General features: G+C 35.6%; 3 protein-coding genes and 1 pseudogene across 3 annotated transcripts; 3 read left to right on the plus strand and 1 right to left on the minus strand.

Moving 5' to 3' along the window:
* Nucleotides 1-39,608: 39,608 nt before the first annotated feature.
* Nucleotides 39,609-79,318, plus strand: r-l (rudimentary-like). Its single transcript, XM_089102876.1, has 8 exons — nucleotides 39,609-39,792; nucleotides 45,230-45,484; nucleotides 48,510-48,632; nucleotides 54,223-54,325; nucleotides 60,479-60,764; nucleotides 64,273-64,493; nucleotides 68,350-68,687; nucleotides 79,153-79,318. Exons 1-7 carry the CDS (start codon nucleotides 39,664-39,666, stop codon nucleotides 68,655-68,657), a joined length of 1,425 nt encoding a protein of 474 aa, XP_088959002.1. The 5' UTR covers nucleotides 39,609-39,663; the 3' UTR covers nucleotides 68,658-68,687; nucleotides 79,153-79,318.
* Nucleotides 79,319-91,478: 12,160 nt separating this feature from the next.
* On the minus strand, nucleotides 91,479-91,940 carry LOC148942435 (uncharacterized). Its single transcript, XM_089103324.1, has one exon. It carries the CDS (start codon nucleotides 91,938-91,940, stop codon nucleotides 91,479-91,481), a length of 462 nt encoding a protein of 153 aa, XP_088959450.1.
* A 37,121-nt stretch (nucleotides 91,941-129,061) lies between these two features.
* Nucleotides 129,062-140,270, plus strand: LOC148942436 (uncharacterized). Its single transcript, XM_089103122.1, has 4 exons — nucleotides 129,062-129,178; nucleotides 135,542-135,703; nucleotides 137,337-137,495; nucleotides 138,760-140,270. The coding sequence occupies exons 1-4, from the start codon at nucleotides 129,073-129,075 to the stop codon at nucleotides 139,794-139,796; spliced, it is 1,464 nt and encodes a 487-aa protein (XP_088959248.1). The 5' UTR covers nucleotides 129,062-129,072; the 3' UTR covers nucleotides 139,797-140,270.
* Nucleotides 129,508-131,379, plus strand: LOC148942437 (uncharacterized; annotated as a pseudogene).
* Nucleotides 140,271-144,179: the final 3,909 nt, after the last annotated feature.

Genomic DNA, 144,179 nt, shown 5'->3' on the forward strand with positions numbered 1-144,179 from the left:
ATATTTGCAATTGGAATAAAAAGCAAATTTCTGTGGTGGTGTACTAGCTACCACAGAACCAAATGGGCTGAATTCACATTTTAGAGTCAAAAAGTGCACACAAAAAAAAGCAATTCCTTCGCAAGAGGACATTTTTCAACTAAAAGTAAAGAGCTACTAGACTAAATCAAAGATGTGTAGAAATAATAACGAATAATTGTTCAAACTTAAATTTTCTATAAAGTTATGTCTAGTGATAAACTTATTAGAGTGATAAAAACTTTTTTCCACAAGAGGACATTTTTCAACTAAAAGTAAAGAGCTACTAGACTAAATCAAAGATGTGCTGAAATAATAACGAATAATTGTTCAAACTTAAATTTTCTGTAAAGTTATGTCTAGTGATAAACTTGTTAGAGTGACAAAAACTTTTTTTTTCCACAAGAGGACATTTTTCAACTAAAAGTAAAGAGCTACTAGACTAAATCAAAGATGTGCTGAAACAATACCGAATAATTGTTCAAACTTAAATTTTCTGTAAAGTTATGTATAGCGATAAACTTGTTAGAGTGAACGAAACTTTTTTTTTCCACAAGAGTACATTTTTCAACTAAAAGTAAAGAGCTACAAGACTAAATCAAAGATGTGAAGAAATAATAACGAATAATTGTTCAAACTTAAATTTTATGTAAACTTATGTCTAGTGATAAACTTGTTAGAGTGACAAAAACTTTTTTTTCCACAAGAGACCATTTTTCAACTAAAAGTAAAGAGCTACTAGACTAAATCAAAGATGTGCTGAAATAATAACGAATAATTGTTCAAACTTAAATTTTTTGTGGGGCTGATCGCCCTCCATTCACTTTTGACTCGTAAAAATTGATGGAGATTTGATGGAGGTTGCACTCCATCGGTTACATAAAAACCTTATAAGCCCGGTGCATAACTTACAACCCTCGTTCCTGGAATCTGGAACGAGGTGTGTCCACAGTGAAGGTATTGTTTTATGCTCTTTGGACTATTGTTGACAAATCGGCTATATCACAATTTTGGTCAGATGTGTTTGGGGAAAAGAGGGTGTCAGGGACAGGGCGAGCTAGTTGCCCTCCATCACTTTTGACTCTTTAAAGACAACTAGAACTTTAAATTTACAATCAAATAAGCCTCCTTTGAAGTTTTTACAATCATCCCATTCATAAATAGTTTATATGCCCCCCCCCGGAGCTTAAATTACAACCCTTGCTCTCAGGGATTTGGGGAGAGGGGGGGGGTCATCTTCAAAGACATAATTACTGAACCTTTCAACTATGCTGAACAAAATCGCTATCTCAAAATTTTGATTGGATGTATTTGGGGAAAGGATGGGCGTGGGGGGGAGGCTGGTTGCCCTCCAATCTAATGAGCCCCTTTCGAAGGTTCTACGGCAACTCCTTCTATGCGAAGTACCCTGGTCTTAAAAAAAAGAATAAATTGTGCCCACACCGCTCTTTACTTAGGCAGTGCTTATGATTCTTGGCTATTCTATAGCCTTAGCAATGCCATGACAGCTCAACTTCGATTATGTTTACAAAATAATCATGAATTATCTTTTTAAAGTCACAAAGAGAGAATTTCGTTGGTTCGGTGTCATTTCTTAGAAGTTGCGCAAAGTAGGTGAATCTAAGCCGTATAGCAACATCACAAAATGTTTAATTTTTACACGTAAAAAAAAAATACAAAAGTACATAAAGTACTTTTAAACAAACGTGCGAAAATTGAATATTATTTCTGTTATTCAGTAAAGCGCTAGACTGGCATAATTCTATAAACACAAGGAAATATAATTGTCAGTTATGGTAGACTAATATTATAGTATATGTCTATAGGCTAAGAAGAGATAATCTCTGTTCGTTTTAGGTTTCAGTCTTGCTCTATACTATGATTTAGGAAATAAGAGATACGCAGTTTAGAACGATGAATTAAACTATGTACAAAAGTCATTTTAGCCAAATAGATGTACAATCTATTGATCCCACTTTCTAGGGATATAATGAAAGAACTATTTAGATTGCTAGGACACGTTTTTCGGAGAAAGGATGACAGATTGCCAACAATCATCTTTTGCGGCCATCCATTTAGGGCCAAATGAAAAGGAGGTTTGCCCTGAATGGGGTGAGAAGCGGTTGTAAGAAAGGATTTAAAAGAAACAGGACGAAACATATGTTTTGATTTGAAATGGCCGGAAGATTAATTTTCTTGTAGTATTTGCCTTTTAGCATGTAACTAACTAAAATATTGGAATTAGATCAGACAAGAAACTATTTCCGAGTTGAGCTGCTTACCTTGTTTACTATTAGAGCAATATTGGAAAGAAATTTCAGCCAATCAAGAATAAGTGTAGTCAGGGGCTAATAGTATTAAAAAAATATTCTGATAAAGAATGCTGGAGAAAACAAAAATTAAAGGTCCCATTCTTTAACAGTGATAGGGCATTCACGTTAAGTTTTGTTTTCAAATTAAGATAAGTTTTGTTTCCCCCATGGCTTGATACGAATGAGTTTTCTCAAGGTTTAATCATATATATAATAAAACACCAAGAAGTGTATGCAAAGAAGAAGTTAAAGGAATTGCACTATTCTTTTTGCTTTCGCAAAAGTGATCACCAGGTCCCATGCAAGCAACGTAGCCTATTAAACGGACTATATAATTTTGCTCATAAACACCTTGAAGTAAATGCACTTGAGGGCCAATTGCATAAACGGCCACGTCATCCCCGCCATGTGTTTCTGAGTTGGTAGGGGCTGTAGCTATGGGCTTATACTCTATTGCTTGAAAGTCGTCATCAGTTATGTTGTATTGGCTTCCGTCTGGGTTTCCTTTCCTATATCACGGTCCGTTGCCATAAATATTCGTTTGAATAGACCCTCTCTTATCAGTTTAATTCGTTTTGAGTACTGGTTTGATTCAAACAGCAAACATTTCTTTCTAGTCTTTAGACTTTTCAAGCATAGTAAACTTGATTATGGTATGTAATTTGTAGGGTCGGTAGTGTTTTCCTTCAAAAAACTTTCTCGTACAGCTAACAGTTGATGTGAAACTATAAAACTAATCCATTTTAAATATTTACAATTGGAATAAAAAGCAAATTCTTTGGGGGTGTAATAGCTACCACAGACCCAAATGGGCTGAATTCACATTTTAGAGTCAAAAAGTGCACACAAAAAAAAGCAAATATAATAGTCATTTAAAATCTCCCTTCCCCCCAAACTCAAAATTCCCGGAGGGACATATTTTCATTGTATTTTGAATATTTTCATTGGAAAACACACTGAAAAGCCATATTAAGAGCTAAATTTGTGAGTTTTTCACTGACAATTTCTTTTTTAGCCAAGCCTTAACCTCCCTAATTGAAGGAAATGAATTACAATCAAGGGAACATAGTTCATCGTATTATACATATTTTTGGTTGGAAAACACATTGAAAGGTCATATTATTTGAACTTACATCAAACGTTGGAGAGCATACATTTGAAGAACTATCCATTATTTTTATATATTGTTCTATATTTCAGCTTATACTGATTTCTAAAACTTCAAAACCCTGAAATATACTCACCTAACGGTTATTTATTTGCGAAAATCGTGCTAGGTGACGTTTTTAGAACAATAATTACCTTTCTATTTATCACTTAACACTCGCGGGAATTATCACATAACACTCATGGGGAAAGGACTCAAAACAAAACTTCTTACATCATATAGTGTAATTGCGTCAAACGATGCATGTTCAATGCAGATTAAAACCAGAAAAGAACAAAAACGTATAAAAATAAGAAAAAGGAATTGCAACTAATAATATGCAGAGCGCTAGTGCTGCGTAAGTAAAGAACGATGTGGGCACATTATGTTTGTTTTGGTTTTTTTCTTCATAGCCGGGGCACTTCGTATAGAAAGAATTGTCACAGAAACTTTGAAAAGGACTCATTTGATTGGAAATTAAAGTGGATAGTGACCAATTCACAGGAGGGAGAATGAAAACTATGGTTTTTAACTTTGATATGCAAGACTAGAAAGAAAAGTCTTTAGGAGTGGGGCTGCCCACCGCCTCAACCCTAGCTCTTGAAATCCAACACCCCCCCCCCCCCAAACTCAAATTTTCCAGAGGATTTTAAAATCTCCCCTTCCCCGCAAACTCAAAAATTTCTAGGAGCGTATTTTCATCGTATTAAAATATTTTCGTAGGAAAACCTGCTTGCTGAAACTGTAAAAAAACGGAACTTTAGTAGCTAGTACATATTTACATCGTATTTTAAATATCTTCGTTGGAAAACACACTGAAAAGCCATATTAAGAGCTATATTTGTCTAGGAATAACAGGTTAGGTTAGGTTAGGTTACCCCCGCTCTTGAAATCCCCCCCCCCCAAACTAAAATTTTCCAGAGGATTTTAAAATCCTCCACTGAAAAGCCATATTAAGAGCTATATTTGTGAGGTTAGGTTAGGTTAGGCTAGGTCTAGGAATCAGGAATCTAGGAATCTGATTCCTAGACCTTTACCTGATTCCTAGTGGATTTCAAGAGCTAGGGTTGAGCCGGTGGGCAGCCCCACTCCTAAAGACTTTTTTTTCTAGTCTTGCATATCAAAGTTAAAAACCATAGTTTTCATGCTCCCTCCTGTGAATTGGTCACTATCCACTTTAATTTCCAATCAAATGAGTCCTTTTCAAAGTTTCTGTGACAATTCCTTCTATACGAAAAGCCCCAGCTATGAAGAAAAAAACCAAAAAAAACATAATGTGCCCACATCGTTCTTTACTTAGGCAGCACTAGCGCTCTGCATATTATTAGTTGCAATTCCTTTTTTTCTTATTTTTATGCGTTTCTGTTCTTTTCTGATTTTAATCTGCATTGAACATGTATCGTTTGACGCAATTACACTATATGATGCAAGAAGTTTTGTTTTGAGTCCTTTCCCCATGAGTGTTATGTGATAATTCCGGCGAGTGTTAAGTGATAAATAGAAAGGTAATTATTATTCTAAAAACGTCACCTAGCACGATTTTCGCAAATAGATAACCGTTAGGTCAGAATTTTTCAGGGTTTCGAAGTTTTATATGTCAGTTCAAGCTGAAATATAGAACAATATCTATAAATAATGGATAGTTCTTCAAATGTATGCTCTCTAACGTTTGATGTAAGTTCAAATAATATGATCTTTCGTTGTGTTTTCCAACCAAAAATATGTAAAATACGATGAACTATGTTCCCTTGATTATAATTCATTTCCTTCAATTAGGGAGGTTAAGGCTTGGCTAAAAAAGGAGTTGTCAGTGAAAAACTCACAAATTTAGCTCTTAATATGGCTTTTCAGTGTGTTTTCCAATGAAAATATTCAAAATACAATGAAAATATGTCCCTCCGGGAATTTTGAGTTTGGGGGGAAGGGAGATTTTAAATGACTATTATATTTGCTTTTTTTGTGTGCACTTTTTGACTCTAAAATGTGAATTCAGCCCATTTGGGTCTGTGGTAGCTAGTACCCCCCTACAGAATTTGCTTTTTATTTCAATTGCAAATATTTAAAATGGATTAGTTTTATAGTTTCACATCAACGGTTAGCTGTACGAGAAAGTTTTTTGACGGAAAATCCTACCGGCCCTACAAATTACATGCCATAATCAAGTTTACTATGCTTTAAAAGTCTAAAGACTAGAAAGAAATGTTTGCTGTTCGAATCGAACCAGTACTCAAATCGAATTAAACTGATAAGAGAGGGTCTATTCAAACGGATATTTATGGCAACGGACCTTGATATAGGAAAGGAAACCCAGACGGAAGCCAATACAACATAACTGATGACGACTTTCAAGCAATAGAGTATAAGCCCATAGCTACAGCCCCTACCAACTCAGAAACACATGGCGGGGATGACGTGGCCGTTTATGCAATTGGCCCTCAAGTGCATTTACTTCAAGGTGTTTATGAGCAAAATTATATAGCCCGTTTAATAGGCTACGTTGCTTGCATGGGACCTGGTGATCACTTTTGCGAAAGCAAAAAGAATAGTGCAATTCCTTTAACTTCTTCTTTGCATACACTTCTTGCTGTTTTTATTATATATATGATTAAACCTTGAAAAAACTCATTCGTATCAAGCCATGGGGGAAACAAAACTTATCTTAATTTGAAAACAAAACTTAACGTGAATGCCCTATCACTGTTAAAGAGTGGGACCTTTAATTTTTGTTTTCTCCAGCATTCTTTATTAGAATTTTTTTAATACTATTAGCCCCTGACTACACTTATTCTTGATTGGCTGAAATTTCTCTCCGATATCTCTCTAATAGTAAACAAGGTAAGCAGCTCAACTCGAAAGTAGTTTCTTGTCTGATCTAATTCCAATATTTTAGTTAGTTACATGCTAAAAGGCAAATACTACAAGAAAATTAATCTTCCGGCCATTTCAAATCAAAAAATTTGTTTCGTCCTGTTTCTTTTAAATCCTTTCTTACAACCGCTTCTCACCCCATTCAGGGCAAGCTTCCTTTTCATTTGGTCCTAAATGGATGGCCGCAAAAGATGATTTTTGGCAATCTGTCATCCTTTCTCCGAAAAACGTGTCCTAGCAATCTAAATAGTTCTTTCATTATATCCCTCGAAAGTGGGATCAATAGATTGTACATCTATTTGGCTAAAATGACTTTTGTACATAGTTTAATTCGACGTTCTAAACTGTGTATCTCTTATTTCCTAAATCATAGTATAGAGCAAGACTGAAACCTAAAACGAACAGAGATTATCGCTTCTTAGCCTACAGACATATACTATAATATTAGTCTACCATAAATGACAATTATATTTCCTTGTGTTTATAGAATTATGCCAGTCTAGCGCTTTACTAAATAACAGAAATAATATTCAATTTTTGCACGTTTGTTTAAAAGTACTTTATGTACTTTTGTATTTTTTTTTACGTGTAAAAATTAAACATTTTGTGATGTTACTATACGGCTTAGATTCACCTACTTTGCGCAACTTCTAAGAAATGACACCGAACCAACGAAATTCTCTCTTTGTGACTTTGAAAAGATAATTCATGATTATTTTGTAAACATAATCGAAGATTAGCTGTCATGGCATTGCTAAGGCTATAGAATAGCCAAGAATCATAAGCAGTGCCTAAGTAAAGAGCTGTGTGGGCACAATTTATTCTTTTTTTTTAAGACCAGGGTACTTCGCATAGAAGGAGTTGCCGTAGAACCTTCGAAAGGGGCTAATTCGATTGGAGGGCAACCAGGCCCCCCCCACGCCCATCCTTTCCCCAAATACATCCAATCCAAATTTTTAGATAGCGATTTTGTTCAGCATAGTTGAAAGGTTCAGTAATTATATCTTTGAAGATGACCCCCCCCCTCTCCCCAAAGCCCTGAGGGCAAGGGTTGTAATTTAAGCTCCGGGGGGGGCATATAAACTATTTATGGAAGGGATGGTTGTAAAAACTTCAAAGGAGGCTTATTTGATTGTAAATTTGAAGTTCTAGTTGTCTTTAAAGAGTCAAAAGTGATGGAGGGCAACTAGCTCGCCCCGTCCCTGACACCCTCTTTTCCCCAAACACATCTGACCAAAATTGTGATATAGCCGATTTGTCAACAATAGTCCAAAGAGCATATAACAATACCTTCACTGTGGACACACCTCGTTCCAGATTCCAGGAACGATGGTTGTAAGTTATGCACCGGGCTTATAAGGTTTTTATGTAACCGATGGAGTGCAACCTCCATCAAATCTCCATCAATTTTTACGAGTCAAAAGTGAATGGAGGCCAATCAGCCCCAGAGAAAATTTAAGTTTGAACAATTATTCGTTATTATTTCAGCACATCTTTGATTTAGTCTAGTAGCTCTTTACTTTTAGTTGAAAAATGTACTCTTGTGGAAAAAAAGTTTTTGTCACTCTAACAAGTTTATCACTAGAAATAACTTTACAGAAAAATTAAGTTTGAACAATTATTCGTTATTATTTCAGCACATCTTTGATTTAGTCTAGTAGCTCTTTACTTTTAGTTGAAAAATGTACTCTTGTGGAAAAAAAAAGTTTTGTCACTCTAACAAGTTTATCACTAGACATAACTTTACAGAAAATTTAAGTTTGAACAATTATTCGTTATTATTTCAGCACATCTTTGATTTAGCCTAGTAGCTCTTAACTTTTAGTTGAAAAATGTCCTCTTGCGGAAAAAAGTTTTTATCACTTTAATAAGTTTATCACTAGACATAACTTTACAGAAAATTTAAGTTTGAACAATTATTCGTTATTATTTCTACACATCTTTGATTTAGTCTAGTAGCTCTTTACTTTTAGTTGAAAAATGTCCTCTTGCGAAAGAATTGCTTTTTTTTGTGTGCACTTTTTGACTCTAAAATGTGAGTTCAGCCCATTTGGTTCTGTGGTAGCTAGTACACCATCACAGAAATTTGCTTTTTATTCCAATTGCAAATATTTAAAATGGATTAGTTTTATAGTTTCACATCAACGGCTAGCTGTATGAGAAAGTTTTTTGAATGAAAACACCACCGGCCCTACAAATTACATATCGTAATCAAGTTTACTATGCTTGAAAAGTCTAAAGACTAGAAAGAGAAATTTTTGAGTTTGGGGGGAAGGGAGATTTTAAATGACTATTATATTTGCTTTTTTTGTGTACACTTTTTGACTCTAAAATGTGAATTCAGCCCATTTGGTTCTGTGATAGCTAGTACACCACCACAGAAATTTGCTTTTTATTCCAATTGCAAATATTTAAAATGAATTAGTTTTATAGTTTCACATCAACGGCTAGCTGTATGAGAACGTTTTTTGAATGAAAACACCACCGGCCCTACAAATTATATATCGTAATCAAGTTTACTATGCTTGAAAAGTCTAAAGACTAGAAAGAGAAATTTTTGAGTTTGGGGGGAAGGGAAATTTTAAATGACTATTATATTTGCTTTTTTTGTGTGCACTTTTTGACTCTAAAATGTGAATTCAGCCCATTTGGGTCTATGGTAGCTAGTACACCCCCACAGAATTGGTCACTTGACTTGTGACTGTCAACCCCCGTCCAATTCACATGTATGCTTAGCTAGACATTGAATTCTATGCATAACCACTATCTGTTCATCATAATTTGCTTCTTCTTTTATAGCACACCTGATTAGTCTGAACTAATGGGCTTGATGTCTTAGACTTGTCTAACTAGATTTAGACTTTATAGAAAAAATAGCCTAATACTTTTCATGATTAGGGTCAATATTTTACTAAGGAACATGGTAACCCGGATTTCGATGAATAAAGGAACACATTGTACGCATCATGAATATCAGTCATTGAAGGAATAAACATTAATAAAGTTAATGGAAATAATGGTTTAATCTTTATTTGAGGAAGAAAACAGTCCTGCATTTTGGTTAGAATTTGGTGAACCTGCATATACATAGAGGAATTTGTCTTTCCCCCTTCGCTACATGGAATTTTACACGTATATAAGAGATAATATAAAGAGTTTTTGTGTGAATACGGATATACGTCACAAATATATATTCAAATGATCAGGCTCTCTCCAATCCAAATTAGATATATATCCGTTAAGTGGGGTCTTATTTTCATGAGGACATTATAGTTATGAATCTCAGTGTGCCATATCTAACAGTACCCCTCCCCCCCCTTAACTATGAAAAATATTTTCTATATGGAAAGATATCAAAATAAAAAAATTGATTAATATAAGTTCAAAAAAAAATTGTTTATGTCTTATTAAGATTTTCAATTTGTTTACGCTATCATATCCTATTACTGTATTTAGTTGCCCTAAGAGAGATAAATTCATTCAAATCTTAATAGTGTCGTTATTTTTGGTTCATCTAGTACTACTACTACAACTCACCACTGTACCAGAACTCTAGTTTTTGTAAGAAAATTATGGTAAATACACTTCTTTGGTTCGAAAATAAACTATTCCCGTAAAATCTGAACTAATATAGGTTTTCCGCAGGAAACTCTAGTTTTTGATCATAGTATTATCAATCTTTTAGGACGTATGGCTTGGTTGGGATCTCTCACTTGATGAGGAGGTCCTTCTTTGTACTACTACAACCGTCGAAGGTACTGATGATGTGCTAGAAGTACATTATACGGAAGATGGTCTGTTGTATACGTCGGAAGATCTGGTACGGCGGGGGCCTTCAGGCCGTCTTTGCATAGAGAATGACGAGCGGTTGGCTCCTAGTTTGCCTACAATAGGAGTACGCGGCGATTTATTTGAATACAGGCCCACCCCTTTGATTGATATATCAATAAATGATGAACCGGAGGTTGAAATTGAATGTATACCACCCCCTCTGGTAGATATAGTGGTAGTGGAGGATGTTGACATAGATATTCAGATAATTGAACCAGATATAGTTTATTTAAAAAGCATTGTGAATATTGATATTTCAAGAGAATAAAGATCAGAATGAATGAATTATTTTTTGTTATCATTGATAGAAAACTTGGTTGTGGACTGATAATACTCTATGGAGTGATCTAATCAAACTGAACTATTCATGTACAGAAGTCTCTGATGGTATCCTCACTCTATATATATCTAGTATATGAAAATTAAAATAATACAAACAAATTTATTGTATGATTACAATATAAAACTCATTATACATATTAATAATTAGATTTAACGTTAAATCATATATGAGAACTCTTCCACCACGGTTTCCGTTGTTTAAAATCCTTTTCGTAGAATGACCTCTTATGTTGTCTCTTAAAGGGCCACTTTTTCTCTTCTCTTAGAACATAATCATCATAATATTCCGAATTATATCTTGCTTTATATACATTTTTCATTGGGTTTTCACTGCTATCTTTTACACTATAGAGAAAGCCCTCTTTTACCAGTCTCTTCTTTTGATCTTCCTTTTCTTTCATATCAACCCTTCTTTTATGTGAACATACTTGCAACCAGTATAAATTTCTCTCCATGTCACTTATAATTTTTCTTCTCATTTCCTCAAGATTCTTCTCATCTGTCTCTGCCTCTATGCTGTCTAATCATGCAGTAGGTTCATGAGAATATTCAAAATCATGAAAATGTCCTTTACAAATAGAACAGTTGCAATAAAAGGATATTTCTAACTCAACTTGTTCACTCATGTTATTACACTGCTAACTAAAAACTTAGTGAATTCTATTCACAGACTAATAAAACTATAGCAAAAATCCTTTCCTCATATTCCCTCTGCCACTAATATGTAAGCAAGCCCTCTGATTGGTTAAGAAGGGGGATGTAACCGACTCGCTGATTGGTTTAGAATTCCTTCTAAACCAATCAGCGAGTCGGTTTCACACGTGATCTAACTGTTTCCTATTTCTGGAAACTCATAACATTCGCCTCGAGCATACACTTACAACAACAAATGCTGTTTCCTATTTCTGGACACCTTGACATTCGCTGAGAGCGTGCCCAGAACAACAACAACAGCAAATACTGTTTCCTATTTCTGGACACCATGACATTCGCTGAGAGCGTGCACTTGCCCAAAACAACAACAACAACAAATACTGTTTCCTATTTCTGGATCATAACATTTGCCTTGAGCGTGCACTTACAACAACAAATACTCTTTCCTATTTCTGGATCATAACTTTCTCCCCTAGCGGGCACTTGGCCAAAAACAACAAATACTCTTTCCTGGATCATAACATTCTCCCCTAGCGGGCACTTGGCCAAAAACAGACCTGGAGAAAGAGGTCATTGAGTCTGTCCCCATTAGACATAAACTATGTAAAAAAAAAGTTGTAGGTGGCAGCAGGGGTGGGCGATGGGACCTCCTGAGGCCTTTCTACTGGTAACAACCCTCCCTGTCAATATAATAATGAAGGTACCTTGTAGCTCTATTCCTACCCTGCCTGGGTTACGGAAAATAGTACACAGTTTGTAGAAAATACCTTACTTGTATTCTTCCAAAAGGGTCACAAATACCACAAAAATATATATATCCCCGACTGGGGTCCAAACGCAGACTCTTTTCCCAAACGGGGTCAAATCATAGACTAAAAAATAATAATATTTTACACACCACTGTTCATATGGGTGGACCTCTGCTTGGCCCAGACAATCAGCTACATCCCCGTTCAAACCCAATTCTAACTCTTATATTTATTTTCCAATGACTCCCAAACCAGGAAGTAAAAAATAAAACTTGCTTCACAGCTTACCTATTGCAAAACCACTATCGCTTATTAACGGGAATTTAAACTGTCTTTTGAAATTATACTATAAGCAAATGTAATTAAAGAAACGAAAATAGGTCATTTATCTGAAAGGAAAAGAAAGAGGGGTGGAACCCTAACACCTCCCCCCGTAAGATAAATGACCGCCCACATGCTACCGTGGTCCACCCTTACAAACATAAACACTTAACTTCAACTTTAAAAAATCCATTTGCCATCTCTCTTCCACCAGTGTCTGTGCTGCTACTTCCACCGCTTGGCACTGGAACGGTCGTCCTCGCCACGTCTCTAATGTAGGACCACCATGGTCTAAATCGCACAACATCCGCCTTAGATTTTGCAAGTTGAATTCTTCAAGATTCATAGATAATAATTGTGCGCAGCACAATTCAAAACAACAAATTTTCTCGCTCTCACGAGTTTACATTTGAGAGGAGCAAAGAATCTGTTTCTGGCACATGTGATGATGCCAGCCATCATGAAAAATTGGCTGCACTAGCCTCTTGATTTCCATCTGTAGAAACAACCCCACATCTCAATCAAAAAGTAATTTGCCCCTTGGCATAATTTCAAATAATCTAAGGCCGAAAATACAAGGGCCTGTGAAAACGATAAGGGTACTGGAAATGAAGTAAAATTTTTCGCGAACCATGAATTGCCTTTTTTCTGGGTTCCCTCCCCTGGGATAATTAACTGAAGAAAATACGTTGATGCTAATTGAAGATGAAACTTAGATACTCTCCCACTGAACACAACTTGCCGGAAATAATTGTCGATTCCCATGAATAATAACAGCTATAAATAGGGCTACTGGACAAAGGTTTGGGGGAAGTATGAAGTGACTGAGAGAGAGTGTACCCCAAGAACTCCAGATCAGAAAGGCAAGATCTCGATAAAACGATTACAACTTGTCCATCAGTTTTGCATTGAGGAAAAGGACTATCTTTCGCGACTTCCCGCAGGGGATCTTCCCCAAGGGATTCCTCCCCCTCATAAAGGATTGACATATCTTATGAATTGATAATACTAATTTCAGATTCATTTTCAAACTTTTCCAATCCGACTCGAAATTCAATATCTCCCAACTCTCCTCCAACTCGTTGTAGGTCATTCATCTCTCTTTTGTAATTATCTTCTTTTATTCCCCATGGGTCTTTGACCTCTTTTCCCCCCTTATTGTCTATGTTTTCAAGGCACAGCCCATCGGACATTTTCTTTTTCCCCCTATTGTTTATGTTTTCAAGGCCCAGCCCATCCAACATTTTTGTATTCTTCGTCACTGCAGGCTGAATCTCCAAATTTTGTCTCTTATTTGCATTCCTCTTTTCGTCTCTACTTTTCTCAATTCTGTCAGTCGTGCAAAATACTAAATCATCGTTAAATCTGATTTGGACTCCAGTGTCCACCATCTTTGTCTGTATTGCTTCATTGTAGCTCCGTTTAATATCTCTTTTCTCTCTTCTAGTCTTCTTTATTTTTACCGCAGAAACAAGTATTTCGTTATCAAATGGGAATTGAACTCCGACATTTGGTTTTTCATATTCTACCAACATTTCTCGAACTTTCCGAGGAAAAGCGCGTACAATAAATTTCGTCTCCTTATTCTCTGGTACAATCAGTGTTTCATTTTGGCAAATTTTTTTCGGCGTCTCGCACTCGTTAAAATTGTTCTTAATTTTTCCATTTTCTGCAAAGATATCTCCAAAGTCTCCTCCTAGTAAAACATCCACTGCTAGCATAGGTACTAACCCTACTTGTTATCGTTTTTCTCTGGACCGTACCGTCGTTTCTTTTAATATCCATTCTTACCCAAGCAGACGGGCATTGGTGCTTATCTACATAATAACGTAATGTTGTTATATTATTTTTATTGTATATTTACGTCTTTTTAATTAGGTCCATTCGCACAAAAGTTTGCTCACTCCCTGAGTCAATTACCATTTCGGTCAATTTTCCTTTAATTTTCCTTCTATTTTATGTGATTTAAAAAACTCATCAATATTTCCTTGATTATGTGCTATAGCCCAATTCGATCTTTAATAGGTTACTGTCTTTTCTTTATTATGGCACTTTTCAGAGAAAGGCTCCAAAAAATCAATTTTTGCCAGATTATCATCATTTTAACTATCAAGGTTTTTTCTTTCCGGTAGGACGGCACAGCCTTCCAATTTGTTTTATGGGCCGGTTTGCCTCCCCCCGCAGTCAACAACGTATCATGTTTTCCTGTAAAAGTGTTTAATGTCTGGTAATTTTCATTTTCTCGCAATTGATCCTTAGACAAATTATTATGGCTATCCTACCGCCTATAAGTAACTTGTGATAAAACTTCACTTTGCGAATTTCCCCCATGAGTTTTCATTAGTCTGTCAATTGTTTTTGCAACATCCTGGTAATATTTTTTATTGGTTTCCCTACGAGACTGTCTGTCTTCATCTTTTTCTCTGTTCTCTTGCTCTCTTTGTTTCCTATCTTCCTCATCTTTTTGCTCTCTGGCTTTTCTTTCAGCCTCTTCCTTTCGTTCCCTGGCTATTCTATCAGCCTCTTCTTTTCGTTCTCTATCTATCCTCTCTTTCTCTTTTTCTTGTCTATCTTTCTCTCTTTCTCGTCTATCTTTTTCAATTTTGTCCATAAAATTTTTTCAAATTTTCAATTTGTGATGAAGTTTTTAATATGCTTTATTATCTTTTTCAATTTGATCTCTCTCATCCTGTAGTTGTTTCATATATTCTCGGTGCTCTCTCTCAAAGGCCTCCTCTATTTTCCTACTTTTTCTATGGGCTTCACTCGCCCTTTTTGGTCTAGAGTTAATCTCATCTCTGTCCGACATAATATCAAAATTCCATCAAAATTGCAATTTATCCTTTCGTGAAAAATTATTTCCTTTTAATTTGTCGATTCTATGTGAGTCCTACGTGGGGGCGCCGCCTCCCTTGTCTCACAAGTTAATTATTCGCGTGATTTATTGATTATTAAATTTTATTACTTATTATTATCCGTCTAAGCACAGCTCAGATAAAATTTTTTCTTTGCAATTTTTTATATATAGCCTCTGTAACCACAATAGGCTACCTTTGTAGGCTAAGTTATTTGCCTCTTCGACAGCGCAAATTTTTTCTATTATCAACTCTGTTAATAATTCCTGTTCTTGCTGCCACCAATGTTCGTAGTGCTAGCTACCGCTGGCACCACTTATTGGGGTGTATATGCGGGGTCACCACTTTTAAAGGCACAAATGGCGCAAAAAAGGTTGCTATGCCACATACTCGAAGGGGAGAACCCCTTGTCGGCCCAAATGTTAGTGAGATTCCCGCTCTTACCCCAAAGGTTCTGCAAATATCGGGTTTGGTACTACCCTATTTACAGTATACCCTGTTCCAGGGTATGATAACGCGATCGAGTGGTCAAATGGCCACTTTCTAAAGCCAAATGTACCCGCCTTGGGTTACGGCTAGAAAATCTCTAACTCTCTCGTTGGAGGTAGCAAACCTCCCTGTCAATATAATAATGACGGTACCTTGTAGCTCTATTCCTACCCTGCCTGGGTTACGGAAAATAGTACACAGTTTGTAGAAAATACCTTACTTGTATTCTTCCAAAAGGGTCACAAATACCACAAAAATATATATATCTCCGACTGGGGTCAAAACGCAGACTCTCTCCCCAACCGGGGTCAAAATATAGACTAAAAAATAATAATATTTTACACACCACTGTTCATATGGGTGGACCTCCGCTTGGCCCAGCCAATCAGCTACATCCCCATTCAAACCCAATTCTAACTCTTAGATTTATCTTTCAATGACTCCCAAACCAAGAAGTAAAAAATAAACTTGCTTCACAGCTTACCTATTGCAAAACCACTATCGCTTAGTAACGGGAATTTAACCTGTCTTTTGAAATTATACTATAAGCAAATGCAATTAAAGAAACGAAAATAGGTCATTTACCTGCAAGGAAAAGAAACAGGGGTGGAACCCCAACAGCATCTCAGTAGAGGCAAAATACGGAAGAGGTTCAGGACAACTGTATGAAAAAGTCATACTAAATACCTTTTTGCAAGGGCTACCCCCGAAACTATATAGAATGGTAATATCCAAAAATATTCAGGCGTTGGATTTTGCAGCTCAGGAGGTAGAGCAATTGATTGAGGTTGATACAATGGTCAGAAATCACACTAAAACAAAAATAAAGAGCCTAACTAACTCAAACGTGAGCCTAATCTTCAAGGATGAACAGGTGTCTCCCAATTTCTTTTCAAGGGATACCGCCCCAGTGCCACAATGAAATAAAACACTAGAACCCGCTAGGCAGAAAACTTTACGTTTTGAGCCTGTCAAACAATCTAATTATGAAAATAACCCTACAATAATAAGATGCTATAATTGCAATCGACCTGGGTATATCGCGAGGGAGTGCCGTTACGTCCCCAATCGCATACCAAGAATTGCTGTCGGCAGTATGCAAAATTATGGCAACCATTTGTTCGGAAGAACAAATTTTAGCACCAGTGGTGCACTAGGCTATAGCCAGGGAAGATTGCGCCAATCAGTACCTTACAACGCGTACCAACCAAATTTGTATAACCCTCTCCCCAATAGACAAATTAATTACCGATTTGAAAACCCAAATAATCGCCAAAGCCAATATAATGCGAGAATGCTATGTAGAAATCACGAAAATTTGCCGACGGAATTGCAAGCCAACGGCATTGGCAGTCAGCGCCAGCAAGTAGAACCGACACCACACATTCAAGATACAATAAAAATACATTGCAAGGACAGACAGATGAAAATCAGTTAAACAGGCTAACCGAGCCGCATTTTTGAATATATACTGTAGTCACTGATGCATATAAAAAATCCTCAGGGAAACGTTTCAGGCACGTCAGAAACATAAATTTTACCCAAAGGGTGCCAAGAACATTAAATCGGTCCAAACCAAAGATAGTGCCGTCTTATAGTGATAATAATAATAGGTTGCCAATATTTAATGATTTTTGTGTAGAAAACATTTACTTTAAGGCCTTAGTTGACAGTGGAGCTACGGTCAATATCATAAGCTCATGCATATTTAATATGTTGCTTCTGCATATTAGGAAACAAAGGTATTTCAATAATCGCAATTTAAGTAGTGTGACATGACATAAATTGGAAGCAAGAGGTTCAATGTGCCTACAAGTAAAAAGGGACAAAAGGATCTTTCCGACAAATTTTATAATATGAGATAACTCTCCGTATGAAGCAATTATAGGTGCAAATTTTTTAAGGTCTAATAGAGCACTATTAGACGTAGAGAACGAGAGGCTTGTTTACTCGGCTAAGGTAGGGGAAAAAATTTCTACCTTAAGAAATTGTAACAGAGGTTACGAAGACAACGTAACAGTAAACAAAATTTCTGACGGTATAATGTCGCAATCTTTTGAACCTTATGTCTCGCAAGGAGGAAAAGGAAAAATCAGAAATTTCTGCAATTAATCTGAGAGACATTGCAGAGATGAAGTAAATTTAAAAAATAAGAGCATTGAATCTGCGAAAATAAAAATAGGAGATGTGCGACAGTACAGGTCAAACGAAATTAAGAAAATAGCGGAATTATGGAAAACATAGTAAAACCCAAAGCGACGCCGCAACATGCCGCAATGGCGCAGCATAGCGCCAGTATGAATCTAATAAACAATGAAAATAAAGAGAAATATTACGGATTCACGATAAGGAAAACAAAAGTCCCTCCCAAAACGATGCAAAAAATTCAAATATCACAGATGATTGAACCAGTGGTTAGCAAATCCGAAATATGGTTTGCGACCCCATCACATGAAATTCCTGAAAATCCGCTATGCGAGGAACAGATTATATATTAAGACAAAGGAGAAGTTTTTATATGGGTTACTAATAACCACGAAAATGATACAATTACAATAAAAAAGGGGGCGTGTTCAGTTCAAATCCAAGTTTTATCAGAGAATGATTTAAATAGATGGGAAAATTTTAGAACCAACCTAGGTAACTTACATAAAACTTTAAATCACACAGGCCCCCTATACCACGCGCCGCTTTTGAATAAGTTGGATGTGAACCATGTTAAAGTCTAAGCACTTAAGAAAAAACTGATCGACCAGTTATAGTATTTTAAAGTTATATACGCTACAAACGGATAGGATATCAAATCGATTCCATATGCTGAGCATAAGTATTACACGACTGGGAACTATGTTGCGAAACAGTCATATTGCGTGCCGTATAAGCCTAAGGAATGGTTAAAAATAAAATTCATAAATTAGATAAAAATAAAATTATACGCCCAAGTATAAGTCCGTATAGTGCACCAGTGATCTTAGTACCAAAGAAGAATGGTGACCTTAGACTTGTAGTAGATTATAGAGCCCTCAACAAACAACTAGTTAGCGATAAATTTCCTTTACCAAGAATACATGAAATTCTTTACTCTATTTCAAGTAAAAACAAAATTTTTACTTCTTTGGACCTTACCCAAGGCTACCAATAAGTGAAAATAGCCGAAAAAGATGTCCATAAAACTGGATTTTCAACATCTAAATGTGGATCATATGAATACTTAAGGCTACCTTTTGGACTTAAAACAGGTTCAAGCGCGCTCTGTAGACCCCTATTACACCTGTTAAGAGGATTAAAGAATATAATTCATTTTGTTGATGATGTCATATGCGTGGGAGAAAACACTGAACAACACTTAACAACATTAGCTAAGGTCTTCGAGAAGTTCAGACAGGGCAATTTAAAATGTTGGCCTGAGAAAGTAAAATTATTTTAACCTAAAATTATTCTTTTAGGAGTAGTAGTGACACAAGGAGAGATATACCCAGACCCTGATAAAGTAAAATGTGTTGAAAACCTCAAACCCCCTAGAACCATGAAAGAATTAAGGGAAATTTTAGGTCTTACTGGCTACTTTAGAAAATTCGTGCGCAATTACGCCCAAATTGCGAAACCCCTCACGGAATTAACAAAAGGGAACTCCCAAAATGTTACCTGGTCCCAGGAAGCTCAAACTTCCCTAGACCGTCTCAAAAAGGCGCTCACTTCTGAACCAATATTATCACTTCCTGATTTCGAAAACGGAAAATCTGTGGTCACAACCGATGCTAGTTCGAAAGGCATTGGAGCTATTCTTTCGCAAATAATTCCTATAGAAAACCCTGATCCTTTACAAGGACCTTCAAATAAAAAAAAATAGAAAAAGTTATATGCTATTCGAGCAGAGCTTTATCAAAAGGCGAAAATAATTATTCCGCTACAAACCTAGAATTATTATCTATAATCCACCACTTGGATAAATTTAGACACTATTTAATTGGTAGAAAATTTATACTACGATCAGACCATAAAAGTTTGCAGTACCTGCGCACATTTAAAAACCCCACGGGAATTCTAGCTAGATGGATTATGAAAATCCAAGACCTAGATTACGAATTTGAACATTTAAAAGGTAGACAAAACGCAACCTGTGACTTTTTGAGTAGATACCCCGAAAATATTCCGTCGGAAGCTGAGGAAAATAAAGTTAACGCTATCAATGCTAAGAGCAAACATAAATGTAAGAAAAATAAAGTCAAAGACACAGAAAAGGAAAATAAGGTTAACTATTGTCCCTTGTCCTTAGAAAATATAAAAAGAAAGCAAAAAAAGGACGAAATATGTTCAGCACTTATTAATTATTTTGTTAATGTCGATGCGTTACCGGATAAATTCAAAAATCTTAGAAAAGAGATAGATAATTTTTACTATGATCTTGATGAACAAATTCTATGTAGAATCGTGACTGCTGAGACAAATAGAAACCAAACCTCAATAATACCTTTGCTACCAAAAAACTTAATAATACCTGCGTTCGAATATTTTTATTCAGATACAGGTGGACACTTAGGAGTAACGAAAACTTTCCATACAATATTTTAAAACAATATTTTTACGTGCCATCAGCAATAACAAAACTTAAAGAATTTGTAAGTACATGCGAAACATGTAACTTAAGAAATACCCCCCAGCTTATCCTAATCCTCCGATGGGAAGAGTCCCGGTAGAAAAGTATCCCTTCGACATTATTTCATTTAACTTATACGGGACCAGTGGAGGCTTGCCTGTTTCCAACAGAGGCCATACTTGTATTTTTTCAGTTTTAGATTACTTTTCTGGATTTAATTTTGCAAAAGCATTAAAAAATCAAGGTGCTTATGCCACCAGTAAGGCGTTAGCGAAATTATTTTTACAATTTGGCGTTCCAAATAAAGTTTTAAGTGACAACAGAAGCAATTTTGTTTCAAAGGTAACAAAAGATTTACTGAGTTTTCTTAACATAGAGAAAATGGTGACATCTGCGTATCACCCACAAGCTAATGGTAAAATAGAAAATAGGCATAAAATATTTTCGAATATATTAAGCATTTATACAAAAGACAATAGGAACGATTGGGATCAATTCTTACCTTATTTAACTAACGTAATCAACACGGCTTATTCAGAAACAACCAAAGACAATCCATTTTATTTACTTTTTGGTCGTGATTTTAGAGTCCCGTATGATCAGATTATTGAATCTCGGCAGTATTATAATAACTCAGAGGATTACAAACAAGAATTCATAAATAGGATGAGGAAAACTTATAAAATAGTGAGGCAAGAGTTGGAAAAATGTAAAATAAACCAAGAGCTGAGAAACCAAACCAAAGTCAAGGGGAGTATAGATTTCAAAGAAGGTGACTGCGTCTACCTAAGGAACGAAGCAAAAACGGAAGGAAAAAAACTTTCCAACAAAAATTCTGGACCGTACAGAATACTCAAAAGTACGATAACGATTATACTTTTCAAATGGAGAACCCTGATAGTGGAAGAACTTACAAGGCACATGTTAGCAGAATAAAAAGAGCCAAATTTCTGGAAAGATGTGTATCACATCCCTCCTCTACTGATTCGTCAGATGCAGAAAATGAACCCCCTAAATCAAGATTGGCAGAGCTAAAACCCTTTAATTTTAAACAAGATTATTTTGAAGATGACAGTGATGAGGAAAACTGTAAAGAGTTTTTAGCAAAGAAACATCTAGTAATCCTCAGGAAAAAATCCAAGAGAACAAGATTATTTAATTAAATGAAAGCGCCAAAATATTCAAAAATTTATTCATTCGCAAGTACAAGAGACCTAAAGTACACAATACCCCCAAAAACCCAATTTTTCACCGCGAGACTTTCGACCTCATGTCCCCCCACAAGATTTGAAGACGATATGGTTTCCCTGCAACACCAATAGAAAGGCCCCTGTCATTGCAGGAAGAATTAAACAGAGCTGTAGAAACCCCTGGTATTACTGTAAAGAAAACCCCCCCCAAAGATTCAACTAAAACAAATCTGCGAGAAGCTATGGATTTAATAAATTTCCCCATAAAAACGAGTCAAAGTACATTGCACGAGAATAAAACTTCCAAGGATGACCAGCAAGGACAATATCATGATATAACTGTGTCCAAGGTCAAACCCAAACAGTGGACTACAATGAGGAAACCCTAGTGCAAAAAATGCCCATCCCCCTGAAGACATGGCATTCAAACAGTGGAAGAACCCAGCAAAAAATCTTGATTCCTCCCAAAGCTCTCAAGAATCTTTCAACTCTCCTGAGTTGAAAACTCAAGGTGAGGACTTAGGGAATAAGCCTTCTACTTCCAGAGGAGTAGAAATTTACGAAGGAAGGGGAGGTGATGCCTCAAAAATGCAAGGTGCAACTTCTAAAACTTATGATACAGAATCATCGGAAACTAGTTCCGAAGAGCCTGACAGCGAATCAGACCATATAGTAGTTAAAGAAATAGGGCAATCAAGACCGACTTCAGCTGCTGCGCACGCGAAAGAGACAAAATTAAAAGGGCAAGAATTTTTGAAAAAACAAAACAAAAAGTTTGACCTTATTTCGCTAGAAAAACCGAAAAAGAAAAAACCGCAAGAAGTTGAGGAGAAAGTAACGACACAATCGGGTAGAACGGTTACAAAACCCGATAGATGGAATTACACTTAATCAGTATAGGATTAAGAGATTTTAATGGATAGGCGTCATAAGGGAACAATAAATAAAAAAATTTTGATTTACGATTAAAAATTATACAATTATAAAAATTCTATAGAAAAATTTTGTTCAACATATATCATGGCTTCGCACGAATCAAAACCGTCTGATACCGACTGTTCAACATATATCAGTTCCCGAAAACAAATTCTAATTAAAAAATAACACTGCATATGATTAATTCGAATATTTTCCTTTAATACAAAAAGTTATACGTACTATTCCAGTACGATGTATCCAGTCCAATTGAAAGAAGTCGTGATAGGAAGTACTAAGCGAGAAATATTCATACACCTTAGAAATGATCTTTGATTATTTTCTGTTTCAAGAGAAACTGTTGGAACTATGTCTTGTTATAATAATACAGAAAGAATAGGCCCAAGTTACAAAACAGAATTAATGTTACAAAATGTGGGTACTGTAACCGTAAAACACGGGTGTCGACTCGTAACAAATGAGTCAACGGTCTGAGCGCCGCTAATTATTAGCAGCACAAAGATAATAAGTCCCAAAATAACCAACTTCAAGGCAATTAACCTGTCGTACACCATTCCCAATATAGAAAAAGAGGAAACGAAAACCTCGTTATGGTCCAAAATAGAAAATAATAAAGGGACACTAAAACTTACAAACTAAGAGAAGCATTAGACTCCCAGATCCCCCTGTTTACGAATGAAGACCAGAGATTAACGTATGTGGATAATAGATACGGGTTGTTCTCGACCAATTTTTGGTGGAACATAATATTGACCGTATGTTTCGTATTCGTGATTTCCCTGACCATGAGAATCTTACTGACTTTTAATTATGGAAAAATCCCGAGACTAAGAAGGCGAAAACCAAGAGAAGAACACGGGGAAGCAGCTGAAATGCAGAGGTTAACCCCGGAACCCCCTGAGAACGTCTAAGCCAAGAAAAAGGGAAGACATTAGAAAACGAGTGGGTATAGAGGTCTCCACTCGTCCTTGCTATGTCTTGTTCCCTCATTGTAAGGTTGTTTACGTAAAACCATGTGGTCATGGCGCTGCAAAATGCGTTTCTTAAACAGCACGGACGTGCGTGAACAATGCAGGCATGAAATATGTTGTAAAATTAGACCTCAGACTTAAAAATGTAGAGTAAATTATGTTTATTTAATAGGTATTGAAGAATTAAATAAGCCCTTTATCGTTGTTTCCTTTCTCAAAACAAATTTGAAGACATCTCTGTTTTAGATTTCCCAATGGGAGGTATGTCGTTTTACTATAACCAATGTTATATAGTAATATCAGTGTATCTTTTTATATTATCTTGTAGGGTAATCGTCACCCTAAAACGCACCCAATCGTATTGTTTACTATGTATTAAGACTACTTGATTTTAAAGAACGTGTGATTCTGCCTCGTTATTTTTATTACAGGAAGTGGATTGATATATTGGATATCGAGCATTACAATGAGTTGTCCAGTGCAGATACAACCTAGTAGCATCTATTTTCATCATACCTCAACCAACGAAGAGTACTCACCATACACTCCAGGCAGTTTTCATCCCAGCTTCGTCTATGAAAACAACAGTTATCTTTGATCGTTGTTTCCTCGACCATGAGCCATATTACGTATCAGGTAACATTATATTTGAATCTCAGAATCCAGTGCATTATCGAACTATATAATCACATAAATTATGAGAACCCCATCGACCAGTACAAGATATAAGTACATAAATATCGCCTTTGATAATCATTATGGACCCATATACCATATTGCCGTATAGTTATGATTTTTGATGACCCCAAAAAATATTATGTGTCACAGACTTACGCGTCGAATCCCTTTTGACCATCTCTCGAAATCCATCCTATTCCCTCTGTGTGGAAAGTTCATATCTCTGTTATCCCATAAATGTTACGAGATAATTTCTTAAAAAATGGACCTGGAATCCAAAGTTAACCCCAGTGACCAACCCATCAGTGACAATATGCACCTCCCACAAGTTAAAGGCAATATTTTGAAGGAGTCACTATAGTTTTATGTCGACCTGTTCCAAATCCAAACTTCAATTCCCCCGTGATTAACCTAGGAATCACCGCACAGGTTAATAGACGCAAGCCATGAACTAAAAATTTTTATGAGACACAAATGAACGATTTTAGACGAGGATAAATTCTCTTTTTGCATCAAAATAACCCGGAAATGATATGCTGAGAAGAAAATAAACGCACTCCCAGTGTTCTACTCCTTAATGATAAGGCACCCTATGAACTATCAAAAAGCAGGTGAGAATGAACTCTGATAGCATATTCGCACACCTGTAGTTGGAAGAATCATTTCCCAGTTGACAATTAGAGAAAGCTTGTCGTGTGAAAATCGTGCTTGAACTTTCCCATGAAGAAACCATAACGTAAGTGCTTCAAAAATTTTGCCAAGACGAAAAGAGTGAAGGACAATAATTTACAACTGAAGGATTGATTACGCTAAAGAGACTCGAATGGCGATGAAATAGATGTGAATTTACATATGTTACTTCTTAATAACTTTATGTTAACTATATGTTACTTCCAATATCCTATCATTAACGTTGCGTAGCAAGCATCCCCAGTGAAAGTGTTTTAATGTTACCAGTGAACATGGTAAACCCAATCTTGTGTATTTTAAATTATTCTTGTATATAGTGTTAGATGTCCAGATAGAGTTATGTGTAGCGTTGTCGAGCTATTCATTGATTGTAGTGTAGATAGAAAGTAATGTGCCATATAGACAGCAAAAAAAAGGGACCTTGTAAAAAGTGAATTAAAAAAAAATATTATGTAAAGGTAGAATAGCCCCAACCTTATTGAAAATGTAAAAGTAATCAGTGTTAGATGTAGAAAAAAAAATCTTTAGTATAGTAGCTAGCCTAGAACCATGAATAATCTTAGTCCGGTAGATGAATTTCAGATAGGGATGTAGATAAAAAAAAAGAAGGAAAGTAATAAAGAAAATTTTTAGCACTCCTGAGTAAGCCAAAATATAAACATGAAATAATACAATGTCAATTAAAATTATGTAGAATAAATAGTTAATAAATTTCGAACATTTCAAAAGCCCAAAGGCAAGCAAATCCTAATGACGGGACGTCATTAATTAATAGGACGGGTAATATGTACAGTGAGTAAAATGTGATATATTTAAAATACCAAAATAAAGCTCCTTCTTTCTAAAGATAATTCCGACTTCCTCTAATTAAGTTTAAATCTAGTTTCAAAAAGAAAGAAAAGTCCTTAATCAGCAAAGAGAAAAAGTGCAGTCAGCCCCAGACAAAGAACGGCGCTGTCCAAGCTTTAAATTTTGCGAAGAAGAGTGGTAATAAAAAAACTATAAAATCCAATGTTTTCGAAGGAAGTCTTAAGTGATAAGAGTGTGTGAACGTCTAAATCATCAGAAATAATTAAGACAGATTATTGGACGAAGGGTTCGCATCCTTGGGCCACTTGAGCCAATTGTGAGCCAGTTCTTACAGCGCAGGACAAAAAACTACGTTTGATAGTGGGGTAAAAGTGCTTTTTGAAGGTATTCGTAAATCAGATTCAGGATCATTTAGAGCAGAATTATATTGGCTTCCAGGCATTGCGATTCAAGTTATTGTGCAGTCATTGTAGAGACTTGGTTATTATTGCCGTCATTTGAAGTGACCTATTGCTGTACACCTAAACATGTAAGTCTCAATAAAGCCATTGCTTTTCTATTTTGTGTTTGTTTTATTTTATATGTCTGTATCCAGCCTTACGACAAGTAGCTAGTTCGCATATCCCCAAGGTACGTTCCCAGGGATTTGATCTCCAGATTTGTATTGTGCGACTATTTCCGTACTTGAGGAAATAGTTGGTAGCATACGGTGCGATACAGAAGTTGTTTCAAAAGCGAATGCGTTGGTTTCAGCAGCAACCTAATTTAGTTTTATGTTCACGATGGCTATAATAGAGTTTGCAAGTGCCATAATGCTCTCTGTCTCTTAGGTGGTGTAAGCCGAAGATTTAGATTTAGTTGAGTGCTGTCGGCATGTTAAGCTATGTTCTGATACTTTACTGCAGTCAAAACAAAAATAATTTTGAAACAATTTTTCAGAAGGCCTGCGAGCTTGCATAAGAGTTAAATGTGACTCTGGGTGTACCAAAGTATATTTACCGAAGGTCCATCAAGGGTAATGAGTGCACCGAGGTTTTTTATCTCGAGTTATTGTTAGAACCTTACATTGCTTAAATTATTATAGAACTTGATCAAAGTTTTTTGCGCCACCAAGAGGCATCTTTCAAAATCGGAAGGCTTTTGCCAGCTAACAGCGAGTCATTAAAAATTAAGGAATTTGTGAACGATGTTGCTGTTTACAAGGGATTTCACGGGGTAGACGTGCGCTCGAATGTGAGTTAGTCCTTTGGAAACAGAAGTGACTCGGAATGTTTGAGAAAGCATCAACTGTTGCTTTGACTCTTGCGTCATGCGATGCAAGATTTTTCCGATGCATTCAAAGACTTTTGATGATTTTTCAGACAATACCAGTGATTACCGCTTCTGCTGAGAGGAGCTTTAGCTGTCTTAAGCGATTAAAAACCTATCTGCGGAGCTCAACGGGCGAGGAGCGTCTGAACAGACTAGCTCACATGACCCTGAACCACGATATCCAGGTCGATGCTGACCAAGTTTTTGATCGCTTTGCAGCCAAAAAAGACCGGCGGCTTTTACTGTGACAGGTTACGTCGTCTTTCGTTGCTCGTTTCTCTAAGTGCAGTTGATTCTGTTTTTTAAACTTTAATTGTACTTCATCCTCTGTAAACAATGTTAATATCAATACATTTCTTGCTTTCATGGCTGCTATATTAGGTAGACTGAGGCCCCCACCCCTCCGAAACCAAAGCCTGTGCAATTTACTTTGATATAATATTATTTTTAATTTATTTGGTCCTCTAAAACAAGGGTCCCATAGGCAAATATAAGGAATAATGCACTTCTTTTTTTATATTTTCTAAATTATGCCGCTTCGTGGCAGTGCCAAAGCATCTACTTGCCCAAAATAGAAACTCTCACTGCTTCTAACTTTTTTTTTAATTCTGACTTTGCTGGTAAAATTTTGTCATCCATTCTCAAACAAAAAAAGTCTACAACTAGAAATACTCATGACAAGTGTGTACTTTTCATTTCTTTACCTAGCTACCCCCCCCCCATACCCCCCGCCTAAAATCTTGAACTATGATGGATAATTTTCTTGCTCACATGACTGCTATAAAAAGGTAGACTGATGGACCCCCCCCCCCCGAAAAAAAATCCTGGATACGCCACTGACTATTACCTGTTGTGTTTTGTTACATTGGTAACTATATGTTGTTATTTTACTATTTTATTATTGTATTTTTTTACTAAGAAATGTGAATTTGGCCCACTAAGGATTTGATAGTTTTTTCTCCAATATCTATCCATCTATCTATCTACCCCTAAACCTTAAAAGGTTATAGCGTCATTTTCGCTTAACAGAAAATAATTCAAATTTCAAAACTGTGTTTTCCACTCAGAGTAATATCAGCAACACCTTAGGAAGATATCTCAAGATTAAACAAAATTCATAAGTAAGAGTGATGCTACCCCCCCCCCCCCCTTTTCTCTATACCTCGTGTCAACCTAGTGAGAAAAATTGCCATTTTGAAATGATTGAACAATGGCAAATATTATCTTGATTTGTCTTAATAGTAAAATATTATTTTGAAAACCAATTTATGGGAATTTTGAAAATTAATAGAAAGAGCAAATGAAAAATAATGGCGTTAATTTTTGAAAGACAAAACAATTTCTTATTTTTTCATAATGTAGTTATAGTAGACAAAATTAAAAAATATATTTCGTTTATAACAAAGACCATACAGCAGCTAGCTTTCAGGAAAGATAGGAAAAGTATGCATATTTTTTTGTCGTGATCCTATTAGCTTTAAGTTTTATAGCCTAGTGCACTACACAGCATGTGTAATGGATTTTGACTTGACTATTCATTTTAATTTATTTTAGTTTTAATATTAATTTTTTCATCTATAAAAATTTCCGTTATTGATAAGTTTGATTTATTTAGCATATAGTAGCCTATATAGTATTTAGAAGTAGCAGTAGTAGTAGAAGTGATAGTAACAATAGTAGTTATAGAAGCAGTAGTAGTAACGTTTCGGCTCTGTGAGATGGATTGGGGTCTTTGTTCGATTAGACGCCCCTTCCTCCACCTGTATCTTCTAAGCCTAAATCCTGTTTACTTTGCCTCATTCGACATCAGGTTGGACTTCTCACGAGTTTACCTAACCAGAACCATGACTGCAAAAGGTGAAGTAGGTGACCTTGAGGAATAGTCCCCCTTGAAAAAATTATAGCCTAGTGCACTACACAGCATGTGTAATGGATTTTGATTGATACATAATTCTTCTGGGTTGAGTGAGTTTTGGTGGGATTTTTCGGCTGAAAACCTCTTACTGGCTAAATTATTAATAAAGAGCTGTTTTCCCACAGTAGTATAATATTTGTAGGTATCGAAAAATAATGAGTTAGAGGTAAAAAGCTTGAGTTTACTAGTGTAGTTTTTCGATTCTTGTTGATAGAAGAGTATCGCCAAGTGTGAAAACCGTGTTATGACCAAGATGGGATCAGGATTGCATAAAGGCCCTATTCATACTAAAGATCTCAGGGACTTCTTCCTGCCCAAATTTAAGTGGTATGTGTTGACCTAAGAAGATGTATTAGTCCCTGTCCTGAAATATTTTGGGACCCATTGCTTTTCCTTGGGCCATAATAATTAAAATGGTCTCTTTAATGTAAAATGATCTAAATGTTGGCTGTCACGACTTTTTCTAACCAAAATTTCACTGCTAACTGAGCTTCAGGGCGACCTTCAGGAAAAGCGTCCCTCAAGAAAACAATAGTCAAGTAAACGACACAGTATTTGCATTGGATTCAAATTTGTGAGTGATTTTTCTGAGTTTGGTTTGTTTTGGTATTTTACTTTATGGGGAGAGGGGGCTGAAAAACCTCTTCTTTGTTGACTTATCTTTTATGGGTTATCTTTTATAGCAGCAGTGAAGATGCCTGCAAGTATTTTAAATCGCAGATAAGCAAAGCAGTACAATTGGTGCTTGGAAAGAGAGACTGTCCAAAGAAATATTGGCTGACAAATGAAACACTGGAGGTTATAGAGCAAAGACGGAGGGCAAGATTCCTTAGGGACATGGTCAGTTATCGGACGCTTAATGGAGTGCAAAACAGTCTCATTCACCGGGACTGAACTCAGTTTGTTACAAGAAAAGCTGATGAAATTGAATAAGCAGCAAAAGGAAAGACATGGGAAGCATGTTCAATCTACTCCGAGATCTTATGGAAAATAAACTCCCATATTGAGACGTGTCCTATCCCTGGATGAGACACTTGTCTCTGATGAGGGCACTTGTCTTGAGAGGTGAAATGACCACTTCTGCGCGCTCTTAAATAATACTAGCCCGTCCATCTCTCCAAATAATAGTCCCAACCAATTTACTATTCAAAGGCCTAAAGCAGATGTTCCTCCATACGAGCCTTTCAGCCCCTCAGAAATTGAAAACACAGTTAAAAGGCTCAAGAATAACAAAGCTGCTCGTATCTGTGGCTTAAGTTGTGAACTGCTAAAATTTACTGGTCTTACAATGCTCCTGTTTCTCCACACTCTGTTCTCCACAATTTGGAAAACTGAGATAATTCCTGAGAATGACGGAAAGGTGTTATGATCCCCTTATGGAAAAGGAAGGGCTCTAGAAAGGATTGTTGAAACTACTGTGGAATAACTCTGCTGTCAATTCCAGAAAAACTTTTCTCGGCGGTCCTCCTGGATCGTTGTCAGTATATAGTTCGTGGGATTTGGCGACCAGACCAAGCTGCTTTTATGTCGGACCGTTCCATCATCGAGCATATTTTCACGATTAAACATATGATAGAAAAAGCTACAAAGTTCCACCAAAAGGCTTTTTAGCTTTGGTTGACTTCTTTGCTACTTTTGACTCAGTGGACCGAGAAGCACTTTAGAAGATTTTAGCATCGATTGGCCTCCCCGAGAAATACTGCAGACTCTCCAAGGCTGTACACAATGGCCTAGAAATTTTTGTTCAATTCAATGGCCGATGCAGCCCATTCTTTTGAATTGCAACATGGGTGCGTCAAGGATGTGCAGTAGCCACAGAACTCTTCAATGTCATCATAGACCACGTTATGACATAGAAGACTTCACGACTCAACTTGGTACTCAAGTTTGGAGATTGAGTCATCTCAGATGCTGATGACCTGGCTATCCTAGTGGACTCCAAGAGGCCACAAAGTGGGACTGCAGATAAACTACAATAAAATGAAAATTAGGGCCATAGACTCGTTTTCTCCTGCTGTCCCTTCTCCAATCAGTCTGGACGGAACAACTAGCATAGAAAATGCCCAAAGGGTCACCTACCTGGGATCTACAAGTTCTTCAGATGGATGGCATCTCCCCGACCTACAAGCAAGACTATTTAAAGCCTCTTCTGCCATGGGCAGGCTTAATCATCACCTTTGGCATAAACAAATATCAGTCGTTCAACCAAACTGCGAGTTTTCAATGCCCTCGTCAGTCATTTGGTGCTTTATGGAGCTGAACTTGGCAAACACAAGCCGTAATCCTAATGGCCATCAATACATTTCAGTAGAGGAATCTGAGAAGGATAGAAGGTCTACCTTGGGTAGACCTCGTGAGTAAATAGAAGCTGCTGCGTCTCACCAAGCAGTCCCAGTTTTCCACCCAAGCAGCCCAGCGTGCCTTACGGTGGTTTGTATATCTACTTCGAATGTCCCTCTACTTACCCACAAAGATGATCATTGACTTTGACCCTATCAAAACCGGTTGGAAGCGACCTCGTGGCCGACCAAAGAAACGATGGTCCGATAGCTTATCCTAGTTCCTAGCAATGACAAATATCAGACTGGGTGAAGCGAAAACCCATGCAATGGACCCAAGTGGACGGAGGAGGCAGATATCACTCTCTACACCGAGCAGCACCCGGCAGGAGACCTAAGTCAAGTAAGTTCTCCACAGTAGCCTAATATTTGTAGGCATAAATATATAAGGAGTCAGAAGTAAGAGTTTTGAAATTACTTGTGCATGATCTCAACTCCTATTGATAGAAGAGCATCGCGAAGTGTTGAAAACCATGTTGTGACCAAAATGGGTCCAGGATTGCACAAAGCATCCATTCAGTGGAGTTTCCAGGGACTTCTTGCAGTCCAGTTCTAAGCCAGTTTAAGCGTTTTACCTTAGACTTGAGAAGGTGTGTTGGTCCCCGTTCTACACGGGTATCCAGGATCATTGGTTTTTCTGAGGCCAAAATAGTTTCAATGATTTAAAGAGTATGAAAATTGGAACTCGGAATGTTACGCCGATTAAAAACAACTATCGTATCGACATTTTAACTAACCAATTCAGACACTTCAAACCGGACTTATTAGGAGTTTCAGAAACTTACATGCTAGGGGTAGGAAACATGAAATTTGGTGATATAGAATTTATTTACCCTGGCATAAATCATGGGGTGCGTAGGAAAGAAGGAGAGATCATGATAACAAAGAAAGCTGCCAAGTCTTGCTTAGGTGGGCAAGGTAATAATAATAGAATACTATTCACTCATTTTATCACTTAAAAGTGCAGGGTATCAAACATAGTAATATTTGACTGATGGAGATAGCAGTGACTCAAACAAATTTTACTTAGAGCTACAGAGACTAGTAGACAGGGTTCTAGGTAGAAATATGGTATTTTTATTAGGAGATTTTAATGCCTAGGTCTTTAGAAATAAGGATAGATGGTATACTAGCCTATCTGATTTTGGCAAGGAAAAGAAAACAGTAATGGTTTCACACTTTTGAAAATTATTTAGGTATAACAATCTATTTAGGTATAATCAATACAGTGTTTGGTCATAAAATGGCCAAAATGTTAAAATTGTATTCACATGATGGTAAGACAGCTAACCTTATTGATTGCAGTATTGTAAACCAAGAACTAGCAGGATTGATACAAGATACAAGATGTGTATAGGAGTGTTCTTATTGATATTAACAGTAACGATCACCATCTAGTAATGTCAATGGGATAATCTAAAGCCAAAATCTATGAAGGGTAAGTACTTTCCGGGAATTTATGTGTTTGTAGACTTGAGGATGAGAAAATGAGAAAAACTTCCTAAGAATATTTGAATATTATACTAGAAAGCCTAAAATTTGACCATGTAGAGGACGGAAGGAATGTTTTTAGGAAAATAGTTTGTTAAGTAGCAGATGGTGTCTAAAGAAGGAAATTAAGTAACGCAGCTAGGAATATTACAGAAAATGCTTTAAGAAGAATGCTTAACAAAGATGAGGTGGAGCTTGTAAAAAAAAGGTATTCGAGTGGTAGATTACATGAAAATAAGAGAAATGTAAGGGAAGTAGAGAAAGCATAAAAATACGAACTGAGGCAGTGTGAAATTGAGAACATGGATAAAATTGCTGAACATCTTGAAGAAGCAGCCGGACAGCTTAACAGTAAAATATTATGTTGTTATGTTCATAAGTCACGACGAAATAATCAATCTGGACTTGTCCCAGCTTAAAATAGGAAGGAGGCCTCAATTGGTGGTATGGAAAGAGTTAAAGAAAGACGGGCCGAAAATTGTGAGAATATGCTTAACCTTGATAAAGGTACATGAAATAATATGATTTACTTGACTTAAGTCCTGTCCGTTCTTGAAGATCTTCTTTGAGCCTCTTTCTTCGTAATGGCGTGGAATTGCCTTTTGCATGCCTTATGGTAATCTGCTAGGCAAAGATGGTCGGAACGGCGATGAGGCGCAAAGTTTTCCTTCTTCTTCCCTCGGGGACGAGCACGAGAACCAGAACCGCGAATTTGGCCTTCAATGTTGATTTTCGGGAGATGGAACTTACTAGTCTGTTTGACGTGACCGAACCATCAAAGTTACTGGAGTTGGAACTAGGTGACAATTCTTGATTGGATTCTAAGGTGCTCAAGGAATTCAACGTTTGAGATTCAATCAAAGTAGGTAATATCTTCAATGCGGCGGATACATTTAGTTTCAAATGCTGTAATTGACACCAGTCATCTACCTCAACGTCCATGTTTGACATGAGTATATTGTCACATGAGTATACTCCCTTTTGCTTTGTCCTTGTCACTGTTTTTCTCAATCCTAGCTTCTTCTTTCTTTAATATGTGCTCAGAATACTCATCTTCAGCAAGATTCTTCAGTTTAAATGCTATGCATCTGTCAAACTGATCCTTCTTTGGGTCCCAAAGTCTTTCTATTTCAATAGTTGTCTAAAAACGTCATAGCTAACAATATCAGCCTTTTCTTTTCCCATTTTCTCCCGGTAAACATAAAGCACCTCTTTAACAGTCCCAAAAGGATACTCAAAGTACCTTTTCTTGTCCCAGGTTCTACAGTAGTGGGATAGGAGCCTTGGAAAATCATTCAAAATCTTCTCTGCACTTTCATTTCTTTTTGCAACGTTAAGTGATTTCCTAGTATCCAATCGAATTGAGGTTTCTGGGTAGTTTGGATCTTGTGATGGATGGATGGCGTCCTTCGCTGTCTTTTCAGACCAGTTCTTCACTTGCCATTCGCCAATGCCAAGCGTAATCAAAAACATTTGCTTGCTAACTCTTAACATCCCCTCAGAAGTTTTTAAACTGAATTTCAGGGTTCCTTTTCTCCTAGAAGAGCCAAGATCAGCCTTCTTGAATTTCTCACGATCCTCGTAAGTTACAAGTGTAGCTATGTAAACTTTCTTTTGTCCCCACGACATTTTTTCCAAAACCTACTAAACAAACTCTGCCTCTCACTTTCAGAAATGATTGAACATTCAAAAACTCTGACCTTCTTAGCATCGACATTACAATGTTTATATTTAGGGCCAATTTTCCGTTCAGGCTTTAAATCTTTAGTAGCTTTCCACTCACCATCTTTCCTGTTCTGTACTTTTCTTCCTTCGTATTCCTTCCCTTGGCATCTAGCATAAAATTTTTTTAATCGGTTTTCTCCTGGCTTTGATCTGTCTTTGTTCCTGCTTTTTCTAGATGATGCAATACTATTTTTCACTGAGCTTTCTGTTTCTGCGTCCAAATTGTTTTTTGGAATATCTCCTAGACTTCTGTCGTGGACTGATGCGCTTCCATCGTGGGTAGATATATTTCGTGGTAAAATAGCTCCACATATATCTACTGATTCAGCCAGAGGAGATTCTCCAGCAACACTTTTGTCTTGATTCATTTGATATTTCTGTTCATTTCTTGAATTCAGATCAGTATAAAAAACGGACTGTCCACTCAGTTCAGTATTTACTAATTCTGCTTCATTAAAAGTTTCACCGGTTTGCTCTGGCAGCAAAAGATTAACACAAACTTCTGTAAGTGAAGCGCTCTGTAATCTGCTATCTGGAAGAAGGGGTGCAAGGTCAGCAAAGACCAAAGATTCATCTGCTGTAACCTCACTCTCGCTTCCTTCTTCCCTGACCTTTACCGGTTGAGATCTAGCTCTATTACACTAATATCTCATTAAAGGCACAAGGGGTTCAGACTGTTCTTATTATTCCGGAACTGGAAATTTTTCAATAGAAAGTTTGCAACCCATTCTGCCATTTTGCTTGAGTACTCTGAAGTCCTTAATGTATTTTCAGGGTTCTGGTCCTGAAAGACTGGAACCATTATAGGGGAAGAATTAGTCGCCCAAGCTGACATTTTCCTGAAGCTTTCTGGTGTAATTCTCGCTTAAATGTTCACCTTTCTCCATCTGAAAATGAAAATACTCAAAATCCGTTGGTTTAAGAAATCACAAAACGGTTAACAAAGAAAAAAAAGTTGTCCATACAAGCATCCTAATGGAACACCACTTTCAACAACAAACCATCTATACATACTGACACCCTCTCATTGATAGGCGTAGCATAGTAAGATCGAGGGTCTGAACACTTTTCCCATGGAACCTGTCAGAGGTTTTCAGTATCTTTAGAGGGGTAGCATAATATTAGCAAAACAGATGTTGTAAAACAGAACAGTCCTAGTTCCCAGTTAGCTGGGCAATGTAAACTTCACAAGCCTCATAATTGAATTGAATTGTCATTAAATTAAGTGAGATTGAAATCATAATCTCACTTGACTTAATGACGATTCAATTTTGAATTACCGCCATTTTAGACAAAACTCCAGCATCTTTTTGAGAGTAGAGACGGAAACGATAATCTTGCTTGACTTAGTACAATTCATTTTGAATTACCGCCATGTTAAACGAAACTCGGAAATCTTTTTGAAGATAGAAAAAATTCTGTGTTTCTGACTGGCTGGAGCCTGCCTGAAGAACCTTGCTTGGGTACTAGACGTTCATGCACCATGATTAGGAAACAGGGCATGGTAAACGAACTTCTAGCACCCTCCTCTTTTCTGTTATTATAAATAGCCTCACTAAGGAATTTCCCGACAGATGTAAATTTGTGGATAACCTAACGGTTGTTGAAACCTGCTACAGAAACTTAGTAAGGAGCCCTATGAGCACCGTCAATGATATTGCAAATGACGCTGCAGACTTAGACATGAGAGTAAACCCCTTTAAATCTATAATAATGCCAATGTGTTTCCTTAAAACCTCACCCCTTTTCCTCAACCCTATTCCTCCAAATATTTCTGTTTCTTCCTTTAAATTACTTGGTGTTACAATTTCCTCTAATTTAAAGTGGGATATCCACGTTAAAGATAGTATCCATAGAGCTAATGCGTCCATGTCTCTCCTTAAACTATTAAAAAATTTAATGTCCCCCATCCCATTCCTTAAGGATCTACACTTCCTTTGTACGCCCGCATCTTGAATATGCTTCTCCAGTTTGACATCCTGGTATCTCACGTGAAGAATCAGAAAAAATTAAATCCATTCAAAAAACAGCCTTCAGAATAATTTCTAATAAAGGTAAGGTAACATACTCGTTCCTTCTAAAAAAAAGCCAAGTTTGAAACTCTTGAGCACAGGAGAAGACCGTTGTGTCTCCTTTTTGCTAAAAAATGCAATAATAAACCCTTGCAAGGAGAATATTTTCCCCAAAAGACACTCCCCATCCAGACACCGCCTGCCACAGGCTGTTTCTGAACCCATTCCTATCTAGTCCTTGATCCGTTGCTTGACCTCCAGGTATGAAAAAACCTTTGTACCCTTCATTACGGATAAAATTAACCGCTAGTTTTCCTTCTTTTTTTTGGCACTGGTGATACCCAAGTTTAATGTTCGTTCAATTTTTTTATTTCCTCCCCCTTTTTATATGTTATCTTTTAAACCATTTTAACTCTAATTTTATTTTACTCTTTTTTAGTTTTTACCTTTTTCAGGTTCTGACATTTCGCCACTTATTTTTTTTTGACCAATAAATGGTTTTGCCATTCTTGTATTGTCATTTTTGGAATTGGTTTGCCGGCTTTTTTAGTTGTTGTTCATTTTTAGTATTTTTACTTTTTGTCTTTATGACTTCGAAATGCGAATTCGGTCCTTCGGGGCTTGTGATAGGCATTTTGAAATAAATATCTTATCCTATCCTACCTAACTTATACGTTGATGCACCTGAAAGATAACAGCTAGTGTGCTAGACTGCTTAAACAGAGGAATTAAGGTAAGTTCAGACGAATGGGATTCCCACCATTCCCTATGCGAATTCCTTTCAGGAGCCATTGTTTTCCCGTTTCGTTTTTCTGTTGGATTTTTTTCAACTTTTCCCTGCGAACCGAATGGGATACACGGGAATTTTGAAGCACAAAATTCAAATTCAGTAAGACATGTCTAGGATAAATCATCTGCCAAGTACAACCTGATTATTTTTTTTTTTTACCTAACTGATTCCCGAGATTCTAGCCAACTGAAGCTAGCTACAGCAACCGAAAATGCTGCCAAGCCTAATGCTTTTGAGTCCGAGTCCCTTATGCTTTCTGAATTTGAAATATTTGCTTCCTTCCATAAGGGATTAAGCGTTGGAACAGTTTCTCGTTCTTCCTTATCGTTTTCCCATTCAACTGAACTTACCTTTAGTAAGTATCCACACTGGTTTCCAAGAAAGAGTAGTGAAATCAGCAATTCAGTGAGAGCTATTCTTAACTTGTTAATCTATTATCAAAGCTATGTTTCTTCCTAAGTGCAGCTATTACCATGTTTTCACCACAATGCAAAGATCCTCTCTTATTCATTGTAAAGTCAAAATATCTTCTTGTAAACAATGATGATGCTGATGAAACTATATAAAAGATTGGCGGCAAAACTCGTATTAAAAGTGACGGAGAAGACTCGAACAAAAACACACCACGTATAAATTGATACTGGCAGATAGGCCTAAGCGTACACTTTGTAAAAATAAAGGCTTATAAAGTCTAACTGCACACAACTTGTATTTACCAATTAAAGTTATCAAAGATATTGCGAGGTGTGTTTTTTTTGCCATGAAAGTATTAGAGATAAGATTTTTCGTTGCCACCAGACAACGCGGCATGAAAAACTGCATGGGACACAAGTAAGAAGTCATTTTCGGTAAAAATCGATTATATGAAGTGTGCACGCAGCAACCGCGACAAGAGATATTGTAGACAAACTCTTTTGACAAATGAAAAAGCTTACAAGCAATTACTGTAGAATTGTTTGCATGATTAAAGTTAAGCTCATGGGTCTTTGTCCTCCAGGAAATTGCAGTTTTGCAAATATACTCAATTCACCAGAATACTTCTGTCAGATAGCTTTTTACTCTAGCGCACTTCAATTTAACCCATGAAAATGGTGCTCTCCATTATATTACGGTTGCGTATTTTACCAACTCTTTAACCAGCCTTCTGAATTCAGGCTCCTCAACTGCACTTAAAAGGAAAGTAAACTCAACTACGAAGTTGACTGTCCAGTTTTAAACTTGACTTTTACTCAGTTTATCCAGCCTCTTTCCAAAAGCTTTCCACTCGAAGTTCTTTGAAGGAAGAACTTTGAAAAGATTAACAGCGCTTAAAGTCCTTAAGCCACATTAACACTCTACTTATGTTTTCGCCCTTGATCCCTTCGGTAGCTTTCATTGTCCTCTCCCTGAACTGGACAAAGGGATTTCATTTAACATTTAATAGACACCGGAATGACGCTTAAATTGTATAGGGGTGTCAATCCAATCTAAAGTATTTGAAAAATGTCTGAAACTTTTTGAAGACAATGAGATAATGAAAATAGCAATTTCTATTCCTTGAATAGAGAATTTGCTAAAGTATTAAGAGGTTCAATATGTATCAAAAGTATTATTTCTTTTCTTTTCGTTTTGTTTGTACACACTTAGAAGTTTACAATAAAATGACAAACGCTATATTCAAGTAAAATATTTTGAAAATCAGGAAAATGAAAATCTGCTTTTTTAATAAAAAAAAATTTGTTTTGGTGAAGACAAAGCTGAATAGAAGCTCAACTCTTGTTTTCACGAAAATAGACCCTAGGTATTGTGAGCAGGGGCGTCCCGAGGCCCATTTTATTGGGGGGCAATCTTTGTAAATTTTATCGAATTGCTACTGGATTTATGCCGAATTTATTGCAAAAATCAAGAATTTTGCTAAATTTCAGCCAAAATGTTTTGCCGTTCGCGAAAATTTTACCGAAAGCCAAAAGAGTTGGGGGGGGGGAGGGGGCGCACCTCTCCGCCCTCTCTTGGGACGACCCTGATTGTGACTACTATTTCACGGGGTATATAGTGCAAGAGCACGTTAGTTCCTATTCTTCGCAGATCAAATTTAACAGTTTGAGCCACTGACGCAAAAAATATAATATAAATTTCTAACTGGCCTGTCAATAAATATTAAAAATAGGAGCCAGGGATATACCGTTCCTCAAATCTATTTGCAACAATTCTACCTTATGTAATAATACAATGTTCCCAGGTTGATTAAATGGTGAATTAATTTGAACGATGATTCATGTCTATTAGAATTAGACGGTATTTACTGGATAAGAAAATTGTTTCTAAGCCTCAAATTGTTTTTTGATCCTCTTTTTTTTCTTCTGCAACAACTAAATGGTTTGAATAAGCTTATTTTCAACAGGCAACACTGATGGAGACATTTTTGAATAGAAATGAAGACAGGTAAGCACAAGCACAAAATTTATTGGTAAGCATTGAATCATTCAGTTAGACAACTATCTAGAATGCTTTTTGTCTGTGGTATGAGCACGGGGATATCTAAGGCCATCTATATGTAAAAGTAACAGAAGAACAGTAATTTTGAATTTTAAAGGCACATGCTTAAATTTGAAGCTTTTAGAGAATACAATCAATTTAAAGGAAATGGAGAGCATAATTCACGAGTTACACAATATTGGAGCTATTAAATTTGGAGAATTTATGCTTAAAAGTGGCCTTGTTTCACCCATTTATTTCGACCTGAGAGGTGTTATATCCTATCCAAAATTAATGGTAAGGAGGCTAGCTGGGTGGGAAGTCTATTGTTCATTTTCTGAAAGATAACCCATATTTTAGTCAAAAGGTTTTGTCTGACAAAGGTTTTTGTCTGCAGGATTGTCTGTGCAGCAGTATGACTCTTTTTGATGTGAAACCTTGCTGTGACCAAGTTGGGCCCAGGATTGCAAAAAACCTCCATTGAACTGGAGGTACCAGAGACTTCTTGCTGTCCAGTTCTAAGCCATTTTATGTGCTTTGGTGTAGGACTGAGAAAATGTGTTGGTCCCTGTCCTGCACAGGTTCTGGGGCTGTTGCTTTTTCTGAGGCCAAACAATTTCAATGATTTAAAGAATATGAAAGCTGTAACTTGGAATGTTACAATATTAAAAAACAATTATTGTAGCAAAATTTTGACTGACAAAACAGATACCTCAAACTGGACTTGTTACAAGTTTCAGAAACTTGTATCCCAGAGGTAAGAAACATGAAATTAGGTTATATAGAACTTAATTACTCAAGCAGGAAGGATGGGGTACATAGACAGGGAGTAGAGCTCATGATGAATAATGAAGCTGCTAAGTCCTGTTTAGGTTAGGAAGATATTAATAATAGAATACTAATTGCTAATTTTATGACCTAAAAGTGCAGAGTATTATCATAGTAGTATATGTGCTTGTTGAACCAACAGATGAGGATAGCATTGACTTAGCTGATTTTTACTTACAGTTAAAAAAACAAATAGACAGGGTCCTTGGTAGAAATATGGTGTTTTTATTAGGAGAATTTAATGCCCAGGTTGGTAGAAATAGGGATGGATGGTATCCAAAGTGTAGGAAAAGAAAACAGTAATTATTACACACTTCTGCAATTTTTTAATGCAGCACTTGTCATAAAATTGCTGAAAGTTAGCATGGTATTGACAGCTAATTTTGCTTTAAAAAGCATTGCATATATTAAATATATAACCTAACCTGGGTACTTTATTCCCATCTTAACTCCAAAAAACAACACTTTAAATATCTTAAAACCATGCTAGACAAAGTATTTCTCTCAGCAGTGTCTTGAATCATCTTGTAAAAACAGGTATATATATATATATATATATATATATATATATATATATATATATATATATATATATATATATACATGCTAAGACAGCTTACCTTATTGGTTATGTTATTGTAAATGGAAGACTAGCAGGAATAATACAAGATACTAGGTTATATAGGAGTGCTGTTATCAAGGTTAAAGGTAAAGGTGACCATCTAGAAGTGTCTAGGATTAATTTAAAGCTGAAATTTTGGATATTTAACTACCTTCAGGGAAGCTATATATATATATATATATATATATATATATATATATATATATATATATATATATATATATATATATATATATATATATATATATATATATATATATATATATATATATATATATATATATATATATATATATATATACAAGTAATGCTCACAATGGTCTTATGTCAATTTTAAATTCTTGATCAGCATGCCTGAGACTCTAGGCAGGCATGCATTTCCAAAAACTAACAAACAAGTATATGTCCAATAAGAAAGTCATGCATACTCCTGCCATTTACCCATGCCCCAGCCATTTAAACATTTTCCTCTCAAATACTTGGACTATCTGTCTTGGCTTTTCTCTGTCTACAATTGGCCATGTCTTGATGCAACCTACTGCAAAATACTTGATAACTTTAATTCAGAATCCAAGGTACTATCTGTACTGTTGAGTGTGTCTTGATGGTACTATTTGGTAATAGGTACTATTTAAAAGATAAAGACGGCTTTAAATGATTGTTTACCTGTTACTTAAAGCAAATTTATTGTTCTATGTGAATTATAAATTCTTGGTCACCCTTTTTGAGACCATAGGCGGGCGTGTCTTGCTTGCCTCTCATTACAGGCAATCTAACGGTCTTATGTCAATTTTTGAATTCTTGATCAGCATGCCTAAGACTAGGCAGGCATGCCTTTCCAAAAACTAACCAATAAGAGAGTCATGCATACTCCTGCCATTTACCCATGCCCCAGCCATTTAAACATTTGCATCTCAATTACTTGGACTATCTGTCTTGGCTTTTCTCTGTCTACAATTAGCCATGTCTTGATGCAACCTACTGCAAAATACTTGATAATCTTAATTCAAAATCAACGGATTCTGAATTGAAGTTATCAAGTATTTTGCAATAGGTTGCATAGGTTGCATCAAGACATGGCTAATTGTAGACAGAGAAAAGCCAAAACAGATAGTCCAAGTATTTGAGAGGCAAATGCTTAAATGGCTGGGGCACGGGTAAATGGCAAGAGTATGCATGACTCTCTTATTGGAGACATACTTGTCAGGTTAGTTTTTGGTAACAATAGTACCATTGATTTTGAATGGTAAATAGTACCAAAATCAAAATAACTTTAATTCAAAATGTCAATTTTAAATTCTTGGTCAGCTTGCCTGAGACTCTAGGCAGGCATGCCTTTCCAAAAACTAACAAACAAGTATGTGTCCAATTAGAGAGTCATGCATACTCCTGCTATTTACCCGTGCCCCAGCTATTTAAACATTTGCCTCTCAAATACTTGGACTATCTGTCTTGGCTTTTCTCTGTCTACAATTGGCCATGTCTTGATTCAACCTACTGCAAAATACTTGATAACTTTAATTCAATATATATATATATATATATATATATATATATATATATATATATATATATATATATATATATATATATATATATATATATATATATATATATATATATATATATATATATATATATATATATATTTATATTTATATACAAGTAATGCTCACATATACAAATAACAAGCTCCCATTCTTTCATCAGTTGCTTTTGTTGAAATATATATATATATATATTTACTTCTCTTGCATCATAATATAGCACATAACAAGTATTTTTTTTTTTATAATTTTTGCAGATTTTAATACTGGCTCCATCTAGGGAAAAATCTCAGTGGATCACTACGTACCACCTGGCCCAGTATGGACTGGGGGTGGTGCATAGTGAGCCATCCTATTGTACATACTGGGCCACTTGAAGACTTTCACATAAAAGATGATTTGTTTATTGTGTTAAATCGGTACAAAGGTAAACAAAACTTCTAAAAATGAAACAGGTGACAGTCATTTGTTTATAATGTTGAAGTGCTAGAAAAGTAAGAAAACTAAAATGCTATGCTATAAAAAAAGTGTTTGGCAAGAAATGGAAACTACAGATGTTTACCAATCCTCAAAATTAAAAAAGAAGATGCCCTTGAAGCTGTCCCTTTTGCTGGGATCGGGGTTGAAATCTTCTTCAGAATATCTTCATGGGAATGCACAATGGTGTCTCCTTTTTTTGGCCACTTCCACCTATTCACTTCCGCCATGCTCAGCACACTAACTTAGGCAGAGTCTTTGTTCTTTACCTGAACCACTCCAGGGAGGTATTTGCCCTCATAAATTTTTTTTACAAAATTGCCAACTATAATTGTGTCTATCAGTCTGTCCTCTGGACATAGCTTGTCTTCTTCCTCCTGTCCAATGTGAAGCAATGAATCATCACTGTCATCATGGAGTGAAAGGCTTCCATCACTGTCCTTATCAAACTGTAAAACCTGCTTTGCTGCTTTCTTTTGCATTCCTCTTGGCTTTGCAGCTTTCCACTTTCTGCTGGCTCTTGTTACTTCCTATGTTTTGATTTGTTGCTTTACAAGCATATCAGTCAAGATTTTGGATGAGCCTTGCTTCCTACCTCAGAGAGACTGCTTCCTAGGAGCAGCTTTAGCAAAAGGCTTCACCTGTTCTGGACTGAAGGCAATGGAAGATGAGGGTATGTACGCCTGTCTTCCATTGTTGGTCATGCTTGCTCTTTGAAGTTGAGGGCTGGTACTCACACCTGTGCTGTTAGCCTCTGGGCAGGAGTCCACAGCTTCAGTGTCATGATTTGTGGTTCTGCTTGATACTGTTCTCCTCACTTTTGTAAATTGTTATTATTATTAATGGTATATAGCCTAATTTCTGATTTTTGCAGGCTGCAAGTCAATTTATCTTCAGTCAAAGTCAAAACCATGATTTAATTGCCCAGTATCTGGTATTCTTCTTTATTATTTGATTTTCAGTCTTATACTTGTTTAACCTTTTCCTATCCAAGTTAATATTAAAGAATAAAAAAAAACCTCTATAATAATTTTTATTTTGAAGGCATTTTTTGTCCATTGTGTTCCTTGAGTGGGCATTGATGCACACAGTCTTGATCATTAAAAATTTCAGAATATCCTTGCAAATGGGCCTAGTGTAAAATGATAAATACTTAAATTTACTTGTTAAATTTCTGAATTTTAATGTAGACCAACCTTTGGACTCCCCCCTTCATTGATGGGAGATGACATGGGAGTATTTAAAATAATGAAAGTTTATGTAGGCTATATATACATCTTTTAAATTTAAGTTAAGGTACCATTGATTTGAAATCAATATGTATTTTTTGCTTTAAATAAAGTTTTATTTATTGTTTAATGGAATTCAAAAACTATGGATCAATGTAAATTGCATGTGCTAGAGACTAACATTTTTTTGATATTAAAATAATAATATTTATTTGAAACCCACTTACATCGAAAGATAAATAGCAGAGTAAACAATTAGAAAAGAAACAACAAAAACTTGATGCAAAAACGAAAATGAATAATAACATTAATCAACAATAACATTAAATAATAATAAAAAAATACAAAGTTACCATCTAATTTTACTTCCCCTGAGTAAACCACCTACTGGCACCTTTTAATAACTGTCAATTACTGACATTAATTTATTAATAGCTATTGATGAAAAATAGCAGCAAACTACTACTGATGAAAGGATATCTTTTGAGCAATAATATATATATACATACATATATATATATAATATATAAATATATATTTACATAAATATATAATATATATAAATATATATATATATATATATATATATATATATATATATATATATATATATATATATATATATATATATATATATATATATATATATATATATATATATATATATATATATATATATATATATATATATATATATATATATATATATATATATATATGTAAATATATATTAGTTTGGTTGTTTTATTTTTACATGTTTATCAATCATGTAATCATAGTCAATCTACCTTCATTTACAGTCAAAACCATGATTTAACCAACCAGTATCTGGTATTTTCCCATCTAATTGTAATTAACTTGGACAGTTGTCCTAAGTAAACCACCTACTGGCACCCTTTTAAAAACTGTCAATTACTGACATTAATTTATTGATTGCTAATTATGAAGAATGGCAGCCAACTGCTGCTGATGAAAGGGTAGCATTCCAGTGACAAGCACATTTTGAGTAATAAAAACTATGTTTTTTATAGAATCAGCTTGTTGAACAAGTTTGGTGTAAAAAAGAGGAAGCCAAATTTGACCATATCTGTGGAGTTCCATACACTGCTCTACCTCTGGCTTCTGTTCTCTCAGTTCAACATAATGTGCCAATGCTGCTGAAAAGAAAAGAAGCAAAGGATTATGGGACAAAAAAGATGGTAGAAGGCTCTTTTCAGCCAGGAAATAAATGCCTGGTTGTTGAAGATGTGATTACCAGTGGGAATAGTGTATTGGAAACAGTTAAGGTGATATATGCTTTTTCATTTAATTTGATTTTTCATGTGATTTGTCCTTGAATCCATATTATTAGGCTTATCTTGAGCAATTACAATCCACTTTTTATTCTTATTTCTTTCTTTTTATTTTCTTTCTTATTCTTATTTATTCTTTTTATTGTCTGTTTTTGGTTTTAAAATTCCTTCTTGTCCTTCAAGTGTATCAAGTTAGTTTTTGTAAAGCAGGAGCACTCAAATTGGTAGGAATATTTTTCAGAACAACTGCATAAGAAGGTTTATTATCATAAGAAATGGGAGTAGTGAGGGGGGGGGGGGGCTGATTTTGAAGTATGTTGTCATAAAAACTGATACAACTGCACTGAAGAGTGTCAAAAATCCTCACCCTTCAAGAATTGTTCCAAAGATGCTTTCATCTTCTCTGAAAAGTACTGTATTAAATTTACTGATTTGTCCCCTACCTCTACCTGGAAAAATTAATTAATCCCCTCTTAATGGTTATGAGTACATGTGTTCAAAATAAATGCTATCTGACTAATTTTGAAAGTTTGTGCAAAGTAAATTGCTATGTGCATACATGGTAAATATGTTAAGAATGTCAAGTAGAGCTTGAGTGATGTCATAACTTCTCCCAATTCTAATACTGCTTCCCATCTTAAAACACTGGTTCCGATTCCCAGCAAGTTTAAGTTTACCATATTCCTCATGTGTTACCTCTACATGATTTTAAATAACTGTGACCCCCTGGACCTCAGAAGTCCAATGGAAAGAAGCCCATAAAGCTCCATAATTAAAAAAATAGTGCCTCTTAAAACTTCAATGACAAATTTCACTACCACATTCAGTTTACATCAAAATAAAAACATTTTTTGCTCCCTGGATCTTAGGCTATTCATAACTGAAAACTATGATTTTCTAAGATTTTTGTTTTAATTATTTCGAAATTATGAAGTTCCATGGGGCAGTTTCACATTTTCGTCAGTGTTGCCATGCTGAACTGTGAAAATAAATAGGCGAAACTAATTGTGTTCTGTGTAAGATCATTATTTGATATAAAATTGGTTCTTGTCAACTAAGCATCTAAAGTGTCAAAATTAAATTTAATGTCAAATAAAGTAATATCTTATAGAAATAAAAGTCAACATGTTTAGAGTTTGTGAGATAAACAACTCACTAAGTGTCTGTTTAAATGTTGTTGTTTTTCTTTTAAATATGAAAAATATCCTATACTCTTTACGGTATTTAATATTCTATATTTAAATACCCTAAAATACCCTATAGTGAATCAAAGTTAAAACTTGCAGAAACTCTAGTTTATGCAAATAGCTGATTCTACTTTTTTGAGCTTCTGAAAAATTTAATTTTTTATATTGTCATGAGTAATTTTTCTAATGCAAAATAGTATTTTCGATTAGATAGTCCTTGTTTTATTTGCTATATTAAAATTGATGTGTTTTTTGATAAGTTGGAATGAGTCCAACCAGAAGAATTCACTTCCGGGACAGTTATAAATGTCGTGAATTTCGTATCTATCCTATTGCTGTCCTAAGTTGAGACTTGCAGATAGTATGTATGAAAGCGTAGTTTTTGACGTATAGGCTATTTATCATGAAGTATTGAAAATCCTACATTTTAAAATCTAGAATTTTGTAGAAATTGGTCTATTGCACTGCTAAATAAATGTCTTGTGATGTCAAATATAAAATGTTTTATGCAGAATAAAACAAAAAAAATCCACTGGTTTTGCATGATGACCCATGTTGGAAAAAAAAAAATCCGCAGTAATTCTTGGGAAAGACACTAAATTTGTGCGTGGGAAAACACCTACTTGCACGACAAGCAAAAGCTTTTTGAGTTGTGGTAATAATAAACAAATCAGTGTATTTTTGCCAACGTGTCTCGACACTTCTGCTTTGACTGTCAAACCACTGGTATGACATGATGACCCACGGTGGGAAAAAAAATCCGCGATCATTCTTGGGAAAGACACTAAATTTGTGCGTGGGAAAACACCTACTTGCACGACAAGCAAAAGCTTTTTGAGTTGTGGTAATAATAAACAAATCAGTGTATTTTTGCCAACGTGTCTCGACACTTCTGCTTTGACTGTCAAACCACTGGTATGACATGATGACCCACGGTGGGGAAAAATAAATCCGCGATCATTCTTGGGAAAGACACTAAATATGTGCGTGGGAAAACACCTACTTCCACAAAAAGCAAAAGCTTTTTGAGTTGTGGTAATAATAAATACATCAGTGTATTTTTGCCGACGTGTCTTGACACTTCTGCTTTGACTGTCAAACCACTGGTTTGGCATGATGACCGTCGGTGGGGAAAAATAAATCCGTGATCATTCTTGGGAAAGACCCTAACTTAATTTTAAAAATATAAAAATAAATTATAAGATTCTAAAAAAATATACATAAAAAAATATGTAAAAAAATATATTAATTAAAAAAAAATGAATAACGTCATTATAATTATCAAACTAAGATTAACTTAATTGCCTTTGCGGGAAATAAACATGGTTTATTGATTAAGCACAAAGTGCAAACTAAATATTAATATTTCATGGCTTAATATTTCGACGATCTATCTCAAATAAAACAATTTCACTCTAAGTTTTGTATTTAGAATGTATTATATATATTGAAGTACAATATACTTACCGTTGGGGAACCAAGACATTCTGTTTATTTTTAACTATAGCCAACAAGGCTGGTCTAATGTAATGCTTCCTTCACAAAGCAAGTGATAGCTTCATTGTTCTATTTAGTTCTCTAATATAGGGTGATAGAATTGATTTTTGCAATAGCATTAAACAGTTAAGTGTTGAAACGCCACTTAAAATTGTCATTATTTCATGTTATAAAAATTATCATGAAAGATGTTAGGCTGAATTATAACAATATACAAGCTTGTAATCTATTCTAACAACGAGAAACAAACTATCAATACTTTATGAGGGGTTTCTATCTTTTATATCACCCATCATTAACTGTAATTGTTAAGTTCCCATGTCTCTTTTTTTTAGCTGCTTCGAGATCTCGGATTGGAAGTTGAAGATGTTATACTGGTGCTAGACCGGGAACAAGGAGGGATTGACAATTTATTGAATCATGGAGTTAGACCCCATGTGCTAACGTCTGCATCTGAGGTACAATGCTTTTTTTCTTTTAATCAGGAAAGGATTTTTACCTTTGGAGCAATTTGCAGACAACAAGAAAACAATCCAATGCAACATTTGACTAGGCTACCTGTTAATGGTAATAATAAAAATAATTCAAAAATAATATAAAATTTTGGAATTAAAAAATACGAAGCATTAGAAAGGTGTCATTTTTACCTAGTGTGTCAAACTTAACCTCTTCTGTCATGACTAAGCTTTCCACTGAATCTTGAGTATTTTTCCGAGAAGGGGAGGGATGTTTACCCTGTGTGTCAGGATCTGAAAGGGACTCTCAGAGAAATTCCTGATTTCTCTGAAATTTCTCTGAATGAGTTATCAAGAAGAAAAATAAAAATAAAGTTTGTTATTGTAAGGTTTGAAGGCTGCAAGATTGTGATTTGTGATTGTAAGGTAAGAAGGTTTGTGATATAGGGAATATCTACTCAGCCAAGTAATAGTCACATATAAAATTGTTGTTTTTAAAGTTTCCGAAAGTTCTTTTTTAATTTCTGTATTTTTAAAAACTTGGAATAAATAGGTTAAATTCTTACAGTTCTTTTATAAGAAGGCTTCCCCAAATTCACTGCTAACCTTATCCAGAACTACCAGCTTATATGGTCAATATCCATCTTTTATCTCAAGGATAAGTAAGGGGGGTGTGTGTAAAATTTACGTCAACTGCACAATTCCATGGGTCTCTGGTATAATATAATACTGAATCCCGTAAAATAATTCTGATTTCTACCCTTAAGGTCTATTTAAAGGACCTCTCCTCTCGGCAAGCTTGGAAATTTCGGGTGCAAAACCGCATTTTTGGGACATCTTACCCACCTCCCGGAAACATACTCTGATCTCTTCAATCCTCCTGGGCGTGGCTAGAATCTTTTCCAGGTGAGGTAAGTTTACTCTACTGACTAAGCTTTACTCTGACTCTTAAGTATTTTTCAGGGAAGGGGGGGGGCATTACCAGGGCTGCCAGAGAGTCCCTGAAATTGAGTGAAGGTCTCTATTGGTCCCTTAAATTGATAAAGGTCCCTAAAGTCCATTTTCTTGCTTTGGTTTAAAGCTTTGTATTCTGAAGGCTACCAATACCTGTGAGTATACGGTTTTCAGTATTTTTTTTTGGAATGACATTCTTGGAACCTCTTTTTGCTTGTCTAAGAAAGACAAAACTTGTTGTTACTTAGACTACAGCGTTACTATGTGGACAGAGCAGACAGACTAGTAATAAAAAAGAGCGACCCTCTTTGCCTCTGGAGGCAATAAGCTAGGAGGCGGCAAGGTCTGGTTGGCTTTGTTAATTACGTAGAAAACTTCTAAGTATCACTTTGTTGCACACAGAGGGGAAAAAAAAATAAGAGAATGGCTAGAAGTACAAAATACAAAGGAAGCGTTGTTAAAACAAGGTTTCTTGCACGATTTTGAGCTTACATACATTTCTTGAACTATCAGACTGCTTCTTAGTGCCGTTTTCTATTTGCATACATTTTTGGTAATAGCCTATATATTTTTCTACTAACTTCTTTTCTTTTTTTAAATTTTAGGGTTTGAAGTTTCATTTTGGATTAGAATGGAAATTTCAAACTCTGGGAGATTTGGTTAGAAAAGAAAGATGCAACAGGACACCAAATGATAGAGTGGTGTAGAGCCGATCCTGGAGAACTGTTCTCTTTCTACTGTTCTATCTGCAATACATCGCTTGTCTGTCATAAGGGCTCCTACGTTTTACTGCAGAACGCCAGAACTCATGAACATAAGAAAAATGTTACCATAAAGTTAACGCCGAATCAGCTTCATCCCTCAGCAGCATCTTACGTGGAGAGTAGTGAACTGGCAAAATTGCTCATGCACTTAGGTGCATCCATAGTGCGGGATGAATCAGCAGTTGCAGAAATTACATTGGCTCTGAAGATGATTGAGTCTGACTATTCTGGGAAATCCGTAGACGGAAAAGCAGATAAATATGTAAAAATGTTTCCAAGATACAATGGTCAAATATTTTTCCTTCGGGAAAAATAAGTTTGCTAATTTTTTTAACCAAAGCTCTTGGGTCCTATTTCCGGAAGATGACCCTTGATGAAGTCAGCAGAAAGCAGTTGTTGAAGGCGTTAACTTTTCTACATCCCAATGAAGTTACAAAGCCAGTTTCTGCTCACAATTTATTATATGTTGCCAGGAAGTTACCCATCACAACACAAAAAGACGTGCTAATTAACGAGTTTAAGCTAGTCCAGTTATCTGGACTTCCATTCGAGCCATGAAGGATTGATGACAAGTGGAACAATGTGATCCAGGAAGGAAAATATCCAAACTTGTCTGAAGTCGTAAAAATGCTTTGATCATTTCTCACCGGTCAGCCAGGATTGAGCAGGGTTTCTCGCTTTCTGGGAGGATTCTCAAAGAAGGAAGGTTTGATGAATGAACGAACTTTGAATGCAAAACTTTTTGTGATACATAGTTGGGGCAGATTTGGAAGACGTGCGCAAAATGTTGCTGTCTCTGAAGATTTGATAAAACTAACCAAATCCGGTAGAAAGGGCTATGATTTGTACCTACAGCAGGGAAAAGCCTTGAAAGAAAAAACTTAGAAAGCTCGTTAAAACCTCTTTGAAAAGACAGACAATAGAGACTATAAAGAAAAAAAAAGAAGCGTTTGGTACCAAGGAACAGGCTGCAGACTAGTTACTGAAGAAAGCTCATAACCAGCTAAAAAAAAAAGGCATTGAAAAGAAAGACTTACCCTTATCTTTTTCATCATATTTTTGCATCTGATTATTTGTATTCAAAAGTAGTGTTCAGAAAAAAAGAAGGAAAAAGCTCCTCCCATCGCATGATGAGTCTCAGGTGGTCTCTTTCTTAATTATCACTTGGCCTCTGATCACGGAGAGATGTCTGCAAATGATTATTCACATTTTTTTTTCTTAGTCAAGGGTCATTTGCTGTTGTGTCACTGCTTTTTCTTGCAAAAGCTTTCTGAAAACTGAATTTTGGAGTCCATTTTGCGTCCAGAATAGTCCCTAGAGAGGTCCCTTTTTCGACTAAAAAGAGGTCCCCAAGTCCCTATTTTTCACCACTTGAACCTGTGGCAGCCCTGTATTACCTGCTTCTACCCTTCAGGTATGTCCACGGAACTACTGAAATATTGCATCTATGTATATCTTTGAGCTAATGTCTGAATCTATCCCCCCCCCCCGCGCAGGAAATTCGCCCTTGCCCCTTCCCTCCGCAGACAACTACGCCCAGAAGATTCCACCACATGTAAAATTGAGCTGTCAAAGGTGAAGTAACACAAGTAAAAACAATGAAGAAAAGAAAGGATTTTGGGATATAATTTTGCTAAATTTCAAAATATAGGCATAATATATGGTTCTGTCCATATTAAATTTTCTTAGTTCCGACTTGGAGTTCGACTCTATGATATTGAAGTTAAATTTAAAAGACATCCTTAATGGTACTTCAGACGGGAAATCCTTCTTATATGTGCTTAGTGGACGTGTTCCTGTTCTTACTTACTTAGAATTAGATCCTTCCACGCATGGGGGCGCATAGGGCAGCGACAGTTGACCTCCAACTTAGTCGATCTTGGGCCAAAGACCAAAGTTCATTCAGTGGGGTTCGGAGACTCGTCGTCTCTTTCTCCAGGGACCGACAAAGTGTGCTGCATTGTCTTCCACTCCTTCGAATACCGGATGGGGTCCTGTCCAACACCATTCATCGTGGGGGAGGCGTCCTTTCCTCATGCGGGTAATATGCCCCCAGTACTTCCATCTTCTCATTCAGATCTCGTCGGTCACCAGTGTTTGTTCGGTATATGCCCTTATCTGGGCATTCATTACTCTGTCAGTCCAGTGTATTGCATGAAATTTTCGTAGGTCATTGTTCTCGAAGCCGTGTAGTCTCCTCGGCTTTCTTTGAAAAACTCCAGGACTCGCATTCATATAAAATTACAGAGAGTACATTACTGCTAAACAATCGCATTGTCTAATTCTGAGAGTAATTTCTACATCTCCAAATATTCTTCAGCTGAAAAAATGCTCTACCTGCATACGCTATGCGAAGCAAGACTTCTCTATCACAATTTCCCTCTTGGGTCACTGTATTACCGAGGTACTTAAATGAAGGAACCTTTCTTTCGCAAGGAATGAACTGGTATCATGTACTAAAGATGTCGGTCACACGCCAAGTCCACGGGAAGTAACTTGAACTTCTTAGTCAGTCCTACGAGTACCCGTTCTCGTTGAGTATCTCTTACTGTGAGTCGTACGGGTACTCGTGCTCTACCTGTACTTCTTATTCTCATCTCGACCTGTTATCTCTGTGCGTTTTCACCATAGGGCAACCCTTCTGAAGTTGCCACTCATTTCATATTATCAATTTTTTTCTTTAACCTTTATCTTACCCCGCTCTGCAAACTCAACCTTCAAATACACAAAAAAAAACCACTAATAAAAGTGTAAAAACATTTTTTGTCATACTTACTCTTCGGCTGCTGAATTGTACATGTGTGGGGGATTTTCCACGATTGAGGGGGAGGGGACGCCTAGAACTCTTTGAGCTTAGCAGATGACTTCATTAAAAATCGGGTTTTTATTTTTTGTGACAATCTGGTCGTAGTTTCGGTTTAAATAAAATAATAGTTTCGTCTCGTCTAGTATTTTTGATATATTCAAAATTTAAAATCGAAACTTTAGAGTGCTTATGCTTTGAAACATGTAGAGGCAATTTTCCATGGGGGGAGGATACTTCTAGAGTCCTTTGGGCCTAGCAACATTGGTGACTTCATAAAAATCAAGCTTCGATTTCCATTGACAGCTCGATTATCATTTCGGTATTAATAAGTTAGTAGTTTCGTCGGTCATGACATGAGATGTGCAATGTTTTGTGTTCAGGACTTTGAAAGTCCTTGAGAGAGAGAGAGAGAGAGAGAGAGAGAGAGAGAGAGAGAGAGAGAGAGAGAGAGAGAGAGAGAGAGAGAGAGAGAGAGAGAGAGAGAGAGAGAGAGAGAGAGAGAGAGAGAGAGAGAGAGAGAGAGAGAGAGAGAGAGAGAGAGAGAGAGAGAGAGAGAGAAAGAGCAGAAGGGGGTTAAATTCTTATTTTTTCTGATAAACATGTCTATCAGAAAAGGAGTTTGGGCCAAACCGAATTGATGGGCTGAATGTGCTTTTTTTGTTGTCCGCATCTGGCTAAACCTCAGTGTGAGGAAGGAGGGGGTTAAAGTTTTCAAAATATGATGTTAGCTTACTATCTTGGCGTGGCTATGGAATTTATTTAGCCAAAACTGTTCAACAGCTACAGTTATGATCATGGGTGTTCGTGCTGTATCTGACCTTCTGTGGAGAAACAGTATACTATTGTCATCTGTATGCATCAGAGGGGCTTATTGGATGTCAATTAAATTTGGTAGGGTTTAGTAGTTGTTTCTTTAGACTTTTAGTCAAAGCCTTTGGAGTTGTGTCTGTTGCTTCGCAAGGGTGACACATGATTCCCTGTTTCTGCAGCACTTAGAGGAGTATTTGTACCAAGGATTTTTTTTTTTATTATTATTCTTTACTGCTACGATTTTTTTCTTGTTTTTCAGGTATTAAATGTATTAAATAAAGCTGGAAAAATATCGGACGATGTAGTAAGAAGAACTCTTGATTTTCTTCATAAAAACCCCGAACCAATACCACCTCCAGCCGGTAAGTGGTTCCACGTGTCATTAATGTATATATTAGTTATGTGGCACTCATTAATTAACATATATAAACAGGGTCGTTCCTGGGGTTTGTGGTTCCTGGGGAAAATTAATTCCCCCCCCCCCTATCGACTCAAAAATAAATAGAAAAACTCCCAGATAAATACAATGAATAAAAAAGAACCCCCAGACACAGTGCCCGAGCGAGCTGTCCCCCGTCTCCACCCCCTTTAAACGGCCTGCCCTTTTACTAGACAAATCACGACGTCTAGTGGTGGATCTTTTAGCGGGTAACGTCATGGCATTGAAAACAGTTTTTGTTGAAAGTCTAGCAGAATGTTTATAAGATATATTAATGTCGCTTTAACAGCGGTCGTAGGATTGCTGCATCTCTATTGAAGTTCAATGCTGTTGAGGTTTTACGGTGCAGCTTTTTTGTCGTAAATTTTCATTGGTATCTGATTACAAAAGGGAAGTAAGAAGAAGCGTAAGATCCTTAAACTACTACTTCTACTACTAACAACTCACTGCAGCACCAAGCCGCCTGAGGCCAACACAGCTACGCACGCTCCTCCTCCATCCCAATCTATTAAAAGCCTCCCTTTTTACGTCCACCCAGGAAGTTCCCATTTCCTTTCAATCTTTTTTTATGACATCTTCCCACCCCAGACGAGGACGACCTGCTTTCCATTTAGCCCTTGACGGTTGGCCGAAAAGGAAAATCTTTGACAATCTGTCATCCTTCATCCGCACAACGTGCCCTTTCCCCCACAATCTTTTTTTCATTATAGCCCTAGAGAGCGGTATTGAACCACATTTTTCGTATAGCCTATTGTTTGAAATACGGTCAGTCAGCCGTGTACCCAGAACAATCCTTAAGCAATTTCTCTGGAAAACATCTAGCAAATCTTCATCTGCTTTTCGGAGCGCCCATGCTTCAGAGCCATAATTGACCACTGTAGCTTCTAATCTTGGTTTGCAGACTTATCTTCCTATTTTTCCAAACTTTTTTTAACTGTGAAAAAACACCCTGAGCCTTGGCTATTCTGCTTTTGACATCTTCACTTCTTCAACCATCTTCACTAATAATACTCCCAAGGTAAGTGAAGCTGTCCACATGATCAATCTTTTCATTACCCAACTTAACCTTTTCATCTGCACTTATTCCTAGCCTTAGTGGCTTAGTCTTTTTAACATTAATTTCAACCCTCTTTTTCCACCCTGAGCTCGCAAAACCTGTAAAACTTTGTTCATTTTGCTCACACTTTCATCTAGGAAGTTTAAATAATCAGGATAATCTAAGTCCAAGAGACTTTTTCATCCCAATTTCATTCCTTGGTCTTCCATCGCCTATTCTGTGCTCCTCATGACAAAGTCCATCAAAAAAATCCACATAAAAGGGGATAGAACACAACCCTGCTTAACTCCTGATTCAATACAAAACCAGCTGCTTACCTCATTTCCTACCTTAATCGCAGCAGTGTTATTCTCGTACATAGCACTAATCACTTTAATGTATTTGTCTGGTATGCCATACAAGGATAAAACCCTTACCGAAGCTCTTCTATCAGCAGAATGGAACGCTTGCTCATAATCTATAAAACCGAGGACTAAAGGTGTTTGAAAACTCAGGCACTCTTCAATTATTAACATATGAGTGAAAAATTTGGTCGTCACATCCTCTACCTTTTCTAAAACCGCACTGTTCTTCTCTTAAAACCTTGTCCACAGCATCTCTCAGTCTAAAAAGTATCTTATTACTAAGTAATTTACTACCTACAGAGACCAGACTAATCCCTCGATAACTACCACACTCACTCTTATCACCTTTCTTATAAAGTGGTTTAATTAAGGTTTTCCTAAAATCGTTAGGTACTTCCCCTTTTTCAAAACTCATATTCATAATCTTCAGTAACTTATTTCTAACCTCAGAGCCACCATATTTAAGAAACTCATTTACCACCTGGATCAGCACCTGGAGTCTTTTTATTTTTTAGTCCTTTTAGTACTGTTGCTAATTCTTCCTCACAAAACAAATATTCCTTCACATCCAAGGTATCACAAACTGTTTCATTTTCCTCTATATCTGTTCCTGCAACTCTTATCTCTGTTAAGTAAATTCTCAAAATGTTCGGCCCATCTCTCTTTAGTTTTTTCCTGATCGTTAATTCCTATCTTTAACTGGGCCAAGTCCGTACTAACCACTACCTCTCAAGTTATTAGCATATCAGTACAATATTTTACTATTATGCGGTGTGGCTATATTTTCCAGATCATAGATAATTTTACCCGTGGTCTCTGTTGCACAAATTCTTAGTTCATTTTTTTATACTTTCTCCATTTTCATTACATTCCTTTTGTTTTCGTATGATCATTACTAAGTTAATTCTTGTACAAGTCCTTTCTTCTTTCTATCTAACATAAAGCTTTTTCACTAATATTCTTAGCTGCAGTTCTAGCTTTCTTCCCTAAGACACCTTCAGCAACTTCACAAATTATTTTTCTAAAATTATTTCAACCATCTTCCACATTATCAAATTTTAAACTCTCAAGTTTAGTATTTAACTGTTCCTGGAAATTTTCTCTCAAATTCTTATCCTGGAGTCTACCAACATCATAACCTCCTGGGAGGTAGTTACCCTTCCGATATATCAGCTTTAAATTAACCCTTGACACTACTAGATGGTGATCTTTACTCTTAACATCAATAACGGCACTCCTATATACCCTAGTATCTTGTATTGATCCTGCCAGTATTCGGTTTACAATAACATAATCAATAAGGTTTGCTGCCTTACCATCACTTGAATACCATATTAACTTATGAGTCGTTTTATGACCATACACCGTATTGGTTATAACTAGATTGTTATACCTACAACATTGCAAAAGTCTGTATCCATTACTGTTTTCTTTTCCTACACCAAATTTACCTAGGCTAGGGTACCATCTATCCCTATTTCTACCAACCTGGGCGTTAAAAAATCCTTAAATATAAGAATAAAATTGATTTTACAATGATGTTTAGTAATGTCAGCGCCGCAAGTTGACCTTCCAAGAGATTTTTTCTCAGACTGGATTTCACGTTCAAATCAACACTGTAAACTAGTAAAGAGTTACTGTGAGTAGATCTTTTATAATTAGGGATTGTGGCAAAATCAGGCAAAAAGCAAAAAAATAAAATTGAATGCACTGCGGTTGTTCGTAATCTCAGCGCTGCAAGTTGATGATCCGAGACACGTTCAGATCAATATCGAGGGGCTTTCTCAATGGCTTCCTCCTTTCCCTTCCCAGTGTAGGGGAAGGGTAGGAGGAGGCAAAAATAAAAAAAAATTTGGGGCCCAATAACAAATCAGGTTTTAATTGACGATTTGAATAGGAGGGGCTGAGAACTTAAGAACAAATTGGGATTTCGGGGTGGAGTGCTTTTCAAGATTAATCAATACTGAATTAAATTAATCAAAGTCAACTAATATACAAAATTACATTTCTTTTTTCGATTCGAATTCATTTATCAGGATTTTATTGTAATACAACGTTATTCTTAGACAAACTGGGTGAATTAATAAGGCGGCGAATAAGCAAACATCGCGTAAGATGCTGAGAACTTGTCGCAAATGACAAGAAAAAAAGTCTGTGAATTTTTTAGACTAAAGAAAATGCTAGAAAATATACCTGGAAAACGCTAAGAATTCAAATATTATGATTTAAAAAAATGATTGATAAATTTTAGCACTAAAAATTTTACGATAAATATTGCGATGGCAATAAACAGCTTTCTGAATATGAGGTACTCTATTTATTGATGCCCGAATATTTTACTGTGTCTACCTGGAACGTTTTTCAAAAGAAACCCCCTCCTTCCTGTTTCTTTATGTATGTTGAAATGTCTCTAAACTTTAGTTTTATGGGGTTGACTCATTGACAACTATTGCGCAAAATTATTATCATACCTGCTCACTGGGGTGTAGAAGAATATGTTCCTAAGATCTGTCAAATTACCCTCTTCGGATTACCCTAATTCGTCTAATACACACAGTGAATTTCTTACTCGTTATGCCCTTGATTTTTTTTTTTTTTTTTTTTTTTTTTTTTTTTTTTTTTTTACTAAATATAAGGTAGGAGATAGATAATTATTTAAAAAAATTCCTATCACAGGCCCCTTAGGGCCGAACTCGCGTTTCGGAGTCATAAAAGCAAAAAAAAAAAAATAATAAATCGCAACAAGTTTTAAACTGGCAAACAATACCAAAACCCAAAACAACAATATCAGAAAGACAACCATTCCTTAGTCAAAAATGTTAAACTGCAAAATGCCAGCACGTCAAAAAGGTAAAATCTAAAAAAAGAATGAAATAGCATATACATTTAAAAGGGTTTGAAAAGAGCTTATAAAAAGGGGGAGGGAGCAAAAGAAGCAAACGAACATAAAACTTGGGTGTCACCAGTACCAAATAATAAAAAAGAAAACAAAGGAAAACTAGCGGTTTATTCGATCAGTAATGAAGGGGACATAAATTTTTTCACATCTGAAGGTAAAGCAACGAACCGGGAACAAGATAGGAACGGGTTCAGAGACAGTCCGAGGCAGACGGTGTCCGGGTAGGGAGTGTCTTTTGGGGAAAATGTTTTCCGTGCGATGGTTTGTTATTGCATTTTTTTGTCATAACGGAGGCACAAAGTACCTCTCCTGTGCTCAAGTGTTTCCAACCTGGCCTTTTTTAGAAGGAGCGAATATAAAACCTTAGCTTCATTGAAAATTATTCTCAGGGCTCTTTTTTTGATGGATTCAATTCTTTTCGATTCTTCACTGGAGATGCCAAACTGGACAAGCATATTCAAGATGCGGGTTGACAAAGGAAGCATAATCCTTAATGAATGGGAGGGGGGACGTTAAATTTATTTAAGAGCTTAAGGAGAGAAATGGACGCATTAGCTCTATGGACAATGTCTTTAAATTGGATATCCCACTTTAAATTAGAAGAAATTGTGACCCCGAGAAAATTAAAGGAGGAATCAGAGATATCTGGAGGGATAGGGATGAGAAATTGGAGTGAGGTTTTAAGGAAATATATTCTCATTATCATAGATTTAGAAGAGTTTAATCTCATGTCTAAGTCCGCAGCGTCGTCTGCAATATCATTAAGGATGCTCATAGGGTTGCCTATTAAATTTCTGTTGCAGGTTTCAACAACCGTTAGGTCATCCACATATTTTCATCTGTCAGGAAATTGCTGACTGAGGCTATTAATCATAGCCAGGAGGGGACCTAGGAGAGATCTCCTCCTTTTAACGTAAAATTAGAATCCAATATGTAACAGTAATTTGCTGTAAACACTTGTAATAAATAGAAAAAAAAAGTTGCTGGATTGCCACAAAAGTTCCACAAAAGAGTTACGGAATTGACACAAAAGTTCTACAAAAGAGTTGCGGAATCTGTTCCTATGGCTAGCTGTAGTTTATCTCTCGCGCGAGTGTTCGCATGGACTGCTATGAAAGGTGGTAGTAACGTGCGATGTTGTAACGTAAGGTAGTATCTGAACTTGGTGCTCACGGAGACTTGATAAATTTAGTGTTGTAATAAAAATATCTCCAGTTGAAATAAAAATATTTTTCTACAAGAATAACCCTTATAGCTCGTTCCTGGATCTTCTCCAAATCACCAATAGGTACTTTGGCAGTCCCTAAAGCTGAGCTTGTAGATGGCCCAATCAATACAACAACAATTACAAATGCGAAAAAACAAAACAAAAAATTAAATAAGAGCTGTACATCAATGCATAACAAAAAGTGGCAAAAACTTACGGACAATAATGTAAATAAAAAAAAGAGAGAAAAGACAAAAAAAAAAAGAAATCAAACCTTTCGAAGTGAACTTGACAAGAGAAGAAAAGATTTGAGTTTCTTCTTCAAAAAGGTTTTTTTTTTTTTTTTTTTTTTTTTTTTTTTTTTTTTTTTTTTTTTGAGCACTGAAGACGACTTGGCAGAGGTCGTAGTCGAAATATTTGCTTGTTTTTCGTCTTCTTATTTTGTTATTGGCTGACAAAATCCTCGTTTTCTCACCTATTTAATGTTATTTTACATTTATTATATCCTTTCCTTTCTTGGTTTCATACGTCATGTATAGCCATTTTGGCCTTAGAATGTATTCTTTTAGTGATGGAACACTCGCGAAGATTTATGCCATTCAGTAAGCGCGTGGATCACTGCGTCAACCCTGTTGCTAAGAAACTACTAGACATAATGGAAGAAAAGAAGACAAATCTTTGTGTTTCGGCAGATGTCACTACAACCAAAGAACTGTTGGAACTAGCTGAAAAAGTTGGTCCTGAAATTTGTGTGCTCAAAACTCATATGGATATTATAAAAGATTTTTCAGGGGAAACTGCATGTATGCTCGTTGGCTTGGCGATGAAGCATAACTTCCTTCTTCTGGAAGACAGGTAAGGAATCGTCTTGGAAATATAACTTTGGGTGAAGGTATAATGCTTATAATATTTATTTATTACCCACCTACAGTGGATAAATAATTGAGCTAAGACATCTGTTAAAACAGAAAAGAATGTGAATGAAAAAGAACATCTGCCAAAACAGTAAATATAAAAATGGGTCAAATTGTGGTGTTGTGCAGGCTTGCAGGTCAGTTGGCATGGAGGCATGGACCATGCAGGCATGGACCTGGAGTATTGATTGGAGCATGGACCTGGAGTATTGATTAGAGCATGGACCTGGAGCATTGATTGTAGCTTGGACCTGGAGTATTGATTGGAGTATGGACCTGGAGTATTGATTGGAGCATGGACCTGGAGACCTGACAATTCGGTTCAAGCGATGTGATAAAGTACCTTATGTCAATCTTCAATAATATAATTATTAACATTGTTAAAAAGACATCCTTACTGTATGTCCTGGTTCTATTGACAGGGCTTCTGCACTCTACGATACAGGGGTAGCTGATCTGCACCTTTACCAAAATGGTCACAGGTTAAGCGCAAACTTCCCTTTTACTGGTAAGCTAATCACTAATCGCCAGTAAGCAGTTAATTTTTAAGTGGTAAATACAAAAAATTCCAAGCTGTTTTCAGTCAACTGGTCACTGGTGATTCGTCACAAGAAACTTGCACAAGAAAACAGAATAAATGTATAGAAAAGGGACCGCTGATAAAACAACTTGTTTTTAATGTATATTATTCATTCTATTGGGCTGTAAAGATGCAGAGGTTCTGTTCAGTAGAAGCAGAGGTTTTGTATATCTTGGTTCTATTGGTCGGCACTTCAGCCCCTTTGCCTATTATTCTCAATCAGGACCCCATACTAAACACATTTGATCTTAAATTTCAGTAGCCCTGCCTAAGTTTGGCATTTAAGATAATTATGGAATGGCTGCATTCTTATAGAATGTGATTGCTTCAATTCTAAGACTGAACTTACGGTTTTAATTCTTATTTTATGTCCAAATCAATTACGATCAATCTAATTATTTTTTCGTCTTGTTCTTTATTTGATGACAGACTGTCTTAAGATGCACAATGGGAAAAGGGTATTGCGCCGAGTTATCGACACACGCTTTCGGTTGACAAATGGTGCATTGGAAATTCTACACGGTTTATTTAACTGTATTTGAGTCTTCTAAATGGAATGTTGCTAAATAGCTATTTTTAAACATTAGTGAGTGTCTCAGAAACTGATTATTGTAGCGAAGAGGACTTGAAGAAGTGAAACACAATCTAAAGTCTGTAGCAGGCGAGTAAATTCAAAATCATTTGACGGGAATCTAAAATTTTTGCATATACCATTAAATAGTGGATTTTGCCTCATATTTGTCTTTCAGTTGAGTGATCAGTTGAGTAATCTCAAGAGAAATGACTGGTGACACGCCGCCGCCGGCCATGATTGCCGCGGGTCAAGGCTTTTGCGGTAATGGATCACTCAAATATTTTCGGCTGCGGAGCACCGGCTTTCGTCACGGCTTTGGGGACTACTACCATACCGAAAATTATAGTTGAAATGAAAAACATTAGAGTTAGAAATCTTGCAGTTCTATAGTACCCTTTAAGATGCTTTCTAATAGGAAGATCTGTAATTTATCCTGATAGATAAATCCGCCAAGAATTTTCTGTCGAGGAAAGAACGAACTGCAGGTTGTTGAGCTCACTCTGCGTTCAAGAAGCTTATTACAGTTAATTTTCATAATCTTTGGCGTTTAATAGCGTTTAATGAAACATATTAAATTAATTAGTTGCTTGTTGTGCGTCAGATTTCAATAAGCTAGAGTTTGTTTTTTTTTCAAGCGGAAAATCTTTTGATTTTTCCTAAAATTCTTAGGTTTATGGTATTTTCGTTGAAAAGTGATTTTTTGGTATTTTCATTGAACGAATTAAAAAGAAAACAAACAAAATTGCCCTCCCCCTTAGACAAATAAGTTTTGCCCCTCCCGCTCTACGTTTTCGTGAATTGATACCACTGGATCCGCCTCAGTAAGAAGTTTACTGTACCAGGCAATTATTTATTCCTACTAGAAGACAGGTACAGAGGAATCAGGTCTTATTTAAGGTCTTATTCATTTATTTCAGGTCTACCCTAGTCATTGGTTTTTGTTTTTAATTTAGAAGAAAAAACCGGTGATAAACCCACAAAACTAGAATAAAAGAACCCATGTAGATATCGGTTCCCGGTTTTCAGTTCCCGGTTATCGGTTCTCGCGACGAGAATTCAAGCTGCCAAAGTGAAATTCTGCCCTATAAGTATATATCAAATGAACTGGCAATCCACAGTTGTTTTTTTTTTCAGTAAAGCGCAAATTGTGTTCTGGTCTTGAGAAGACATGGGGGTTATCAGCCCTACTCAAGTTACTTTTTGCTTGTTTTGAGTTTGACTCGGATATTTATTCTAATTTCTGTTCGTCTTATGTCTGATGTTTACTGTTTGTCTTATGGCTTCGGTATCTTATGGCCTTTCAAACCCTGATTTGAAAGAGAAAGGAACAGAACTCCTTTCCACATGAAGATCTATTATTTTCACCGGGGAACGAAAATTCGAGCTGCCGAAATGAGATTCGACTTCTGGCAGAGTGGATCTTTACTGTTTCTCTTATGGCCTCAGTGTGATTGTATCACTGATTCATCTCTAACAAACATGAGAAAGTAGCTATAATTAAGGTGCTTTACAGTGCAAGTGCTAAAAATAATGCAAAAATGATGTTAATGGAACACTGATAATAAAAATAAACTCGAATTCTGGTTTTGGAAAAGAAATTCCTGGTTCGTGTTTTAATTCTTAGTTTCTTAAAGGTGTTTGGCCTCTAATCTTTCATCAAAGTGTTCTGAATTTGTTCTGAAGTAGTTCTGATTTTTCATTGCCCTTTTTATCTAGTTTTTTAAAGTTTCAGTTGAAATAGTTGTCGGTACAAAATTTACTTCAGAAGTGATTTGTTCTGAAATCACTTCTGAAGTACTTATACTACATACTACTGAATTATTTCAGAGAATGAAGTCCACTTGTCTTATTTTTCGATTAATCGTGTTGACTGATATTAGAGAACACTGAACCCGAATACTTAAAATAGATGGCATTGAGGTGGTAAAGCGGAAGTTAACAATCCTAACCTGATTTTTCAACTGATTAACAATTTAAAAATACAGTCTTTATAGATACGCGGCGGAAATTTTCCGCGGAATTTTATTATATAGGGGTGGAGAGTTGCTCAAATATATTGAAATTTATAAAAACGGTTGTCATTAATACGCGGGGGGGGGGATTCCCGCAGAGGAGAATTTTCATATTTCATTTCTTTTGAGATCGCAGCAACGCGCGACGGGTAAGCTAGTTGTATACAAACTAAAGCATGATGTGATACATTTTCTTCTACATATTGATGAATTCATTCATTCCTTGTTTCGCAGTGAATCCTTGTGTTTTATACTTAAATCACTTTTTTTTTACATTTTCTAGGAAATTTGCTGATATTGGCAACACTGTAAAGATGCAGTACACATCTGGAAAGTTCTTCATATCTTCATGGGCTGACCTCGTCACAGTCCACACCATTTCGGGACCTGGAGTTTTACAAGCTCTAAAAGAAGCTGCTTTCGATGCGAATAAACCAAGGGGGTGTGTTATCATCGGAGAACTTAGTAGCGCAGGAAATCTGATCACAGCTGATTATTCATCGGGTAGGTTTAATAATTTTCAGTAACTTATAGAGTAATCAAGTCATATTTTTGGTGGTTGTTTCTGTACCGAAAGAACAAGTGAGTGGATATACTGCCTCATAAAAATGAAAGTTGTCTTTTTTATGGGGTAGGGGTTTGTACCCTAACAACTAAAACTTTTGGTGACTGTTGATCAGCAGACAAAGACAAAAATGAGCATCTGGTTTTTGCGATCTGTATTGTGTTAAAACATTCAAATCTGTTTTTTAAGTGCAAAGTACAAGCAGAGTGAAAAACCAGTGATAGACCCACTGGTCCAAATCATAGAAAAATATAAACCTAATAACTCGTTACCGAATAGGAATTGAAATGAGGTGAATACGTCATTTAAAAGCTATGAACTTTATAACTTAATTTTCTTTATTTAATTCACTTACTTTCCACCACCTGTTATGAATCTGGGATTGTCATATGTGCCGCATAGTTCTGCCACGTATGGCATAATCTCTGCAATGCTCGGCACAGTTCCACCACGCTTAGCAAGCGTCTAGTGGTGTATGTGATTGCCAAAAGTTAGTGACCCCTTGTTCCGTTACATTGAAAAACTCTGGTTTTTCATCTTTATTCGATATGTATAAAATTAAATAAGAATTATTAATATTAAGAATTTTGTGTCATTTTAGAAAAAGAAGAAAAATGCCCCTAAAATGAATGTGATCTGTATGAAAACTACTCTGTAAAATTAAGCATGTCTGAGAACCCTGTATTAAATTCTTTATTCTCAATTAAATTCGGTTAATTAAGCCCAATGCTCAGTTAAATTATTTATTCTCAAATAAATTCGGTCAATTACGTCAAATGCTCAATTAAATTCTTTATTCTCAGTTAAATTCAGTTAATTAAGTCCAATGCTCAGTTAAATTCTTTATTCTCAATTAAATTCGCTCAATTAAGTCCAATGCTCATTTAAATTCTTATCCTAAATCGAACGTGGGATGAATCAGGCTTTAAACGTACATGATGTACATGAAGTTTCTTTGGTAGGAAGTAAAAATACACCCGAAAAAGAAAAGTCCATCATTCCTATACCAAACCTTCGAGATCTTCGCCTCTTTTATTTGTTGCATCTTGGTTTGAAGTTTTACTTCGTTATACACTTCTATTTCTCTGCGTTTTATTTTTTAGTTGTACATTTATAGCAATTTCTGGCCGTTTTTGTGTTTGACCGATCATTCTAAGATAGAAGAGAGGAAACGCTGAATTTAGTTTCTTATTGTTTTCCTTGTAAGTTGGTCACAGATTTTTTTTTTTTTTTTTTTTTTTTTCTGGGTCATTGTTTTGAGCTATTGGTCGTAGGGTATCGGCATAGGGCTCAATTGAACCAAAACTGAAAGCTCTACTGCATCTTTTGGGTAACAAAAGAAATTTTGCTACATAAAAGTGTGGTTTTATGCCATTTTGCAGCATAAAACAACAGTTTTGGCCCAACAAAGGCTTAAATGCTATCGAGTGAAAATTCCGAGATAACCGTTCGATTTAGAGCTATCAAAAACTTTTCATGTAGCCCCAGGTTTAAGAAGTTATATACCCCGGTTCTGTAGCGCATGCATCACTGAACATAAATGCAATCTACATAAAATTAAAAATATCTTGGAAGATAAATTAAATATTTATCTTCGGTTTAAATTAGTTAAAAGCTTTGAGTCCTCGTGTGTTAGAGGTGGGCATGGGTCTGCCTAAGAAGGGCTGGAGGCCAACAAATAATATTTTAAAGGTTTTTCTGGGTTTTAGTAAGAGATTGTTTGTATCAATCATGAGGAGAGGGATAATGTGTAACTCCATCCCCCTACCCTAAACTTATTTTATCCTGGTATTTGCCTTGGATGATCCTTGCCAATACTTAACAAAACTTTAAATACTACATTTTTTAAAATTGTTTATAAAAAACTAACGATATTTTATGTGCAAAATTTATGAAATTTTAAGTTATTTATCAAAGATTTCTTGTAGAAAAAAATTACTAGATTAATCAGTCTGTGATGAAGTATAGTCAACTATAAATAGATGAGTGACCATTGTTAACAGAAACCAAAACTATAAAAAAGAGGAATTTTCACCACACTAATTACGGGATGTATCCGAAAAGATGTTTGAAAAAATTTCTTCGATGAAAAACGTGTCAATTTTTCAAAACCAACTGCGGCTTTTACTTTTATTATACCCCTCATGCATGAAGAAAATTCGAGTTTTATGATTAACATTTAAAATTTTATAATTATTCTAAATCTTCAAATATGCTGATTCTGATTTTAATTCTAAATTATTTATTGAATTCAATATAAAATTCTAAAATTCAATATACAATTCTAAAATAAAAATAAAATTCAAAATTCTGGTTCTAAATATACAGAATTAAATGATTTCTGTATATTTAGTTTGATGGGTAAGTTTGATGGGTTTTAAGCTTCTATGTACAGAATTGAAAAAAATTGAATTTTTTCTGGAAAGAGTGGTGTTCAGTGACGGCCGAGCACTCTCTTGTATATTATGAAGAGAGGACCCATTCAAATGGAAACTTAATCTTCTATTCCACTTCTAAATCATGAAAGGGATTAAGCCACAGAAAGGTGCTGATTTTTGCCACTTGCAAAAGAACAATGTTGATCCCTATTTGGCCAAAATGCTATCAAAGAGCAATTCTATTTAATCAGCTCAGAACTATGTAAAGTCTATTTAAACAGCCTTTTTTCAGAGGGTATTGTGCCGCCCAGTGACATATTAGTCCCTAAATTTGGGTACAGCTCATAAAAGCGGAATGTTACTGTAGTCTGTTTACGCGGTTGACCTGACAGTTATAAAGTTCTGCGTAGCTACATCCCAACTATTCTTCAGAGGTCAGTGGAACTTTTTTGGAGAGGTTGGGGCTAAAATATCAAAAGTGCCTTTTAAGCCTTAATATTCAAACTTACTCATGAGAGGTGCTTCAGGAAAAAGGAGGAGGTTTACCTTGCCGCCTGTTTTTTTTTTTTTTTTTTGAAGAATTTATTTGGAATGAGCTTGCAATATAGATTCTAGGTGCTAAAATTAGAGTTTCACTCCTAATACTTTAATAACAAACTCGACTAATTTTTGTTTCTTTTTCTGTTTTTAATGCGTCGAAAATGATAGTTTTTTTCGTTGAATTTTCTTTATGTAATAAAATTCTCAGTTCGAATCTTTTAAAGACAAGTGATAAAGAAAACACAATCAATTACCAACTGACTAAATTTGTTGGATTCCAACATGTTTTCAGTAAAGTGGTAACGAAAGTTCAGCATAAAATGCAAGTTGTTTAGATTTAGCTGGCCCAGTCATATATGGGATACGTTCTGTTCCTTTTCATTTGTAATGTTGCTTTTGCTTTCTTCGGAAAGCAAAGCTCTTTCAGCCACGGACCCCGAAATCTCATTGCCAGTTAATTTTTTATCCTTTGATTATCGTTTAGTCACTTGACAATAGTTTCTTTGCAGATTTAACATAAATATTTTACCTCTACCCCGGGGGGGGGGGGCAAAAGGGGCTGTAGCCCCCTTAAAAACTTACATTCTGTTTTTAAATGTTACTTAATCTGCTCGGTTTTATCATTCATTCCTTAGTCCCTACTCAAAACTTGCATTCAAAGAGCTAAAATATACCTAAAATAATGCTTTAAAATACCGTTTTATTCTGAGAAATTTTTAAATTTTTCCGTTGGTTTGCCCAAGGGCCCCCGGTCAGCCCCCTCCCCCATAATTATTTTATGAGTGCGCCACTGGCTCTACCCTTACTCAAAGCTTTTTCTTTTTTGTTGCTCATTTTATTTGCTTAGGCCATAATTAAAAAAAAAATACTCTTGCAGCCTCTATGGTACTAGCAGCGGAACATTTTGATTTTGTTTCGGGCTTTGTCAGCCAGAATTCCCTGTCGTCCCGGCCTGGATTAATTCATTTTACAGCAGGGGTCAGTCTCAGTTGTAATGGCGATAATTTAGGACAACAGTACTCAGACCCAGATCATGTAGTCACTCAACGCGGCTCAGATGTTGTAATTGTTGGACGTGGGATCATAATGGATGCAAATCCTGGAGAAGCTGCTAGAAAGTATAAGGAAGCAGCCTGGGCAGCTTATGAAAAACGCGCAGCCGTAGCAGCCGTACCAAATAAGTAGCTGATATCCTTTGATTAAAGACCATCTAAGGTAATTTCTTATTTACAAATATTGAGGTAAAATGAGTAAAGATAAAAAAAAAAATCACTCAGTAGCCAATAGTTTGTTTCAAGGAATTTTTTTTTTAAGATACGAGAAAATAAATTCTGACATTCATGTCTTAGCGTCTAACTATTTCAGAGAGGAGTCTCAAACCGCCACGAGTGCAGTTTTGATCTATATTTGTTTACGATCTCATTGTCAATCAGCAAAGACTTTAAAGTGTATTCGTTTAGCTTTTTTTTTCTTTTTTTTTTTTTGCGCAGTGTATTTTTTGCCCAATAAGATTTATATTCATTTTTGCATATGAGTGAAAAAAAGATACATATCTCTAAATAGTGCCAATGCTGTTGGAATAATCAGGCCAGGATTTACGCATAGGCCCAGTAGGACCGAGCCTAAGGGCGCACAATGCCGAGGGACGCAAAAAAAAGACGCTAAGTGTTTTTTTTTTCTTAACAAAACTGGACTGATGTCATTTAACGTCAAAGTGCCAAGTGCACTTTGCTGCTGCGCTGCCTAATTCCAGAAAAGTGATTTTAAAACAACACAGGAATTCCATAGCCGCTTATAAACTGTCAGATGGGTCCCAAGAATGGAGTTGAGAGCTCCTCACTCTTGTATTAGTTTTGGCTCATCACTCGTCAACAATCCATTGCCATCTGTTTACGCCTTCAATTTTCCCCAAATTTTTGGGGATTTTTCCGTAAATCCCTTGGGCCTAGGGGCGCAAAAGACTTAAATTTGGCTCTGTGTATAATACTATCAATAGTATTTACACCGTAATAGGGAGTGAGGAATATTTGAAAGCAGCAATCACTTTAGTAATAACTTGAGAATAATTGCTTCTGCAATAATTATATAGTAACAATTGCAAAACTGCGAAACTCTTTCTTTTTATTATCAATTATCATTGTTGCATAACCAGTTGCATAACGATGAACTTTTTTAAGCTAAGATGTATCGGAAATAAATAAATGATAAATTAGTTTGCAAATTTTGGCAACCCTTCGACTCCAAAATTAACAGGCGCTGCGGCTCTTGCTTATAAAAAACTCTCCGTGATAGAGGAGAAATCCTCGAACAGTAGAAATTAACTTTTTGACTGCACAATTTTTTGGCCTAAAATATCATGTTTTTAATCTTCCTGGTAGTTGTAATTTTTATGCTTTTAATACCTACCCAACAAATCTCAAGTGACTTTAGACAGTTTGATTAGGAGGGTTGGCTAGGATAAGATTTATTCTTTCTGTGTCCTTATCCCAAATCGCTATGGCCCTGAATGAATTTCTGCTGCGTTTGAGCACTTTGTGCAAAAGTGGGAGAAGGAAAGTCTGTCTTATTTCCTTAACGTAGTTTCCTCATAAATATTGAGCTACTCGGTGAAAAAAAGCATAGCAATCTTTCTTCTGTAAAGTTTTTGCGATGAGGATGTTAAAGGGATGAAAGGCCTTCTCCATACAAATTGGAGCTCCCGATCGGAGTTCTTCCGCTTCCAATAAGGTGCTTCCTGCCCACGCTTCTGTCAAAAACTGGACTTGGGTACTAAAGGGGCCACAGATCCGTGAGGCTTAAAATAGGTCCGTCGTCCAAACAATTAAATGACACAAATTGGATCCAATTTTCAGCCAGATAATTGGTGGAGACCGGGTTTAAGGTATTCTGGAGGGCTGCCCAGGATATTGTTTTTATTGAATAATGTCGATTGAACATCTTTGCTGGATTCCACGTCCAAAAATGTGCTACATACCTGCGTTTCTGCAAACAAAAAGTGACAGCACGAAGCCTAACTGCTGTTGGGGAGGACCCAAGGGTCTACTTTACATCTGTCATGTAAATGAAGACTTGTAATGAATCTGGCTCAAATAAAGGGCATTATGCCCACCTTTCTACCAGTAGGAAGGATGGGAGGTCAATAGAAGGTCTTGGGCCCCTTGGCTCCCTAATACTACCTATTGAAAGACATGTAATCTGGCTAAAATAAAGGGCACTATGCCTGTCTTTCTACAGATAGGAAGGGTGGGAGGTCAGTAGAAGGTCTTGGGCCCCTTGGCTCCCTAATATTACCTGTTGGAAGACCTATGCTGAATCTGGCTCAAATAAAAAGCATTATGCCCACTTTTCTACTGGTACGAAGGGTGGTAGGTCAGTAGAAGGTCTTGGGCCCCTTGGCATCCTAATACTACCTATTGAAAGACCTGTAATGAATTTGGCTCAGATAAAGGGCATTATTCCCACCTATCTACCGATAGGAAGGTTGGGAGGTCAGTAGAAGGTCTTGGGCCCCTTGGCTCCCTAATACTACCTATTGAAAGACCTGTAATGAATCTTGCTCAACTAAGGGGTATTATGCCCACCTTTCTACCGGTGGGAGGTCAGTTGAAGGACTTTGGCCCCTTGGCTCCCTAATACTACCTTTTGAAAGACCTGTGATGAATGTGGCTAAAAAAAGGGCATTATCCCCACCTTTCTACCGGTACGAAGCGGGGAGGTCAGTAGAAGGTATTTGGCCCTTTGGCTCCCTAATACTACATATTGAAAGACCTGTAACGAAATGGCTCAAATTAAGGGCATTATGCCCGCCTCTCTATAGGTAGGAAGGGTTGGAGGTCAATAGAAGGTCTTGGGCCCCTTGGCTCCCTAATACTACCTATTGAAAGACCTGTAATGAATCTAGCTCAAATAAAGGGCATTATGCCCGCCTTTCTACAGGTAGGAAGGGGGGAGGTCAGTAGAGTGTCTTGGGCCGCTTGGCTCCCTAATACTACCTGATTGAAGACCTGTGTTGAATCTGGCTCAAATAAAGAGCATTATGCCCACCTTTCTTGAATCTTGCTCAACTAAGGGGTATGGTCAGGAAGGAAGGGTAGGAAGGGTGGAAGGTCAGTAGAAGGTCTTGGGGCCCTTGGGTCCCTAATATTACCTATTGAAAGACCTGTAATTAAACGGCTCAAATAAAGGGCATTATGCCCACCTTTCTACCGGTAGGAAAGCGGGAGGTCAATAGAAGGTCTTGGGCCCCTTGGCTCGCTAATACTACCTTTTGGAAGACCTGTGTTGAATCTGGCTCAAATAAAGAGCCTTATGCCCACCTTTCTACTGGTACGAAGGGTGGGAGGTCAGTAGAATGTCTTGGGCCCCTTGGCTTCCTAATACTACCTATTGAAAGACCTCTAATGAATCTGGCTCAAATAAAGGGCATTATGCCTACCTATTTACCGGTAGGAAGGGTGGGAGGTCAGTAAAAGGTCTTGGGCCCCTTGGCTCCCTGATACTACCTATTGAAAGACCTGTACTGAATCTGGCTCAAATAGGGGCATTATGCCCGCCTTTCTACAGGTAGGAAGGGTGGGAGGTCAGTAGAAGGTCTTGGGCCCCTTGGCTCCCTAATACTACCCATTGAAAGACCTGTAGTGAATCTGGCTCAAATAAAGGTTATTGTGCCTCCCTTTCTACGGGTAGGAAGGATGGAAGGTCAGTAGAAGGTCTTGGGGCCCTTGGCTCCCCAATACTACCTATTGCAAGACCTGTAATGAAACGGCTTAAATAAAGGGCATTATGCCCACCTTTCTACCGGTAGGAAGGGTGTGAGGTCAGTAGAAGGTCTTGGGCCCCTTGGCTCCCTAATACTACCCATTGAAAGACCTGTAGTGAATCTGGCTCAAATAAAGGGTATTATGCCTCCCTTTCTACGGGTAGGAAGGATGGAAGGTCAGTAGAAGGTCTTGGGGCCCTTGGCTCCCCAATACTACCTATTGAAAGACCTGTAATAAATGTGGCTCAAATAAAGGGCATTATGATCACCTTTCTACCGGTAGGAAGGGTGAGAGGTCAGTAGAAGGTCTTGGGGCCCTTTGCTCCCTAATACCACCTATTGAAAGACCTGTAATGAAACAGCTCAAATAAAGGGCATTATGCCCACCTTTCTACCGGTAGGAAGGGTGGGAGGTCAGTAGAAGGTCTTTGGCCGCTTGGCTCCCCAATACTACCTATTGAAAGACCTGTAATGAATCTGGCTCAAATAAAGGGCATTATGCCCACCTTTCTCCCGGTAGGAAGGGTGAGAGGTCAGTAGAAGGTCTTTGGCCCTTTGGCTCCCTAATACTATGTATTGAAAGACCTGTATTGAATCTGGCTCAAATAATGGGAATTTAGCCCACCTTTCTATTAGTAGGAATGGTGGGAGGTAGGTAGGTCTTGGGCCCCTTGGCTCCCTAATACTACCTATTGAAAGACCTGTAATGAATCTGGCTCAACTAAAGGGTATTATGCCAACCTTTCTACCGGTAGGAAGGGTGGGAGGTCAGTAGAAGGTCTTTGGCCGCTTGGCTCCCCAATACTACCTATTGAAAGACCTGTAATGAATCTGGCTCAAATAAAGGGCATTATGCCCACCTTTCTCCCGGTAGGAAGGGTGAGAGGTCAGTAGAAGGTCTTTGGCCCTTTGGCTCCCTAATACTATGTATTGAAAGACCTGTATTGAATCTGGCTCAAATAATGGGAATTATGCCCACCTTTCTATTAGTAGGAAGGGTGGGAGGTAGGTAGGTCTTGGGCCCCTTGGCTCTCTAATACTACCTATTGAAAGACCTGTAATGAATCTGGCTCAACTAAAGGGTATTATGCCAACCTTTCTACCGGTACCAAGGGTGGGAGATCAGTAGAAGGTCTTTGGCCCCTTGGCTCCCTAATACTACCTTTTGAAAGACCTTTAATGAATCTGGCTCAAATAAAGGGCATTATGCCCACCTTTCTACCCGTTGGAAGGGTGGGATGTTAGTAGAAGGTCTTAGGCCCCTTGACTCACTAATGCTACCTATTGAAACACCTGTATTGAATCTGGCTCAAATAAAGGGCATTATGCCCCCCTTTCTATCGGAAGGAAGGGTGGGAGGTCAGTAGAAGGTCTTTGGCTCCCTAATACTAGCTACTGAAAGACCTCTAATGAATCTGACTTAAATGAAGGGTATTATGCACAAGTTTCTATCGGTAGGAAGGGTGGGAGGTCAGTAGAAGGTCTTTGGCCCCTTGGCTCCCTAATACTAGCTATTGAAAGACCTCTAATGAATCTGACTCAAATGAAGGGTATTATGCCCAAGTTTCTATCGGTAGGAACGGTTGGAGGTCAGTTGAAGGTCTTTGATCCCTTGCCTCCCTAATACTACCTATTTAGACCCCGGCGCTGCGCCGATAAGGGAAGACCGATGGCGGCGGGGCCAAAAACAGCGCGCCGCTCCGCCGGTAAGGTCAATGTTGACCGCAAACATTAATGTTTTCATCAGTCTTTTTCAAATTACAGCTTAAATTTACAACAGATTCGAGCCTATTCATGAGTTCAAAAATTCACAAGTCGCTGGCTGGAAACTGGTCTTCTTCGTTATTAATCAAGGGAGTAGAAATCTGGTAGAAACGAAATAGCTATGGCGTTTCAGAACCCTTGCATAATACGAGTAGTTGAAGTATATATTAGCTATGTATTCTTAACATAAATAATTATCAAAAATAGTAGTTTTTTCATCGAGCATTACTGCATATAAAACTTCAAATACCGTATCACAAAATTCATCAGGTATCTGGGTAAGAACTTTGAATATAACTTTGAACTTAGAAGCTTAATTTTTTCATAGTGCCCTTTGCCTATATCTGTTTTATCACCTTTAAAAAAGTTGAAATGGGTGACTTTGATATTGATTGTTTTTTTGCTCTTTTGGATTCCTAAAAAGCCTTCTTGTATTAAAACTGATTTTTAATAACAATTTAAAAAAAAATGTATTTTAAAGTTGTTTTTTTTTGCTTCTTTATAGAATAAATGTCATGTGGGCTAAGGCTGAACTGCTGTTTTTTATTGCTTTTGGCTGCTCTTTTGGATATTATTCATTTGTTCTTTTGGGGCTTCATTCCAAATTATAAACTGATAAATACCTAATACCAGTCAAATTATAAACTGCATCTAGAAGGAGTAAATTTATCAAATTGAAAAATACATGATGAACACTTCACATGAGAACGCTTCAATTACAATGAAACAAAAAACAGTTAATGGTTTATTCGGTATGAAGAAAAACGAAGTGCCAGCTATTTTATTAGGTAAAAAATGAAAAGCTTATCCGTTTTAAATGTAATTAAATGAAATAATACGCAGACTGAAGTAGCTCCAGGAAGATGTTGAGAAGAGAAGACCCCAGGTCCACTTAGGCCCTCCAGTCACATAGAATAAAATCCCTCCGTCAGTGCCGTATCTAGGGCAACAATTATGCAGGGATTGAACAATGCTGAATGACGGCAATGTCATATCCAATGTTTCGCTTCTAGGGGGTTTTAACCCTCTTCTCGAAATTTGGTCCGACTCGTAAAAACGTAACAAAAATGAATATAACCAAATTTTGATGCGTTTTTCAAAGTTTTTTTTGTACCCCCCTCCCCCCAAAAAAAATCCTTTTGCAACCCCCCTCCCTCCGAAAAAAAAATTCTGGATACGGTCCTGCCTTCCGTGATTCCAGTTCAAAGAAGATATGAATAGCCATCTTTCTAATAAAACAGAATTGGTGTTGAGGGAGCACAGGGGAAATAGGGATATTGGAGGGTCTGGCCAACCTTGATTCTCCAACCAGAGAGATTGAAGATCGTTGAGTGGTTCAAGCTCAAATAAGGTACAACTTCCCTATCTTTAATAATAAGATTTGGCACTGGGAGTGACAGAGGGATGTTGTATAGGCCGTAGACCCACTTTGTTTTTCCGGTGATACATGTCGAAAACTGTAGCATTGTTCTGCTTAAAATAAGGTGCAACATATTTACCCTTCTTCAAAATTTTTGGCAGTTGCAGGTGGTGTAGGAGGGTCCCTGGTGTTAACCCCCCCCCCCCCGTGGAAGATAATTCTCCGTGGAAATACCTCCGGAAAGTACTCCCCCACGTGAAAAATACCACCTTCGGAACCCCCCCCCCACCACCATAAAATACCACCCCCACATGGCTGGTTGGTCTCAAATCCGTTTGGACCTTAAAAAAGGACTAGAACTCTCAATTTCTGTTCTACTGAGAACGCTCCGAAGTTTCTCTGACCATGAGGCGGAGCTATGGAGGAGGAAGGGGCAGTCTCCCTCCTATATGGAACAAATTTTGCTCATTGTTGGGTTTAATGTTACTATTTAGTCTTTACTCTCATAATAACAGCGTAGACCAGAAATATTCCCAGAAATCATAATGGATTAGATATTAATTTCACATTTTTGATGCGTTTATTAAAGTTTCTTTTGAACACCCCTCCCCCCTCCCCCCAAAAAAAAAAAAAACTTTGCTGGAAAATACCCTTTTATTGGCTTTTTGATGGAAAACTTTTCAACGGAGGAGGTCTTTTCAATGGATTAGATATTAATTTCACATTTTTGATGCGTTTATTAAAGTTTCTTTTGTACACCCCTCCTCCCCCCCAAAAACAAAAAAACTTTGCTGGAAAATACCCTTTTATTGGCTTTTTGAGGAAAACTTTTTACCGGCATGATATTTAAAAACAATACGAAATTAAAGTCTTTTTCAAATGAAAGTGTGCTAAGAAGAATTTTTCACCCGAGTTCATCCACGAGAAATTTTCTAGGTAGAATTTTCAGCTAGAATGGAATTATCTGGGGAATATTTCTCCGGTAGGGGGGGGGCCTTTTATGTTAGAAGAATTTTCCGTAGAAGAATTTTCCGTATTATTTAAAAACGATCAGATATTAAATTTAATATTTTTTTTTACTGAAACCAAGGAGCAACATTAAAACTTAAAACGAACAAAAATTATTACGTATATGAGGGGTTCCCCCTCCTCAAAACTTCGCTCTTTGCGCTAAAGTTTTTACTTTTTGTCCTAATTCTTGAAACACAAAGAACGATTCCTAAAACACAATGGCCGTTTAATTAGAATAATAAGCTTTTTAATTCTATAAAAAGAACTTAAGCGTAAAGAGCAAGGCCTTGAGGAGTCCCTTTAATATACGTAATAATTCGCTTATTCGCACGTTAATAATATTTTTATTTTTGCTCGTTTTGAGTTGAATTCTTGAACGGAACGATGAACGGAAAATAAACACGTACAATATTCCGTTCTCTGCCTATGTGTTTGGTAAGCCCAGGCAGTAATTTTGGTCTTTTTTCGCGACTTATAACGAGGTCGAGGTCTAAAGCCTCGACCGAGTCCGTCGATTTTGAATTAAAAATCAAGTATTTTGCAGTAGGCATCAAGACATGGCTAATTGTAGGGAAAAAGCCAAGACAGATAGTCCGAGTAATTGAGAGGAAAAAATGTTTAAATGGCGGGAGTAAGTATGACTCTTTTTGGACAAGTATTTGTGTATTAGTGTTTGGAAAGGCACGCCTGCCTAGAGTCTCAAGCAGGTTGACCAAGAATTTAAAATTGAAACTCAAGGTTATCTATTTATTAGGTTATCTATTGTAATTTCTGTTTGTTTTGGGTTTCATTTATTTATTAGTGGTTATTTGTGGGTGTTTTACACTTGGTAGATAAGAAAAACAAACTTGTAGAATTTGACAACACTTTCGTCCGTAAAAAACTTAAACAATTAGAATTTGTTAGTTTTCAAAGCCAACTATGCTTTCAAAGGAAAGATAAACCTTCTTAAACTCTTTAGTGCCCTATGTTTTTAGCTTAATTTTGATGATTTTTCACCTGTATATTTTTTTTCTTCTTTTTTTTTTTAATTTGGCACCCACTACTGCCAGAAATTGTAGAAGTTCATATGGAAGTCTTTTCAACAAAAATATACTTGCGGGTTTTCTTCTAAGTTTTTAAGATACTTATGGTGTTTAAATTCCTCTTTTTTCCTTTCCTTAGCACTTTTCAACAAAAATTAAAAAGATAAAATTCAAATAAAATTCTCGAATTCTGAAAACCTCATTTTCCACGGTTGGGGGGGGGGGATATTTTTTTGGGTTGGGGTAAACGCCTAGGACCTAGATGAGAAGGGTGTCCAAAGGGCAATTGTCCCACTTTGGCCCTTTAAATCATGCAGATTGAAAAGCGTTTCTTGCTTCTGGTTCAAAATCGAACGGCCCTACCTATCCTCAAGAGAATTAGCACCAAGAGGGAAGGGGTACTGGAAGACCCACACACTCACTTTATGTATCAAATAAAATGGATTGGAAATTACTGCGTGATTCTGCTTTAAACAAAGTGCCCCACGCCTACATTTCTGCTAAAGGGGGAGGGTGTGTGCACTGGTCCATCCTTTGTTTCCAGCTAATCTTTCAGCCGAATCAGGATTTGTCTCGTTTTTCCGCCGACTCAGAACTTGTCCTTTCCGTTGAACTGTCTAGGGCTAAACGGAAAGTAGGTCATCCGCGGTTGTTGTTGGAGGATGTCGTAAAGAAAGATTAAAAGGAAATTGTAACTTCCTAGGAGGGTGTAAAGAGGGAGGCTTTGGATAGATTGGGATGGAGGAGGAACTTGCGTATCAGTGTTGGCCTCAGGTGGCTTGGTGCTACAGTGAGTTGTTAGTAGTATTATCTAAATTACTTTTTTGGTGGTTCACTGCAGCAATTAAGTTGTCAGCCCCTAGACTTATTTTTTTCATTTTTAGTGATTTTCAGTAGAAAATTTTTATCGTAGTATATTTTCTCCGCTATTCATGTGTTATTGACCACCGTTAAAGGAGATTATGTCAAAACATTTGATGCACAAAATTAAATTTTTCTTGCCATTGACTAAATTCTAATATCTCCACAAAAACAGCAAGACGATTACAAAGCCGTCTAAAAACTAAGTTTTTTTCTACTATATTGGCTAAATATGTAGCAAAATGTAGAACAAGTAAAAAAGAAAAATTTTCCCAAGCGAAAATAATTTGTTTTAATTCATTATTCTTTTTATTCTTTGTTCACTTAAAGGTTTTTTTTCTTTAATTTGAACTTGGAATTATTTTAGTTTTTTTGCAGATTTTTTGATATTTTAATGTCTTGGATTTTAATTTGACTCTGTTTGTGATATTTTGAGTCAACATATAATTTTGTATGACGATGGCTATGGCTGTGATTTTTATATTTTAATGCCTTATCTTTTATTATGACAGTAACTGCCACTTATCGACGTGTCTCCGTCAGGCATTTGACAATAAAATCATTTGAATCGAGTTGAAAATACTGAAAAGGGTATCTTTCAATGAAAATACCAAGCAATGATCTTCATCTTTTTCAAAATGTGTATATGTGTTTTGGGGGGGGGGGGGTGGAGGCAAATGCAACCTCCTCCCAAATTAAATCCCTTGCTATCTAGATGCATTTCTCTGTATGGGTTGTAATTGGTGTTATTAGGCAAATCTTGTATTTATTTTTGCTTTATCTTTTATTTTGTGTATATTTTTAGTTTCATATTTTCTATTATCCTCACTGCCGCATTGTCTATTTTAAAAAAAACTAAAGCTATTCCCCTGTCTTAATTGTTTTTTTCTTTATTTTTAGGTCCAGATAGCTGTTGCTATTTTATCTTTGCGATCGTGATGCATCGACTCAACTGTGTGATTTGTGCCTTTCTGTTGATTTTATGTAGTGTATGACATTTTTGTGTAGTTTTTATTGATTTAGAATAATTTTGTTAAAGTTCTTAAAAATTAAAAATCCTTTTGCTAAAAAAGAAACAAATTTCGCTAGGTCAAATCACAGCACTAGTGTATGTCGAGTGGTGGAAATTTGAAGAAATATTATTTAAAATTAACTTAAAAACAACTTAACACCTTTTTTTTTTTTTTTTTTTTTTTTTTTTTTTTTTTTTTTTGTCTGTTTGAGATGTAATTATAGTTTCTAAGTAATGTTCATAGTAGAACATTAAGTTCTTAATACCGTTCTAAGTCTAAGCTTAAGTAGTTTTCAAGCATTGGTTTTCAGTTTTAGAGAGAAAAGACTTTCTCTCTAAAGAGAAAGGGCCAGAGAATTCACTTAGAAAGAAAGATACAATAATCTTGAATTCAGGGTCTTGGACAAGAGTCGATTTTGGATGAAAGAGAAATTCGAAGGTAGCAATAAAAAAAATTAAAATGCTAAGGCAAACAACGGAAATAAATATGAGAACTTGAAATAAAATAAGTTTGCCTCAAATACTTATGATCGATTGACATACAGTTGTGACTAATGAATTTCCCATATAGGTCTTAGGCTGGAAAAGGTTGATCTTATGGGGGAACTTGAATTCCCCCAAGTGGGGGCGGGTCTAAATAGGGATAAGGACAGAGTTTTATTGGGGGAGATTGTTTCCTAAGAAGGAAGCATCCCAGGGCCTATTTCTTTATGGTACACAAACCTCGTATAGAGAAATAAAACTCTTTGATTGGGATAATTTAGTTCTTACTTTTGTAGGATAATAGTCAAATCCATCTCTGCTAAATTTGATCAGAAGGCCACCCCCTTCCCTCGGACATGTAGACCTAGACCTACATGACCGAGAGAGGCCTTTCATAAGACAGGCCTACGTTGTCATATATGTTATTTATGTATACCGTTATGTATAGTACATCCATCGCTAATAAAAGAGCGGTGAATGTACGCTATTTACATTGTTTACATAGTATTAAATTTTATTTAAAGCCTTTTCGGAGGGTTTCTAGAATAATACAGAGATATTGATTTATGTTTATCCTAGAAGATTTGGTGTTCCAAGATAAGTAAAATCACTATCTCATTTAATACAACCCTCCCAAGAAGGTATAAAATTTAATATAGTCATAAACTTATTTAATTACTAAACCAGTAATAATAATTTTAATCGAAAGTTCAAATATGGATAAATCCTTTTAATAGATGGTGATAAGTTTCACAAAAAAATACTAGATATTTCGGTCACATATGCAGTGACCGTTATATATGACCAAACACTCATGTGTGACCGAAATATCTAGTATTTCTTATGAAATTTATCACTGTACTATAAAGATTTATCCCTACTTGAACTTTTTATTGATCGTCATGGAAAGGCAGTTTGGTCTTCGAAATTATCTAATTGTAATTTGTTGAATAATTATTATTAATTAATTATAATTAATATAAGTCAAAAGAGATGGGAGGGCACTTAGCCCCCCCCCCCTCTACACGCCCCTTTTCCCCCAAAACCCTCCGATAAGAACTTTGAGATAGCAATTTTTAAATAAATTCGTTATAAGACCATATAACGAAAGCTCCGGGGTCGACACAACCCCCCATGGCCAAGGTTAGGTGTTGTAAGTTATGCCCTCGGGGAATAAATGGTTCTTATAAAAGAAAAGCTTGTAAAAATTTCAGTGAGGGCTAATTTGATAGAAAACTGAATTTTGCAGTTCAATTTTCTAAATTCAAAAGAGGCTGGAAGCCCAATTTTCCAGCTCCCCACGCCCCTTTTTCTCCAATTGTATCCAAGAACAGTTTTTGAACAGCCATTTTGTTAAAAATTGTTCAAAGTGGGGCTTCTATATATGCAACCTATTAGTAATAGTTTTCCCTCATTAATAATACTAGCAAAAACACTCTCAACCCATGGGAAATAATCACGATTGAAAGATAAATCTTTAACCTGCATTCCATCCTTTATGTAGATGGCGGTGCCTCTCCTGGGGTTAAAGCACAGATTTGAGACTAGGCGATATCCAGGTATCCTGATATGGTTATTTGCCATTGGGTTGCTGTAGCTCTTAGGGATCAATTTACAAATACACAGTATATCATAATCTTCAGTGGTGGCTGCCAGTTTCGATTCCGGAAGCTTGTGTGTTACTGTATTAATGTTTGACACTTTCAGTTTCAACACTTTCTTTCCACTGACTGACTTGTTATTATGTATAACTTTCGGTAAACTTTTGTAACTAATGTTAATTGAGCTAAAGCTTGAGCATAAATGGAAAGCATTACTATTATCATCATCAATACTAATACTACTAGAAAACGAACTATTTACAGATGGGCTTGTTTCAATGGGCAATGGATTCAAACGCTTCTCTCTTTCTGTCTTTGTGCGATCAAAGTGAAACAACAGGTTCAATTTTTTGGCAGGTTTTATGATTGGGCAAGATGGTCCTGAGCAAACATTTGAATGTCAGCAGCCTTTTCACACGATTCTGGTATTCCATGTGCCACAATGTTAAGCAGACGTTTTTGTCTTTCTGTGTCCTCACAAATAATTTTTCTCATGTCACTTTCAAACCTGTTACTACTGTCACTATGAGACTGGCTCAGCTTACTTGTAACTATGTCTTCTATTTTAGTCTCCACCTCAGCTAGGGAACGTTTGCTTGTGACATCTCTTTCTAAGTTTGAAATGCTACTGTTTGTTCTTGCTTGAGATCTTCTCGAAACTGATTAAGCAAGGCAGTCAAAGCTTCTGAGACAGTTGTTGCATTGTAGAATAGATGATGTCATGCAGATGATTTCGTAGCTGGTTGATGCAGGAGTAAAAGTGTGGATTTTTTTTAGGACCGTAGCTGATCTTGGATGATTGGTGTTTGCCGTGCCTTTTAACGGCTGTTGTACAGCACGCTAGAATCGCGTGGGTAAAAAAGGTTCTGATTAAGGTAGGCGCCAGATTTTTTATTTATTTTTTTATTAGCCGAGAATGGGGAATAAGAAGAAGAATAAAGGAAATAATAACAATAAGAAGTTGAAACAGGATGATCAAAATGTATCCCAAGAAGCTGGTGAAATTTACAAATCTACTCCAGTAAAGACAGGCCAGAAAAGGCCTTGTGATGAAGTCTCAGGAATGGACTCAACTTTTGATGTTAGTCTTGTGCGAGAATGCGAAAGGACAAATGCTGGTAGCATTTCCATGATTTTAGAAATGTTACAAACATTACAAAAAGATTTTTCATATATTAAGTGCTCACTGAAAACCGTAGAATCTGATATGGAGATTATAAAAAAATCAGTCGATCACCTTGGTTCGCGGTGTGCGGTTATTGAAGCTAATGCAAGCAAAACTAATGATGAAGTGGATAAACTTACTGATAAGACGCATGCGCAAGAGGTCATAATAAATGGACTTTGTACTCAAGTTGCCCTGTTAAAGAACCAGTCGATGTTGGTTCAAAATACGGGTACGAAGAATATTGTTCTGTTTAGGAATGTTAATCCTGGACCGAGTGCAGATACTGAAAGCACTGTCAAACATGTTCTAGTTGATGGGCTCGGGATTCCTGCTTCGGATATTCCATCTTTTTCTGTTGTTAATGTTACGGATAATTTCGTAAAGATTAAAACTGCAGAATATCAAGGTCGATTTGCTTTTATGAGTAATGCGAAGAAACTGAAAGGAAAAGACTTAGGTTTTGGCAAACCCGTTTTTGTGAGTGATGACGTAAGCAAGGAAGTTGAATTGATTAGGAGGGAACTGCTTGAGAAAAGGAAGATTTTGTAAAGAAGGGGGATCCAATGTTGGGTGCCTCCGGTGGCTCCTCCGTTATTGTGTATTTGTGAAAATGGGAAAGTTGAAAAATTGGGATAGTATGAATCTATGAAATCTGCGTGTTGATGTTGTTGTTTTTTCTCTCTCTTTATATCTTTTTTTTGTATATTTATTTATGTAAGATGGTTTTTTTTGGAAGAGTTATGTATGGTAAAATGAGAGATGTTTTGTTAAGTAATGTTATATATTTTTTTTTCTTGCGTATGTTGTAGTTATGTATATTTTGCTATTATACCTTAGCTATATGAGTTTAGAGTGATTTGGATGTGGCCTTTTAGAAGGCTATTACCGTTTATTAGTTTTTGTTTTATTTTATTTAATTTTGTTTTTTGTTTTTTTCAGGTTTTTGTGTTTTTGGTGCCTGGTTACGGCCCCATTATTTCCTCGGACCTTGATGGTATAATGAAAATTGGGGGTAAGTTAATTGGTTTTGTTCCGCTCGCTTCATTCTCTTGCCCGTCTTAGGTGTTTGATAATGGTTGAGATAAATTTGAATAGATTGGGGGAACCTGAGAGTCGTCGTGATGATTTTTCACAGATGAGTGAGGGTATCATGAATGAAGACCAGGTTGAGGGTGGAATGAATGTTGAGTGTGCCGATTCAAAATATGTGTGTCTAAATGACTTGAATGATTGGAAAGTTATGCAGGAGCTGAAAATGTATGGTATGAATTGTCGCGGTTTAAATAGTTCGTTTAATTATATTAATGAAGTTTCATCTAGGCTGGAGCCTGATGTAGTGTCTTTGACAGAAACTTGGCTGAACGATCATAACTCTTCATTATTGGATATACCAGGCTATCGGTTGTTTCTTCGGAATCGAGTGGAAAGACAGCATGGTGGTCTTGCAATTTATGTGAAAAATGGATATAATGTTAAGCCAAGGCCGGATATTGCTGTATATCGAGAAATGATTTTTGAATCAATGGTGTTAGAGGTTTCATTATCTGGGCGTAAGTTATTTCTTGTTGTTGTTTATAGGCCCCCTTCAGGAAATGTGGATGAGTTTTTGGACCTGATGGATAATATGTTGGATAAAATACCGGATTCGCGAGTGCCTTGCTTTATAAGTGGTGATTTTAATATTGATTTGAATAATGTGCAAGATGTGAATTCAAAAGCAAGAAGTTTTTGAATCTTATGTATAGTTATGGTCTTTCTCCTTCTGTTAATATTCCAACTAGAATATCTGGAGCTTCTGCATCTGTGATTGATAATCTGTTTTTGAATGTTAGCTGCGACTTGTCACGAGTGTTAGTGAACGACGTTTCCGATCACTGTGCTATTGTGATCCGTGCAGCTATTAGTTGTTGTCGTCAAGGAGGTGGTATGACTGGAGTTAAACAGCCTATAATTGATAAGAAAGCTATATATAAATATAGGACTAAACTTACGAATGAGTCATTTGAATGCCTTGATGGTACTGATTGTGTTAATGATAAATTTGGTAAATGATATGATAAACTGATTCATATGTTTTATGAAAGCCTAGAGTTCAAATAAAAGCGTAAACGTTATGATGCTGCAAAGAAACCATGGATATCGAAAGCGCTACTTAAATCGATGGATAAAAGACAAGAGCTATATGAAAGGTCTATTAAAACTGGATCTCAATCAGATAAAGATATTTACAAAAGTTATAATAGAAATCTTAACACCCTTCTAAGACAGGCTAAAAAGCTCTACTTTGTAAATAAATTTAAAGAAGCAGAAGGCAATCCTGCGAAAACGTGGAGAATCATCAAGTTGGTAGTGAACCCTCGTGCTGCCCCTACTATCCCTGACATTCCTGATGCTCACTCGGATAATCAAGTTGCTAATATAATGTGTGCATATTTTACTGATATTGGTAGGAGTTTATCTGATAGTGTTGCGCAGTCACCCAGTGATGGCTCTTATAATGATTTTCTCGATGAGGCAGCTGAAGTCTCTATATTCTTAAGACCAGTGACTCGTGCAGAGCTTGAGACGACGGTGAAGTCAATGAAGAATTCAGCAGCTGGGTCGGATTTTTTCAGTGTTAGAATTCTTCGTTCTTTTTTCTCTATTATTTCAGGTCAGTTGTTGTATTTGATTAATTTATGTTTTAAGAGTAGAGTTTACCCGGATTGTTTGAAAAGTGCTCATGTGGTACCCCTGTTTAAGAGTGGTGATAAGAATGATATGAATAATTACAGACCAATATCAATGCTCCCAATAAGATCGCGACTGTTTGAAAAACTGATTTATGTAAGAATGGTGGATTTTTCAAATAAAAATTCTTATTTTCACCCTACTCAGTTCGGATTTAGTCATGGGATGTCAACAGAGCAAGCTTTGCTTTTTTTTTTAACAACATTTGTCAATAATTCGTTGGATGCGGGGATGAAAGTTGCGTCTATATTTTTGGAAATTATGAAAGCATTCGACTCTGTTGACCATAGTGCATTATTATCAAAATTAGAGCATGCCGGTATTCGTGGTAATTTTAATAGTTTGATTTTGTCTTTTTTGAGTGGAAGGAAACAGTGTGTTGGGGTTTGGAGTGTTCATTCTGATTATATGAATGTGGGATGTGGAGTACCACAGGGTTCTGTGCTTAGACCCTTGTTGTTTTTAATCTATATTAATGATTTGAATGCGTGTCTTAAAAGGATATTTAGTCATGTGGGACCTGCAGCTAGAAGGTCAAAGATGATAATGCCTAGCTTCGCTGATGACACACAGTTTTCTGTGGCAGCTGTGACTGAGGCAGATTTATTTCTGCTTTTAAATACAGGAATGAGTTGTATTGAAAGATGGATGCGTGTAAATAAATTATGTTTGAATCATAGTAAAAGTAAATTTATTCTATATGGAAGAAGTACTAATTATTATCCTTGGATCAATGGTATTCAATTAGAAAGTGGATATCTCCAGAGACATAGTTATATCCAATATCTTGGTGTCCAAGTTGACGAGTGTCTTCTGTTTAAACCTCATTTTGAATCACTGTGTACAAAAATTGCCAGGAACGTTGGAATGCTGCTGAAACAGAAACATTTTTTCCCTCCTAAAATTTTAAGAATGCTGTATTTCTCGCTGGTTCATCCGTATTTGTTATATTGTGTAAGTGTTAGGTCAGCGACATTTAATACTTATCTACTGCCACTGAGGGTTCTACAAAATAATGCTGTTCGTGTTTTATCTGGAATGCGAGGTTCTGACTCGGTTCAAAAGCAATACGACGGTATTAAGATTATTCCACTTTTTGGCCTAGTTAAGTTTTACACGGCATTATTCATGTTTAAAAGTTTTAATAACATACTACCTGCATGTTTCTCGATTGCATTTACCGAAGCTCAACATAGGTATGAGACAAGAAATGCCCATTCAATACGAACCCTGTTCCCTGTAACAACAAGGTCTACATTTTCTATCCATTTTTATGGCCCGGCTGTCTGGAACAAACTTCCCGAGGAGGTAAAAAACAAGACAGATCTGGATGATTTTCGAAAGTCCCTCAGAGTAAGTTGTTTTTATCAATATGGAAGATTTTAGTGGTTGTATGTAGAGAATGATTGGTTGAATGTTGTTGGTGAGATGATTGTTTGGGTTTTGAATGGATGAGTGATTTATTTCCCTTTTTTTTATTTATTTTTTTTCTCCTCTATTTTTGTGAATGTTGTGAGTTGTGTTGCGTTGTTTGCGTGGATGATTCTCAAGTTCCCACTTTTTTTTTGTTGGAGGGGTGGGAGAGGGAGGCGAGAAAAGATATTTATTTGTTTTTGGGTTGGACCCTTTTTGTTTTTTATTGGGGTCCTAGGAAATAAATGATATTAATATAAAATATTATATATATTTTTTAAAGTGTTTTTTTTTTCGGGTTTTGTCCGGCATGCAGTAATGCATTTGATTGTGTTTTTTTAAATGAGGTTTTTGTTTATTTTTTTATTGTAACCCGTTTGTAAATATAAAAAAAAAAAAAAAATTAGCTTTTGGGTGGTATCTGAGCTTAGACTGCATAACCTTGCAAACCAGGCAAAACCATTAACATGTGAGACTACTCCTCATTTTTTGGAACAGTGCATATTCTGACTTTGAAATCCCAATACAATCTGTGCCTAACCATTTGTCACAACCGTCACATGATAAGGCCGAAGACTGTTTATAAAGTTGAACCTGACAGCTACCACATTCATCCTCGTTCTTTTTAGGAGTTACCTTGATTCTCTTATTGTTTGTTTTGGGCAGCATTCTAAACTACAGACAAGATGGGTAATGTCAATATTCTTTCAGTTTTCAATTCTCTGCAATAAAGGAGGTTGTTACATTCAGAGCTAACTAAGCAAGGGAAACATTGATCCCTGCTAACTTGATCCCTGCAATTTAAGGGATTTTACTTCCAGAAGGTACACTGGCGCTTGTGGCAGGTGGCCAACCCTCTTCTGCTTGCTTAAGGCCAGTCTCCTTTTGGCAAGTTCTGCAAAACTGCACTGTCAATCTGCAAATTTTATTTCAATGAAGCCTCTTTGGCGGCTCCGCATTGGCAGTTTGCAGATACTGCAACCTTCGACGTTGTTTTTTCTGCAAGATGGTATATTTGCAGAATCTGCCAAATGGAGACTGGCTTTTAGTCAGTGAATCTATACTATGATGTCGACTTTTTGGCTGGATTTTCAATCTCACCCAAAAGAAAATATTATCAACTTCTAGTTGCAACCTGTGTTGCCAGATGGGCTTGTTTTCCGCCCTGTGGCCTTGTTTTAACCGTCAGGGGCGGGCTGAATTTTGGAGTGGGCGTGAGGGCCGTGGGGCGGGAAAATGGGCTTTATTTTGTAAAAAAAAAATAGGCTTATTTTGACTGAAAGTTTGGAACCAGACAAAATTTCCAAAATCACGGTGGCTCAGCCGTGGTTATGCACCATAAAGACAAGAGTTTAGCGCGTAGAACGCTTTCTATTCTGAAACGCTTCGTCATTAGGAATTTATTTCTGTATGGCTGAGATCGCTCTGCGTTAAGAGTCTTACAAGTTACAGGGAATTTTATTGCTGCTCAGACTAAGGCAAGACTTGAATTTCATGCAGATCTATCCTTTTTTTGTATATTTGACAGATGTGTCCCAAACTTTTTGTGGCCTAGGCTTAGTCTAGAATTGGGACTGTTGCGGAAAAATCATGTCAAGAAAAGAATTTATACTTTGTAATATGCATATTTCCCTACTTGTAATGGTACATAACTTGAGAAGGAAACATGTTCAGAAAAAAATTCATACCTGATAATTAATATACAAAAATTATTGTTGCTTATATCTTGCTTGTAGCCCTGCTATACATTACCCCAAGGCCATCCCCCTTAATTTGCAAATATATGGCTGAAATTCATCCATTGTACCAGTAAATTTAATCAACTGTGACAGAACAAAAGTAGAAAAACAAGTTACTGATGGGAGGGAGAATGCATTGGAAATATCTAATTTGGGTTATATATTTGCACATTAGGGGAAGGAGTTAGGGATAAAATATAGCTGAGATACATGCACCCTGAGATATCGCCCCCCCCCCCCCTAGTGTGTAAATATACATGGGTACCCATATGCTGAATTATAGGAGGGGCTTACATGGTCTAATTGGCACTTATTGTGCCAGTGCTGTATAATTAAAATCTCAAGACAAAATTTCATAGGCAGCACAATACTGCTGCCTAAGTAAAGAGCAATGTGGGCACAATATATTATTTTGTTTTTTAGACCAGGGTACTTCTTATAGAAAGCAATGTCATAGGAACTTCAAAAAGAGCTCATGGAGGTCAACCAGCTCCCCCTCCTCCACGTCAATAACTTCCCCAAACACATCCAATCAAAATTTTGAGATAGCCATTTCGTTCAACATAGTTTAAAGGTCCAGAAATTATGACTTTGAGAGTGCCACCCACAACCCTCAGAGCAATAGTCCAAAGAGAATATAACAACATTCTCAGTAATCAAATACAAGAAATATTTAGACAGACATTGAACTAAATCAAAACAAAATATGAGCATGTGGACTTTCAAGAAGTGACAAAGCAATATCTCAAGAACCACTTATATTAATAAGTTAGATCTTTAAGAGTACATTGTGGGGGATTTTGAACTAGCCAGAAGGAACTATGTGTATACTTTTAGTACTACAACTACAGTTACTGTAACTAATGATGCTAAGAGTACTAAGGTGAAGGTGTCCCCCCCCCCTTATGGGCGCCCATGCAAATATATAGTCTGAATTATATATGGTAAAATTCTAGACAAGCTATTTGTTGCTATCTTGGGAAGAGGTTAGGTTACAAAAATGAAGCTTCCTGGGATGGGTTTACAGACTAAAGTATGTCCTTGAAAGATATTTTGAAGTAGCCAACCCATCTCCACTCCTTTCCCCAATAGAGGGCACTGACCTTTGATGACCTTTAAAAACATTTGTTTTATAAAAGTGAAACCATGCAGAATAGATCTTCTGCTTTAAAAAAAAAGTACAAAAAAGTGTTTTAAGCTTTACAACTGTGCTCAATCCAAATTTGGGAAGTTTCAAAGATCTGGAAATACATTTCCTAAATTTAGAAAAAAACCTTTGATATGGCTTAAAATTCTACTCTAATAACAGGAATTGCATTTTCAAACTAAAACCAGAGAAAAAGAAACTAAAAATTAAGATATAATGTTGTTTTGTCACAATTCCAAGACTTAGAAATCAGAAGGGGGTTAACATAGTAGAATGGCAATACCTTCCCAGAGCATAATTCTGGCCCTAGATTCATCACTGAAAGTTTTGTTTTCCTAACCTAACTCTTCCAAGATATCAAAAAGTAGCTTGTCTAGGATTTTACCTTACATATTTCCTGCTCATTTTTACACTCACTCTTGTCTTAACAATCTGCCCAAAAATTGAATCAATAATTACAAAATCAAGAAACAGAAAATATATTGGAAATATAGAATTTGGGCTAGGCTAGCCTATATTTTTGCACATGGGGGGTGGGGCGGGGGAGGGAGTAAAGTTGAATTACAATCAAAATGTGTTATCTATAATTATTTAGTTTGCAAGGTTTCACAAGAATTGTTTAAGGTCATCATATATCAGTCCCTTCAAAAGAAAGAAGAAGGTAGATGTATGTATTTAAAAATATTTTTCTAAGAGATTATTTTTTATTGTCTCGATTAATTCTTGTAAGATTCATTCATCTGACTCGAATATTTTCCAAAAGACCAAAAAGCCACTAAACTAGAAATTATACTGGAACAAAAATCAAGTTTTATTAGTCTTCAATCAGAGCTACTCAATAAGAAACATAAAGAAAACAATTCTCACTTAAAAGTATGGAGAAAAATTGTAGTTAAGCTATTTTGAAGGCACTTCCAGTGTAATTTACCCCTTCCACTATTCTACAAGTATATCGCCCTACTCATACATTTCCCATGCATTTTGCCATGCATCACTCTTGTTTAAACCCTTGTGTTGTGGTTCCACCCCTGTTTCTTTTCCTTTCAGATAAATGACTTGTTTTCGTTTTCTTAATTACATTTGCTTATATTATAATTTCAAAAGAAAGGTTAAATTCTTGTTGCTAAGTTAGAGGCGTCGATATAAGCAAGCTTTGAAGTAAGTTTTATTTTTGTACTTCCTGGTCTGGAGTCATTGAAAGATAAAGCTAAGAGGTAGAATTGGGTTTGAATGGGGATAGAGATTTTTGGCTGGGACAAGCGAAGGTCCACCCCCATGAACAGTTGTGTAAAAAATATTATTTTGATTTAGTCTACTTTGAGACCCCGTATAGGGAGTCCGTAATTGGAATTTATAGATGTTATTATTGTGACCCTTTTGGAAGAATACAAGTAAGGTATTTTCTACAAACTGTGTACTAGTGTCCGTTACCCAGGCAGGGTAGGAATAGAGCTACGAGGTACCGTCATTATCATATTGACAGGGAGGTTTGTTACCTCCAAGGATAGAGTTAGAGATTTTCTAGCCGTAACCCAAGGCGAGTACACCTGGCTTTAGAAAGTGGCCATCTCGATCGCGTTATCATACCCTGGGACAGGGTATACTGTAAATCGGGTAGTACCAAACTCGATATTTGCAGAACCGGTGTGGTATACGCGGCATCACATTATATTATGGGGCCGGGGCTTTCCCCTCCAATAAGTGGTGACACCCGTATATTAACACGCCATTGGCGTTGTGGGCTACCGGTATAACACTGGTGGCTAAACACCACGAACATTGGTGGCAGCAACAAAAGGAGCTATCAGTAAACCTGATAGTAAAAGAATTCCGCGTTTTCGAAGAGACAAGTAATTTAGCCTACAAGAGTAGCCTATTGTGGTTACATATAACTTGACTTACTTGATTTAATGCTCCTGCTGTTGGTCCAGCGTTAGAGACACGTGACTCTTCGCCTCCATTCGGAACGGACTTGTGCAAGCGTGACTGCTTCTTGTATATCACTGCCGATCATTGAGAGGTACTGGGTGAGGCTGTCCCTCCATCTGAACCGGGGCCTTTGGCGGTGGCGCTTCCAGCCATGCACAGGGGGATCAAAATTGAAGAGAGTGCTCGTGGGTGTTTCTGCTGGCATGCGGACCAAATGGCCGAACCACCATAGGGTTCGTGCAGCGACCTGACGAGAGTTGGGGGTCTGATCTGTTAGTGCCAGCAATCGGGTGTTCGAAACGAAGTCGTCCCATCTGATCCCTTCAATACGTCTCAAAAACTTTGTTTGGGCCCCGTCTATGGCATCACGAGCAGAAGCAGCAGCCGGCCAGGTCTCAGCACCGTAGAGAAGGACTTGGGTTATGTTTTTCGGCTGATGTTGGGCTTTGACCACACTGAACGGCATAGTCGTGTCATAATTGATGCGGCTTTTCCGATGCGCGGCTGAACTTCAGTTTCGACTGAGCCGTTTTCTGTGATGACAGATCCAAGGTAGGTGAAAGACTTGACAACCTCAACGGTGTGTCCTGATACGTTGAATGCTGGTGAGTTGGCGGTGTTACTTGCGGAGTCAGCGATTATTATTTTTGTTTTCTGCCAGCTAATATGTAGTCCCACTTTCAGGGCTTCTTCTGACAGTGTGTTGAGGGCTTCTTCGAGTTCGGCTGCAGAAGTGCATATCAGAGCAATATCATCAGCGAAGTCGCAATCGGCTAAAACTCTGTCGCCATACCTTAGTCCGAAGGGGAGCCGGTTCGTGGTTCGATCCATGACATAATCAATCACCGCGTTGAACAATTCAGGAGCAGCAGCACAACCTTGCCGTACACCGGTATTTATTTCGAACAGTGAGCTTCGACGACCATTAACCTGGACGGAGCTTTTTGTACCAGTGTAGAGCGCCTTGAACAGGCCACAGTATTTGTTCGGGAGACCTGTTCGTTCTAGTATCAGCCACAGAGACTCACGGTCGACCGAGTCGAAGGCTGCTTTAAAGTCAACAAAGATGAGGTATGCTGTACGCTGGAACTCACGAGCTTTCTCGATGACCTGGCGTACGGTGAAGATCTGCTCGGTCGCGGATCTGTTCGGCATGAAACCTTTTTGCTGAATCCGGCGGCACTTACGGATGAACTGGGTACTTCTCTCTATCAAAGTCATGGCAAATAATTTGCCGGGAACCGACAGGAGGGTGATTCCTCTGTAGTTGGAGCCATCACTTTGACTACCTTTACTCTCACCCTACATATAAAGAGAAGAAAAATATGGAATCAATTAATAGAATGATGAAAATCTATTATGGGCGGTTCCTTGTTAGATCATAATTGAAAAATTTACGAATCAATATATCGCGCAACTAATTAGTGGGCAAAATATAGAGTAATTGACACGCAGCAATTTTTCGCGAGAGACCGGAAGTTACATAGGTGAGAGAATTTTCATTTAGACTGAAGAGGTAATTTCAGTTAACCACATTTTGAAATTATGTCGGACAGAGATGAGATTAACACAATACCGAGAAGGGCGAGTGAAGCCCATAGAAAAAGTAGGAAAATAGAAAGAAAGGCTAATATGGAGGCCTTTGAGAGAGAGCACCGAGAATATGAGGGGAAAATACAGGCCGAGGAACATGAAATTAGAAAGAATAGAAAAGAGGACGGAAAGGCTAGAGTAGACTATAAAGAAAGAGACAATACGGATATAGAACGAACAGATTCAGAAAATGAACTAAGAAGAAATAATGATAGACGAAATCAAAGTAGTCCGAGTAGAAGGAGCAGTGTTGAATCGAGATCCAGCCAGAGCTCGCGAAAAAGTACCGAAATAGATATGACACAACGTATATTGAGTTTCATGGAGAAAGAGAGAATAGCCAGAGAACTTAATCAGGCACTTATGGACAAAATTGAAAAAGATAGTCAAGACAATGAAATACTTCATCAGGCCCATATAGACATAATTTGGAAAGATAGAATAGAAAGAGAGGATAGCTAGAGAGCAGAGAGAAGAGAATATTAGGATAGATAAAGAACAAAAGGAAAAGGCTGATAGAATAGCCAGAGAACGAAAGGAAGAGGCTGATAGAATAGCCAGAGAACGAAAAAGGGAGAATGATAAAATAGCTAGAGAGCAGAGAGAAGAGAATATTAGGATAGATACAGAACCAAAGGAAGAGGCTGATAGAATACCCAGAGAACGAAAGGAAGAGGCTGATAGAATAGCCAGAGAACGGAAAAAGGAGAATGATAAAATAGCTAGAGAGAAAGAAGAAAGATATTACCAAGAGTTTAAAAGAACCATGATAGGTCTAATAGAAGCCCACTGGGGAATTCCAGAAAGTGAGATTTTATCACAAATAACTTCTAGGCTGTCAGATAGCCATGATAATTTGTCTAAGAATCAATCGCGAGAAAATGAAAATTACCAAACATTAAACACTTTTACGAGAAAATATACAACTTCGTTGCCTACCGGGGAAGCTGGACCGGCCCATAAAACAAATTGGGAGGCTGTGCCATCCTGTCGGAAAAATGAAATTCTTGATACTCAAAATATTGATAATCTGGTAAAATTTGATTCCTCGGAGCCTTTTTCTAAAAATTGCCATAATAAAGAGGAGAAAGTAACCTAAAAGAACGAATTGGGCTATAGCCCATAATCACGGAAATATTGACGAGTTTGTGAAATCACATAAAATAGAAGGAAAATTAAACGGAAAATTGACTGAAATGGTAACTGACTCAGGGAGTGAGCAAACTTTTGTGTGAATGGACCAAATTAAAAAGACGGAAATAGACCATAAGAATAATATTACAACAGTGTGTTATTTAGGACATAAGCACCAATGCCCGTCTGCTTGGGCAAGAATAGAAATTGCAAAGAAATACGGTACGGTCCAGAGAAAAACGATAAAAGTAGGCTTAGTACCTATGCTAGCAGTGGATGTTTTACTAGGAGGAGACTTTGGAGATATCAAAAATCGGAAATCCAAATTTCCAGAAAATGGAAAACTTGAGAACACTTTTAACGAGTGCAAGACGCCGAAAAAAAATTTGCCAAAATGAAACACTGATTGTACCAGAGAAAAAGGACAAGAAATTTATTGTACGCGCTTTTCCTCGTAAAGTTCAGGAAATTTTAGTACAATATGAGAAACCAAATGTCAGAATTCATTTCCTATATGATGACGAACTATTTGTTTCTGCGGTAAGAATAAATAAGACTAAGAGAGAGAAAAGAAATATTAAACGGAGCTACAATGAAGTTATGCAGTCAAAAATGGTGGACACTGGAGTCCAAATCAGATATAACGATGATTTAGTATTTTGCGCGAATGACAAAATTGAGAAAAGTAGAGATGAAAAGAGGAGTGAAAAAAGAGACAAAATTTGGAGATTCAGCCTGCAGTGGCGAAAATAAAAAAAATGTTGGATGGGCTGTGCCTTGAAAACATAAATAATAGGGAAAAAAATAAAATGTTGGATGGTTTGTGGTTTGATAACATAAATAATAAGGGGGAAAAAGAGGTCAAAGACCCATGGGGAATAAAACAAGATGGTTACAAAATAAACATGAATGACCTATAACGGGTTGGGGGAAAGTTGGGAGATATTGAATGTCGATTCGGATTGGAGAAACTTGGAAAGGAACCTGAGATTGGTATTATCAACTCAAAAAATATATCGATCCTTTATGAGGGGGAGGAATCCCTTGGGGAAGATCCCCTGCGGGAAGTCGCGAAAGATAGCCCTTTTCCTCATTGCACATCTGGCGGACAAGTTGTGATCCCTTTACTGAAGCCTTGTCTTTCCAGTCCACAATATTATCTTAATCCCTCATCGCCGAGCATTATTCATTCAATTATTTTAGGGGACAAGACCCAGAAAAAAGCGATTCAAGGTTCGCTCAAAATTTTACTTCATTTCCCAGTACCCTTATTGTTTCCACAGGCCTTTGCATTTTCGGCCTTCGATTATTTGAAATTATGCCAGGGGGCAATTTACTTTTTTATTGAGATGTGGGGTTTTTTCCACAGATGGAAATTAAGAGGATAGTGCAGCCAATTTTTCATGATGGCTGGCATCATCACATGTGCCAGAAACTGATTCTCTGCTCCTCTCAAATGTAAATTTGTGAGGACGAGAAAATTTTTGTTTTGATTGTGCTGCGTACAATCATTGTCTAAGAATTTTGGGGACTTCAACTTTCAAAACCTAATGCGGATACTATACGATTTAGACCATGGTGGTTCTACAGTACAGACGTATTGATGACGACCAATCCAGAACCAAACAGTGGAAGTAATAGCACCGACGCTGGTAGAAGAGAGAAGGCAAATGGATTTTGTAAAGTTGAAGTTATGTGTCTATGTTTGTAATGGTGGACCAAGGTAGCGCATGAGTGGTCATTTATCTTACGGGGGGAGGTGTTTGGGTTCTACCCCTGTTTCTTTTCCTTTAAGATAAATGACCTGTTTTCGTTTTCTGAATTACATTTGCTTTATTATAATTTCAAAAGATAGGTTATATTCTCGTTGCTAAGTTAGAGGCGTCGAAATAACTAAGCTTTGAAATAAGTTCTATTTTTGTAGTTCCTGGTCTGGAGTCATTGAAAGATAAAGCTAAGAGGTAAAATTGGGTTTGATTGGGGATGGAGATGATTGTCTGGGCCTAGCGAGGGTTCACCCCTATAAACAGTTGTGTAAAAAATATTATTTTGATTTAGTCTACTTTGAGACCCCGTATAGGGAGTCTGTAATTGGAATTTATAGATGTTATTATTGTGACCGTTTTGGAAGAATACGAGTTAGGTATTGTACTAGTTTCCGTTACCCAGGCAGGGTAGGATTACAGCTACGAGGTACCGTCATGATTATATTGACAGGGTGGTTTGTTACCTCCAAGGAGAGAGCTAGGAATTTTTTAACCGTAACCCAAGGCGAGTACACTTGGCTTTAGAAAGTGGCCATTTGACCACTTGATCGTGTTATCATACCCTGGGACAGGGTATACTGTAAATTGAGTAGTACCAAACCCGATATTTGCAGAACCGGTGTGGTAGACGCGGCATCACATTATATTTTGGGGCCGGGGCTTTCCCCTCCAATAAGTGATGACGCCCGTATATTACCACGCCAGTGGCGTTGTGGCGTACCGGTATAACACTGGTGGCAAAATACCACGAACTTTGGTGCCAGCGATATAAAATACCACGAACACCTTGTTTTCTTTAAATTAAATAAATATTGATGAAGTCAAGAAACAGAAAAACAGATGGGAAATATACAATTTTGGCAATAAATTTACACATTAGAGGGGTGGGATAAAGTATAGTGGAAAGCACCTTCAAAATTTTTAACTACTTTTTTGTTTCATATTGTAAAGGAACATTTGTTATCTTAAAATGTTTCCTTCTCAATAGCCCCAACTATAGGCTAATACTAAATCAAGTAGTGTGTTCACCCATTCCTGTATCAACTATTGAATTGTTTACATCTTTTACCTAAGTTTATCAACCTGCCAAAACCACTTGATATATATCTGATTGTAGAAGACTTTCAGATATAGTGCATATCAGTCATTATTTAAACAGATTTATGAATATAGATAACAATGAGAATGAACTTGATAATATGTTTAATAAAAACAGGTTGTATGTTTTAAAGAAATAATTATGTGGTTTGAGCGTTTTTGTTGTCCTGTATAAACATATGTCCTAGACCTATATATGGGACTATGAGATTTGAAGGATACATTTTTTGAGTGAAACAAATATTACAATTAGAAAGAGTAGAAGGTATTTATTAGTGTTACCCTTGTCCCTAGTTCTGATATGGAATCTTATATGTATTTACCAAATGTACCATTCAATTCTTTCCAGTGGTATTTCCAAGTATAGAAATTGCATCCCAACCTTCTAATGGCTGTCAGGTAGTGGTTGCATTCTATGCTAATCTCATAATTAATGATAATCAATTTGGGCTAGAATGTTTTCCATATTGCCTCAGCCCTGCTTATTACTAATTTCTGTTCTTCATTTGTAAAATAATTAGTCATTTTAATTCTAGTCAGGAGTTGGGTTATAAATGGGCTGAACACAATAAGCCTTAACCAAATTAAAAGTGGAAAGAATTGTGTGCTTTGAATATTGTAATTAATACACTTGAGAATCTTAAGACAATGTGTAAACATATATTTTCTCATAAACTGTGTTTCATTGCTTATTATATGTAATTATAATTTTAGTCTTTGATAGCTTGTACTTTAGGATTAACTCAGAAGTCTGCCAATGGAGAAAGGACAGAGAAAAATTCGGGATTTTTATCCTGCAAATGGTTTGGTAATAGCGAATTCTCGGGATTTCTTTGGTGATAAAGAGGATACTCATGCTGAGGAATTGTAACCCAAAAACAAAGAGAAATTCCACCAAGAACAGCTATCTATCAACTTATGAGTAAGACAGCAGTATCAAAAACAGTATCACGTAAACATGAGTTGACAAAAGCCTCAAAAAGAAAAGTTATCCAGTATGAGAATAGCAGTGACTCTAGTCAGAGGGACAAGAGTAGAAGTCCAACAAATGTTTCAAGTGAAAGCGTTATACAACCTATAATTTTGCTATTTATTTGCCTAAAGACGCACTCCAAAGGCTCAAGACAGCTAGATATGAAACCGCTAAAATGTTGCCGTCCTTCAGGCATATAGCTTCTAAAGAAGGGGAAAATATTGCACAGACTACAGTAAGCTCTGGAGCCCAAATCCCAATGCTAGTGAGTGCTGAACCTACCAGTCAACAAAACTATGACGAAATTAGTCGTGAAACGCATACTAATGATGTACTTCCACATACTTACTCAGAAGGAAATGATATAGAGACAAGCAATCATGGAGAATCAAAACGCAAAAAAGTGTATCATCCTGAGTGGGAACGCGATTCTGATTTTAGAGGATGGCTGCAACCTATGCCAGGATATGACGAAAAGGCCGTCTGCAAAATCTGTAGTGGGACAGTATTTAGAGCTCACAAGGCTGGTATTCGTCAGCATTCAAACTCAGCCAAACACAAGAAGAATTCTCAAGCCACGGGGATATAGAGACCAGTTACAAAGCATGATAAGTTTTCAAACATTTCTAGATTTATCCATTCAAACTAATGTACAACAGGATTGAAGTCTGAATATAGTCTGTGATCCATGGTGGGCTATTGTTAAAAAAATATTTTGGGGGTATACATCTGCTGCAGTTGGTTTGAAGGTCAAAATAGCCTACAGCAACATGGTAACCGTTTTTTATTTTTACTGAGTCTAAAGAAAAAAAAGTAATAAAAGTGGACATACCTTGAAGTTTATTTTCTGCTCTCTTGGTTAATATCACAGTTTATAAAATTATCCAGTAAGTTTATCGCAGATCATTTCTGGTCTTCATTCTCGGTACGAACAAAAAGCTCCTCCCACTTCTTTCTGTATTAGTGGGTTAGTCTGTTTCAGATTGTTTCCAACAAAGTGCATTACTCGTAATAGTGGGTTTCCACTTGTTTCCGATTAGATCACAGTCTGACTTGTCTACCCGTGAAAAGATCTGATGCCGCCTATGTTTCTATCTGCAAAAACGTTCTCTGGAGCACTCGCACTTTGGTCCGGGTTTTTATAATGGGTGAGATAGGGGAAAATCATACTGGATAATTATATAAACTGCGGTTAATATTAACCAAATTTTTATTTTCCAACACTATTAGAATCTATATGACTAAGCAAAAAAATTGACAGAAAATCTTGAAATTTTCTCAGAAAATGCTATTTTTCTCAGAAAAGTTTTCAGTCAACATGCACATTTTATCTGGCCAAACGATAGATAGCTTATCGACGAGTCAGGCCGTATTTTTTGCTTTTAATGAAATTTAACTCCACATCAAAGAAAAAATTAAACAACAACTGTTGTTGCTTCATAGATGCGCTGTTTCTGGGGAGGTTTCTTTTTTATGGACCTTACAGTATTGTTATGTCTTTAATGTGTGAGCCAGAGCTGACTCTAGAATCTTTTTTTGCGGGGAGGGGGGGAGGGATTACCAATTTTTTTCTGAATAGTAAAGGCGCCTAATTCCCTTTTGTTGTGCATCTTGTTGCGGCCGATCCCTGTATTGTCAGACCGTTTTCACCAATCTATTTCTCATTGCTTTTCCTCCGTTTCTTGTATTTACTTTATTAGACCGGACTCTGTATCATAACCCAATGATGAGCCCAGCGGGTGAAGCATGAGACATCAGGGTCAAAAAGCCTAGTTTCAACATTATTAAAAAAATCTTCCGTGTTTTCCAAGTTCCTTGTAGGTCTGATTTCCCTATTTGTTAGGTAGAGAAATTCCACCCTAATTCTTTCTCCATATGCAGGCGTAATAAATGGGTTGGGTTTTTTCATTCATCCTCTACTTTGCTCATCTCACAACTATCTGCTTTGCATCTTTCCTGGATCACTATTACTCTCTCTATCTTAATTTTTGGGGATGGAGTAGAATTGGTGAGGTACTTAATACACATTTGCCTCTTTTTTTGCTCCTTTAGGATTACTCGGGCTATGCTGCTACGAGTTCTTTGCTGAACATGGCCAAGGTCGGTCTGAGCCTCTTTGTATTGGGGAACGACCCTCATAAGAATTACCGAATCGGTAACTGATTTTAGCCAAGTATTTCGACAAAAAAAAAGAAAAAAAAAGTGTCCTTAGGCTTCTTCAAGTAAACTATTAAGCAAAGGACGTACAAAATTAAGATTAAAGTGAAATTCGACACGTTACACATTCTAGTAGATCGAAATTATGCCCACTGTATATGTATTTCAAAAACTAAATATTTATATTTGTCTATCTTCTAGGAATAACTGAGCTTGACACTACAACGCAGAAGGCAGAGCTCGTATTAGCTGCACACGTTTCTTGCCATTCATCTATACAGACTATCGACCACCTGTCTACAATTATTGAGAATCTTTTCCCCTTGCTTGTTTCTGAAGCTGTGAGAATAAAACGAACGAAATGTTTAGCCCTAATCAAGAATGTTCTGGGGCCTGAAACTCTTCGTGAGATTGTCGAGGATATTGGGAATAGTGGATACTCACTTATTTTAGATGAGTCCACAGATGTTGCCACAATGAAGTTCATGTGCATATGTGTATGGTATTATGAAACAAAATGAAACAAATTATGTGTACAGCCTTGGGGACGATTGAAGTACCTTCGACTACCGCTGTTATACTGTATGACAAACTCAAAGAGTCCCTTGATATCTGCAAAGTACCTATGATTAACCTTATTGGTATTGGCACAGACGGTGCTAGTAATATGTGCAGAGTAAACCACTCCCTTTTTACCCTACTACAAGACAATGGCTTACCCTATCTTCAGCTCTTCTAATGTGTTTGCCACTCACTCCATCTGTGTGCTTCAGAGGTGGTCTGTGAACTCCCGTCGAACCTTGATTTTATGATGTCCGAAACATATAAATGGTTTAATGTAAGCCCCCTTAGAAGGGAAACATATCAACATGTATTTAAGTTGATAAACGATGGAAATTCACCCTTACGTATTATTTCTCTTTCGAATACTCAAAGAGCCAAAGAGTGTGTCAGCACACACACGCTGACCAATTTCGTCTTTTTGAAGAGCTCCAGGGTTTGATACTAAGTATTTTGTGTAGGACACTCTGCTAATCTGCAGTGTCTTTAATGGTTAATATGGACTTTGAAATCATTTATTTGCCTCCAGATGAAGTTGATTACGGAATCGAGTTCCTCATTGAACTGGCCAAATCTAAACTTTCAGACACACAGAAGAGCGAAATCAAAATACGGTGCTTTGCGTTCCTGAAAGCTGCGGATAAAGCGGTGCTTAAACGAATGCCTCCTGCTCTGGATTCGCTCCTAAAGCTACAATTTTTATCCCCTGTGATTTGCTTGTCTCAGTTTTGACCCCGATTTGGAGACTTGCCATTGAGAACTGTTCCTACCACTGATCACAGTACGTTGGAGAATCAGTAGAGGAAACTGTTGGACGTTAATTGGTCATTTGTTTGTTGAGTTACAATCCCCAAAGACTCCTCTGAGTTCTGGATAGCTGTCCCACATTATCTTGATGCTGTTGGGGCATTTCCTTTTCGTGAGTTAACCAAGTGGGCATTGACCCAGTTGAGTTTGCCAACTAGCAATGCGATAATGGAACCGTCATTTTCTATCATGAATGTCGTTAAGAGCATGCTCCGAAACCGTATGCTCTTGTCCATGTTGAACTCAATACTTGCGTTCATGCTGTGGTTTTCACCATGGGGCTCTTGTTACTCGACGTTTGAGCCTGCAAAGCGTAAGCTGCTTTTCAATAGTGATATTTATATGGCTTGTGAAGTCGAAGAAACTGACCAAACAACTGATCTATTCGATCTAGATAATATCCTAGCCTCCTTTGAGTCTTAAATCTCTTAGTGCCTTATGGAACTAAGTGCCTTTCTTTTTTAATTTTTTTTCATCTGTCCATATTATTTCATCTTGTGATTACGAAGGCTTTTGTATTAACCCCGTTCTCACGTTTTTTCAGGCCTTACTTTAATCATAAAGTTATCTTAAAATATTGTGTCGCAACTGCTTTTCAATAGTGATATTTGATGTCGAAGAAACTGACCAAACAAGCGATCTAGTCGATATAGATAATATCCTAGCCTCCTTTGAGTCTTAAATCTCTTAGTGCCTAATGGATCTAAGTGCCTTTCTTTTTGTTTTTTATCTGTACTTATTATTTTATTTTGGGATTACGAAGGCTTTTGTATTAACCCCGTTCTTATGTTTTTTGAGGCCTTACTTTCGTCATAAAATTATCTTTAAATATTGTATTGCGACTTCTTTTCAATAGTGATATTCATAAGGCCTGTGATGTCGAGTTGCTCGACGTTTGAGCCTACAAAGCCTATGCAGCTTATCAAAAGTTATATTTATAAGGCTTGGGAAGTCGAACAAACTGACCAAACAACTGATCTAGTTGATCTAGATGATATCCTAGCCTCCTTTGAGTTTTAAATCTCTTAGTGCCTTATGGAACTAAGTGCCTTTCTTCTTTTTTTTCTTTTTTTTATCTGTCCGTATTATTTCTTCTTGGGATTCCGAAGGCTTTTGTATTAACCACGTTCTCACGTTTTTTCAGGCCTTACTTTAATAATAAAGTTATCTTAAAATATTGTGTAGCAACTGCTTTTCAATTGTGATATTTGAAGTCGAAGAAACTGACCAAACAACCGATCTAGTCGATCTAGATAATATCTTAGCCTCCTTTGAGTATTAAATCTCTTAGTGCCTTATGGAACTAAGTGCCTTTCTTTTTTATTTTTTTTAATCTGTCCATATTATTTCATCTTTTGATTACGAAGGATTTTGTATTAACCCCGTTCTCACGTTTTTTCAGGCCTTACTTTAATCATAAAGTTATCATAAAATATTGTGTCGCAACTGCTTTTCAATAGTGATATTTGAAGTCGAAGAAACTGACCAAACAACCGAACTAGTCGATCTAGATAATATCATAGCCTCCTTTGAGTCTTAAATCTCTTAGTGCCTTATGGAACTAAGTGCCTTTCTTTTTTATTTTTTTTTATTCTTTCTATATTATTTTATTTTGGGATTACGAAGGCTTTTGTATTAACCCCGTTCTCACGTTTTTTCAGGCCTTACTTTAATCATAAAGTTATCTTAAAATATTTTGTTGCAACTGCTTTTCAATAGTGATATTTGAAGTCGACGAAACTGACCAAACAACCGATCTAGTTGATCTAGATAATATCCTAGCCTCCTTTGAGCCTTAAATCTCTTAGTGCCTAATGAATCTAAGTGCCTTTCTTTTTGTTTTATATCTGTACTTATTATTTTATTTTGGGATTACGAAGGCTTTTGTATTAAACCCGCTCTTACGTTTTTTGAGGCCTTACTTTCGTCATAAAATTATCTTTAAATATTGTATTGCAACTTGTTTTCAATAGTGATATTCATAAGGCCTGTGATGTTGAGTTGCTCGACGTTTGAGCCTACAAAGCGTATGCAGCTTTTCAATAGTAATATTTATAAGGCTTGTGGAGTTGAAAAAACTGACCAAACAACTGATCTAGTCGATCTAGATAATATTCTAGCCTCTTTTGAGTCTTAAATTTCTTAGCGCTTTATGGATCTAAGTGCCTTTCTTTTTTTTGTCTTTTTTATTTGTCTATATTATTTCTTCTTGGGATTACGAAGGCTTTTGTATTAACCCAGTTCTCAAGTTTCTTTTTGAGGCCATACTATAATCATAAAGTTTTCTTTAAATATTGTGTTGCAACTGCTTTTCAATAGTGATATTTATAGGGCTTGTGAAGTCGAAGAAACTGACCAAACAACCGATCTAGTCGATCTAGATAATATCCCAGCCTCTTTTGAGTCTTAAATCTCTTAGTGCCTTATGGAACTAAGTGCTTTTCTTTTTTCTTTTTTTTTATCTGTCCATATTATTTCATTTTGGGATTACGAAGGCTTTTGTATTAAGCCCGTTCTCACGATTTTTCAGGCCTCACTTTAATCATAAAGTTATCTTTAAATATTGTGTTGCAACTGCTTTACAATAGTGATATTTTAAGTCGAAGAAACTGACCAAACAACTGATCTAGTCGATCTAGATAATATCCTAGCCTCCTTTGAGTCTTAAATCTCTTAGTGCCTTATGGATCTAAGTGATTTCCTTTTTTGTTTTCGTTTTTATCTGTAAGTATGATTGCATCTTGGGATTACAAAGGCTTTTGTATTGATCCCTTTCTCACGATTTTTTTTTGAGGCCTTACTTTTTTTCATAAAGTCATCTTTAAATATTGTGTTGCAATTGTACCAAATAACGTGTACCAAAATTTCTTATGCGATAATAAACCAAAGATATTGTATGTCTTCGGCTTGTGGTTATTACTAGCGTATTCATTGGAATAAGTAAGATAAAAAGTTAATAAAAAGAGCTCACTGCTGTTTAACCATTATGACGCATAACAATGCAGCTAAAAACAGATGAATTCTGGCGGATCACATAAATCTTTGTTCTTCCGTGAAAGTGGGACAAGATGGACAAAGGGTAAGCAAGCAAGGTAAAAGAAGAATTAGATTAGGGGCAAAACGTTTTCTGACTTTAGCACGAAAGAACTATTTTAGTACTATTTCATCATGTATTCAATTTGTAGCACTTTCTTAATACAATTTTTTAATTTTGTCATTAACGAAATGATGAGGATTTTGAAAGAGGTTAAGGAAATAACAAAAATTTTGGACCGCATTTTTCCGTATTTGTTTTGAGAGATTTGTGCGAAGTTTGATTTAATCAGGACCAACTTTTTTTTGCCCTGTTTGTTTCAAAAGATTGGTGCTAAGTTTGAAATAACCGGACAAAAAAACTTAACCGGAAAAAGTTTTTTTTTACTTTAGCACCAAAAATTGTTGTGAAACACACAAATTTGGGCAATTTTAGAAGTTTACGAAATGACCATGATAGCAGTCTTGGTTTTCAAAAGGCTCTGGCGCATTTTCGTTTGTTTTTCAAAGGCTCGGCCTTGTTTTTTGTTTGACTTTTTGGCAACCCTGATGGCAACAACAACAAAGAAAATTCGAAATCTGGAAAAGTGGAAACGTTGAAATGTCAAGGGAATTAAATTTATGTATCACGAGTTAGAAAACACATAAAAACAATAAAATACCAAGGTTAGTAACTATAATCCATCACTTTAGGGTCTACTAATTAGGAAAATAGCACATTAGGTTTGGAAAAATGTCTTTGACTCACAATTTGATGTAATAGGCCTAGCCTAATCAATTCAGATTTCACAATAACACTTGGGTTTGTTGATCAATAGGCCTAATTGATTGATGTCATTCAACAACACCTTGAAACATCATAAAACTTTGCATTATAATCTTTAGTTTACCTTAAAACTAGATAAACTGCCATTTCTCAGTATTTTAATAGGCTACTCAAAAAATATCTCTGGTTTTGATTGATAAAATTGATTTCTTGAATATAATTATATAATAATGGAAAGAAACATGGGTAAAATTCTACTTTAGCTACTTTTGGCTATCTTGAAATGGGGTTAGGTTAGGAAAATGAAACTTTCAGGGATGGGTCTACAGGCTAAAGTAGGCTATGTCCCAGGAAGATATTTTGAAGTACCTACCTCCACTCCTTCTCTCTCTAGAGGGTTCTGAAATTTGCCTACATGACATCTATAGGCTACCTATTGAAATTTTGACAAAACAACATTTTACCTTAATTTTCAGTTATCAGTTTCGGTAAAATTCTACTTTAGTTACTTTTGGCTATCTTGAAAAGGGGTTGGGTTAGGAAAAAGAAACTTTCAGGGATGGATGTACATGCTAAGGTATGTCCCGGGAAGGTACTTTGAAGTACCTACCTCCACTCATCCCTCCTCTATATAATGGTAAATTACTGCACATTACTAGTTGTTTTAGCTCATATTTCATCCCATATTACTATCATAATTATAAATCACTGCTTATCTTACACAACTTCAGCTTTTAACCTTCTTCATCAAAATATATTCCAAAATCCTATTTCCATTATAAGCCATTTAATTTTCTACCCATGCTGACTTTGGTTATGGTAGAATGAAAACGGGTCTATGATATCACAACTTTGTTTATCATAACCCCTTAAGGGTAGCATGCAGGTGGCAAGTGTAGATAAGCCATTTAAACTTTATTAATTAGCAAAAGGATTTGACAAGAGATAGACCAGTAAAATTAACCAAATCATTTTTAAAGGACAAATAATGTCATGGGAAGATGTTTTTGAAACCCCCTTCCACCCAAACTCAAACTTTTCTAAAATTCTACTTTAGAAGCTTTTAAGATATTTCTATACCACTAAAAGATAGTGATAAAAACATCAGAATCAACTTCAGAGGACACATTATATCATGGGAAGAGGTTTTTGAAATCCCCCTTTCCCCCAAATACAAAATTTTCTAAAATTCCACTTTAGAAGCTTTTAAATATTTCTAAAGTGCTAAAACATAGAGTGCTACAAACATCAGAATCGACTTTAAAGGACAATTTATGTCATGGGAAGATGTTTTTGAAATCCCCCTTTGCCCCAAATTCAAAATTTCCCAAAATTATACTTTAGAAGCTTTTTTAAATATTTGTAAAGTGCTAAGACATAGAGCACTACAAACATCAGAATTGACTTTAGAGGACAATTTATGTTATGGTAAGATGTTTTTTATGTCATGGGAAGATGTTTTTGAAATACCCATTGAAATTTTGACAAAACAACATTTTAACATAATTTTCAGTTATTAGTCTCTTTTTCTCCGGCCTTAGCTCTGAAAATGCAATTTTTGTTATTTGAGCAGAATTTTAAGTCATATCAATGTTTTTTTTTCCAAATTTTAGGAAATGTATTTGCATATCTTTAAAACCTTATAAATTGGGACTGAGCAAAGTTGTGAAGCTGAAAACAATTTTGTTGTGCTTCAATTAAGCAGAAGATCTATTTTGCTAGGTTTCACTTCTATAACTCACAGATTTTTAAAGGTCATCAAAGTTCAGGACCCTCTAGAGAGAGAAAGAGTGGAGGTAGGTACTTCAAAATACCTTCCCAGGACATACTTAGACCCATCCCTGAAAGTTTCATTTTCCTAACCTAACCCCTTTCCAAGATAGTCAATAGCAGCTAAACTAGAATTTTACTGTTTTTGGGCTACACATTTTTTTGGCTATACATAGGACCATCAGGGGAAGGGGGTGATCCAGGTTTTAACCTGAGACGGATAATTATTTGGGGAGGTGATATTATTTTAGTTTTGAGTTGTCGTTTGGTCTTTTGGTTAATGGAAATGGGCTTGAATTTTGGATATGATTTGGATTCTGTTTGGTATGTTGTTATGGTTGTTTACCTTGTTTTTTAATGATAAATTTGAATAATAGTAAGATTCAAAGTGGTCTACCAGATATTTGTAGGTGTACTGGTTGTTGTTTTCTTTGCCAAGACTATTTCACCCCTAGGGCTATTGTACAAAGCACTTTATATAATAAAAAGTTTCAATGTTTATTTTGGGGTATGGTAAATTTTAAAACAACTAATATCATTTATCTGTTAGAGTGTAATATCTGTGGCTTACAATATGTGAGGGAAAGTATTAATAACATGTATGAGAGATTTTCAGGACACAAAAACACAATTAACAGGAAAAAAATTAACAGCTATCTAGTATAAAATTGTAATAATGGTACCTGCTCTTTAACTAATTTAAGTATTGTGATTGTAGAAAATTTGGATTTAAATAATTTAACTAAAGAAGAGAAAAATATAAAATTACATAAACATGAAGATTATTGGATCCATACCCTTGGTACTGCTTGTCCTTTTGGGTTGAATGATTGAGTGGCTAAGTATAGAGACATGCATAATGTTGTTGTTAATTGTATAAATGGTTTAATGGATCATCCTTCTTTTAATCATTTGGTTAAATGTAAAAATCAATCAAGAGGGCATAGGAAAAAGAATATAAATTTATACATCTATTTGAGGGAGTTGTGCCAGCTATATGAGTCTAATGGTATGGCTAGTATAATAAAATGCTTAAATAAATTATCAAAAAATTATTTTGGAATATAAATAATAAAACACCTTGTAATTCAAAAATTAAACTAATTTATGATACAGTATGTATTTTAGCTAGAACTAAATACATTTCAAAAGAAAAAAAGTCTGATAAGACTGTTAATAGGAAGAAGAGATTATATTTATCTATAAATTTTTTAAGTAAACAAATAGAGGATATAAATTTACCTGGAATTTTAAACCAGGCTGATGTGAAACAGGCCCTTCCTAGTAATTTAAATTATAAGAATAATTTGATCATAACATATAAGTTTTCAAAAACGACAGGACAAATGATTTTTAATTATAATTTAATACTTAAGAATTTTGACACAGATAGTAATTGGAAACCTGTTTGTAAGTGTGAGCATTTTTTATCATTTGTTAATCCAGCTTACAAACATATTATTACAGGTGATTTGGCAATAATAAAAGAAATGGATTTGCAGAATATAATGAAAATGGGGGCTTTATTCCAAATTTCAAATCATCTAAAACCTTGAATATGCTTTGGGGGTTAAATAATGATCTAGATTTATTTATCAGTAATTGGTGCAAAAAACAGAAAATTAATAAAAATAGTTTTGAGAAATGGAAAAAATTTAATTGTTAATAGGGTTAGAAATAAGATATATAATATGACAAATAAACATAATAATGAGGTAATTTTTTATAATTCTAAGATAAAAAAAGCAATGGCTAATATAAAGAGGGATTTTGTAATTGTACCTATTGATAAAGCAAATAATAATTTTACAATAATTTGTCAGAAGCTATATTGTGATGTTTTAACAAAGGAGCTTAGTACAACAAATACATATAAAAAGGTTCAAGATGTTAATAATAGTCTATTGAATGGAATAGAGGATACACTTTTTAACAAATTTAATATTAATGTTAATGATAAAAATTTTGCTTTTTTATATTGGACAGCAAAATTTTGTAAAAATCCTCCAAAACCACGCTTTATTGTGGGTGCAGCAAGATGCCCTACCAGAGTTGCAGCAACTGACCTGTTGTGTATTTTAGGAGAAATTAAAAATAAATTTAAGTCACATTGCTTGGGAATTAAAAAATTTTCTAAGTTAAAAATCCATATTAAAGTGTTAATAATTTGTTGCAAGTAATAGATTCTCTGGCTTTAGTTTCAGCCAAAAGAGTGGACTTGTTTGATTTCACTACATTATATACAAGTTTACCAATTAATTTAGTATTTATAATTTTAAAAAAGATTATTAAGAAAGCTTTTCTTTTGTCTAATTTGCCGTTTTTAAAATTGATACATATAATAAGAAAGCAAGATGGACTAATTACTTTAAAAGTACCACTAGTTCAATATGTTGTAGCTTAGATATGATTTATGATCTACTTGAATTTGTTCTATTTAATACTTTTATAAAATTTAATGGTAATCTATATAATCAAAGTATTAGAATTCCTATGGGGGGTAATGCCAGTCTAGTTGTAGTGGACCTGTTTTTAAGCTATTTAGAATACAATTATGTGATGGATAAAAAGAATCCAAGCAACATAAAATATTTGCTTTCAAATAATAAAAGATATTTAGATGACCTTCTGGTGATAAATTGTTAAGATGTTTTAGAGATTTCAAATAAAATATATCCACCGGAGTTAAAGGTGGAATCCAGTAATGGGAATGGCAATTATGACCATTTTCTAGATTTAGATATTAATATTGCACCTATTAATACACTAGTTTTTAAAATATATAGTAAAACGGACGATTTTAATTTCGAAATAGCTAACTTTCCATTTCCTAAAAGTAATATACATTCGAATATAACATAGGCTATTCATTGTATTTTTCCCAACTTTTTAGATATGCAAGAATTTGTACTAATTACATTGATTTTAAAAATAGGTGTAAATACTTAGCAATAAGCTAATTGTAAGAGGTTTTTCCGCCAATGAACTTGCTTGGCAATTTAAAAAGCTTTGTTTTCAATACAATAAACTTTTAAATAAGTATAATAAAAGTTATCAAGATATTTTGAATGATATTTTGTGGTAACCTGTTGGATGAATAATTTTTCTCTTCTTGTATAATTTTGGAGTTTAGAGTTGGTTTTGACACATGCAGGTAAAGAATAATGTAGGATATTTGGAAATTTTGTAGAAATTGAGTGAAAGCAAAAACGTTCTGGTGGATGGTTAGCTTTATGCAAATAACTGGAGTTATACTGGCTGAAAGTTATGCTTTCAGAGTTTTGGAAGTGTTTAGTTTGATTTAGTGCTAGGTGAAGGTTGGTTAAGGAAGCTCAATTTTTTTTTTGGGGGGGGGGTATTTTGGTTTTTCTTCATAGGTATTCCACAGGTGTCACTACATGGGGGTATGCCATATTATGGCATGGCATGCTCATTTTGCCTGGGTAATGAAATTTAAGCACCAAAACCTATATAGGCAATGAGTTTTCATCTAATGAGCCCTGATATGTGGTGATTACCTAAAGAATATTAAAATGTTGTAAATTTAAGGTGCTATGGCCTGGTTTTGGGACAATGACTTCTACTCATTAATGCTAATTTCGCTGAATTTTGGACTTGATTTTTGGATTATTGGATTGGATATACTGCTTTTTCCTAGGCGATTGAATGGATTAATAAGGTCTAGGCCTTGTTCAAGTGCTTATTTATTTCGGTTACTAAATTAGGAAGACAGTTTTTTTTCTTTTTTTTTTTTTTTTTTTTTTAAGCCAAATAATTACCTGTAATACACTATATTGTTAGTTTATTGGATGCTAATAATATTTTCTAAAACCCAGGTGTTCTCAAAACTGAGCTTTCTTGCATTTCTTGTAGACTGAAATGGATATTCAATCATTTTGTTGAAATTTTATGGGGACAAAACTTTGAAAAAGGCAGAAAAAGATGCAACAGGAGCTATTGCTTCAAGTGCTCCAAGCACTAGGAAAGACAGGAGTAAAAAAAAGACTACAGTTAAGCATTTTTAATACTTAACGGGCACCAAGTTTGAAAATAAGGAATATGTGTGAAAAATTAGCAAAAATATATCTTGGTGGAGTTTTATGTTTTGTAACTTTTCTGATTGCTCCGGGAAAAGAAAAAAACACTGCCATTAATGTGGTAGTAAAGTTTTGAAAAGTTGTAACTGAATGATTAATGTCATTTAGAAGTATAACCCTACCCTTTTGTTAAAAAATAAAAAATTGCAAAGAACTATGTATATCATTGAATTGTTAAAAATCTGAGCTATGCATTAATAAGTTTATTTAAAAATTATTCAAAATCAAACACTTCAATGATCAGTCAAGTGACTAAACAACATACCAAACCATCAATTTAGAAAAATAAATTAATCCATAAGGCAATCAGTTGCTGTATGATTTCCATAACAGATTCAGAGTTCCCACAAATCCTGGAATACCTAGATAAAGAAAAAATGATGATGTAGTAATTTGAAAAACCTTGAAAATGAGAGGGGCAACATCCTGGTTTCAGTTGTCTAGGAAACTAATCTTTTGTCCTCATGGATGAACCCAAATGAGTCTAACATCTGATGTATGTATATCTGTTTCTGTTATAATCTTTGTGATCATGATGAGAGTAACTGAGCTTACAATAGCAGTGTGTGAGAAACGCATTCAAGTTTGTGTTAATGCAGGATCATGCGTGCCTCAGAGTGTAACAAAATCCTTGCTCAGCATAAAATCTTCTTAGGAAATGCAACTGCAAACCTTAGGGAAGAATCCCAAGATTATTTATACAATTACAGACTTGAATACTGTAATTCTTAGAGAGATTCATCGGTGGTAGAGCAGAGTACGTAGCACTATGGGACATAATGAAACACCTCCAAACTCTGTCTCATGGATAGTGTTGTAAGATTACCATAAAATAAAAACTTGGTGAATGAAATGGGTAAAATAAGGTAATTTTCAAATGCATCAGCTTTTTTCTTTGGTAAAGTCTAGATCAGATTAACATAAATACCAAAGCTCTAGTAATCAAGAACAACTTAAACATTGGCAAAAATAAATAAAACTAGAGATCATCAAATGCTGAATCAACTATTAATGGTCTAGCATGAAAATGAACATAGTACAGTGTAAAAAGATCACAAATTCAAACAAACCTAAATTTCGTACAAATTATAATTGCATGTTTTAAGCTAGTTATCTTTTTCTCCTGATCTCTATGTCTTTGGTTTCTTAAATATTTTCTAACTCTGTCTAATGGACAATCCACAGTGGAGGGAAAGTACTCTGTGAACAAGAACATACAAGTGGAAAACTTAAAGGAAAGGTGCCTGATATAGCATTGTGTCTGGTCCAGGATATCAATGAAACCCTGCCAAGACTTAATCAGACAGAGCAAAGGAGCCAAATGAGGTATGTGCAATATATTGAGGATGAAAATAGAAAAAAGCTGCAAACAAAAAGAAAAGGAAAGAAAAGAGCTCTACCAAGAGACAGAAAATGTAATGCAAAACAGAGAAGAATAGTAGAATCAGCAAGATGATGCGGAAAGAGGCAGTCAATATGGCAATGAATGCAAAAAAAAGGACTTTACATTACTGTCCAAGTTTAATGATTTTTATTAAAGTATAGCCAAGAAAAGAGATGCAGTATATGAGGGAAAAAGGGGTCTCATATGGATGTTCCCGATACTTTAAACAAAAAAGGGCTTTTTCCAAAATGGATAAAATTAGCCCCATTCTCCATTTTTACAAATTTAGGTATGGAAGTCATCCACGGCCACCTTTGTTGCTTTTAATTGTTCAGGGGGTGGGACAAAAACATCTTTTTTTGCCTTGGCTTGTATTTTGTCATTATGAAAGACATATCGCCGAAACTTTGTTTCATTTAATTGTTCAGGTGGTGGGACAAAAACTTCTTCATTCGCCTTGGCTTGTCTTTAGTCATTATGAAAGACATATCACCGAACCTTTGTTTGTTTTAATTGTTCAGGCAGTGGGACAAAAATTTCTTTTTCTTCCAACAATTTATCCAGTCTATATTTTGATTTTCAAAGGTATGGTAGGTATTGATGATCTTATCCATGTCAAAATCCCAAATCCAATCATCATTGCTATCATTTTCAATTATGATGCGTTTTGATTCTTGCTGTCTAGGTTGATTTTCACTGACTTGCTGCTCTTCATTTTTTATTTTTGACTCCCTCACTTGTTTGTTGCGGTATGTCTTCTAACTACGTGTGTCTTTGCTCTTCATTTTCATTTTTAACACGCTCTAATTGTGGTTTTTGCATATGTTCTAAGCATCTTTGTCTTTGCTTTTCATTTTTGACAGGTTAGTTCAGGTGTTGGTTCCAAAGAATCATCATTTATAGTAACAACAACTGCAAATATATATATATATATATATATATATATATATATATATATATATATATATATATATATATATATATATATATATATATATATATATATATATATATATATATATATATATATATATATATATATATATATATATATATATATATATATATATATATATATATATATATATATATATATATATATATATATATATATATATATATATTACTTGTGATATATAATACACATAGTGGGTAATTTTGATATATTACTATATAAAAATGTTTACTTAACCCTTTACCAAAGTTGGGTTTAAGGCCTGTCAGTTTTGATGTGACCTTGGCTTTGCATATTTTTGATATCCTAATTCGCTTTATTTTTATCACATCTTGATTAATTGGCTCATGCAAGTTTTCATAGTTAAGAAATTGGCATGAAACTAAAAGCTTATCTTTAAATCGTTTCAGACTAGAATAGCCCTTAATAGAGATACAGGAGAAATTTATTACTGCTGTATTTGTAATGAGCTTGTTAATTCCAAGTTTTTGTATTTTCCTGTACAAAATCATATTCTTTAACCACTGATTGATAATCAAGTTGGATATTCAACCATCATTCAGAAAATTTTTTCATGGAAAAAAATTAATTAAATGTCTGTTTGGTCATTCAACATTGATTCTGTTTATTTAATTACCATTTCACTTTTATTTAAGAAAGATTGTTTTCTACTCTAGGGCTTATTTTAAGGTTTGTCTCCTAAAAATATGATTTAAACTTCTATCCATATGCTCTTTATTTTTATTCTGAACCAAGAATAATTCAGGTGATGTCTAAACCAAAATTTCGAATATTTTAGAAAAATTTCTTTTTGCTTTATCTCCCTTGCAGATGCGATTCTGGAGATTTCACTTATAAAACAAAGACAGTCTTAGTTCATTAATGTTCAGTACCCAGAGTGTTAATTGGTGGAGGAATTTGTCTCCCTTAAAATTTTGATTGAAACACTTTTTGGAAAGTTCATTGGAAAATAATGCTTTTTGGCAACATTAATTTGCATTCCTAGCTTCTGAAAAAATCATTCCCCTCCACTCACTACATTTTTATGAATGATCATAACTGATAGTCATATTTTCGTAAAAGCTTTTGAATATCCCAAATGCATCCTATTACTTAGCTGGGTAAAATGTAAAATTACTGCTTGGCACACATTGCATGGCTTTTAAGAATGGTATATTTGAAGCACAAGAATTAAAGGATGCTTAGAAGGTTTAAACAAAGAAATTGACAAGAAAAACAAAGAAATTGACAAGTTATAACTTATAAGCAAAGAGCAGCCCAAGATTTAGTAACCAAGACTCTAAAAAAAGACATCTTGATAACACTTAAGACATTTTTATTGTTGGCTTTTATCCTAATTCCAAGTAAATCATTTTCAGTAAATTGAATTCTTGGTAGTTTATTTCATGTCTTAATTATGTCATAATGATAAATAATTGAATTAAGCAATAATTTTATTCATTAAATTAAAACTCATCTAAAGCAAAGAGCCTGAAACATCTGCCTAATTTTGAAAAAAGGGGAAATACCACCAAAAAGCAAAGTGTCTTTAAAGAAATTCAAATAATTGTGTTCAGCACATGAGAAAACCTTTCTGTAGAGCAGTAGTTTCTAGCCTTTTTTAAATCCCATGCCTTTTAACAAAGATTTTCATCATGGAGTACACTTTCTCATGTAGTACTATTAACAACAAATGATATTTTTAATAGATTAGTTTTATTTATTTTTAACGTCTTAGTAACGAAGAGATTTAAAGACACATTAGATATTCATTGTTTATAAAAACTGAGTATATTCATTATGTCAGAAAAATACTTCATCTGCCTAAAATTCTTTTTCAACAAAAAATTAAAAGAAAAAGAACGTTTTGTTGGTTATTGTTATGAGTAAAATTCAATCCAAAACTTATCTTTAAAATAGTTTCAAAGTAATAGAAAATATTGCATATTATTTTTAACAACTTATGTAGGCTTTTGAACAGAAAACTTTATGCTTCTCAGTGGAGTCATTGAGCTTGAATATTTTGGCTGAGCTTTTTAAAGTTCAGACCAAATGATGAGAGGTAGAGTCTTGATTCTGAAGTTGTCTGAAGTTTATTTCTATGTTTGTTCTTGATAACTGCATAGGATGAAAACGCCCTCTCAAGATGTATTGAGTTTTGAAAAGGCAACAGATGCTTCAGGGCTACATCACTACTTTTGGAAATCCAAAGTTCAAATGCTATCTTTAAGGAGTCCTTTATAATTGTTTAATCTTCAGACTATTTGGAATAATTATCAAAAATTTTAGTCAGACGTCCTTATTGAAAATATAGTTAAAAAGAGAATTGGACAGGATTAGTGGACCTTCATTCATGTTTGTTCATTAAAGATGGTACTAGAATTTTTTTATTGGCAATCGGATTAGTTCCCTGTTGACCTTAGACAACCAGTGCCTCAATATAAAGCAGGTCTGGGAAAAAATGATAATTTAAATAAATTGAAGCATTATGACTTTTATTATGGACAGCTTGAGCATTGCCTTTGAAAGAGTTTTACTTTCCTAGGAATCTTAGATTTGCATGGGTAAACGAAGAACTCAAGTCTGTTTACTATAAGACTGTTTTTATTGCAAGTGGTTAATGTAAACATTGAAATGTTAATAAATTGGTTTTGAATTTTGGAATCCATTTATCTATTCTTGTTATGCCTGTTTCTGAAAACTGTTTTCTAGGTTAGGTTCTCCTTGTACTCTTTGAAGATATGGCTATCAAATTCGGTGATTATTCAGTTTCTGTAGACTTTTAATTGTCCAGAACAGCCAAGAAAAACTGACCGTGTATTTGACTCAATTAGTGAAAGATGGACAGTCCCCACAACTTTGGGATCACTGCTGTGAAGCAAGGTAATAGATCTGCTACTTTTTCTAAAATTTAGGACAAATAAAATATTTTATTTATCTTCTGCTACTTCTATTAGAAAAATACACAAAACAAATTGTAAAATCTATCAATTATTTTTCAACCAAAATCCTGTTAATCATTGCTTTTTATTGCCCTTATGTGAATTGATAAATGATTACCCTCTGATCAATGAAATAGTAATCAATTTCAATGAGGTTTTTTCCTCCCTTTAAAAGGTTTAATATATTTTTAGGAGGGGTTGAAAGAATATCCCCATTTCCTTGAAAAAATGGTTGTCATTCAAACCATTTATTCAACCATGGTAGTATAGGAGTCATTGTCATTCAACCATGGTAGTATAGGAGTATACCCAGTAATAGTATACATAGTAAGTATACATATAAGTATACATAGTATACATATGTAGTATACATAGTAATAGTATAATTAGGAGTAATAGGGTTTCCAAATTTAGAGGGACTGCGTAATTTTATTTTTTTTTTATTAGAAAGATCCAAAAACCTCTACTTTTAATCTGAGGATAATTTTACATTACCTCTTAGTGTGTTGCATTTTTGTTTATTCCAGATTAAATTTCTAATGAATATTAAGCATATCCCATTCACTTTTAAGACATTTGATGAAGGATTACTTGTGATCATGGCTCATAAAATGAGTTCTCTGAGGAGTATTGAGAAGAGGCTAAATTCAACTCATTTCTGACTTCAACATAAAACATAAACATATAAAATAGAAAACAAAAGAACGTGTACTGACAAATGTACTTATGATACTTCTTGAAACAAGTCAGTAAGATAACTTAGGAACTCAAAATCATGGCAGTGCAATAGCACTGCCTAAGAAAAGAACGATGTTGGCAAAATGTATTATTTACTTATTTTTTGGTTTTTTGGTTTCTTGGTCTTAGATTAGGGCACTTCGTATCGAATGAGTTGTAGAAACATTGAAAAGGGCTCATTCTGATTGGAAATTGGAGTGGCTTGTGCCCTTTTTATTAGTCGAAAGTGATTGGAAGGCATCTAACACCTCTTCCACGCCCACCATTTCTCCACACATTCAATCAAAATTTTCAGATAGCCATTTTGTTCAGCATAGTTGATTTTCAGATAGAAATTATGTTTTTGAGGAGGACACTCTTCCACAGCCCTCAGGGCAATGGTTGTAAGTTATGCTCTGGGGGCATATAAGGTTTTTATAAAAAGTGATTTCATAGAAACTTCAAAAAAGGCTCGTTCGATTGGAAATTCAAAGGGCTAGTACCCTTTTTAATGGTCAAAAGTGATTGGAGGAAACTAACCTCCCTCTCATGCCCACTTTTTCCCTAAACACATTCAATCAAAATTTTGAGATATCCATACTGTTCAACGTAGTTGAAAAGTCTGGAAATTCGGTCTTTGAGGATGACAACCCCCCCCCCCCCCACAGCCCTCAGGACAAGGGTGGTAAGTTACGCCCTGGGTGCATATAAGGTTTTTTTTTATAGAAAGCGTTGTCGTAAGAACTTCAAAAAGGGCTCATGATTGGAAATTGAAATGGCTAGTGCCCTTTCTAATAGTCAAAAGTGATTGGAAGGCAACTATCACCCCTTTCCACGACCACCGTTTATCCAAACACATGCAATCAAAATTTTGAGATAGCCATTTTTTTCAAAGTAGTTTAAAGGTCTGGAAATTATATCTAAGTGGATGACAATCCCCCAACAGCCCTCAGGGTAAGGGTTGTAAGTTACGCCCTGGGGGCATATATGGTTTTTATAGAAAGCTTTGTCGTAGAAGCTTGATAAAGAGCCCATTTGATTGGAAATTCAAAGGGCTAGTGCCCTTTTTAATAGTCAAAAGTGATTTGAGGGCAACTAACCCTCCTCTCACGCCCACATTTTCCCCAAACACATCCTATAAAATTTTTGTATCTTGTTCAATATAGTTAAGTTTTAGAAATTAGATGTTGGAGGATGATAACCTCCTCAGAGCCCTCAGGGCAAGGGTTGTAAGCTATGCCCTCGGGGTATATAATGTTTTTATTGATAGCGATGTTGTAGAAACTTCAAAAAGGGCTAATTCGATTGGAAATTAGAAGGCTTGTGCCCTCTTTAATGGTCGAAAGTGATTGGAGTATAACTAACATCCCTCTCACACCCACCATTTCCCCAAACATATCCAATCAAAATTTTGAGATAGCCATTTTGTTCAACGTAGTTAAAAAATCTTGAAATAAGGTTTTTGAGGATGACACTTCCCCACAGCCTTCAGGGCAAGGGTTGTAAGTTAGGCCCTGGGGTCATGTAAGGTTTTTTGTATAGAAAATGTTGTAAAAACTTCAAAAGGGCTCATTCGATTGGATATTAGAAGGCTTGTGCCCTTTTTAATAGTCGAAAGTAATTGGATGGTAAGTTACCCCCCTCTCACGCCCACCATTTCCCCAAACACATCCAATCAAAATTTTGAGATAGCCATTTTGTTCAACGTAGTTGAACGGTCCGGAAATTATGTGTTTGAGGATGACAAACCCCTCACATCCCTCAGGCAAGGTTGTAAGTTATGGCCTGAAGGCATATAAGGTTTTTATTGAAAGCGTTGTCGTAAAAACTTCAACAAGAGCTCATTCTATTGGAAATTGAATACGCCCTTTTTAATAGTCGGAAGTGATTGGAGGGCAACTAACCCTCTCTCACGCCCGCCATTTTCCCAAACACATTCAATCAAAATTTTGAGATAGCAATTTTCTTCAACGTAGTTGAAAGCTCTGGAAATGAGATCTTTAAGGATAACACCCTCCCACCCCCAGCCCTCAGGGCAAGGGTTGTAAGTTATGCCCTGGGGGCATATAAGGTTTTGATTGAAAGAGTTGTCGAAGAAACTTCAAAGGCGCTCCTTTGATTGGAAATTAAAATGGCTAGTGCATTTTTTAATAGTTGAAAGTGATTGGAGAGCAACTAACGCCCCTCTCACACCTACCATTTCCCCAAACGCATCCAATCAAAATTTTGATATAGACATTTCGTTTAACGTAGTTGAAAGTTCTGGAGATTAGGTCTTTGAGGATGACAACCCCCCTCACAGCTCTCAGGGGAAAGGTTGGAATTTATTACGTTAGAGTATATAAAGTGTTTACATAAAGTCTTGTCGTAAAACCTCAAAAAGGGCTCGTTCGATCGGAAACTGAAAGTCCTAGTAGTCTTTCGGATTGAAATAATTGATTGTAAGGTTTGACGGTTTTACAGTAATCATCGATCTGGATACACTGTATAATTTATTTTTCTTTTTTTTTTCTTTAGACTAGGGCACTTCGTATCAAAGGAGTTGTCTTCGGAACTTCAAAAAGGGCTCATTCGATTGAAAATAGAAAGGGCTAATGCCCTTTTTAATAGTCGAAAGTGATTTACTAGTCCCCCTCCCATGACCACCCTCCCTTTGGCCCATTATGTTTAAAAACTAAATGTTACCTTGAGATTAAATCAAAATACACTGTGTCAATGCTAATTCCCAATATGGCATCTCAGCAATATCCCAAGAACAACTGAGGGTATTATGTCAAAACTGAAGGGGCTACTTCTACTCTTAAAATTTAACCAAATCAAAATAGCGTAAGTGTATCCAAGCTATCAAAGAAAGTAAACATATTTTTTCAAGTCGCCTATTTCAGGTCAACTGGAGGATGTATGAAACTAACTTAAACACTTCCATTCGTTCTGGATTTTTAAATTGGTGTTTGTTGTTAAAAATTGCTGAAAAATTTTCTCCAGCATACAAATACCAGGCCAAACTATAAAGTCTTAAAAAAACGAAAAGATTTAAGGAACTATTTTCTTTTTCCCTGAAAAGACTATGTCAATGTAAAACGAAAAGAATTTAATTAAAACAACTTTTTCCACAAAATAAGGTTTTCAAAAAAAAGTAAAGAACTCCATTAAACCAAAAATGAGCAAAAATAAATCAGATAATCTACCAAGCGTGAAACTACCACAAATCAGCATCGATAAATAAATGAAACCCAAAACGAACAGAAATTACAATAAATACCCGAGTCAAACTCAAAATGAGCAGAAATTAACGTGAATAGGGCGCAAAACCCCTATGCCTACCGAAGGCCAGAACATAATTTGCACTTTACTGAAAAAAACACAAATCAATGTGAATTGTAAGTTTGATATACATATACTAATATTTAGTAATGAAAATGTTAATATTATTTACATATTATTATTATTATTATTATTACATATTATTAATATTAAGAATAATCTTATTCTTTTGAATGAATATTTTGAACAGATTTATTATGACATACAAAGTTAACCTGCTATTTTTTTAAGTCAGTAAGTTATTGCTTTTACTATTAATGGCCATTATGTGCTAAACATTTTTCAGACAGAAATTTGCTTAGACACCGTTCAGGCAGAAAATCTAGTTTACATTTTTATATGGCAATTTCAAGTTGCTTAATTTTGATTGAAGGCTTTTTTTCTATGCTTGAATTCTTTTCATTTTTCAAAGCTAAATCGTTTTGTTTAACGTATTTGAAGTAAATATTTCCCATAAAACTAGTTTTTTGAAATTAAAAATGTAAAAGCCACCGACTTATTCCTCCCACTCTTCACATGAAAATTTAATTTTTGCTTTAAGGCCCTCCGAAAATCATAATTCCTTCATAAATATTGTCCTCAAAATTCTTTCGAGTTCATAGAAAGAAATAATGTGTGCTTGGTTTTTAATTTCCCACTGAATTTTTTTTTCTATCATACTTCGAAAGGTTAGATTTTCGTTTGTTTCTTTTTATTTTTTGTTTAGCACTGATGACGACTTGGCGGAGGTCTTCTTCTTCTTCTTCTATTTCACAGTAGGCGGGCTTTTCAGTTGATAATATTTAGCTCTTTTCATTTTGCTTCACTCTGTGGGCTACAGAGCTACTGGCTTGGTTGTCTCTTATTTATTAGATATTCTCAGATATCTTTCAGTAGATCTGTCGACTCAAGGAGTTCAAATATAAGATGATAGATATCAATTTCTGTGCTCTGTGTGCAGGAATAGTCGGCTAGGATCTTGCCTGATAGTGAGATTTTGTGGTGTTTGAAGCACTTTAACAGTTTAAAATACAAGGTATGTTGTGCAGACGTCAGCATATTACATTCAAATAGGCAGTGGTCAATTGTTTCATTATTCATAATACAATACCTGCAAAGAGGGGACACGGGAACTGAACCACTTGAATTAGGAAACTGATACGAGAATGCAAGAAAGTTTAGTCCATTTGTTCCAGAACGAATTTTATGACAAAAGTTAGACAAGTACTTATTGGGAAAGGGGGAAAGAGTAGGATTTTTCTTATTAAACATAATATCTGATAGTCTCCATCGGAAAATATCTCTAATGGGGATTGGTCTCCCACTTGGCTGGTCAATATTTATAGCATTTTTTGCTATTTTATCAACCTGATGATTACCACTTATACCGGAGTGGCTAGGAATATACTGAAGATAAGTTCTAATGCCACTTGAAGCAAGATTATCTATAATACTAAGACAATGATAAGTGTCAATATCCTGCTTATCCTGAGGAGCTGAAGACAGCAACTCAAGGTTTGATAAAGAGTCAGAATAAACTATAATATTACTTGAATTAGCAATCAAGGGTTTATTTTCCATAAGGTGTTCTAATGCCATGATTATGGCATTTAACTCTGCAGACATTATAGATACATTATTATACAATCTCTCACCCATTGCAATTTTCAGGTGAGGAAGGAAGGCACCACATGCTACCTTCTCATTAATTTTGGACCCATCAACGAAGATTTGGAAATGGTTTTTATAAGTAATTGTATTAAGTTCAGCAAATTTTTTCTGAACAAAAGTGCTGGGGGTTAAATCTTTGGTTCACTTTGAGAAATCAGTATTTATTATGGGGATTGACCAATTCCATGGAGAGGATTGGGGGAAAGTAGGTGCAATAGACTTTGCGGGTACAGGGAACTTCTTCTGAATATTGGCGTACTCATCTGCAATGCCTCTATACATGGCTGAATTTCTTAACCAATTATGTAGGTTGTGTGAGCTGTTTGATTCAATTTTTGTAAGATGTTTTATCAAGAGAAAGCTATTTCTCTCCCTTATTGCTGTTGATCCACTCTCCATAAGCAGAAACTTGGTACTTGTGGGTTTACTAAGACCAAATATGAGATATATTATATCGTTTCGTATTGTCTCAATTTTTTTGCAACTGGGTCTTTGCACATGCACCATAGACGATGAGCCCATAGTCAATATGGGGTCTTATATGTGATTTAGAAAACTGGAGTAAGGTTTTCTTCTTACATTCCCAGGGTGTAGAAAGAAGTCTTTTTAGTATAATTGTTTTTCTATAGCATTTTTTTATTGTGTTTGAAATGTGGAGGGGGAAATTAAGTCTTTGGTCGAGCATGAGACCTAGGTAATTAATATGATCATCTTCTTGAATAGTTGTTACATTTAGAGTTAATCTTACATCGACAATGATTTGCTGTCGGTGACAATGGACTATTTTTGACTTGGTAGGTGTAATGGATAGGTCTGAATTTCGAGAGAATTTTTCAATTGGAAGAATGACTTTTGCAGCTTTGACCGTGCAATCTCCAAGGTATTGCCTTATGTCCATGGTACCAGATCCTCAGCATATTGTAGATTCGTGTGGGGGAGGTTCATGTCCCAGAGATACAGGGCAAAAAGGAGGCAGCTGAGGACTGCTCCCTGAGGAAGGTCTTTGGTTATTGTCTTTTGGGGTGACGAGGCTGAACCTACACAAACAATGAAACTTCGCAATTCTATGACAGATTTTATAAAAGATACTAGCTTGGGGGGTAGTCCAAGGTTTGCAAGTTTAATTAAAAGGATTTGGTGGTTCACATTTGCATATGCTCCTTCCAAAACTAGGAAAGCTGCAACTAGGACTATATTTTTTGAGAATGATTCATTTATTGCATTTGTTAACAATATGAAATTATCTGTTGAGGAATGGTGTTTCCTCAAGCCAGTTTGAGTGTGAGGGATCATATTATTTTTTTCAACAAACCAGAGGAGTCGGTAATAGATCATTTTCACCATTATTTTCCCCATTACAGAAATAATAATTATGGGCCTATAGGACTCAGGGTTATTTTGGGGTTCATTTTTCTTTAGGATTGGTAAGAGGGACGAACATTTCCAGATATTGGGGAACATAGATGAAGCCCAAGCATGATTATAACAATTTAGAAGTTCCTGTTTGTATGAAGGGGTGAGATTCTTTATCCAAGTAGGGTGTATATTGTCATAGCTGCCGCTAGTTTTGGTCCTAATATGATGTATTGCATTTTTCATTTCCTGGATTGAAAATGCGCTGGTTATATACTCGGATCCTGGGCGAGGTCGGTAACTTGGGTTCATAGGAATTGGGGGTAAATTGGGGGTATTTTGCTAAAATTGTTTGATGTTAGCTTATTAGCAAAAAGAGTGGCAAATAGCTTAGCTTTTTCATTATCATTGTCATAATGGGTATTATTATGTATAAGCTCATACAGGAGTGGGTTGGGGGAAATATTTTTCCCACAGATGTGGTTTATGACTTTATGTATAATTGGCTCATGCGTTTCTCTGGAGAGATTATTTGCAAAATTATTCCAGTAGTTATATTTAGCATTTATTATGCTTCTTTTTAGATTAGATTCTGCTTGTAATTTATTTAAATATGTTGTAGGTGATCGTTTTTTTTAAGAATGTCCTCCTACCTGCCTTCTTTGTTCTCCATTTATTTTGGCACTTATTTGTTCACCATGCTTTGGGAATATGTTTAGGGAAGGTTTTCCCGTGTGTTGTCATGGGTATAGCTTGACGAGGTGTATATATTTGTAATGATGCTAAAACTTCAGCATGTGTGTCAGCTGTTGCGTTTGAAATGCATGAATTTTGGGTGAAACTTGTAATTTCATCATTTAGCTTATTTTGGAACATAGGCCAATTTTCTTTAGTGTTGATATATATGAAGGTATGTAATAGGGTTTCAGCAGGTTCGTTTAGGGAGCAAACTATAGCAAAGTGGTCAGTACATAGACTATCAATTTTATTTATATAAATTTAACTCAAAATATTTAAAGACACAATTTGTAGGTCAATTGTAGAGAAACTGCCACTTTTGGGGTTGAAATATGTATTCAGGTTTGGAGGGGTAGCAACAGTTAATTCCTTATTATTTGAAGTCATATGCTCAATGAACTTATCAGCTTTGTTTGCTGGTTTATTCCCCCACAAAAGGCTGGGGGCATTAAAGTCTCCACTAATAATAATATTTTTCAACATATTAGAATCATTTATATAGCTGAAAAAATCCATGGCATCTGTGGTTTGGCCATTAGGGTTATAAAAGCTTAATATTTAAGTTTTTGTATTAATCAGCCAAACACTGATACCAATTGTATCAAAATCATTTACAAAATCAGGAAAGTTGATGCCACAGAATTGTATTTTATTATTAACTATTAAAGCTACTCAACCTTCTTTTCTCTCTGATGATCTATCCTTTCTCAGGATAGTGTATCCCAGAGACCTAATTTGTTGATTTTGGGTTAAATGAGTTTCCTGGAGGCAGGCAATATTGATAGAATTATTATTCATAAAAGATATTAGTTCATTTAACTTATTTTTTGTAAGTGATCTTACGTTCCACTGGAGTATTGATATGTGTTGTGTTGTTGTTTTATTTTTCATATGACTGTGTATCAATGTTCAGCTTTGTTAACAGTAGAACAAGATCTTTTTTTCGCTTGAATGAGCATATGAATAGGGATGTAAATTTTTGCCAATTCAGCAATGATTTTTGTTTTCTGTTGTTGTATATTCATGGCCTGAACTGCATTGCAGTTTAGAATGAATAAGCATATATTTGGGGTTTGCATGTTTGGTTGTGCATCCAAATTGTCAGTTAAGGGATTAATTCCTGGTAGGGTTTCTGGTTTGTTTCATGTTGGGAGGGGGGGCCAGACCGACCTCATCTCACTAGGCAAGGAGGCTAGTTGGCTTGGTGATTCTTTCTGATAGAGATGTGAGCTGGGGGCTTAAAGGATGGCGTTTTGCGAGGAGTACTTGGTGCATTGGGATTGTTTGACTTGGGGGTTTCATTTGATTTCAATATAGGTTTTATTTGGTGAGATTGGGCAGCATTTGCTTCCATAGCTGCAAAAGGGTATGGTATGGCCTTCTCTGTTGCTATTTGGAGTGTTAGGGCTCTTTTCTTATATGCAGGGCATTGTGATTTATTGGTGGATTCATATGGGTCTTCACAATTGATACATGTTGGCTGAGTGTTGTTGAAAGTTCTCAAATCTTTAGGATGGGATCCTTTACAATTACTACAGGCTAGGAGAATTTAATTGCATTTACTTGTTGTGTTTCCCTGTTTCAGACACTTCTGACACTGGATAGGCTTTGGCTTGTATTCCTTGTGCGGTTTGATTTGCCCAAATAGGATTAACTTTTCTGGGATATTAATTTTTTCCTTCAGTGTATATAGGAAAGATCTACTTGTTTTTAATCCATTAAGGATGTCACTCAATTTCCCCAATTGAGTGACATCCTCTACAGGGATTGTGTTACCAGCCCTATCTGAGAGCCCTTCTTTTAACTCCTGAATTGGTATTTCTAGGGGAACATTACATACTACCATTTTTATTGGGGACTGTTTTGGGTTCCATTTAGATGAGATAAGTGGGGTATTCAGAGGAGATATTATCTCAAGTAATATATCTGATGAGTGCTTATCTTGGAAAGATATTTGCAAAGATCCACCTTAGCGAACGTCAAGAGAGAATATAGATAATAATAATTTGAAAATTTTAATCTTTATTGTAGTAATCTGTTATTTCAAAGGGGGTCTCAGGAAAAATTTTCAGGTAAATTTTTAAGTATTGGAAAGGATAATCTTGGAAAGGAGGAGGGGAAATACTTATTATTGGGGATGTTTTTTCCTTTTTTTGGAGCTCCTAGAAAGGACCTCTTGAAAGCCCTTATGATCTATAGTGACATTTCTCCAACACTGATCATTGTCCTACTCTCAGAATTTGAGCTTTCATGTGAGCTTTTTGATAGTTTGCTTGACCAGCCAGGATGGGGCAAAAATGGATCAATTTCATTAGTATTTGGGGTGGGATGCGGAGGGACTTTTTTTAGAGGGAGTTCTTTGCATTGCCTTTTTGAATAAGCTTTAAGCTAAAAATAAAAGGATAATAGTATTATACCAGACCATCTGCACTCTACAGTGGGGGAAAACTTCACCATCCACAAAAGAAACACCACAGTATGGCCCTGAGGAGGATTTTGAGCACGAGTGGTTCAGTACAGCTATTGATTAATCGAGACAATAATTCACAAGAAACTTATTTTAAAAATTTCTTAAAGTTTTGCTGTTGCTGTCCGGCATATTTTTTGGAGGTTCTTTTCGAAATACTTGCTTATTTCTTCTTCTTCATGGTTTGCCACAGGCTGACAAAATCCTCGTTTTTTCACCATTTTTTATTTCATTTTTTTATTTTATTTCCTCTCTGAGTTTCATTCTATCATACATTAGGAGCTGTCGTGCCCTCAGCAAGAACTGTTGTGTGAAACCAAGATTATTATATAATGTAACTTTTATTATGCTAATTGATTTTGATTGGTAATTTTATATTTTCATTTATCTGGAACTAGTATATAACGTTATTGTTTTGGTGCATATTTAGTTCCAAACAACCGACGCTAGTTTGTGTTTGTTTGGTTCTGTAATGAGTTGCTTTCTGCTTTACTTATAGTTTTGTATCATAAAATGCTTGATTTTACAATGACAAAGCCAAAACATTGTAATACTTTTTGTGGGTATTAAAAGTGTCTTTGATTCTCATTAAATTATTATCCTGAGATTTTTGAAATAAATTTTCCCTAATTTTTCTTTAGAACTTGAAGATCCTCTACCAAATGATCATAAAAGTCTGTTTGGATGGACTAATCCTATTTTATTGCCTATGGATCGTAGTAATCTTGTGAATGATTTTCAAGACGTGTCTGCCAAGCATGAACCCAATTGCAACCCTCTGAAACTGGAGCCAAATGTTAACGTGGACAGTGGTATGCTAATTGATATTTTTTTATGTTTGCAGGCCACAGTAGAATATAGAATTTTGAACAGCCTTGGAAAATGTAGTAGGAACTCGAAAAGCATTTTAGTGGATGGTCATGAAGTGAATTGTTTTTAATATAGTGTTTAGTGGTCCCATTTTTGGAACAAATTTATTTCCTAATGGTCCTTGGAGGTTGGAATGGTGTCACACGTGGTTTTATTAATAACAGTTAAGATACACATAATAATAACATTAAACTTGCATAAAAAAATCAGAAAGTGATTTATTGTATTTATGAAATTCTTAAAATAGAAGAAGAGAACATAAATATCCAGGAGAAAATTAATGACAAAGTTATAAATCTCTCAAGAAATTTTCAAAAGTAATCATTTTGATACTCTTAATATTCAATTTGGATTCTTTATGTAACACAAGCAGTGTTATTCGTCTCTAAAGAACTAGTAAAAACAAGGAAAACAACAATTTCCTTGTCAATGGAGGTGGGGGACTGCAAGTCTTCAGTACAGGGTTTTCAACGATGGTGATGTCAATTGTTTAATTTCTATTACGGTCTTATTTCGCGTCGTCGGGAGCCTCTTTATTGAAACTATTACAAATATTTTTAAAAAATGAAAATAACTATAGTGCTAAGTTTGAAAAGATGTTTCAAAATATAACCCAAAATTTATTATTATGATTGAGATGAAGTGTTAGCACAATATAGAACGTTGTCTTCAGTTGAAAGAATATTCATAAGAATAAAAACCAATCCATAACACATAACAATTCCAAACTATTCATAACATAACAAAAAAATTCACAAGTAAAAAAAAACAATTCACAACAAATCTGTGTAACAAACTATGTCTTTTAACCAACTAAAATCATATTTGACATAATTTGATCAGTTAAAATTGAATCTTTTTTTTGTAAAGGGACCCACATAATTTAGTATTGAAATCTTACCTGCATGGGGTTCTAAACCTGAGTTTTTATTACATTTCGCAGCTTCTTTTGAGAGAGATGGTGCTAGTTTCTGTTAATTGCTAGATGGGAATCTATTCTTGGCTTGTGTAGTTGGAAGTGGTTCTTTGGCTGTTAATTGAGCCAATAGCTCAGTGAGATTGCTGCTTCATTATTCAAGAGCAGCTGAAAACCTACGATAAATAATTTCGACTAAGGTGATTCCAATGGTGGTCATTCCATTCCTATGCCGCTCTTTTTGGAATATCTTAAATTATTTCCTGCTATAAATGTTTTGCAATTAAAATAAACCAAAATAAAAGTCACCATTCATGCCAAACACTATAGTCACCTGAGTGCTAACTAGTCAGAAACGACTAGTTTTTCTCTAAACAGATTTTTTCAAAACTTTTTAAGCAATACTTCATTATTTAAGCAACAATTATATTTATTATAAGCATTTTTATTTGAGTTCTATTGCAACTTTCGTAGAACCTATAGATGAATCCTCAAACGACGATAAACATGTTTTTATTTTATCATCAATGGAACACGAAGACATTCTTTTGGCTAGCTCTCCTGGCGTATCTGCAGATTGCAAGCCTAATTCTGGTCATCTTAAACTGGAGTCACAAAGTGATGAGGACACAGGTATGTTGAGATTCTTGTGTATATTTCGGTGTCCAAAATAATAAAAAGTATCACTTCCTTTGGAATTGTGGTGGGGCGTCAAAGTTATATGTTTGCTGCATCTGATCGTGGTGGTTGCATTTGTCAAAAGAACATTTTCTTAACAATTGTCCCGGGTATTTTTAGTTATTAGGATATTTAATTTTGTATCCGAATTAAATTTTTGAATAAAATGACAAATATACCTTTATTTGGAACTTTTTTCTAACTTTTGTAACTCATTACAACTTTTTTCTTGTTTTAAAAATATTAGATATTTTCTTTTGTTTCTGGTGCAAGGATGTAGACGTATGTACAAATTGTATGGTATTTGTTAGAATACCATACTATTAGTGTGGTATCTTTTTAAGTTTTAAGTAATTTCAACTCTAGCTTATGAATTTATGTAATAAGAGAATACTTCTCCTATTTTTACAATAGTAAAGGAATGAAAAATTCGTAGAATGACAAGAATAATGCGCCAAATTAGATTCTTTAAATTTTTGACCAATGTAAGATTTCTTAACATAAAATTTTAAATATTGATTAAAGCTAAAACTATTAGAGCCGAATTTTGTGCCAAATGGAAAAAAAGCCTATACGAATGTATCACTTAAGTAATGTGAATAATATTTTACTTCCCTATTTATTTTGAGCGTTTTTATCTTATTTTAGTTTTACCTGTTTCATGTAATTGAAGAACTCTTACTGAAAAAAAGAGCCTTTAATTATTCTCTTTTCGATAACAAGAAATGTCTATTGTTCACAAAAAAATAATTCAACGCATTTATGGTGGTAAACAGAGGGACATAATCACATCCGATACCTACTAGGGCTAAGATTGTCAGTATTCAGTGCTAAATCAATGTAGTTCTTGGATGTCACACTGTAGTGACACTTTTTAGACATACTCATATTTACTTAAGCCCATGCACCACCTCAAGCTTAAGAATTGCAATTACATTACCAGCTTAAGGGTTTAAATTTAAGAATATTTTGGCAAAAAATGGTAGTTCTGCTCTCTATTGAGAAAAAAAAAAGAAATCAAGGATTCGTTGAATCACAAGAATAATTTCTCAAATTGGCTCTTACAAATTTTCACCAAGGCAAAATCCTTGAAAACAAAATATATATTGATTAATTAAGTTTAAAAGTGTTAAAAGCCGAATTGAGTGTCCAATAAATAGTAGTTTATTTTGAGTGATTTTTACATTATTTCAGTTTTCCTCCTTGCAGATAACCCAAGAACCCACACTGTACAAAAAAGTTTCGAATGTGATATGTGCAGGAAATGTTTTGCTACAAATTTCAGTTTAATTCGTCATCAAAGAACGCATACTGGAGAAAAACCTTTTAAATGTGACATGTGTGATAAAACATTCCGCCACAAATCCACCCTAACTTAACATCAAAGAGTTAATACTGGAGAAAAACCTTTCAAATGCGACATATGCTATAAAACATTCGGACAAAAATCGACCCTATCTGATCATGAAAGAATTCATACGGAAGAAAAACCTTTTGAATGTGATATATGTAAGAAATGTTTTTCGATAAGATCTAATTTATCTACACATCAGAGAACTCATACTGGAGAAAAACCTTTCAAATGTGATATGTGTGAGAAAACATTCTGCCAAAGAATCAACCTAACTTATCATCAAAGAGTTCATACTGGAGAAAAACCTTTCAAATGTGCCAAATGTGATAAAACATTCTCCCAAAAATCAAACCTATTTTATCATCAAAGTGTTCATACTGTAGAACAACCTTTCCACTGTGGCATATGCGATAAAATATTTTGTCTAAAATCGACCCTATGTATACATTAAAGAATTCATACTGGAGAAAAACCTTTCAAATGTGACATGTGTGAGAAACCATTTTCCCAAAAATCCAGCGTATCTACTCATCAAAGAATTCACACTGGAGAAAAACCTTTCAAATGTGACATGTGTGAGAAAGCATTCCACCACAAATCCGCCCTAACTTATCATCAAAGAGTTCATACTGGAGAAAAACCTTTCCAATGCGACATATGCGATAAAACATTCGGACAAAAATCGACCTTATCTCGTCATGAAAGAATTCATACTGGAGACAAACCTTTCAAATGCGACATATGCGATAAAACATTCGGTCAAAAATCCCACGTATCTTCTCATCAAAGAAATCATACATGAAAATAACCTTGCTAATGTTGTAAAAATAATGCCGTGTAAAATTTATACACGCCAAAATTTATAGACGCCCAAGAAGCTCAGCTTGTAAAGGGCCAACAAAATAAATAAGACACTATTATAAAGCACATAAAAAAAAAAAAAAAAAAAAAAAAAAAAAAAAAAAAAAAAAAATAGATTGATAAACAGGAGACCTCTGACCTGCTGTCGATGATCGCTTAGGTAGAATGAACCTGCGATAAGAGCTACGTAAAAAAGAAGAGTACCTACCTGAGCCTGACAGAAAGAAAAACTGCTGCAGAGATGGTGGAAGTGTACCTAGAAAAGCAGAATGTGCTAAATGAAGGTAACTTAACGAATTGAAGGCGCTTGCTGAAGAATTTTTGTCCACGAAAGATCCATCAGCGTTCCTGTAGCGACAAGGGGGGGACTGTTTGAGTTTCTTGCGGGAAAGAGCTTCATTAACTACAGTCCAAACCTTTCGCAAATTCCCCTTACACTCATCAATTCGACACGAAAAATAGAGCTTTTTGGCTGCACGTACTGAAGAAGTAAGCACATTTTATAAACTTTATACTTCAAAAGATCATCCTGTGTCTTAATTTTACATGCAGCCTTGAACAGAGACGTCTTCATATGTGTAGCATTGATCAGACCTCTAGACATCCATGGACATTTGGGTATGGAATTCCATGGCCTCTTTCTAAGAGGAAAATGCTTATCCAACAGAGCTCCCATACAACGCAAAAATAAATTTGTTGCACAATCAACATCATTAGCTTCAAGAAAACTAGACCAATCATTACTCTGAAGACAATGTATTAAATTAGAAATTTCTTTATCTGTGGAAGCTCTAAAAGAAGACTCATCCTGCTCATCCACAACAATCTCAGCTTGATGCACAAAAAGTGATACATATATAGAGAAGTGGTCAGAAAGGTCAGTGAAAACAAGACCAGAAGTAATATGTCTGTGGATGACAACCCCTTCAAAGCCCTAAGGTTGTTAGTTTTGCCCTGGGGCATATAAGGTTTTTATTGAACGCGTTGTCGTAGAAACTTCAAAAAGGGCTCATTCGATTGTAAATTGAATGTGCCCTTTTTAATACTCGGAAGTGATTGGAGGGCAACTAACCCCCCTCTCATGCCCACCATTTCCCCAAACACATTCAATCAAAATTTTGAGATAGCAATTTTCTTCAACTAAGTTGAAAGATCTGGAAATTATGTTTTTGCGGATGACACTCCCCCCACAGCCTTCAGAGAAAGGGTTGTAAGTTATGCCCATGGGGCTTATAAGGTTTTTTTTTACAGACAGCCTTCTCTTAGAAACTTCAAAAAGGATTGACTTGATTGCAAAGTGAGACCGCTAGTACCATTTTTAATAGTCAAAAGTAAGTAGATGACTAGTAACCCCCCTGTCACGCCCCCCATTTCCCCAAACACATCCAATCAAAATTTTGAAATAGGCATTTTGTTCAACTTAGTTGAACGGTCCGGAATTTATGTCTGAGGATGACAACCCCTTCAAAGCCTTAAGGTTGTTAGTTTTGCCCTGGGGCATATACGGTTTTTATTGAACGCGTTGTCATAGAAACTTCAAAAAGGGCTCATTCGATTGTAAATTGAATGTGCCCTTTTTAATAGTCGGAAGTGATTGGATGGCAGGTAATCCCCCTCTCACGCCCACCATCTCCCCAAACACATCCAATGAAAATTTTGAGATAGCAATTTTCTTTAACGTATTGAAAGTTCTGCAAATTGGGTTTTTGAGGATGACACCCCCCAGTCCTCAGGACAAGGGGTTTAAGTTGTGCCCGGGAAGTATATTAGGTTTTTATTGAAAGTGTTGTCGTAGAAACTTCAAAAGGGCACATTCGATTGAAAATTGAAATGGCTAGTGCCTTTTTTAATAGTTGAAAGTGATTGGAGAGCAACTAACGCCCCTCTCACGCCCACCATTTCCCCAAACATATTCAATCAACAGTTTTAGATAGCCGTTTTGTTTAACGTAGTTGAAAGTTCTGGAAACTAAGCTTTAGAGGATGACAACCCCATTAGAGCCCTCAGGGCAAGGGTTGTAATTTATGCCTTGGGGGCATATAAGGTGTATATAGAAAGTGTTGTCGTAGAAACTCAAAAGGGCTCATTCGATTTGAAATTGAAAAAGCTAGTGCCCTTTTTAATAGTAGAAAGTGATTGGAAGGCTCGACATTTTTTATAGTAAAGATTGATGTGGGTACAATATATTATTATTTTTTCTTTTTTTTTGGTTTAGACCAGGGCACTTCGTATCAAAGGAGTTGTCTTAGGAACTTCGAAAAGGGCTCTTTCGATTGAAAATAAAAAGGGCTAATGCCCTTTTTAAAGTCGAAAATGATTTGAGGGTAACTAGTCCCCCTTCCAAGCCCACCCTCCCATTTGCCCATTATGTTTAAAAACTAAATGTTGCCTTGAGATTAAATCAAAATACACTGTGTTAACGCTAATTCCCAATAAGGCATCTCAGCATTATCCAAGAACGACTGAGGGTGTTATGTCAAAACTTTCGGGGCTACTTCTACTCTTAAAATTTAACCAAATCAAAATAGCGTAAGTGTATCCAAGCTGTCAAAGAAAGTAAAAAGATTTTTTAAGTTTTCTATTTCAGGTCAACTAGAGGAGGTATAAAACTAAATTAAACACTACTATTTGTGTCTGTATTTTTAAAAGGGTGTATGTTGTTATAAATTGCTGAAAAATTTTCCCCAACATACAAATAGCAGGCCAAACTATAAAGTCTTCAAAAAAACGAAAGATTTAAAGAATTATTTTCTTTTTCCCCGAAAAGTATTTGTCAATATAAAACGAACAGAAATTAATTAAAAAAAGCTTTCCACAAAGTAAGGTTTTCAAAGAAAAGTAAAGAATTCCATTAAACCAAAAATGAGCAAATTAAAATCAAATAATCTACCAAGCGTGAAACTACCACAAATCAGTATAGATAAATAAGTTAAACCCAAAACGAAAAGAAATTACAATAAATAACCGAGTCAAACTCAAAACGAGCAGAAATTAACAGAGTAGGGCTCACAACCCCTATGCCTACCGAAGGCCAGGACATAATTTACACTTTACTGAAAAAATACTAATGAATGTGCATTGTAAGTTTAATATACATATACTGATATTTAATGATCAAAATGTTAATATTATTATTATTATTACATATTATTATTATTATTTACATATTATTAATATTAAGAATAATATTATTCTTTTGAATGCATATTTTGACAGATCTATTATGACATACAAAGTTAACCTGCTATTTTTTTAAGTCAGTAAGTTATTGCTTTTACTATTAATGGCCATTATGTGCTAAAAATTTTTCAGACAGAAATGTGCTTAGACACCGTTCAGACAGAAAATCTAATTACGTTTTTATATGGCAATTTCAAGTTGCTTAATTTTGATTGAAGGCTTTTTTTCTATGCTTGAATTCTTTTCATTTTTCAAAGCTAAATCGTTTTGTTTAACGTATTTGAAGTAGCCTAAATATTTCCCATAAAACTAGTTTTTTGAAATCAAAAATGTAAAAGCCACCGACTTATTCCTCCCACTCTTTACATGAAAATTTAATGTTTTCTTTACGGTCCTCCAAAATTCATAACTCCTTCACAAATATTCTCCTCAAAATTCTTTCGAGTTCAAAGAAAGAAATAATGTGTGCTTGGTTTTTAATTTCCCACTGAATTTTTTTCTATCATACATTATGAGCTGTCCTGCCCTGAGCAAGAACTGTTGTGTGAAACCAAGATTATTAAATAATGTAACTTTTATTATGCTAATTAATTTTGATTGGTAATTTTATATTTTCATTTATCTGGAACTAGTATATAATGTTGTTGTTTTCGTGCATATTTAGCTCCAAACGACTGACTTTGGTTTTGGTTTGTTTGGTTCTCTGCTTTGGTTTGTTTGGTTCTCTTCTTTGGTTTGTTTGGTTCTGCTTTGGTTTGTTTGTCTTCTGCTTTACTTATAGTTTTGTATCATAAAATGCTTGATTGTACAATGACAAAGCCAAAACATTGTAATACTTTTTGTGGGTATTAAAAGTGTCTTTGATTCTCATTAAATTATTGTCCTGAGATTTCTGAAATAAATTTTCCATAATTTTTCTTTAGAACTTGAAGATCCTCTGCCAAATGATCATAAAAGTCTGTTTGGATGTAGTAATCCTATTTTATTACCTATGAATGGTAGTAATTTTTTTCAAGACGTGTCTGCCAAGCTCGAACCCAATTGCAACCCTCTGAAACTGGAGCCGAATGTTAACGTGGACAGTGGTATGCTTATTGATATTTCTTTTATGTTTGCAGGCCACAATAGAATATAGCATTTTGAACAGCCTTGGAAATTGCAGTAGAAACTCAAAAAGAATTTTAGTGGATGGTCATGAAGTTAATTGTTTTTAATATAGTGTCTAGTGGTCCCATTTTTGGAACAAATTTATTTCCTAATGGTCCTTGGAGGTTGGAATGGTTGGAATAATCATGTCTATGTCCCAAAGTTTATTCTTGAAAAGAAAGTCAAATAAAGGACTTTTTGGTCTTGTTTAAATCCTTTTCTAACATTCTAGGAATGTCTTATACAATCTATTGTTTTCGGCAAACAGATTAAACTGTATAAAGGATGCCAACCATAATAGTGATAAGGGTTTTTTTAACTCTGTCACACGTGGTTTTATTAATAACAGTTAAGATACACATAATAATAACATCAAACTTACATAAAAAAATCAGAAAAGGATTTATTGTATTTATGAAATTCTTAAAATAGAAGAAGAGAACGTAAATATCCAGGAGAAAATTAATGACAAAGTTATAAAACTCTCAAGAAAATTTCAAAAGTAATCATTTTGATAGTCTTAATATTCAATTTGGATTCTTTATGTAACACAAGCTGTGTTATTCGTCTCTAAAGCACTAGTAAAAACAAGGAAAACAACAATTTTCCTTTTCAAGGAAGGTGAGGGACTGCAAGTCTTCAGTACAGGGTTTTCAACGAAGGTGATGTCAATTGTTTAATTTCTATTACGATCTTGTTTCGCGTCGTCGGTAGCCTCTTTATTTAAACTATTAAATATATTTTTCAAAAATGAAAATAACTATAGTGCTAAGTTTGAAAAGATGTTTCAAAATATAACTCAAAATTTATTATTATGATTGAGATGAAGTTTTAGCACAATATAGAACGTTGTCTTCACTTGAAGAATATGCATAACAATAAAAACCAATCCATAACACATAACAATTCCAAACTATTCATAACATAACAAAAAAATTCACAAGTAAAAAAAAACAATTCACAACAAATCTGTGTAACAAACTATGTCTTTTAACCAACTAAAATCATATTTGACATAATTTGATCAGTTAAAATTGAACCTTTTTTTTTGTACAGGGACCCACATGATTTAGTATTGAAATCTTACCTGTATGGAGTTCTAAACCTGAGTTTTTATTACATTTCGCAGCTTCTTTTGAGAGAGATGGTGCTAGTGCCTGTTAATTGCTAGATGGGAATCTATTCTTGGTTTGTGTAGTTGGAAGTGGTTCTTTGGCTGTTAATTGAGCCAATAGCTCAGTGAGATTGCTGCTTCATTATTCAAGAGCAGCTGAAAACCTACGATAAATAATTTCGACTAAGGTGAATGGTGGTCATTCCATTCCTATGCCGCTCTTTTTGGAATTATTTAAATTCTTTCCTGCTATAAACTTTTGCAATTAAAATAAACCAAAATAAAAGTCACCATTCGTGCCAAACACTATAGTCACCTAAGTGCTAACTAGTCAGAAACGACTAGTTTTTCTATCTAAACAGATTTTTTCAAAACTTTTTAAGCAATACTTCATTATTTAAGCAACAAATTTATTTATTATAAGCATTTTTATGTGAGTTCTATTGTAACTTTCGTAGAACCTAAAGATGAATCCTCAAACGACGATAAACATATTTTTACTTTATCATCAATGGAACACGAAGACATTCTTTTGGCTAGTTCTCCTGGCATATCTGCAGATTGCAAACCTAATTCTGGTCATCTTAAACTGGAGTCACGAAGTGATGAGGACACAGGTATGTCTCAAGTATCTTGAGATTCTTGTGTATATTTCGGAGTCCAAAATAATAAAAAGTATCACTTCCTTTGGAATTGTGGTGGGGCGTCAAAGTTATATGTTTGCTGCATCTGATCGTGGTGGTTGCATTTGTCAAAAGAACATTTTCTTAACAATTGTCCCGGATAGTTTTAGTTATTAGGATATTAAATTTTGTATCTAAATTAAATTTTTGAATAAAATGACAAATATACCTTTATTTGGAACTTTTTTTCATCTTTTGTAACTCATTACAACTTTTTTCTTGTTTTAAAAATATTAGATATTTTCTTTTGTTTCTCGTTCAAGGATGTAGACGTATGTACAAATTGTATGGTATTTGTTAGAATACCATACTATTAGTGTGGTATCTTTTTAAGTTTTAAGTAATTTCATGCTCAACTCGAATTTATGTAATTATAAGAGAATACTTCTCCTATTTTTACAATAGTAAAGGAATGAAAAATTCGTAGAATGACAAGAATAATGCGCCAAATTAGATTCTTTAAATTTTTGACCAATGTAAGATTTCTTAACATAAAATTTTAAATATTGATTAAAGCTAAAACTATTAGAGCCGAATTTTGTGCCAAATGAAAAAAAACCTATACGAATGTATCACTTAAGTAATGTGAATAATATTTTACTTCCCTATTTATTTTGAGCGTTTTTATCTTATTTTAGTATTACCTGTTTCATGTAATTGAAGAGATCTTACTGAAAAAAAAGAACTTTTAATTATTCTCTTTTCGATAACAAGAAATGTCTATTGTTCACAAAAAAATAATTCAACGCATTTATGGTGGTAAACAGAGGAACATAATTACATCCGATACTTACTTGGGCTAAGATTGCAGTATTCAGTGCTGAATCAATGTAGTTCTTGGATGTCACACTGTAGTGACACTTTTTAGACATACTCATATTTACTTAAGCCCATGCACCACCTCAAGCTTAAGAATTGCAATTACATTACCAGCTTAAGGGTTTAAATTTAAGAATATTTTGGCAAAAAATGATAGTTCTGCTCTCTATTGGGAAAAAAAAGAAATCAAGGATTTGTTGAATCACAAGAATAATTTCTCAAATTGGCTCTTTCAAATCTATCACCAAGGCAAAATCCTTGAAAACAAAATATATATTGATTAATTAAGTTTAAAAGTGTTAAAAGCCGAATTGAGTGTCCAATAAATAGTAATTTATTTTGAGTGATTTTTACATTATTTCAGTTTTCCCCCTTGCAGATAACCCAAGAACCCAACCTGTACAAAAAAGTTTCGAATGCTATATGTGCAGGAAATGTTTTGCTACAAATTCCAGTTTAATTTTTCATCAAAGAACGCATACTGGAGAAAAACCTTTCAAGTGTGACATGAGTGAGAAAACATTCAGCCACAAATCCCAGCTAGCTTATCATCAAAGAACTCACACTGAAGAAAAACCTTTCAAATGCGAATTTTGTGTTAAAATATTGATCAAAAAGCCCGACCTTTCATCTCATCAAAGAATTCACGCTGGAGAAAAACCTTTCAAATCAGACTTTTGTGATAAAGTATTCAACCGAAAATCTGCCCTATCAGCTCATCAAAGAATTCACACTGGAGAAAAACCTTTCCAATGCGACATATGCGATAAAACATTCCACCACAAATCGACCCTATCTTATCATGAAAGAATTCATACGGAAGAAAAACCTTTTGAATGTGATATATGTAAGAAGTGTTTTTCGATAAGATCTAATTTATCTAGACATCAGAGGACTCATACTGGAGAAAAACCTTTCAAATGTGACATATGCGATAAAACATTCATTCAAAAATCGTCCCTATCATATCATGAAAGAAGTCATACTGGAGAAAAACCTTTCAAATGTGACATATGCGATAAAACATTCGGTCTAAAATCCCACCTATCTCGTCATGAAAGAATTCATACTGGAGAGAAACCTTTCAAATGTGACATATGCGATAAAACATTTGGTCAAAAATCCACCCTATCTACTCATCAAAGAATTCACACTGGAGAAAAACCTTTCAAATGTGACATGTGTGAGAAAATATTCAACCAAAAATCCGCCCTAACTTATCATCAAAGAGTTCATACTGGAGAAAAACCTTTCCAATGCGACATATGCGATAAAACATTCGGTCGAAAATCGACCCTATCTTCTCATCGAAGAACTCATACTGGAGAAAAGCCTTTCAAATGTGACATGTGTGAAAAAACATTCAATCAAAAATCCCACGTATCTTCTCATCAAAGATATCATACAGGAAAATAACCTTGCTAATGTTGTATGTGCAGGAAATATTTTACCACAAATTCCAATTTACTTGATCATCAAAGAACGCATACTGGGGAGAAATCTTTCGAACGTGATATGTGTAAGAAATGTTTTACTGTTTTTTTTTTAGTTTATATATTCATCAAAGTACTCATAGACGGAGAAAAGCCTTTCAGGAGTGAAATAATTGACAAAGGTTTTACTTCAAGTTACAATTTTTCTCGTCAATGAAGATATCTCCCTGGAAAAAACACGCATTTAAGAGTGATGTATCTATGGAATGTTTTACTTTTAATTCCCAATTAATTTGCCACCATAGAACTCTTGCTGAGAGAAAAGCCCTTGTTTAACTCAATGTGTAAAGGTGTTATGTCCAGTGTCAAAGATCTATTGTCAAAGATTTATTCTGCTTAGACTCTTTGTAATTTGAAAGTTATGTATGCTAACGTCAAAGTTATCGAAGGCATCATGCTGGTAAAAAGTTTCCGTGTCCTGCTTTCGTTGACAAACTCATTTTCTCTATTTTCAATAGAGAAAATTGAAATTTCTACTGTGGTGGATAATATGTGGTGGATAATATATAATATCCACCTTAATTTCTACCTTATATATTATAAAGAAACAAAACATTTTTACTAACGTAAGTGAATTCACTGAGAACATTTTTGGGATGTTTTTTTTTTTACTGAACGTCTGAAACATATTTTGATTAGGTAAGAATGTTAGCAGTTTTGGTTCTGTAGTTTGAACCCAGGAGCACTCTACACAAATATCTCCAGGAAAGGTCATAGTTTAAAGTGAAATTTGGTAGCCTATCCCTTAGCTTTGTGTTGACTCTTGGAGAAATCGTATTTATGCATTCATAGAATATATTTGTGAGCTTTGGTTTCAACTTAAGCTGTATTTATGACACAGAGTTTTATTTCATATATATGAAATTCTTTATTTCTTTAGTTCTTTATTGAATTCTTTATTGAAATTCTTTTTTAAGTATTTTTCACGTCTATTTTTCCAGAGCGTCTGGAGAACAGAGGCCAGTAAATGTTAATTTGGTATACTTAACTCAAGTATAGCTTATTTTGTCTCTTGCTCTTGACTGTAGTAAGCATAACACATATGGTGTTCGAAGATGTTCATGGTGTCCAGCTTAAAATATAATTACCCAATATCCAATAAATATATAATTTAGAAAAACAAATCTTTCTTCTTCTGTTCCTAAATATTTTAATTATCTTTGGCTTCAGTTTCAGTTCGTTAGTCCCTGGGACCTTTTCTTTGTAAAAATAACAAATCATCTTATTAGATAACTACCTTAAGGTTTTCTTATGTTATGTAATGCAAAGTTGTCATTAAGACCCCACCCCTTTTTTGGGAAGTATAACTTATTATTATGCGTTTGAACCGATACTATTATTCGCTAATTTCTTTTGGTATTTAACCTTGAAACTAATAAGCTATATACTTTTTTCGTGCATTAATTGCAAAAAGAAAAATGTTAAAATCGAATTTAGTTTTTTATGTCGTTCTTTGCCTATGGTATGCGATTATAAAATATTTAATACAAGAGATACAAACCATCTTTAACGTTAACCGTTTATTTGAATGTTGAGTAGGAAATTTATGATGAATAAGAAGATTGTAAGACGGCACGAGACAGTCAAGGTCCAAGCCGGAGGAGCTGATCTCCGTTTCCTGGCCCTAGGGCCAGGAAGTGCAATGGATGGTTTGGGCCATCCTGTGCTTTCGCACACCCTTCCTGCTGGCAAATGAGCATTTGGCGATAAGAAGGTTGCCAAATGCTCAAAATTTTAGTGACACTTCTATCACTAGCAGGATTTAACTGCGCAAAGGAGGATGTCTTAATTTTCTAGATATTTTTGATTTCGGTAGGCTATCCCTGGTATCCAAAATTATCCTCGATTAAATATAATTAGTAAAACTAGGGTTTTCTCGGTTATTTCTCTTGCTAAAATATAAACATATCACATTATGCTTTATTTATATGCTTTCCAAAATGTATTACTTGCAACCCTCACAAATGTGTCCCAGCCCATCATCCATGCATCTTCGCTACGAACGTATCACCGTTATTTTCTATCTGTTCATTTCATGTAGAACCTCTTCTGCCTTTTTTACGGTTTTGACACAAATACGAAGACCTAGGGCTGGGGAGATCTTAATCTACACACAATTTTCGCCTTGTGGTGCAGGGTCAAAAACTGATTTTTTGGTATAGGTTCATTAAAAATGGAACTTAAATACTCCAAACGAAAGTGTTCCCAGTAAATCTAAAACATTTGAAGATCATTGCTTTAGCTAAGGTAAAATAACTGCTTATTATGAAGAAAAGGGGTATTAGAGAGCCAAAAAATAAGGCTTAAAATTTTGATAATTTGTTTGAGACTTAAATGTGTGAGTCCCTGGCCAATTGGAAACCTAGTACAGAAAAAAAAAATCAGGAATATTCCCTAGAAAAGGCAATAAACCTAATTTATTGTGTAGTCTAAACTTTGACCCTAAAGTCCCTGGGTTAAGATGACCCAGAGTAAATAGAACATTCGTTTCCCTCAAATTTGACCTAATCTTTTCTTTGTACGCCTTAAAACTTGTCTGTCATATGAGGTAAACGAGCTCTCATATACCAAATAATAAATTAGGGGAACGGGCCCCTGAAAACTGGGATTAGAATTTTCTTTTTTTTGGAAAACCCAAAAATCAAGGGAACCATAATTGTTGAAAAATTATTCGCCTTAAAACCTGATCAATAGGAAAGTCAATAAACTTCTCTTCTGAACAGACTAAGACTTAAAGTTGTAATTTCGTGAGGAAAGTTGACCCTAATGCTTATGACAATTTGTTTTCGGAGACACTGTTTCATGTAGGAAGCAGAGGTTTTAAGCATGTTGTAGTATGTTTTAAGCAGTTTTTGTAGCATGTTGGTTTTAAAATATCCAAGTATTGTTGCCTGGGCTGAGGAGATCACATATTTTCTGTGGAACGGTAAGATGTTTTGAGGGGGGTGAGAAATAGGCTAAAAACCTTTAGTTTTCTTTGTACGCCTTAAAACTGATCCGTCATATGAGGTAAACGAGCCTTCGTACACCAAATAATAAATTCGGGGAACGGGCCCTTGAAAACTGGGATTAGAAGTTTCTTTTCTTTTTTTTGGAAATGCAAAAATCAAGGGGACCATAATTGTTGAAAAAATTATTCGCCTTAGAACCAGACCAATATAAGAGTCAATAAACTTCTCTTCTGAAGAGACTAAGAATTAAAGTCGTAATTTACTTAGGAAAGTTGACCCTAATGCATATGATTTTTTTTTTTTTTTGAGGCCCTCTTTCATCTAGGAAATGAGGAGAAAGCAGAGCAATCTTATATTGGCTTTAAAATGTCAAGTATTGTTGCATTGGCTAAGGAGATCACATCATTTTTCTGGAACGGTAAGATGTTTTGAGGGGGGGGTGAGAAATAGGCTAAAAAGCTTTAGTGTTTAATCAATCTTAAGTTTAAAATCGTAAGCCCTTTGGCCAAGGAGAATGTAATGTTAAAACGGTGTGCATGCAAGTCAACCCTGTTCAACTCAACCGAGTTAATTGAGCCCTCAGTCGACATCATCCCTGTCTATTTCAACCCCCTTAAAGTAACCTTCCCTGCAATTTCACACGGGAACCAAAACCTATAGTCAAATGTGACTTGTTGTTGAACTATGCTTTAAATTCTTAATCAGTGCAAATGTAGCATAATTGAAAGTTGCGCTAAACTTAGTCTAGACTCCTGACTCTAAGTCTTAATTACTGAAAAAAAAAGTTTTACCATAAGAAAAACAATTTATCAGAGGCAACGCTATAGCGTTGCCTATAGTAAAGGCCATACGGCTCCAATGTTTTTTGTTTTTTTTTCACAGGCAGTTCATATAGAAGGGGTTCGCGTATAAACTTCAAAGGGGGCTCATTCGATTGGAAATTGAGATTTCTAGTGCCCTTTTTAAGGGTCAGAAGTGATTAGAAGGCAAATAACACCCCTTCCACGCCCACCATTTCCCCAAACACTTACAATCAAAATTTTGAGATAACCACTTTGTTCTACGTAGTTGATTTCCAGATAGAAATTATGTTTTAAGGAGGACACTCCCTCCACAGCCCTCTGGACAAGGGTTGTAAGTTATCCCCTGGGGGCGCATAAGATCTTTATAGAAAGCTTTGTCGTAGAAACTTCAAAAAGGGCTCGTTCGATTGAAAATTCAAAGGGCTAGTGCCCTTTTTAATAGTCGAAAGTGATTGAAAGGCAGTTAACTCCCATTCCACGCCCACCATTTCCCCAAACACATCAAATCAAAATTTTGAGATAGCCATTTTGTTCAACGTAGTTGAAAGTTCT

This window comes from Artemia sp. Qi Xiang Cuo, chromosome 17 (genome assembly GCF_049724085.1).
Source record: "Artemia sp. Qi Xiang Cuo chromosome 17, ASM4972408v1, whole genome shotgun sequence".
Taxonomy (NCBI): Eukaryota; Metazoa; Arthropoda; class Branchiopoda; order Anostraca; family Artemiidae; genus Artemia; species Artemia sp. Qi Xiang Cuo.

Coding starts and splice junctions, on each gene's coding strand:
- r-l (XM_089102876.1), top strand. CDS start 39,664: ATGGAGAGCATAATTCACGAGTTACACAATATTGGAGCTATTAAATTT. Junction 39,793..45,229: donor TATCCTATCCAAAATTAATG/GTAAGGAGGCTA, acceptor TGTTTTTTATAG/AATCAGCTTGTTGAACAAGT. Junction 54,326..60,478: donor ACCAATACCACCTCCAGCCG/GTAAGTGGTTCC, acceptor GTATTCTTTTAG/TGATGGAACACTCGCGAAGA.
- LOC148942435 (XM_089103324.1), bottom strand. CDS start 91,940: ATGCCGTTCAGTGTGGTCAAAGCCCAACATCAGCCGAAAAACATAACC.
- LOC148942436 (XM_089103122.1), top strand. CDS start 129,073: ATGGAACACGAAGACATTCTTTTGGCTAGCTCTCCTGGCGTATCTGCA. Junction 129,179..135,541: donor ACAAAGTGATGAGGACACAG/GTATGTTGAGAT, acceptor ATTTTTCTTTAG/AACTTGAAGATCCTCTGCCA. Junction 135,704..137,336: donor GAATGTTAACGTGGACAGTG/GTATGCTTATTG, acceptor TAACTTTCGTAG/AACCTAAAGATGAATCCTCA.